Source organism: Aegilops tauschii, chromosome 7 (assembly GCF_002575655.3).
Source record: "Aegilops tauschii subsp. strangulata cultivar AL8/78 chromosome 7, Aet v6.0, whole genome shotgun sequence".
Taxonomy (NCBI): Eukaryota; Viridiplantae; Streptophyta; class Magnoliopsida; order Poales; family Poaceae; genus Aegilops; species Aegilops tauschii.
In genome coordinates, this window is record NC_053041.3 from 404,009,025 (window position 1) to 404,153,203 (window position 144,179).

Here is a 144,179-nt window from a genome sequence, read left to right on the forward strand (position 1 = left end):
CAACAATCGACTCTACCAGCGTCAGACCGTTAGATGTCAATCTAACGGCAATCGTGCTTCTTCAGTCTCTGATCTTCCTGCCCCAGCCACCCAAACCAGCGCCGTCGGAACCGCCTGCTCCTGCCTCCCGTGGCCGGCTGTGCTGCCAGGCAGGCCTCACGGCCCCATCATATACTCGCATCCCTGGCCTGTCTATCCCTCTACTCACCCACACCTCCTGTTATTTTCTGGCGACGGCAGTCGAACCAGTCAACCCTCATACTCTCCACCGCGTGGGCAGCCAGTGCTGTGTCTTCCCCGGCTCCGTGTCGTTCCCTTCGTAGGCTTCGCCGTCGTCCATCGCCCTGGTGCTCTCGGCGCGGTGTGGTCAACGTGGTCAACGAACGACATCCATCGGAAGTGGACTGTACGTGGAGAGGCTGACAGCTGGGTCCACGGCCGCACACAAGGAAATGCCTCCTTATTACGCGCAAAATAATGATTCCTCCACCTGACATCTGGGACCCGCCGGAAGAGCCTCTGTATTTCATGAAAAAAACGTTCCCTCCGCTGACAGGTCGGACCCACCAACTATATCTTCGCACGCAAGGAAGTCCCTCCTTATTGCGCACAAAAAAATGAATACCCCCTGCCAGCTGGGACCCACCACAGTGGGAGGCTGACTTGTGGGCCTACTAAGTTGACGGGGACGGAGGGCTTTGTCAACTTAGTCAATATATGAACGATTCTAGCTCCAGTGACCGTACGATGTCCATCCAACGGCCGTAGTGCTTCTTCAACCTCTGGTCTTCTTGCTCCAGCCGCCCAACCAGCGCCGGTCGTGCCTCGTGCTCCTGTCTCCCATGGCTGGCTGTGATGTCGCGGAGGCCTCACCGCCTCCTACTACTCCCACCGCTCGCCAGGCCATCCCTCTACTCACCCACACCCCTGTTATTCTGCGGCGACGACAGCCTCACACCGCAGCCGAACCAGTGAACCCTCGTACTCCTCTCCGCGTGGGCATCCACTGCTGCGTCTTCCCTGGCTCCATGTCGTCCCCCGCCTTTGTGCTCTCGGCGCGGCGTGGTCAATGTGGTCAACGACCGACTTCCATTGGAAGAGTATTGTACGTGGAGAGGCTGACAGCTGGGTCTACGGCAGCCGCAAGGAAGTGCCTCCTTATTACGCGCAAAATAATTATTCCTGCACCTGACAGCGGGGACCCACCGGACGGGCCACCGTGTTTCGCAAAAAAAACATTTCCCCCCTGACTGCTGGGACCCACCAGCTACATCTTCGCACGCAAGTGCGTCCGGGCAAAAAAATGATTCTCCCCCCTGACTGCTGGGACCCACCAGCTATATCTTCGCATGCAAGGAAGTGCCTGACAGTCGGGACCCACCTGGTCGAAGCGTACGTAGCGTTGTCATTCTGGTCGTGAACGTGTATGTACATACTGGTCGATGTAGAGCGCGCACGTGTCGTAGTAGAGCGCGCATGTAGCATGTACACGTACGTACAACGGCCAGTGTGCAAGAAAGAAAATACGGCCACGTACTTACATACGGGCGGGGTCTCGAACGCCTACTTGCGCATACGTACGGCCAGGGCTCGTGTACATGGCTGGGTCAGAACGGAGAAACTGCGTCATCGTCGTGTTCATGGGGAGCCAACCGGCTGGGTCGGAACGGAATGCGTCGTCATGTTCATCGGGAGGGCTTGGACGGAACAGCCGATGGAAACGAGGCCTGGCGTACCGCAGAACGGAGGAAACGGCCTTGTGTTCGACCGACCATGTTTGAAACAGGATCCTGTTCATCGGGAGGGGTCTGGCGTACCGCAAAACGGAGGAAACGGACCTCCTACGTTCGAAACGGAGTTCTGTTGATCGGGAGGGGTGTGGCGTACCGCAAAACAGAGGAAACGGACCTCCTACGTTCAAAACGGAGTTCTGTTGATCGGGAGGGGTGTGGCGTACCGCAAAATAGAGGAAACGGACTTGTGTTGGAGCACTACGGTCGAAACGGGGGTCCTGTTCATCAGGAGGGGTGTGGCGGACCGCAAAACGGGACTCCACGGGATACTGTTCATCTCCACCGTCGACCCCCTCCAGCCTCCACGGGCTACTGTTCATCCACCGTCGACCTCCTCCAGCCTCCACCTGCGACTGTTCGTCCACGGGCTCCTGTTCATCCAGCCTCCACCGCGCGCTACTCCATCGGCTACTGTTCAACCAGCCCTCTCCACGGGCTCCTGTTCAACCACCCCTCCATGGGCTACTGTTCATCCAGCCCGCCACCGTCCACTGTTCATCCAGCCCTCCACAGGGTGGTCCTGTTCATCCAGCCCTCCACGGGGTCCTGTTCATCCAGCCCCAACCGGCACGATCGATCGGGGTCCTGTTCATCGAGAGGCAACACCACGGGGTCCTGTTCATCCACCCCCACCGGGAACTGTTCATCCAAACCCCCCCAGCAACGCTCACTGTTCATCCAGAGGCAGCATCGACCGGCTTCAGTTAGTAGCAGTAGCGAAGGAATCGCTCGATCGGGTTCAGTTAAAAGCCATCGATCGATCGCTCGGGTTCAGTTAACAGCCATCGATCGATCGCTCGGGTTCAGTAACGCGTAGCCTGCAGTGCAATCGCTCGGGTTCAGTTAGAGCCCAACGCCTCGCTCGGGTTCAGTTAGAGCCCAATGCCTCGCACACACGCGCGTACGTGTACGAGAGAAACGCGCATCGCTCGGCCCCCGACCACCCACCGTAACCGGGAACTCCCCGAAATTTTCCTCGCCCTCGCTTCTACCATGGTTTTTTCCGTCATGGATGGCCCAAAGAATGTCATGCAGCTGCGTCTCCCGCCCGCCCAGGACGAAAAGCCCATTTTCTGTCATGATTTTTTGTCATAGAAGTAGGAGCCCACCACATCTATGATGATACCGGGTTTTGTCACAATTATCGTCATAGAAGGGTCATAAGTATGACAGAAAAAAAATTCGTTCGGCTCAAAATGTCACGGATGTGTCTTTTTTTGTAGTGATAGGTAGGTATGGTGGCTGTTTTGAGGAAGATATAAGGAGGCTTATGTGTGATAGAGCGTATCATATCACGGGGTTTGGATACACCGGCGAAGTTTGCACCAACTCTCGAGGTGAGAAAGGGCAATGCACGGTACCGAAGAGGCTAGCAATGATGGAAGGGTGAGAGTGCGTATAATCAATGGACTCAACATTAGTCATAAAGAACTCACATACTTATTGCAAAAATCTACAAGTCATCAAAACCAAGCACTACGTGCATTGCTCCTAGGGGGATAGATTGGTAGGAAAATACCATCGCTCGTCCCCGACCGCCACTCATAAGGAGGACAATCAAAGAAACACCTCATGCTTCAAATTTGTTACACAACGGTTACCATACGTGCATGCTACAGGACTTGCAAACCTCAACACAAGTATTTCTCAAATTCACAAATACTCAACTAGCATGAATCTAATATCACCATCTTCATATCTCAAAACAATCATCAAGTATCAAACTTCTCATAGTTTTCAATGCACTCTATATGAAAGTTTTTATTATACCCATCTTGGATGCCTATCATATTAGGACTAATTTTATAGCCAAAGAAAATTACCATGCTGTTCTAAAAGACTCTCAAAATAATATAAGTGAAGCATGAGAGATCAATAATTTCTATAAAATAAAACCACCACCGTGCTCTAAAAATATATAAGTGAAGCACTAGGGTAAAATTATCTAGCTCAAAAGATATAAGTGAAGCACATAGAGTATTCTAATAAATTCCAAGTCATGTGTGTCTCTCCCAAAAGGTGTGTACAGCAAGGATGATTGTGGTAAACTAAAAAGCAAAGACTCAAATCATACAAGACGCTCCAAGCAAAACACATATCATGTGGTGAATAAAAATATAGTCTCAAGTAAAGTTATCGATAAACGAAGACCAAAGAGGGGATGCCTTCCGGGGCATCCCCAAGATTAGGCTTTTGGTTGTCCTTGAATTTTACCTTGGGGTGCCTTGGGCATCCCCAAGCTTAGGCTCTTGCCACTCCTTATTCCAAAATCCATCAAATCTTTACCCAAAAACTTGAAAACTTCACAACACAAAACTTAAACAGAAAATCTCATGAGCTCCGTTAGTATAAGAAAACAAACCACCACTTTAAGGTATTGTAATGAACTCATTCATTATTTATATTGGTGTTAAACCTACTGTATTCCAACTTCTCTATGGTTCATACCCCCCGATACTAGCCATAGATTCATCAAAATAAGCAAACAACACACGAAAAACAGAATCTGTCAAAAACAGAACAGTCCGTAGCAATATGTATCAAACAAATACTTCTGGAACTCCAAAAATTCTGAAATAAATTGGTGGACGTGAGTAATTTGTCTATTAATCATCTTCAAAAAGAATCAACCTAAAAGCACTCTCCAGTAAAAAAATGGCATCTAATCTCGTGAGCGCAAAAGTTTCTGTTTTCTACAGCAAGATTGCAAAGACTTCACCCATGTCTTCCCAAAGGTTCTACTTGGGAAAAACACTAATTAAAACATAAAACCATATATAAACAAAGGCTATATGAATTATTTATTACTAAATAGGAACAAAAAGCAAGCAAAAAATTAAAATTGGGTTGCCTCCCAACAAGCGCTATCGTTTAACGCCCCTAGCTAGGCATAACAACAAGAATAGATCTCGGTATTGCCATCTTCAGTATGCAATTCTTCAATAGAACACTCATAACCCTTAGGAGGTTCTTTGGTTTTGTTAATGATCAAACTTCTAGGCAAGAAATCAGGAAATTCATTTGTAGCAAAAGGTTCCTTAATGATATCGAAAAAGTTGGGGTGAACACTTATTGATTTGAGGTCTCCATTTTCCTTACTAGAAGATTCACCCTTATTTTTAGGAACATAGATAAACTTTGAAACTTTGGTAGGAGGAGGATTTGAGGTATTTTTAACGGCGGAAAAAGCGGATCCCAAGTTGGTAACGATATCTTCGAGTTTATCAATTCTAGTAGAATCTTGATCTATCTTCTCATTAACTATGGGTTCCTTTTCCCTAATATTTTCCAGAATAACTCCTACCTTAGATCCATATTGGGTAATTTGGTTGTGGATCTTTTTATCCAAATTTTCAATTAACTCTACAGTGGCAATTTTATTTTCAATAATATCAAGCCTTTGCATCACATGTTCCAAAGTTACAATAGTTCCATTGACCAAAAGAGGTGGTGGGCCTAACAAATCTATCATAGCATTATAAGAATCAGAAGTATGGCTACCCAAGAAATTCCCTCCGGTAATGGTATCAAGAATATATCTATTCCAAGGAGTGATGCCTATGTAAAAATTGCGAAGAAGAACGGAAGTAGATTGCTTTTTAGTGGATCTATTTTGAGCATTGCAAATTCTATACCAAGCATCTTTTAGATTTTCTCCCTCCCTTTGTTTAAGATTAAGAACTTCATTTTCGGGAGTACTAACAATGATAGAAGGACTAGCCATGAAGGCGAAATAAACGATCTAACACATGGACGCACAAGAAGCAAGCGAAAAAGGACGAACGAAAAAGGGCAAATAAAACGGCAAAGGTGAAGTGGGGGAGAGGAAAACGAGAGGCGAATGGCAAATAATGAAATGCGAGGGAGAAGAGTTTGTGATGGGTACTTGGTATATCTTGACTTGAGCATAGATCTCCCTGGCAACGGCGCTAGAAATCCTTCTTGCTACCTCTTGAGCATGTGTTGGTTTACCCTTGAAGAGGAAAGGGTGATGCAGCAAAGTAGCGTAAGTATTTCCCTCAGTTTTTGAGAACCAAGGTATCAATCCAGTAGGAGATTACATGCAAGTCGCCTAGTACCTGCACAAACAATCAAGAACCTTGCAAGGAACGCAATAAAGGGGTTGTCAACCCTTCACGGCCACTTGCAAAAGTGAGATCTGATAAAGATGGTAAGATAAATATTTTTGGTATTTTTGTTGTATAGATTGGAAAGTAAAGATTGCAAAATAAAATAAATAGTAAACTAGAATTATAGATCGTAAACTTATATGATGTAGAGTAGACCCGGGGCCATAGGTTTCACTAGTGGCTTCTCTCATGATAGCATATATTACAGTGGGTGAACAAATTACTGCCGAACAATTGATAGAAAAGCTCATAGTTATGAGAATATCTAGGCATGATCATGAATATAGGCATCACGTCCGTGTCAAGTAGACCGAAACGATTCTGCATCTACTACTATTACTCCACACATCGACCGCTATCTAGCATGCATCTAGAGTATTAAGTTCATAAGAACAGAGTAACGCATTAAGCAAGATGACATGATGTAGAGGGATAAACTCAAGCAATATGATATAAACCCCATCTTTGTATCCTCAATGGCAGCAATACAATACGTGCCTTGCTGCCCCTACTGTCACTGGGAAAGGACACCGCAAGATTGAACCCAAATCTAAGCACTTCTCCCATTGCAAGAAAGATCAATCTAGTAGGCCAAACTAAACCGATAATTCGAAGAGACTTGCAAAGATAACAAATCATGCATATAAGAATTCAGAGAAGAACCAAATACTGGGACGCGGATTTTTGGGACATGGTGGCACATGATGCCGTAATCTTGCGCGTCCACATGCACATCGTGATTCCTACTTAATATAGCCCATTGTGCAATATGGGGTGGCCAATTCGCAGGCCAGCGTAAATACGCAACATTACCTCGCACACGTGGGCCAGGTCTCATTTAATTTTCGTATGAATATTGGCTCGTCTGGTAGTGATGTCCCTTACATGTCTTATGGTAGTGATGTCCCTTGCATGTTGGCTTCCGTCTTAACTGCTCTGGACGTGGGGCAGCCACCATAAGTACCGCCCTTGCTCGTGGTGTGTGAAAGATCGTGGATGTCGCCTAGAGGGGGGTGAATAGGCACTTTAAAATAATTACGGTTTAGGCTTGAACAAATGCGGAATAAACCTAGCGGTTAATTTGTCAAGCACAAAACCTACAACAACTAGGCTCACCTATGTGCACCAACAACTTATGCTAAGCAAGATAAACTACTAGGTTATAGCAAGATATATGACAAGAAACAATATGGCTAAAGTGCATAAGTAAAGGGCTCGGGTAAGAGATAACCGAGGCACGCGGAGACGACGGTGTATCCTGAAGTTCACACCCTTGCGGATGCTAATCTCCGTTTGGAGCGGTGTGGAGGCACAATGCTCCCCAAGAAGCCACTAGGGCCACCGTAATCTCTTCATGCCCTCGCACAATGCAAGATGCCGTGATTCCACTAAGGGACCCTTGAGGGCGGTCACCGAACCCGTACAAATGGCAACCCTTGGGGGCAGTCACCGAACCGTACACTTTGGCAACCCTTGGGGGCGGTCACCAGTACCCGTCAAATTGCTCGGGGGGATCTCCACAACCTAGTTGGAGACCCCGACGCTTGCTCGGAGCTTTACACCACAATGATTGAGCTCCGAACACCACCAACCGTCTAGGGTGCCCAAGCACCCAAGAGGAACAAGCTCAAGGGTACCAAGCACTCAAGAGTAATAAGCTTCTCAACTTGTAACTTCCACGTATCACTGTGGAGAACTCAAACCGATGCACCAAATGCAATGGCAAGGGCACACGGAGTGCCCAAGTCCTTCTCTCCCAAATCCCACCGAAGCAACTAATGCTAGGGAGGAAATGAGAGGAAGAACGAAGAAGAGAACACAAAGAACTCCAAGATCTAGATCCGAAGGGTTCCCCTCACATAGAGGAGAAAGTGATTGGTGGAAATGTGGATCTAGATCTCCTCTCTCTTTTCCCCCAAAAACTAGCAAGAATCCATGGAGGGATTGAGAGTTAGCAAGCTCGAAGAAGGTCAACAATGGGGGGAGAACACGAGCTCAAAGGATAAGGTTCATTGGGGAAGAATACCCCCTTTTATAGGTGGGGGAAAATCCAACCGTTATGCTCACAGCCCGCACAGAGCGGCGCTACCACTCCACGAGCGGTACTACCGCTAGAGGAGAGGTACTACTGCTTAGCACGGTCAAAACATCCCAACGAGAGAGAAAAACATGAGTTGAAGATCTGCCAGAGAGGTAGTACCGCTCAGGGAGAGGTAGTACCGCTTATAAGAGGTACTACCGCTCGAGGGTAGAGGTAGTACCGCTTATAAGAGGTACTACCGCTCGTGGTGAGGTAGTACCGCTTATAAGAGGTACTACCCCTCGAGGGGAGAGGTACTACCGCTTATAAGAGGTACTACCGCTCGAGGGGAGAGGTAAGACCGCTTATAAGCTGTACTGCCGCGAAACCCCACACGAGAAATGCAAGACAAAATCGAGGCGGTAGTAGAGCAGTACTACCGCTTGACGCTACAAGCGGTACTACCGCTACCGACCACGGTACTACCGCAGGGTGAAAACCAGAACTGCCATAACTCCTTCATATGAGCTCCGAATTGAGAAAACACAAGCTTGTTGGATAGAGGAAGACGAGTAGCATCAAAACAGCCATAAATTCTTCATATGATTATAGTAAGAAGAGGCAGGGGAGGTATGCCTAGGATATAGAGGAGTGAACCCTCCATTAGAGAAGAACCGGCATAACCTCCAACATCGAAAACATCATAGAAGATGCATGAGTGAACTCCGTTTTCGATGAACTCGAGCTTGTCATCAAGATGACCATAAGCTCCAAAACTCACAAAGAGAAACACCAAACAAGAACCAAGAAAGATGATGCAAGGATGCAATGGTTTGAGCTCTCTATGAACGATACGATCAAGTTTCTCATCAAGAGCCCCCCTTGATAGTACGACAATCGATCCTATAACCCGGTCTCCCAACTACCACCATGAGACCGGTAAAATAGAAAACCTATCAAGGGCAAACCTTTGTCTTGCACAAAGTCCACTTGAGCTAGATGTAGACGATCTTGACTTCCTCAAGTTGTTCCTTGATTGCGTTGGCTCGGTGAAGACTAGTAGGTTGCTCCCCCATACTCCACTATGGGTGAGCCACTCTTCGGCACATCTTCACAAATCCATTGTCACCACAATGGATGGCAAGCTTCAAGCACTTGATGTCTTTGTGATGCATCACTTGAACTTGCACACCGCAACCTAACCCCACAAAGAACTCTCACGAAGACCATGGGTTAGTACACAAAGCGTAATTGACAATGCTTACCATACCATGGGATCGCTTGATCCCTCTCGGTACATCTTCTACGCTGTGTGTGTTGATCAACTTGATTCACTCTTTGACTTAGTCTTGATCAACCTCTCACAAGACCAATCTTTAGGTAATTCCTTGAATAGCACCTTGGTCTACACAAAATCTCCTTGAAACCAACACATGTACTCCAAGAAATCCCTATGGACAAAACCTTCAAATATAACTCAAGGCAACCATTAGTCCATAGAGATTGTCATCAATTACCAAAACCAAACATGGGGGCACCACATGTTCTTTCAATCTCTCCCATTTTGGTAATTGATGACAATCACTTTCAAGAGAGTTTATACAAGGAAGGAATTATGCATCACCATGCAATGCAACAACCAAAATTGCATGCGTGAGAGATGCAAATGCTAAGGAACAAAACCAAAGCAAGAGGAGATAACTCTCTAAACTACTCCACAAAACTCTCTGAAACTTCTCCCCCATTGGCATCGATTGCCAAAATGGGCGAAAAGCTTAGAAGGCCAATATAAATTGTGGTCCTCCATAAATTGTGTATTTCTCAACAAGAGAGGGGAATGCAATACACATATCCAACAGTAAATACTTAGAGGAAGACAAACTATATTGAGGCCCAAAGATTGCAAAAGAATGATATGCCACAAAGACATAACAAAGAGAGAAACAAGCAATCAAGCAATCAAAAGATACCAATTGAAGCAAGCTATCAAAAGATACCAATTTAACCAACTAGACCAATGATCCTACGTGCCACATGAATAAAAGATATTATGATAAGAGCAGAGCAGTGTTCTAAAGAAACTAGAGAAGCTCCCCATAATTTGTGCACATCAAGAATTTTTGTATTTGGATACAAAGTGCACAAAATAGGATCATAGCTCCCCCAAAATCAATAGAAACTTACAACAAGTGCAAGAGAGCATATAGGAAACTAAGCCTAGTACTTGCAACAAACACATGGTTGAGCAACAAATAAAAGAGGCAACTTAAGAATGGGCTCAACCAAAATGATGTGTGTGAGTCAAGGCAATGCACTTGAGAAGACTAATGTACGAATGAGCATTAAGCATCAATAAAGTCTTGAAAGAATGAGGCACACGGTGCAAGGCCTATCATTCCCACACACAACTAGCAAATGGGTTCACAAGCTTACTAATAAGCATATAAAGAACCAATGCTTGTGATAACCCGTGGTGAAGATAGAAGATGAAAGCCTCATCAAGACGAGGGATACCAATTAAGATGGCAAAAGCCTCGTAAAGACAAGCATGAGGAAAATAATCTTCACCACACAAGAGTGCATCAAGATGTTGGGGAACGTAGTAATTTCAAAAAAATTCCTACGCACACGCAAGATCATGGTGATGCATAGCAACGAGAGGGGAGAGTGTTGTCCACGTACCCTCGTAGACCGAAAGCGGAAGCGTTACCACAACGCGGTTGATGTAGTCATACGTCTTCACGATCCGACCGATCAAGTACCGAACGCACGGCACCTCCGAGTTCAGCACACGTTCATCCCGATGACGTCCCTCGAACTCCGATCCAGCCGAGTGTTGAGGGAGAGTTTCGTCAGCACGACGGCGTGGTGATGATGATGTTCTACTGACGCAGGGCATCGCCTAAGCACCGCTACAGTATTATCGAGGTGGACTATGGTGGAGGGGGGCACCGCACACGGCTAAAAGATCAACAGATCAATTGTTGTGTCTCTAGGGTGCCCCCTGCCCCCGTATATAAAGGAGCAAGGGGGGGGAGGCGGCTGGCCAGGAGGGGCGCGCCAGGAGGAGTCCTACTCCCACCGGGAGTAGGACTCCCTCCCTTTTCCTTGTTGGATTAGGAAAGGAGAAGGAAGGAGAGAGGGGGGAAAGGAAAGGGGGGCGCCGCCCCCCCTCCTTGTCCAATTCGGACTTGGGGAAGGGGCACGCGGCTGCCCCTTGGCTGCCTCTCCTCTTCCACCAATTGGGCCCATGAGGCCCAATAACCTCCGGGGGGTTCCGGTAACCCCGGGTACTCCGGTATATATCCGATAACCCCCGGAACCATTCCGGTGTCCGAATATAGTCGTCCAATATATCAATCTTCATGTCTCGACCATTTCGAGACTCCTCGTTATGTCCGTGATCACATCCGGGACTCCGAACAACCTTCGGTACATCAAAACATATAAACTCATAATATAACTGTCATCAAAACTTTAAGCGTGCGGACCCTACGGGTTCGAGAACTATGTAGACATGACCGAGACACGTCTTCGGTCAATAACCAATAGCGGAACCTAGATGCTCATATTGGCTCCCACATATTCTACGAAGATCTTTATCGGTCAGACCGCATAACAACATACGTTGTTCCCTTTGTCATCGGTATGTTACTTGCCCGAGATTCGATCGTCGGTATCTTAATACCTAGTTCAATCTCGTTACCGGCAAGTCTCTTTACTCGTTCTGTAATACATCATCCCGCAACTAACTCATTAGTTGCAATGCTTGCAAGGCTTAAGTGATGTGCATTACCGAGTGGGCCCAGAGATACCTCTCCGACAATCGGAGTGACAAATCCTAATCTCGAAATACGCCAACCCAACAAGTACCTTCGGAGACACCTGTAGAGCACCTTTATAATCACCCAGTTATGTTGTGACGTTTGGTAGCACACAAAGTGTTCCTCCGGTAAACGGGAGTTGCATAATCTCATAGTCATAGGAACATGTATAAGTCATGAATAGAGCAATATAAGAGTACTAAATGATCGTGTGCTAAGCTAACGGAATGGATCAAGTCAATCACATCATTCTCCTAATGATGTGACCCCGTTTAATCAAATGGCAACTCATGTCAATGGCTAGGAAAATAACCATCTTTTATCAACGAGCTAGTCAAGTAGAGGCATACTAGTGACACTCTGTTTGTCTATGTATTCACACAAGTATTATGTTTCCGGTTAATACAATTCTAGCATGAATAATAAACATTTATCATGATATAAGGAAATAAATAATAACTTTATTATTGCCTCTAGGGCATATTTCCTTCAGTCTCCCACTTGCACTAGAGTCAATAATCTAGATTACACAGTAATGATTCTAACACCCATGGAGCCTTGGTGTTGATCATGTTTTGCTCGTGGAAGAGGCTTAGTCAACGGGTCTGCAACATTCAGATCCGTATGTATCTTGCAAATTTCTATGTCTCCCACCTAGACTAGATCCCGGATGGAATTGAAGCGTCTCTTGATGTGCTTGGTTCTTTTGTGAAATCTGGATTCCTTCGCCAAGGCAATTGCACCAGTATTGTCACAAAAGATTTTCACTGGACCCGATGCACTAGGTATGACACCTAGATCAGATATGAACTCCTTCATCCAGACTCCTTCATTTGCTGCTTCCGAAGCAGCTATGTACTCCGCTTCACACGTAGATCCCGCCATGACGCTTTGTTTAGAACTGCCCCAACTGACAGCTCCACCGTTCAATGTAAACACGTATCCGGTTTGCGATTTATAATCGTCCGGATCAGTGTCAAAGCTTGCATCAACGTAACCATTTACGATGAGCTCTTTGTCACCTCCATAAACGAGAAACATATCCTTAGTCCTTTTCAGTTATTTCAGGATGTTCTTGACCGCTGTCCAGTGATCCACTCCTGGATTACTTTGGTACCTCCCTGCTAAACTTATAGCAAGGCACACATTAGGTTTGGTACACAGCATTGCATACATGATAGAGCCTATGGCTGAAGCATAGGGAACATCTTTCATCTTCTCTCTATCTTCTGCAGTGGTCGGGCATTGAGTCTTACTCAACTTCACACCTTGTAACACAGGCAAGAACCCTTTCTTTGCTTGATCCATTTTGAACTTCTTCAAAACTTTGTCAAGGTATGTGCTTTGTGAAAGTCCAATTAAGCGTCATGATCTATCTCTATAGATCTTGATGCCCAATATATAAGCAGCTTCACCGAGGTCTTTCATTGAAAAACTCTTATTCAAGTATCCCTTTATGCTATCCAGAAATTCTATATCATTTCCAATCAGCAATATGTCATCCACATATAATATTAGAAATGCTACAGAGCTCCCACTCACATTCTTGTAAATACAGGCTTCTCCAAAAGTCTATATAAAACCAAATGCTTTGATCACACTATCAAAGCGCTTATTCCAACTCCGAGAGGCTTGCACCAGTCCATAAATGGATCGCTGGAGCTTGCACACTTTGTTAGCTCCTTTTGGATCGACAAAACCTTCCGGTTGCATCATATACAACTCTTCTTCCAGAAATCCATTCAGGAATGCAGTTTTGACATCCATTTGCCAAATTTCATAATCATAAAATGCGGCAATTGCTAACATGATTCGGACAGACTTAAGCATCGCTACGGGTGAGAAGGTCTCATCGTAGTCAACCCCTTGAACTTGTCGAAAACCTTTTGCAACAAGTCGAGCTTTATAGACAGTAACATTACCGTCAGCGTCAGTCTTCTTCTTGAAGATCCATTTATTCTCAATGGCTTGCCGATCATCGAGCAAGTCAACCAAAGTCCACACTTTGTTCTTATACATGGATCCATCTCAGATTTCATGGCCTCAAGCCATTTTGCGGAATCTGGGCTCACCATCGCTTCTTCATAGTTCGTAGGTTCGTCATGGTCTAGCAACATAACTTCCAGAACAGGATTACCGTACCACTCTGGTGCGGATCTTACTCTAGTTGACCTACGAGGTTCAGTAACAACTTGATCTGAAGTTTCATGATCATCATCATTAACTTCCTCACTAATTGGTGTAGGTGTCGCAGAAACCGGTTTCTGTGATGAACTACTTTCCAATAAGGGAGTAGGTATAGTTACCTCATCAAGTTCTACTTTCCTCCCACTCACTTCTTTCGAGAGAAACTCCTTCTCTAGAAAGATTCCAAATTTAGCAACAAAAGTCTTGCCTTCGGATCTGTGATAGAAGGTGTACCCAACAGTCTCTTTTGGGTATCCTATGAAGACACATTTTTCCGATTTGGGTTCAAGCTTATCAGGTTGAAGCTTTTTCACATAAGCATCGCAGCCCCAAACTTTAAGAAACGACAACTTTGGTTTCTTGCCAAACCACAGTTCATAAGGCGTCGTCTCAACGGATTTTGATGGTGCCCTATTTAACGTGAATGCAGCCGTCTCTAAAGCATAACCCCAAAACGATAGCGGTAAATCAGTAAGAGACATCATAGATCGCACCATATCAAGTAAAGTACGATTACGACGTTCGGACACACCATTACGCTGTGGTGTTCCGGGTGGCGTGAGTTGCGAAACTATTCCGCATTGTTTCAAATGAAGACCAAACTCGTAACTCAAATATTCTCCTCCACGATCAGATCGTAGAAATTTTATTTTCTTGTTATGATGATTTTCAACTTCACTCTGAAATTCTTTGAACTTTTCAAATGTTTCAGACTTATGTTTCATTAAGTAGATATACCCATATCTGCTCAAATCATCTGTGAAGGTGAGAAAATAACGATATCCGCCACGAGCCTCAATATTCATCAGACCACATACATCTGTATGTATGATTTCCAACAAATCTGTTGCTCGCTCCATAGTTCCGGAGAACGGTGTTTTAGTCATCTTGCCCATGAGGCACGGTTCGCAAGTACCAAGTGATTCATAATCAAGTGGTTCCAAAAGTCCATCAGTATGGAGTTTCTTCATGCGCTTTACACCGATATGACCTAAACGGCAGTGCCACAAATAAGTTGCACTATCATTATCAACTCTGCATATTTTGGCTTCAATATTATGAATATGTGTATCACTACTATCGAGATTCAACAAAAATAGACCACTCTTCAAGGGTGCATGACCATAAAAGATATTGCTCATATAAATAGAACAACCATTATTCTCTGATTTAAATGAATAACCGTCTCGCATCAAACAAGATCCAGATATAATGTTCATGCTCAACGCTGGCACCAAATAACAATTATTCAGGTCTAAAACTAATCCCGAAGGTAGATGTAGAGGTAGCGTGCCGATCGCGATCACATAGACTTTGGAACCATTTCCCACGCGCATCGTCACCTCGTCCTTAGCCAATCTTCGCTTAATCCGTAGTCCCTGTTTCGAGTTGCAAATATTAGCAACAGAACCAGTATCAAATACCCAGGTGCTACTGCGAGCATTAGTAAGGTACAAATCAATAACATGTATATCACATATACCTTTGTTCACCTTGCCATCCTTCTTATCCGCCAAATACTTGGGGCAGTTCCGCTTCCAGTGACCAGTCTGCTTGCAGTAGAAGCACTCAGTCTCAGGCTTAGGTCCAGACTTGGGTTTCTTCTCCCGAGCAGCAACTTGCTTGTTGTTCTTCTTGAAGTTCCCCTTCTTCTTCCCTTTGCCCTTTTTCTTGAAACTGGTGGTCTTATTGACCATCAACACTTGATGCTCCTTCTTGATTTCTACCTCCGCAGCCTTTAGCATTGCGAAGAGCTCGGGAATCATCTTATCCATCCCTTGCATGTTATAGTTCATCACGAAGCTCTTGTAGCTTGGTGGCAGTGATTGAAGAATTCTGTCAATGACGCTATCATCCGGAAGATTAACTCCCAGTTGAATCAAGTGATTGTTATACCCAGACATTTTGAGTATATGCTCACTGACAGAACTATTCTCCTCCATCTTGCAGCTGTAGAACTTATTGGAGACTTCATATCTCTCAATCCGGGCATTTGCTTGAAATATTAACTTCAACTCCTGGAACATCTCATATGCTCCATGATGTTCAAAACGTCGTTGAAGACCCGGTTCTAAGCCGTAAAGCATGGCACACTGAACTATCGAGTAGTCATCAGCTTTGCTCTGCTAGACGTTCATAACATCTGGTGTTGCTCCTGCAGCAGGTCTGGCACCCAGCGGTGCCTCCAGGATGTAATTCTTCTGTGCAGCAATGAGAATAATCCTCAAGTTACGGACCCAGTCCGTGTAATTGCTACCATCATCTTTCAACTTTGCTTTCTCAAGGAACGCATTAAAATTCAACGGAACAACAGCACGGGCCATCTATCTACAATCAACATAGGCAAGCAAAATACTATCAGGTACTAAGTTCATGATAAATTTAAGTTCAATTAATCATATTACTAAAGAACTCCCACTTAGATAGACATCCCTCTAATCCTCTAAGTGATCACGTGATCCAAATCAACTAAACCATGTCCGATCATCACGTGAGATGGAGTAGTTTCAATGGTGAACATCACTATGTTGATCATATCTACTATATGATTCACGCTCGACCTTTTGGTCTCCGTGTTCCGAGGCCATATATGTTATATGCTAGGCTCGTCAAGTTTAACCTGAATATTCCGCGTGTGCAACTGTTTTGCACCCGTTGTATTTGAACGTAGAGCCTATCACACCCGATCATCACGTGGTGTCTCAGCACGAAGAACTTTCGCAATGGTGCATACTCAGGGAGAACACTTATACTTTGATAATTTAGTGAGGGATCATCTTATAATGCTACCGTCAATCAAAGCAAGATAAGATGCATAAAAGATAAACATCACATGCAATCAATATAAGTGATATGATATGGCCATCATCATCTTGTGCTTGTGATCTCCATCTCTGAAGCACCGTCATGATCACCATCGTCACCGGCGCGACACCTTGATCTCCATCGTAGCATCATTGTCGTCTCGCCAATCTTATGCTTCTACAACTATCGCTACTGCTTAGTGATAAAGTAAAGCATTACAGGGCGATTGCATTGCATACTATAAAGCGACAACCATATGGCTCCTGCCAGTTGCCGATAACTCGGTTACAAAACATGATCATCTCATACAATAAAATTTAGCATCATGTCTTGACCATATCACATCACAACATGCCCTGCAAAAACAAGTTAGACGTCCTCTACTTTGTTGTTGCAAATTTTACGTGGCTGCTACGGGCTTAGCAAAACCGTTCTTACCTACGCATCAAAACCACAACGATAGTTTGTCAAGTTGGTGCTGTTTTAACCTTCGCAAGGACCGGGCGTAGCCACACTCGGTTCAACTAAAGTTGGAGAAACTGACACCCGCCAGCCACCTGTGTGCAAGCACGTCGGTAGAACCAGTCTCGCGTAAGCGTAAGCGTAATGTCGGTCCGGGCCGCTTCATCCAACAATACCGCCGAACCAAAGTATGACATGCTGGTAAGCAGTGTGACTTATATCACCCACAACTCACTTGTGTTCTACTCGTGCATATGACATCTACGCATAAAACCTGGCTCGGATGCCACTGTTGGGGAACGTAGTAATTTAAAAAAAAATCCTACGCACACGCAAGATCATGGTGATGCATAGCAACGAGAGGGGAGAGTGTTGTCCACGTACCCTCGTAGACCGAAAGAGGAAGCGTTACCACAACGCGGTTGATGTAGTCATACGTCTTCACGATCCGACCGATCAAGTACCGAACGCACGGCACCTCCGAGTTCAGCACACGTTCAGCCCGATGACGTCCCTCGAACTCCGATCCAGCCGAGTGTTGAGGGAGAGTTTCGTCAGCACGACGGCGTGGTGACGATGATGATGTTGTACCGACGCAGGGCTTCGCCTAAGCACCGCTACAGTATTATCGAGGTGGACTATGGTGGAGGGGGCACCGCACACGGCTAAAAGATCAACAGATCAATTGTTGTGTCTGTAGGGTGCCCCCTGCCCCCGTATATAAAGGAGCAAGGGGGGAGAGGCGGCCGGCCAGGAGGGGCGCGCCAGGAGGAGTCCTACTCCCACCGGGAGTAGGACTCCCTCCCTTTTCCTTGTTGGATTAGGAGAGGAGAAGGAAGGAGAGAGAGGGGGAAAGGAAAGGGGGGGCACCGCCCCCCTCCTTGTCCAATTCGGACTTGGGGGGAGGGGCGCGCGGCTGCCCCTTGGCCGCCTCTCCTCTTCCACCAATTGGGCCCATGAGGCCCAATAACCTCCGGGGGGTTCCGGTAACCCCCCGGTACTCCGGTATATATCCGATAACCCCCGGAACCATTCCGTTGTGCGAATATAGTCGTCCAATATATCAATCTTCATGTCTCAACCATTTCGAGACTCCTCGTTATGTCCGTGATCACATCCGGGACTCCGAACAACCTTCGGTACATCAAAACATATAAACTCATAATATAACTGTCATCGAAACTTTAAGCGTGCGGACCCTACGGGTTCGAGAACTATGTAGACATGACCGAGACACGTCTCCGGTCAATAACCAATAGCAGAACCTGGATGCTCATATTGGCTCCCACATATTCTACGAATATCTTTATCGGTCAGACCGCATAACAACATACGTTGTTCCCTTTGTCATCGGTATGTTAATTGCCCGAGATTCGATCGCCGGTATCTTAATACCTAGTTCAATCTCGTTACCGGCAAGTCTCTTTACTCGTTCTGTAATACATCATCCCGCAACTAACTCATTAGTTGCAATGCTTGCAAGGCTTAAGTGATGTGCATTACCCAGTGGGCCCAGAGATACCTCTCCGACAATCGGAGTGACAAATCCTAATCTCGAAATACGCCAACCCAACAAGTACCTTCGGAGACACCTGTAGAGCACCTTTATAATCACCCAGTTATGTTGTGATGTTTGGTAGCACACAAAGTGTTCCTCCGGTAAGCGGGAGTTGCATAATCTCATAGTCATAGGAACATGTATAAGTCATGAAGAAAGCAATAGCAGAATACTAAACGATCATGTGCTAAGCTAACGGAATGGATCAAGTCAATCACATCATTCTCCTAATGTTGTGATCCCGTTTAATCAAATGACAACTCATGTCAATGGCTAGGAAACATAACCATCTTCGATCAACGAGCTAGTCAAGTAGAGGCATACTAGTGACACTCTGTTTGTCTATGTATTCACACAAGTATTATGTTTCTGGTTAATACAATTCTAGCATGAATAATAAAAATTTATCATGATATAAGGAAATAAATAATAACTTTATTATTGCCTCTAGGGCATATTTCCTTCACAAGATGCAACGAGATAAGACACGCACTCAAGGCAAAAGCTTTCACGGAGCCACAAAAGAAATAACATAAGAAGGACAAGGTGGACGTGAAAGAAAGGATATCATCTAGAGATGTAATTTCTCTCAAGTGTATAAGGTTCTAAGTAGACGAAATCATGATGATATATATCTACAAAGAAGGATGTACACCCGAAATAGTTACGACACAAAGGAACAAGATATAGAAAAGGAAGTCATACATATACCAATAAGATATTTGCTTGGAAGCATAGCACATGGCTAGATATGGTCTTATAGTATATAAATGAATTCCTACCACACACCCATCAAAGACATCACAACTAGCAACATGAGATCATCGTTGAGATGCTTTGAGAAAGGAAACAAGTATCACAAGATGGAATGAATATCATGCCAAGATGCAACCTACACAAGGTTGAATGCAAGAAAAGAATGCATGAATAGATACTTGTTACTGAGATATCATTGGAAGGATGTAGAAGAAACCAATTGAAGGTAGTAGATAGTGGTTCATTGAGCATCCTAGCTTGACTCCAATAAGCACATGGTGACACCACCTTCCTTGTGAGTGAGCCGAGCATCCAATGCGTCTCCAATTGTTCCTAGAACAACAACACAAACAAAATGGTACCCAAACTCATTGGGACCAAAGAGTTAGAAACACCAATATACAAAGGACAAACTCCACATAAATATGTGCATATAGATAAGGAAATGAATTTCATGCACATATCATCCAATTTGAGACTTGGTGGAGTTTCCCCTATATATTGGGTCAAAGAAGGAAAGCATGCCAAAGAAACTACATGAAGTTAATATGCATGCTCAATACTTTCAAGAACCGACACCAATTGACAAAGAAATACCAAGTGAAGAAGAGATACCAAAGAATAAATCAACACTTGTAGGATATCAAATGAAAGATACATCAAGGAATGAGATATCCAATGATACACGCAAAAAGAAAGATGTCAAACTCCCAAAAGAGAGAATGGTTCCAGACAAACCAAGTGCTCTACAAAGTTTCATGGTGGCACAAAGTATCAAAAAGAAACGGTTTGCATTCCACCAACATACACTTGATAAGGACACAAGGTGATCGTTCTAAGAAAAATAGGATAGCTCCCCCAAGCATCGTGCATTATAGAGAATTTGCATTTGAATACAAAAAGCACAAGATGGGATCACCACTTTCACTATATCTATACAAACACTAGACAAGCTCAAGGAAATAACAAGATCCACAAGTGGTATGGGATACAATGGGAGTTGACACAATCCTAGGCACGAGATAAGGCAAATAAAAGCAGAGGCCAATGTAAAGATGATCAATAATTTCTACCACACATAAGTGAGTACCAATTGTCATAAGACAAGAAGTATTTGGAAATAATTCTCGTTGGTAGAAAGCAAGGATATCCAACATCATCTTCACACCAAACACAAGCAAATTGCAACTTGTAGAGCTAACATGCCACCTAGGAACAAGATAATCTACAATATCAACACTAGGTGACAATATCTCAAATGTACACATTTTCTAGGCTAGTAATATACATAGCATATTACTCCCCCATAATGTGATACCAATTAAAGAAAACTTAACAAGAGGCAATAAGAGGATCCAACAAGAGATAATTAATGGACTATTTAGAATTTGAATTTCTCATGAGAAGACATACCACATAGTGACTAGATAAGCTTGCAATATCAATACTAGATGGTATTCCTCATGTACACACATTTATGGGACCGTGAGGTGCACAAAGCACATCACTCCCCCAAAATGGGATATTCCATTAATCTCTCACAAGAGCCAACTAAGATACAAACAAGATGCATAAAGGTTCAACACAACACAGAAATGTACATGATGTGCAAACCAACAAGCAAATTGGAAGCACAACATATACACACACATGGAAGGTATAAAACCGAAACATGCAAAGGGGCAAGTAACTTTCAATGTAAGCAATTTAAGTACAAGTTACCGCAAGGAGGCACATTGGATATAAGATATAAACCTTATGATTCAATTGACTTGGCTTGCGACAATAAGAGTGATGAAGTACCCTTAATTCTTCATAATGTAGCCAAGTCTCCAATGCCCTCCAACAACACCTATTGATCAAGTTCGAGCTAGATGGTCCCCAACCAAATTGGGTCCTAAGAGGTTAGTCACAATAGGCTTGGCTACCCAAATGGTTCTTTTCCTGACACCACTTTGAGTACCAACAAATTTAGCAAACACATTTCCAACCTTATCCTTCACAAGAGAATAGATATCATCAATAATAATTGGGTTGGGTAAGTTACCACTAGTGCATGAGGAAGCAAGGTGACCTTTCTCACGACATAGGTGGCAACGTCTACTCTTCACTATCTTCTCACTTTATTTCTCAACTTGAGAAGCATTAGCTTGAGGTTTCTTGGGAAGAGGCCTTTCTTCAACTTGACGTTGAGAATGAGAGTGAACTTGTGGCCGCTTCCCTTGTTGCTTGTCACTAATGGCCTTCTTCTTCAAAGGGCAAGATCTAACATGATGCCCTTCAATTTTGCACTTGAAGCAAAAGATCTTGGCCGAATTCTTGACTTGTTGTTGGCCCTTCTTCTTGTTGCGCTTGGACTTCTTCTTCTTATTAGAGTTGAATCCAAGTCCACCTTTGTCATTGGGGGATTTTTGCACGCTCAAGATGTTGTTGAGTGTAAATTTCCCTTCATGACACTTTTCCAAGTCTTTCTTCAAAGAAGTGACTTGGGCCTTGAGCTCTTTGATTTCCTCTGCATGGTTAGTCTCAACACAAATACTAGAGGAAGTATAAGCTTCATCGTTAGAGCAACAAGGCAAGGAAAGCAATTCATGACAAGATGTACCAACATTGTGAGTAGATGAATTACAAGGACTAGCACATGGCAATATAGCATTTTGACTAGAAGTAGTGCTAGTATTCACATGAGGCTCACTATATGTTACCTTAGCAATCATGGCCTCATGAGCTATCTTTAGCACATTATGGGATACTAGAAGATCATCATGACAGCTTGAGAGCTTTTCATGGCTTTCTTCCAATTTCTCATACTTGTTAGATAGCAACTCAAGTTGAGCCCGAAGCTCAACATTCTCCTTCAAAATGGATGCTTCACACGTAATAGAGTTAGTAGCACAAACATCATCAATAATAGGAAGAGGAGAAGGCAACTTTACAAGCTCTTTTGAATATGAAGCTTTAAGTTGTGCATGAGACTCGGTGAGTTTGATGAGCTCACCCTTGATGACCCTTGAGCCATTTTTGAGGTGCTCAAAATCCTCAAGGAGTCTAGCATGAGCAACTTCAAGCTTAGCATTTTTAGTTTCAAAAACATTGGCCACCTCAAGAGCTCTATCATGAGATTCCTTCACTCTAGATAATTCTAGAGCAAAAGTCTCCTCAAGAGATCCCTTGGTGGTTTGTTCAAGTTCAAGAGCTTGAGAGAGGTCCGCAATCTCATTAGCGTAATCACGCTCATGACCTTCAATTTTATCAATGGTGACCTCATGCTCGTCAAGACGAGATTCCAACTCATCAATATATTTCTTTCCCTCAATAGCAATAAACATGATTTCCATGAAGTTGGAGCGAGCAATTTTATTCTTAAGAAGAGCTTTAAAAATCATTTCCCCCTTAATTTTTAAGGAGGCAACATCATCATTCTCTTCATCATAATCGACATCATCATCACAAGATATATTGGGATTCAAGGTGGGAGATACCTTTGAAGCCTTGGCCATAAGGCAAAAAGCAATAGATGATGATGTAGGATCCCTTGAAGCACCATTCAAGACCACATCTTGTTCCATGGAGTGTTGGGTTTCCTCTACATTGTTAGCACAACAACTCGAGGAACTACATGCATTTTTATCATGGCAACAAGATATAGCAAGCATATCATCATGAGATTTATTCAAGCAATTTCTACAAGATATGCAAGGACTATCAACACAAGCATGTGAAACATTTGGAGTGCTCTAAGTGCTAAAGTCCAAAGATGAATCATTGCAATAAGAAAGTGATGAAGGATTATCAACAATAAGCCCACTATCATCATTGCAATGAACACCACTACTCACCATGTATTACCTTGTGGCAAACCACATGTAGGTGAAGTGGAAGAAGTTGGGAACGCAACACGGCCGGAGGTGGAGGGAAAACAATCATCCTTACAAATCTTGGACACGCCATATTTATCTTGAAGCTTTGTCCACAACTCATGAGCATCCCGGAACGGCATGAGTTGAAATATAACTACATTGCTCAAAGCATCGAAAATCACATTAGAAGCTTGAGCATTGAGATAAGAGTTTTTCTCATCCTCTAAAGATAATCTTTGGGGGTCCTTTGGAGGAGAAAACCCCATATCTACAATTCGCTCTAAATTTGGGTCCATGACCCTAAAGAGATTAAGCATGCGAATTACCCAAACATCAAAATTTGTGCCATCGAAACTAAGAGTGTCAGAGATCCTAATCCCCTAGTCGACATCTTTACTCTCTAGGCGGTTAAGCCTAACAAAGAGAGATGAGGCTCTGATACCAATTGAAAGATTGTGGATGTCGCCTAGAGGGGGGTGAATAGGCGCTTTAAAATAATTACGGTTTAGGCTTGAATAAATGCGGAATAAACCTTGCGATTAATTTGTCAAGCACAAAACCTACAACAACTAGGCTCACCTATGTGCACCAACAACTTATGCTAAGCAAGATAAACTACTAGGTGATAGCAAGATATATGACAAGAAACAATATGGCTATCACAAAGTAAAGTGCATAAGTAAAGGGCTCGGGTAAGAGATAACTGAGGCACGCGGAGACGACGGTGTATCCCGAAGTTCACACCCTTGCGGATGCTAATCTCCGTTTGGAGCGGTGTGGAGGTACAATGCTCCCCAAGAAGCCACTAGGGCCACCGTAATCTCCTCACGCCCTCGCACAATGCAAGATGTCGTGATTCCACTAAGGGACCCTTGAGGGCGGTCACCGAACCCGTACAAATGACAACCCTTGGGGGCGGTCACCGAACCCGTACACTTTGGCAACCCTTGGGGGCGGTCACTGGTACCCGTCAAATTGCTCGGGGCGATCTCCACAACCTAATTGGAGACCCCGGCGCTTGCCCGGAGCTTTACACCACAATGATTGAGCTCCGAACACCACCAACCGTCTAGGGCGCCCAAGCACCCAAAAGGAACAATCTCAAGGGTACCAAGCACCCAAGAGTAATAAACTTCTCAACTTGTAACTTCCACGTATCACCATGGAGAACTCAAACCGATGCACCAAATGCAATGGCAAGGGCACACGGAGTGCCCAAGTCCTTCTCTCCCAAATCCCACCGAAGCAACTAATGCTAGGGAGGAAATGAGAGGAAGAACGAAGAAGAGAACACAAAGAACTCCAAGATCTAGATCCAAAGGGTTCCCCTCACATAGAGGAGAAAGTGATTGGTGGAAATGTGGATCTAGATCTCCTCTCTCTTTTCCCCCAAAAACTAGCAAGAATCCATGGAGGGATTGAGAGTTAGCAAGCTCGAAGAAGGTCAACAATGGGGGAAGAACACGAGTTCAAAGGATAAGGTTCATTGGGGAAGAAGACCCCCTTTTATAGGTGGGGAAAAATCCAACCGTTATGCTCACAGCCCGCACAGAGCTGTATTACCACTCCACGAGCGGTACTACCTCTAGAAGAGCGGTACTACCGCTTAGCATGGTCAAAATAGCCCAACGAGAGAGAAAAACACGAGTTGAAGATCTGCCAGAGAGGTAGTACCGCTCGGGGAGAGGTAGTACCGCTTATAAGAGGTACTACCACTCGAGGGTAGAGGTAGTACCGCTTATAAGAGGTACTACCGCTCGTGGGGAGAGGTAGTACTGCTTATAAGAGGTACTACCGCTCGAGGGGAGAGGTACTACCGCTTATAAGAGGTACTACCGCTCGAGGGGAGAGGTAGTACCGCTTATAAGCTGTACAACCGCTCAACTACCGCGAAACCCGACACAATAAATGCAAGACAAAATCGAGGCGGTAGCAGAGCGGTACTACCGCTTGACGCTACAAGCGGTACTACCGCTGCCGACCACGGTACTACCGCAGGGAGAAAACCAGAACTGCCATAACTTCTTCATATGAGCTCCGAATTGAGCAAACTCAAGCTTGTTGGATAGAGGAAGACGAGTAGCATCAAAACAGCCATAACTTCTCCATATGATTATAGTAAGAAGAGGCAGGGGAGGTATGCCTAGGATATAGAGGAGTGAACCCTCCATTAGAGAAGAACCCGCATAACCTCCAACATTGAAAACATCATAGAAGATGCATGAGTGAACTCTGTTTTCGATGAACTCGAGCTTGTCATCAAGATGACCATAAGCTCCAAAACTCACAAAGAGAAACACCAAACAAGAACCAAGAAAGATGATGCAAGGATGCAATGGTTTGAGCTCTCTATGAACGATACGATCAAGTTTCTCATCAAGACCCCCCTTGATAGTACGGCAATCGATCCTATAACCCGGTCTCCCAACTACCACCATGAGACCGGTAAAATAGAAAACCTATCAAGGGCAAACCTGTGTCTTGCACAAAGTCCACTTGAGCTAGATGTAGACGATCTTGACTTCCTCAAGTTGGACCACCTTTCTTGATTGCGTTGGCTCGGTGAAGACTAGTAGGTTGCTCCCCCATACTCCACTATGGGTGAGCCACTCTTCGGCACATCTTCACAAATCCATTGTCACCACAATGGATGGCAAGCTTCAAGCACTTGATGTCTTTGTGATGCATCACTTGAACTTGCACACCGCAACCTAACCCCACAAAGAACTCTCATGAAGACCATGGGTTAGTACACAAAGCGTAATTGATAATTCTTACCATACCATGGGATCGCTTGATCCCTCTCGGTACATCTTCTACGCTGTGTGTGTTGATCAACTTGATTCACTCTTTGACTTAGTCTTGATCAACCTCTCACAAGACCAATCTTTAGGTAATTCCTTGAATAGCACCTTGGTCTACACAAAATCTCCTTGAAACCAACACATGTACTCCAAGAAATCCCTATGGACAAAACCTTCAAATATAACTCAAGGCAACCATTAGTCCATAGAGATTGTCATCAATTACCAAAACCAAACATGGGGGCACCACATGTTCTTTCAATCTCTCCCATTTTGGTAATTGATGACAATCACTTTCAAGAGAGTTTATACAAGGAAGGAATTATGCATCACCATGCAATGCAACAACCAAAATTGCATGCGTGAGAGATGCAAATGCTAAGGAACAAAACCAAAGCAAGAGGAGATAACTCTCTAAACTACTCCACAAAACTCTCTGAAACTTCTCCCCCATTGGCATCGATTGCCAAAATGGGCGAAAAGCTTAGAAGGCCAATATAAATTGTGGTCCTCCATAAATTGTGTATTTCTCAACAAGAGAGTGGAATGCAATACACATATCCGACGATAAATACTTAGAGGAAGACAAACTATATTGAGGCCCAAAGATTGCAAAAGAATGATATGCCACAAAGACATAACAAAGAGAGAAACAAGCAATCAAGCAATCAAAAGATACCAATTGAAGCAAGCTATCAAAAGATACCAATTGAACCAACTAGACCAATGATCCTACGTGCCACATGAATAAAAGATATTATGACAAGAGTAGAGCAGTGTTCTAAAGAAACTAGAGAAGCTCCCCATAATTTGTGAACATCAAGAATTTTTGTATTTGGATACAGAGTGCACAAAATAGGATCATAGCTCCCCCAAAATCAATAGAAACTTACAACAAGAGCAAGTGAGCATATAGGAAACTAAGCCTAGTACTTGCAACAAACACATGGTTGAGCAACAAGTAAAAGAGGCAACTTAAGAATGAGCTCAACAAAAATGATGTGTGTGAGTCAAGGCAATGCACTTGAGAAGACTAATGTATGAATGAGCATTAAGCATCAATAAAGTTTTGAAAGAATGAGGCACACGGTGCAAGGCCTATCATTCCCACACACAACAAGCAAATGGGTTCACAAGCTTACTAATAAGCATATAAAGAACCAATGCTTGTGATAACTCGTGGTGAAGATAGAATATGAAAGCCTCATCAAGACGAGGGATACCAATTAAGATGGCAAAAGCCTCGTAAAGACAAGCATGAGGAAAATAATCTTCACCACACAAGAGTGCATCAAGATGCAACGAGATAAGACACGCACTCAAGGCAAAAGCTTTCACGGAGCCACAAAAGAAATAACATAAGAAGGACAAGGTGGACGTGAAAGAAAGGATATCATCTAGAGATGCAATTTCTCTCAAGTGTATAAGGTTCTAGGTAGACGAAATCATGATGATATATATCTACAAAGAAGGATGTACACCCGAAATAGTTACGACACAAAGGAACAAGATATACAAAAGGAAGTCATACATATACCAATAAGATATTTGCTTGGAAGCATAGCACATGGCTAGATATGGTCTTATAGTATATAAATGAATTCCTACCACACACCCATCAAAGACATCACAACTAGCAACATGAGATCATCGTTGAGATGCTTTGAGAAAGGAAACAAGTACCACAAGATGGAATGAATATCATGCCAAGATGCAACCTACACAAGGTTGAATGCAAGAAAAGAATGCATGAGTAGATACTTGTTACCGAGATATCATTGGAAGGATGTAGAAGAAACCAATTGAAGGTAGTAGATAGTAGTTCATTGAGCATCCTAGCTTGACTCCAATAAGCACATGGTGGCACCACCTTCCTTGTGAGTGAGCCGAGCATCCAATGCATCTCCAATTGTTCCTAGAACAACAACACAAACAAAATGGTACCAAAACTCATTGGGACCAAAGAGTTAGAAACTCCAATATACAAAGGACAAACTCCACATAAATATGTGCATATAGATAAGGAAATGAATTTCATGCACATCTCATCCAATTTGAGACTTGGTGGAGTCTCCCCTATATATTGGGTCAAAGAAGGAAAGCATGCCAAAGAAACTACATGAAGTTAATATGCATGCTCAATACTTTAAAGAACCGATACCAATTGACAAAGAAATACCAAGTGAAGAAGAGATACCAAAAATTAAATCAACACTTGTAGGATATCAAATGAAACATACATCAAGGAATGAGATATCCAATGATACACGCAAAAAGAAAGATGTCAAACTCCGAAAAGAGAGAATGGTTCCAGACAAACCAAGTGCTCTACAAAGTTTCATGGTGGAACAAAGTATCAAAAAGAAACAGTTTGCATTCCACCAACATACACTTGATAAGGATCACAAGGTGAGCATTCTAAGAAAAATATGATAGCTCCCCCAAGCATTGTGCATTATAGAGAATTTGCATTTGAATACAAAAAGCACAAGATGGGATCACCACTTCCACTATATCTATACAAACACTAGACAAGCTCAAGGAAATAACAAGATCCACAAGTGGTATGGGATACAATGGGAGTTGACACAATCCTAGGCACGAGATAAGGCAAATAAAAGCAGAGGCCAATGTAAAGATGATCAATAATTTCTACCACACATAAGTGAGTACCAATTGTCATAAGACAAGAAGTATTTGGAAATAATTCCCGTTGGTAGATAGCAAGGATATCCAACATCATCTTCACACCAAACACAAGCAAATTGCAACTTGTAGAGCTAACATGCCACCTAGGAACAAGATAATCTACAATATCAACACTAGGTGACAATATCTCAAATGTACACATTTTCTAGGCTAGTAATATACATAGCATATTACTCCCCATAATGTGATACCAATTAAAGAAAACTTAACAAGAGGCAATAAGAGGATCCAACAAGAGATAACTAATGGACTATTTAGAATTTGAATTTCTCATGAGAAGACATACCACATAGTGACTAGATAAGCTTGCAATATCAATACTAGGTGGTATTCCTCATGTACACACATTTATGGGACCGTGAGGTGCACAAAGCACATCACTCCCCCAAAATGGGATATTCCATTAATCTCTCACAAGAGCCAACTAAGATACAAACAAGATGCATAAAGGTTCAACACAACACAGAAATGTACATGATGTGCAAACCAACAAGCAAATTGGAAGCACAACATATACACACACATGGAAGGTATAAAACCGAAACATGCAAAGGGGCAAGTAACTTTCAATGTAAGCAATTTAAGTACAAGTTACCGCAAGGAGGCACATTGGATATAAGATATAAACCTTATGATTCAATTGACTTGGCTTGCGACAATAAGAGTGATGAAGTACCCTTAATTCTTCATAATGTAGCCAAGTCTCCAATGCCCTCCAACAACACCTATTGATCAAGTTCGAGCTAGATGGTCCCCAACCAAATTGGGTCCTAAGAGGTTAGTCACAATAGGCTTGGCTACCCAAATGGTTTTTTTCTTGACACCACTTTGAGTACCAACAAATTTAGCAAACACATTTCCAACCTTATCCTTCCCAAGAGAATAGATATCATCAATAATAATTGGGTTGGGTAAGTTACCACTAGTGCATGAGGAAGCAAGGTGACCTTTCTCACGACATAGGTAGCAACGTCTACTCTTCACTATCTTCTCACTTGATTTCTCAACTTGAGAAGCATTAGCTTGAGGTTTCTTGGGAAGAGGCCTTTCTTCAACTTGACGTTGAGAATGAGAGTGAACTTGTGGCCGCTTCCCTTGTTGCTTGTCACTAATGGCCTTCTTCTTCAAAGGGCAAGATCTAACATGATGCCCTTCAATTTTGCACTTGAAGCAAAAGATCTTGGCCGAATTCTTGACTTGTTGTTGTCCCTTCTTCTTGTTGCGCTTGGACTTCTTCTTCTTATTGGAGTTGAATCCAAGTACACCTTTGTCATTGGGGGATTTTTGCACGCTCAAGATGTTGTTGAGTGTAAATTTCCCTTCATGACACTTTTCCAAGTCTTTCTTCAAAGAAGTGACTTGGGCCTTGAGCTCTTTGATTTCCTCTACATGGTTAGTCTCAACACAAATACTAGAGGAAGTATAAGCTTCATCGTTAGAGCAACAAGGCAAGGAAAGAAATTCATCACAAGATGTACCAACATTGTGAGTAGATGAATTACAAGGACTAGCACATGGCAATATAGCATTTTGACTAGAAGTAGTGCTAGTATTCACATGAGGCTCACTATATGTTAGCATATGGACATTTGATACGTCTCCAACGTATCTATAATTTATGAAGTATTCATGCTATTATATTATCTGTTTTGGATGTTTATAGGCTTTACTAAACACTTTTATATTATTTTTGGGACTAACCTATTAACCGGAGGCCCAGCCCAAATTGTCGTTTTCTTGCCTATTTCAGTGTTTCGAAGAAAAGGAATATCAAACGGAGTCCAAACGGAATGAAACCTTCGGGAGAGTTATTTTTGGAACGGAAGCAATCCAGGAGACTTGGAGTAGACGTCAGGGAAGCTTCGAGGAAGCCACGAGGCAGGGAGGCGCGCCCTACCCCCTGGGTGCGCCCCCACCCTCGTGGGCCCCTCGTGGCTCCCCTGACCGACTTCTTTCGCCTATATATGTCCATATACCCTAAAAACATCGAGGAGTAGAATAGATCGGGAGTTCCGCCGCCACAAGCCTCTGTAGCCACCAAAAACCAATCGGGACCCTGTTCCGGCACCCTGCCGGAGGGGGGATCCCTCTCTAATGGCCATCTTCATCATCCCGGCGCTCTCCATGATGAGGAGGGAGTAGTTCACCCTTGGGGCTGAGGGTATGTACCATTAGCTATGTGTTTGATCTCTCTCTCTCGTGTTCTTGAGGTGGTACGATCTTGATGTATCGCGAGCTTTGCTATTATAGTTGGATCTTATGATGTTTCTCCCCCTCTACTCTCTTGTAATGGATTGAGTTTTCCCTTTGAAGTTATCTTATCGGATTGAGTCTTTAAGGATTTGAGAACACTTGATGTATGTCTTGCATGTGCTTATCTGTGGTTACAATGGGATATTCACGTGATCTACTTGATGTATGTTTTGGTGATCAACTTGCGGGTTCAGTGACCTTGTGAACTTATGCATAGGGGTTGGCACGCGTTTTCGTCTTGACTCTCCGGTAGAAACTTTGGGGCACTCTTTGAAGTTCTTTGTGTTGGTTGAATAGATGAATCTGAGATTGTGTGATGCATATCGTATAATCATACCCACGGACACTTGAGGTGACATTGGAGTATCTAGGTGACATTAGGGTTTTGGTTGATATGTGTCTTAAGGTGTTATTCTAGTACGAACTCTTGAATAGATCGATCCGAAAGAATAACTTTGAGGTGGTTTCGTACCCTACAATAATCTCTTCGTTTGTTCTCGCTATTAGTGACTTTGGAGTGACTCTTTGTTGCATGTTGAGGGATAGTTATATGATCCAATTATGTTATTATTGTTGAGAGAACTTGCACTAGTGAAAGTATGAACCCTAGGCCTTGTTTCCTAGCATTGCAATACCGTTTACGCTCACTTTTATCGCTTGCTACCTTGCTGTTTTTATATTTTCAGATTATAAAAACCTGTATCTACCATCCATATTGCACTTGTATCACCATCTCTTCGCCAAACTAGTGCACCTATACAATTTACCATTGTATTGGGTGTGTTGGGGACACAAGAGACTCTTTGTTATTTGGTTGCAGGGTTGCTTGAGAGAGACCATCTTCATCCTACGCCTCCCACGGATTGATAAACCTCAGGTCATCCACTTGAGGGAAATTTGCTACTGTCCTACAAACCTCTGCACTTGGAGGCCCAACAACGTCTACAAGAAGAAGGTTGTGTAGTAGACATCAACACTGGACTTGATCCTGCGTTTTACTTGGATATAAGCACAAACGTGTTGACGTACATCCAACATGTTCGTTCCCTTGCATTGCAGACTTTTCTTATGGCAATTGTTATTAGGTGACCAAGTCTATATATGTATTAATGTGTCACCCATCAATTGGCAGATGCATCAATGGAATAATGCTAGTACAATAAGCTTTATTCATATAGCATCTGTTTCATGACAAACTGGATGGTTTAGTGTATGGTAATACTCATATGCTAATTAGCCCAAGATATTACATGGCTAATAACTGCCACACTGATTAAACAAACTTGTATGATGGTTACTCCTAATTTACTGATTAACATATTACTAATACATCAACTAAGCACATGAATTTAGCTGCAACCATGACAAACTTTCTCCCATATATTCATGTAATTAAATGCATCTCGTAGATATTTTCATATTGTAAGTTCAATTAGAAATCTGTGGAGTTGGTTTTGATGCCTCTAATTTGTTCAAAAATGGGAACCGTAATTTTTGGTTAACATGTATACTTGTGAAGCTGAGATCAAAACCGAAGCCGTAAAAAAATCGTTCTCTCATATTGGTGATGTCTCAAATATCCTATAAGTTATGTAAAAGTATTTTAACTTTTTCTATAGAATTTTGCCTGATCTTTTAATTGACATTCTAATTTTGTATCAACGTTGCATTTTAAAATCAGATTCTATTTTTTGTGATTCAAGTTAACTATGAAGAATGGAGTTAAGTGATTTTTCAGTGAAAAAATTGATGCATGTAAGAATTTTAAATCAGTAGTCCGAAACAAGTGACGAAACTAAAATACCTTATTTTCCAAACTGAACAATGCTGGATGGAGAGAGCTAGTGTGATTATGGACATGGTGCATGCTTTCAATGTAGTTAACGCTTCAAACGACATGCTCCGCGGCCATCTTCTAATTAAGTACTAGCATGGTGTAGTTATTGTGGTGCAGCTGGCCATTTGGACTGACATGTTAATCAATGCACGTCTTCAATGCGCGAGTCTGCCTTCTGGGCCATCTCCTGGCAAGGTCAGAAGTAATACAAGAGCTGTACTAATTCTATGCGGTGGATGAAATTTATTATACAGGCTCGATGTATTAGAGCTGCACGAATCGCACGGAAACGGTCGGTCTTGATAACGACCTCGCGTGGCTGCATGTCCACTCATAATTTATCGCAAATATTGTTCATAGATAAACTTGATCATAAATCCATAATTCATCGGATCTCAGCAAACACACAGCAAAAGAATATTACATCAAATAGATCTCCAAGAACATCGAGGAGAACTTTGTATTGAGAACCAAAGAGAGAGAAGAAGCCATCTAGCTAATAACTATGGACCCGAAGGTCTGTGGTAAACTACTCACGCATCATCGGAGAGGCTATGGTGTTGATGTAGAAGCCCTCCGTGATCGATTCCCCCTCCGGCGGAGCGCCGGAAAAGGCCCCAAGATGGGATCTCACGGGTACAGAAGGTTGCGGCGGTGGAAAAGTGGTTTTGTGGCTCCCCTGGATGTTTTTAGGGTACAAGGGTATATATAGGCGAAAGAAGTACGTCGGTGGAGCTACGAGGGGCCCACGAGGGTGGGGGGCGCGCCTACCCCCTGGGCGCACCCTCCTTCCTCGTGGCCGCCTTGTTGCGTCTCTGACTTCCACTCCAAGTCTCCTGGATTGCGTTTGTTCCAAGAAAGATCCTCGCGAGGGTTTCGTTCCGTTTGGATTCCGTTTGATATTCCTTTTCTGCAAAATACTGAAATAGGCAAAAAACAGAAACTGGCACTAGGCCTCCGGTTAATAGGTTAGTCCCAAAAATAATATAAAAGAGCATATTAAAGCCCATTAAACATCCAAAACAGATAATATAATAGCATGGAACAATCAAAAATTATAGATACGTTGGAGACGTATTAGCGGTCCGATGAGTGTTGAGGCTCGCGGCGGGTATCGTTATTTCTGACCTTCACAAATGATTTGAGCAGATATGGGTATATCTACTTGATGAAGCATAAGTCTGAAACATTTGAAAAGTTCAAAGAATTTCAGAGTGAAGTGGAAAATCATTGTAACAAGAAAATAAAGTTTCTGTGATCTGATCGTGGAGGTGAATATTTGAGTTATGAGTTTGGTCTTCATTTGGAACAATGTGGAATAGTTTTGCAACTCATGCCACCTGGAACACCACAGCGTAATGGTGTGTCCGAACGTCGTAACCGTACTTTATTAGATATGGTGCGATCTATGATGTCTCTTACTGATTTACCGCTATCATTTTGGGGATATGCTTTAGAGACGGTTGCATTCACGTTAAATAGGGCACCATCTAAATCCGTTGAGACGACACCATATGAACTGTGGTTTGGCAAGAAACCGAAGTTGTCGTTTCTTAAAGTTTGGGGCTGCGATGCTTATGTGAAAAAGCTTCAACCTGATAAGCTCGAACCCAAATCGGAGAAATGTGTCTTAATAGGATACCCAAAGGAGACTGTTGGGTACACCTTCTATCACAGATCCGAAGGCAAGATATTCGTTTCTAAGAATGGATCCTTTCTAAAGAAGAAGTTTCTCTCGAAAGAAGTGAGTGGGAGGAAAGTATAACTTGATGAGGTAATTGTACCTTCTCCCGAACTGGAAAGTAGTTCATCACAGAAACCAGTTCCAGTGATTCCTACACCAATCAGTGAGGAAGCTAATGATGATGACCATGAAACTTCAGATCAAGTTACTACTGAACCTCGTAGGTCAACTAGAGTAAGATCCGCACCAGAGTGGTACGGTAATCCTGTTCTGGAGGCCATGTTACTTGACCATGACGAACCTATGAACTATGAGGAAGCGATGATGAGCCCAGATTCCGCGAAATGGCTTGAGGCCATGAAATCTGTGATGGGATCCATGTATGAGAACAAAGTGTGGACTTTGGTTGACTTGCCCGATGATCGGAAAGCAATAGAGAATAAATGGATCTTCAAGAAGAAGACTGACGCCGACAGTAATGTTACTGTCTACAAAGCTCGGCTTGTTGAGAAAGGTTTTTGACAAGTTCAAGGAGTTGACTACGATGAGACCTTCTCACCCGTAGTGACGCTTAAGTCTGTCCGAATCATGTTAGCAATTGCCGCATTTTATGATTATGAAATTTGGCAAATGGATGTCAAAGCTGCATTCTTTAATGGATACCTTAAAGAAGAGTTGTATATGATGCAACCAGAAGGTTTTGTCGATCCAAAAGGTGCTAACAAAGTGTGCAAGCTCCAGCGATCCATTTATGGACTGGTGCAAGCCTCTCGGAGTTGGAATATACGCTTTGATAGTGTGATTAAAGCATATGGTTTTATACAGACGTTTGGAGAAGCTTGTATTTACAAGAAAGTGAGTGGGAGCTCTGTAGCATTTCTGATATTATATGTGGATGACATATTGTTGATCGGAAATAATACAAAATTTCTGGATAGCATAAAAGGATACTTGAATAAGAATTTTTCAATGTAAGACCTTAGTGAAGCTACTTACATATTGGGCATCAAGATCTATAGAGATAGATCAAGACACTTGATAAGTTTTTTCAATAAGTACATACCTTGATAAGATTTTGAAGGAGTTCAAAATGGATCAGACAAAGAAGGAGTTCTTGCCTGAATTGTAAGGTATGAAGTTGAGTAAGACTCAAAACCCGACCATGGCTGAAGATAGAGAGGGAATGAAAGTCATTCCCTATACCTCAGCCATAGGTTTTATAAAGTATTGCATGTTTTATACCAGACCTATTGTGTACCTCGCCATGAGTTTGGCAAAGGGGTACAATAGTGATTCAGGAGTAGATCACTGGACAACGGTCAAAATTCTCCTTAGAGGACTAAGGAAATATTTCTCGGTTATGGAGGTGATAAATAGTTCGTTGTAAAGAGTTATGTGATGCAAGCTTTGACACCGATCTGGATGACTCCGAGTCTCGATCTAGATACATATTGAAAGTGGGAGCAATTAGCTACAGTAGCTCCGTGCAGAGCATTGTAGATATAGAAAATTTGCAAAATACATACGGCTCTGAATGTGGCAGACCCGTTGACTAAATTTCTCTCACAAGCAAAACATGATCACACCTTATTACTCTTGGATGCTAATCACATAGCGATGTGTACTAGATTATTGACTAGTAAACCCTTTGAGTGTTGGTCACATGGCGATGTGAACTATGGGTATTCATCACATAAATATGTGAACAATTGGTGTTAAATCACATGGCGATGTGAACTAGATTATTGACTCTAGTGCAAGTGGGAGACTGAAGGAAATATGCCCTAGAGGCAATAATAAAGTTGTTATTTATATTTCCTTATATCATGATAAATGTTTATTATTCATGCTAGAATTGTATTAACCGGAAACTTGGTACATGTGTGAATACATAGACAAACAGAGTGTCCCTAGTATGCCTCTACTTGACTAGCTCATTAATCAAAGATGGTTAAGTTTCCTAACCATAGACATGTGTTGTCATTTAATGAATGGGATCACATCATTAGAGAATGATGTGATGGACAAGACCCATCCGTTAGCTTAGCATAATGATCGTTAAGTTTTATTGTTATTGCTTTCTTCATGACTTATACATATTCCTCTGACTATGAGATTATGCAACTCCTGAATACTGGAGGAACACCTTGTGTGCTATCAAACGTCACAACGTAACTGGGTGATTATAAAGATGCTCTACAGGTGTCTCCGAAGGTGTTTGTTGGGTTGGCATAGATCGAGATTAGGATTTGTCACTCCAAGTATCGGAGAGGTATCTCTGGGCCCTCTCGGTAATGCACATCATAAGCTTGCAAGCAAAAGACTAATGAGTTAGTTGCGGGATGATGCATTACGGAACGAGTAAAGAGACTTGCCGGTAACGAGATTGAACTAGGTATGATGATACCGATGATCGAATCTCGGGCAAGTAACATACCGATGACAAAAGGAATGATGTATGTTGTTATGCGGTTTGACCAATAAAGATCTTCGTAGAATATGTAGGAGCCAATATGAGCATCCAGGTTTCGCTATTGGTTATTTACCGGAGATGTGTCTCGGTCATGTCTACATAGTTCTCGAACCCGCAGGGTCCGCACGCTTAACGTTCGATGATGATTTGTATTACGAGTTATGTGATTTGATGACCGAAGTTTGTTCGGAGTCCTGGATGAGATCACAGACATGACGAGGAGTCTCGAAATGGTCGAGAGGTAAAGATTCATATATTGGAAGGTTACATTCGGACACCGGATGAGTTCCGGGAGGTACCAGATAAATATCGGAGTGCCGGAGGGTTATCGGAACCCCCCGAGGGAACTAGTGGGCCTACATGGGCCTTAGTGGGAAAGAGAAGGGACACAAGGGGCTGGCCTACTAGTTGGAGTCTAAATTGGACTAGGGGAAGGGGGCGGCGCCCCCTTTCCTTCCCTTCCCCCTCTCCCTTCTTTCAGGTGGAATCCTACTAGGACTTGGAGTCCTAGTAGGACTCCTCTCTCCTGGCGCGCCCTACAGGGCCGGTCGGCCTCTCCCTCCCCTCCTTTATATACGGGGGCAGGGGGGCACCCTAGAACACACAAGATCAATTATCTTAGCCGTGTGCGGTGCCCCCCCACAGTTACACACCTCGGTCATATCGTCGTAGTGCTTGGGCGAAGCCCTGCGCCGGTAACTTCATCATCACCGTCGCCACGTCGTCGTGCTGACGGAACTCTCCCTCGTCCTCAACTGAATCAAGAGATCGAGGGACGTCATCGAGCTGAACGTGTGCTGAACGCGGAGGTGCCGTACGTTCGGTACTTGGATCGCGAAGACGTTCGACTACATCAACCGCGTTACTAAATGCTTCCGCTTTCGGTCTACGAGGGTACGTGGACACACTCTCCCCGCTCGTTGCTGTGCATCTCCTAGATAGATCTTGCGTGATCTTAGGTAATTTTTTTGAAATAATGCGTTCCCCAACACAAACAACATGTTTGCCTCTTTAGTGTTAGTAGTGAGACACTTGTGGTGACATCAACAATTTTGAAGCTTCGCTACTCTGATCCAGACAAGGGTAGCTCAGAATCTGGAGTTCTTGACCATTCCAAACAAAGCCAATGTGCATACATAGAGAATGCTCGATAATGGCTTCGTTGTGGGTGATGATCTACATAGACATCGAATAAAAGCTAGAGTTCTTTGTGTTGCCTATGGACTTGAGGAGACGACCACCACCACTCTTGGTGATGCTCACACTCTCGGTTGTTTTGGAAATGTATGGTTGCCGATTGTGATGTAAGTGTTCCTTGAATGGCAAGGAATAACCGCTGAATGTTTGAAGATTTCAATCATGATGTTAGTATGCCAACTTTGGCTAGCCAGATTGATGCAAGAAATAGCAGGCAATTAGATCCACATTGTGTGGCAACCCAAAAACGGTTGTTGCTAGAGGAGGGGTAGAACTTGCATTAGTCGGCGATGGTGGCTGACATGACATGGTTGGGGGTGTGTGTGTGTGCTGTGGTGGTGGGGGGGGGGGATGGGTGCGCTCCTTAAAAACCACCATGACACACCCCTTGTTGAATCATGGGTTTGCGAAGCTAATGTCATGCGGGTGCGCGATACTCCTGCCATCGGAAATGAACACCATAAACTAAGTTTGGAGACCAACAACAGGAATGTGGCAGCAAAGTTGAGTGTTGTGGAGATGGATAAGTCGGCTTATGAGCCATTGGTCAAGGAGGTGAAATCGAAGCTGCACATTATTTAGCTAGAGAGGGTTAATGCGTAAAACTCTCTAAGATGTGATTTAGAAAAAATATACACATGTTTCATGTTCCTTCAGATTGTATTGCAGAGATTGGGCCACAACAACTTTCTCTCAAAGAAAAAAGAGAGAGAAAAACGATAAAGCTATCTAGCAAACATTCGCCAAAGATCAAATTACGACGAATGCCCCCAAGAGTCGTCTTCGGCCCAAAACTCCTCACGTTTTAAACAAGTTGCCATGACAGTTTTAAAAAACACCACCTCCATGCCACATAAACTGTTTTTTTTTCGAGAGTACGCCAATGACATACCATATCTTTATAGAAGGGAGTAAAATAATTACAAGAATTCAGCGCTTGATGCGAAAATCAAACGTTGGTCACCCCACCCACACCAAGAAACATCGACTAACTTTTCACAAATCTATGTAGACCTCCTACACCTACACTGGCCGATTCCCAATTGTTGATCTCATCGAGGATTTGGATGGCAAGATCCACGAACCCACTGATCTGCTCCGGCCTGTTGAATACACTGACATTTCCCGAAATCACTAGTTAAGGAGTACTCGTTGCAAAGATCACTCCAACTTTCCAGGTTGCGACAAGTGGCGCACATGCAACGCGCCACTTGTCGCAACCTGGGAGTTTTCCCTTTTTTCGTAGATCCGTTTATCCAAAACGTTTTATCTCTCAAACCGTTCGTCCAAATCTCGAACCGCTTTCACCGTTGGATTCCTCGTGTCGAGATCTTCAAAACTAGATCCCATGTTGATAGGTTTTGACGAACTTTTTTTCACGAAAAAACCGGACGAAAAACCCGAACCGGGAGCACGGTTTTTTCCCTTTCCGAAAGAGGCACGCCCGTGCCTCTCACGAAATCACAACCGCGCCTCTCGCAGAAGCAAAACCGTGACTCTTGCGAAAGGAAAAAAAAGAGAAAACGTGTTTTTTTCCCGTTTCCGAGGAGGCACGGCCGTGACTCTCGCGAAAGCACAACCGTGCCTCTTGCGGAAGCAAAACCGTGACTCTCGCGAAAGAAAAGAAAAGAGAAAACACGTTTTTTTCGTTTCCAAGGAGGCACGGCCGTGACTCTCGCGAAAGCACAACCGTGCCTCTCACGGAAGCAAAATCGTGACTCTCGCGAAAGAAAAAAAAACAGAAAATAGGTTTTTTTTCCGTTTTCGAGAGGCACGGCCATGACTCTCGCGAAAGAAAAAAAAGAAAACACGTTTTTTGCGCAAATTTTTTTTCGAATTTTTTTTATCAAAAAGTTAGGAAAGACCGGTGAAAAACCAAAACATCGCAAAAATCAGGGAAAAACTGTTAAAAAAGCCGAAAACGCGTGCGAAAAAATAAAATAAAAATCTGAAGGAAGCGTCCAGAGCGCGACACGTGGCGAATGACTGAGAGCGCGCTAAGTGATGATCGTTGTGAGGCTTTCGAAGAGAGCTCGTTAATTAGGATCTCTCGACATTTCCCTGTTCCAATAGCGCCCACGCGGTCCTGACGACCAAGGTGTCAAAACCACGCCTGTCCTGTTTAAAAAAGTTTCCGATGCTCCATGGCGAACGGGCGCCAGGATTGGGGTCCAAGAAAATAGGTTTGCCAAATAGACGGACAATACAGGTCGAGCACCGTACACGCGTACATCGCACGGTCGCACGCACCGAGCCCGAATGCCCGAGCATCAACGACACGAATCGCCGTCGTCCTCCTCCGCCTCCTCCTCCAAGCAAACGGAAGTCCCCCTCAAAAAAAAAAAAAGAAAAAAAAGCAAACGGAAGTCCCAAACCCAACTCGCCTCTCCTCTCACCACACTCCCTTCCCTCCACGGCCTCGCCCCCTCCACCCCTCGCCTCCTTGCCCTTTCCTCCCCCGCCCCATGGGCTCGCGGGCTCGCTAGGGAGACTCCTCCTCCGCCGCCGCCGCCGCCATGTTCGAGGGGGTGGTGAGCCAGGTGCTCGCCGGCCTGCTCGGCCGCTACGTCAAGGGCATCCAGAAGGAGCAGCTTAAGATCGGCATCTGGAACGGTTCGTACTCGATCCCCTCCCAAGAGCACTTGTGAGTAGAGACCACACCCCCCGCGTTCCGCTACTTGGGCTGGCCCAATCACCCGCGAGCCAGCGGCTGTCCTGGTCCCCAGTGTTCTCCAATTCGTCACCCCTCGGCTGCCGCAGCAGTAAATTCGCTGGTTAATTCCATGGCTGCGTTTAGTGCTGCAGATGTTTGAGTTTCGATTAAGGCGTGACTGGCATTGGGTTTGATCGTAGTGGGATTTTTATGTGCACGGGTTGTATTGATTCCGTTGTTACGCCTGTTTATGCTTTGCATCGGTGATGGATACTGATATACATATTGCCAAGTAATTCTTCTTAGAATTGTTAACATTTTGCGCCTTAGCTCTGGATTGTGCTGTCCCTCTGATCCTGATGGTGGCTAAGCGTTTGATGACTTCATTTTGTGCAGAGGAAATAAATTTGGAAAATGTAGAGCTCATTCTGGAAGCCTTCGACTACCTGCAGTTGCCTTTCGCACTCAAGACTGGTATGATCTATGATCCCATTGAGACTGTTTGACTGGATGCTATCAACACTATTTTTGCTATTTTGTCACGTATAGGTAAAACTATGTGTTATGGTAAGTCGTAAGTTTCCATTCTGTTGTTCCCACAGGACGAATTGGGAAGTTAAGCATAAAGATTCCATGGAAAAAACTTGGATGGGACCCTATAATTATTGTTATAGAAGATGTGTTTGTATGTGCATATCCGCGGGAGGATTCTGAGGCACGTCACTGAATCTGGTTTTACATTGTTCAATTAGCTTGCCAATGGTGTTTCCACTGTGTTGACCCAATAAAAATGCTGTTTCTTTATCAGTGGGGATCCGAGTCACTTGGTAAGAGAGAACTAGCTGGAAAATTGGCTAAACTTAATGCTATAGAGCTTGCTAAATTTTCCAGAAGAGTGACAGGTCAGTCTCTATTCCTGTGCTCTTCATCATTTTTTTTTTGCAAATTTCAGATATCAGTTTGTCACTGCAATTCACTTCAATATAAACACGCTAACTTCAGCTGTTTGTGCTAAACTGCTAGTGGTAACTTCAGGTTTCGTGTCCTTGCTGTTTTTCTTTATCTTCTTGCATGTGCATTAGCATGCATTATACTCCCTCCGTTCCTAAATATAAGTCTTTTTAGAGATTCCAATATGGACTACATATGGAGCAAAATGAGTGAATCTACACTCTAAACTACGTCTATATACATCCGTATGTAGTCCATATTGAAATCTCTAAAAAGACTTATATTTAGGAACGGAGGGAGTATAAAAATCCGTGATCTATAGGTACATATGCTAACTACGTCTATATACATCCGTATGTAGTCCATATTGAAATCTCTAAAAAGACTTATATTTAGGAACGGAGGGAGTATAAAAATCCGCGATCTATAGGTACATATGCTAACTACTAAATGTGTAGATCAGTGTCACCAAGATACAAACACACATTCCGGAGACATTTTTATCTATCAAATTGTATGCAAGTATCTGAAGGCTGCCAGTGATGAACTAGCTGTTACCGATTCATAACACTTACTTGCTTATATTTATCATACTGTTAATATAACATTTGCAAATTGCATGTTTATTTACCGAGTTAACACACTGAAAGGTTTCCTGAAAACCTTAATTCTTTTGACTTCTAGATAACCAAACGGGGCAATCACTTCTATCCTACATGTCAGCAAAGGTAACAAGCTTACAATTTTATTCTTTGAACAATAGTAACATTGATATGCCAAAGCACTGATAATTTTGCTCCATTTGGCAGATACTGGACAATATCCAAGTTTCCATACAAAATGTTCACATCATATATGTTGAATCCCACAACGATCAGGTACGCAAGTTTATATCATATTTTATTTTTCTGTGCACTGAGTGTTACATGCAATATCTATTTTAGTCAACATTCAAGTATGCTTTTGTTGCCAGATGAAAAAAGTTACTCCCTCCGTCCGGAAATACTTGTCATCAAAATGGATAAATGGGATGTATCTAGATGTATTTTAGTTCTAGATACATCTCCTTTTATCAATTTTGATGACAAGTATTTTCGGACGGAGGGAGTAGAAAGTATTCCACACTAATAATTACCCATCTTTGGGCGTGCTATGCTATCATGTGGACAGTTGGTTTTAATTTGTATCGATCAGATTTTGAGGCACTTATGGTGGTGGACTATTTCTTGTATTATTATTTATAAATCCATGAAGAGACCATCTCTAAAACTCATCCATGTCCCCTCTATGTCTCCATAGTTCTTGTCCATCAAATTCTCATCATTTTTCTTTATTTTTACCTAGTGTTTGGAATTACACTGCTCGATTTTCTTATTCTAAATATCATGTAATGGTCTACTTTTGGAGTTTGGACAGTATAACCCAGTGGTAGGTTTGCAGAGGCATACCTGCTATTTCTAAAGCATAAAGGTTAAGCAGTACTTTATGTGTTGCCACATTTTGCACCTTATTTTGAACTCAGAAGGAATTAGTTTGATATCTGCATACATACCAATTTTGCATATTGTTAATAAAACTGTCTCAGAATTTCCACAGGTCTATATTTCATAGAAACTTCCTCGATACTCTTTGCAATCCGATAACATCAATGGTTGCGCTACAGATAAACCTAGCAGAAAACTCATTGCTTTTCAAGTGCATTTCACGCGTGTATCCCCATATATTCAATTCTTATTTTCAGTGTTATTTATTTTTCCTGCTGATTCTCAGATATACCTGTTTTTCTTGGTAATATACAGGGGAGCTTCATATTTGGTTTGGTATTCAACAGTCTCTCGATGCAAACAGATACACAGAAGCAAAGTTTTGCCATGTGAGTTACCGAAGCCATCTTATCCTTTTTATTTAAACCGATAACAAAGCTTCAACCTGCTAGTTAAGTCTAATATTCTTTGTATACAACCTGACGGTTGTAGTACTGAAGATCACTAAATTTTAATTAGGAATTAAAATTATTTAGAGACATATAAAACTGAGATGCTTGATTAAAAGTAATGAAAATGCTTGGAAGCCAGTGAAGTTTCTTTAAGTGTTAAAAATCATTGGGATTTTTTAAGTAATCAACTTAACACTGGAGCACAACTCTACACAGTGTTTCTGCATAGCTGATTTGACTTATGAGTCCTGAAGGAATCCAAAATGCCACTAGAAATTTAACTTTGTAAATGTCTTGACAGTTAACTGTGGTGGCCTAAAATTGTATAGTAACTTGCTTTACTGACTTGGTTTTATGTGTGGGTATAGCTGCTGCGCGATATATCATGAAACCATCAGGACTGTTTGTCATTGCATTGTAAAATATATGCTCCTTGCATTTTTTTTTTTGGAAAAACTTTTGGTATTTCAAACATTTGATTCATTGATTGTAAATGTGTATTTTTGGGGCACTTTAGGTCATTGATGGCTAGGTCCAGACAAGATGAAGTGAACAAGAAGATAAATATATCGAATGTTGGAATTTACTGTCAACAGTTAGAAGAACAGCAGAATCTAAATGATGTTGGTGCTCTTACTGATGCTCAGTCTAATTTCAGTCTCGGGTTGGCCCACCCAAGAGATGATTATCTTATAAATCCATTTTGTGTGACTGTGTCTGTGCTTGTAAGTGCATCTCTTCTCTCTACATATTCTCATCAATTATGGTATTATCAGGTAGTCTTGTTTGGCAACAGGGTTTCAGAAGCTTTCTGGTTACTTTCAGATAAGCCCTTCTTATTTTTTGCTGAATGCTGAGCAGCTTGTTCTAATGAAATTTCATCTGTATACAGGCCAACAACTCCGGAAAGCGTGATGGTGTGCCTCAGTATGACATGACTGCAGAACTAACTGCATTGGTTCGTTATTTCTTCTGTTTTTAGCAGTGTTGATGTGTTAATCACTTCGGGGTTGATTTATCCTTGCATGTTTCATCTTCTTTGTAGGTTCTATCAATAGATGAAATCCAGCTTCAGCAAATTTTGAATCTCTGTGATCACTTCACCATCTGTGCTCTGCGAACAAAGTACGCTGGTCTATTTACACGACCAAAAACTATTATCTGGTTACCGACATCTATCATAGGTTCCATGTATTTGTTCATAGACAAGCATAGGCTTTATTGTTATTTTTTTTCATCATGAAATCTTGTTCCAGCCTAAATGTAAGCCTTAATGCACAATACTCCCCTTCATCTTCTGCCTTTGATGGAATAATGCTGGACACTGTAAAATTTCCTAGCTTTTAAACCTGTGCTCGAAATAATGAACTCCTTGGTTTCACTGATTTGCTGAATACAGACAGTAAATGGCTTGAGGATTTGCTGATGGTAAATGAAATCTAACACCAAATTAGAACCACCTCTAATGTTTGTTGCTGCTATTTCACAGATATGGTCGTTACCGCCCGCCTGAGAGCTTTTTATCTAAGAGACATAAAGGTTGGCAGATAATGTGGTGGCAGTATGCCAAGGATTCTATCATGGCAGACGTTAAAAGAAGACTGAAGAAAACCTCTTGGAGGTTCTTGGGGAAGCGACTGTGAGTTTTGTATTAGCTCTTCCCTTGTTCAACTTGATCGGCAAGGTGTGAAATGAGCAGAAAATCTATAGTTGAATGGGCAGCAACTATTGCTAGACAGGATAATATAAAAATACTGAAAACAAGTGTAAATATGGGTTTGAAGGTTGCTTGAATTTTGTTTCTGAGGGCAATTAGGGAGCCTGATGATTGGATGCTTTCTTTTTCTGTGTCAAGTATAGATTGTCAATGATAGCAAATTCATTAAATTATTTCGTAAATATATCTTCTACTTTCTTGATATTTTTAAAAAGCTTCAGGGAGCTCAGAGCTTCGCACCTGAACAGCACATGTAGCCTATGTGCTGACAGATAAGAATAGAAGATTGGCATTTTCTTTGCTATAGATGATACTAGCTATCGCTGACTTGGTTTATTGTTCTGACCTAACAACCATTGATCTTGTTTTTAAAAAAAAATTTGATAAGCAGAAGATAAGGCTTTGTTGTTTAAACAATTCCAATTTAATGATTTATGACTTTGTGTTTACTTGAAACCTGTTGCACTGATGTGGTGCTGCTTGATGATCTTGTTTTAAGTGATATTAACAAAAACAAAAATATCTTTCATCCACACTTGTTCTCTTCTATTGTTTTCTAGATTAATGTGTGTGCTTGTTTGTATGTTAACAGGGAGTACCGTCGGAAATATGTCAATTTGTACCGAACGAAATTGGAGCTCTTGCAGAAAGGACAGGTTGTGCGATTTTCTCAGTATAGCATGCATTTTCTCATAATTTTGTAAATGGTTCTGACGCACACATGAACAGAGAGTTCTTACCTGTAATGTAGCTCAAGACTGAGAGGTTTATAATCTCTCTTACTTGTATGTTACATAAAGTAAAAGGAAAGCCGATAGAACAGGAGGGAGGTCTATAGTACACATTGTCAATTTTAAATTATGTCAGACGAAATTTGTGATAAGATGTATCTGCTGCTCCTTTGTATTATCTGTGATAGACCAAATGCATATAACACAGGCACCAACACGAGTATTGTGTCAGACGAAATTGTTGATAACATGCTGTGTTTTGTATTGTTTCTGATATGCCAAGTTCATATAATGCATTCCAACATTAATACCCGTTTCCTTAAGGATTATATGTTACAACTTTTGTGAAATACTGTTTTGGAAATAAAGAACTCTGTTATCCTAAACGGACAGCTTTTGTTAGTTTTAGCTGGACATGTAAATCATGTGCATGTTGGACTGACATTCTGTATCATTTGTGTGTAACGAAATCGGCTAAGGGATGAAAATGTGAGATGTCACATACACCTTGTATTGTATGATGGTGTACTAACTGTTCCTCGTCATTTTCTAATGTAGATAGGGTCTGACCAAAATTTTGTTTCGGTCATATTTGTTTGTCTAGATCCTGTTAAATATGTTAATTTAGTTTATTGGTGGTCACACAGGCTACATAGCCTCGACTTAGGTTGGTGATTCTGATTCTGCAACCAGTCTAGCTTGTGTATATACATCATACTGCACATTTTTTATTCCCTCTTGCCAGTAAACAATATTTCTTTGTATAGACTAATTTCGTATTCGATTTTAGATAATATAATAGCACAGGATGTACATTATGTTATTGTTTGTTCATACCATGCTTTCCCCTAGCTTACTTTGTTGAAGTTTTGCTATTTTCAGCTTGTAAGTAAAGACATTCTACAAAAGCTGGAAACTCTGGACAAAGAATGTGATATAGATGATATAGTTAGCTACAGAACAATTGCAGAGCAACGACTACAGGTACTTGATACTTCATGTGAAGAATAATACAGTGATACTGTGAATTATTTTCATCAATTATCAATTTAACCGCTAAAGTTGAAACTGCCCACCTATAGGCATTTGAGCCACTAAAAACTGTACTCTTACCTAAACATTTTACATCTAACATCCATGTGCATTATCACTATACCACTTGCCTAGCCATTTGCCATATGTTCTTAATCTTGGATAATGGTACTTCAAGGGTTTATATTGGTTTCTTTCTTCTCATTTTTCAACACAAGAATGAAATCTGCAGTTGTTTAGGTTCTTCCATAGAGCGCATGTATTTATGTTTTCGAGGTTAGAACACATTTCTGCCTCTTTCCGCGGGCAGGGGGGAGGCGATGGGCTGGAAATGGGCACCTGTGCTAAAATCTCGCTGGATATTGACAGGATTTGTCTGTGAAATCTACAAAAGACAACTTTTCTAGTCCAGGAAGTCCTCGAACTGATGAGCCGTCAGCAGGGGCAGGCCGAGGATGGTTAAACTGGCTTTCTCTTGGAATGCTTGGTGCTGGTGGAACAGCTGACACTAGTTCATTTGCTGGTGTTGTTTCAGAAGACATTATTAAGGTTATACTCTGGAAGTATACAGCTCTTCACTTATTCTGTACAAGGCAGTCAATTTTAATGCAATTGATATTTAGGAACAGGCAGTTCTAACATCTTAGTTTTTCATTCAGGATATATACGAGGGAACAGAATTTCATCCTGTTTCTTCTGCTGAAAATCATCTGACAAAGGAAAACTACTACTCTTTGAGACTATCTATTCCTCAAATACTCACAACTGTCACCTCCAGGCAAGTGTCTCTTCCCTGCTTCATCTCTCTGATTATTTCATAGTTTATGTTGCAAAAATTTGTTATTTGTCATAATAGCTTTACAGCCAGTGGGGTGTTGCTATGACGCGCCATAGAAATAATTTAGTGAGTGATAATCTTTGCCATTTTTGGTTAATATTTCCGTGATGGCTCCAAACAGTCTGTGCCTATTAGTTATTATTACCCAGGATAGTAAGGCATAAGTACTCCAAAAGATCACTCTAATGGCAAACACTCCATTGATTCATTCTGTTTTAAGCAATAATTTATTGCTCCTTACTATGCTGTTATCTGCTGCCTGATTTTCCATTTCCTGTTTATATGGTTTAGCTTATATGAGAGCCCCTTTTTCATCGTCTAACTTTGCTATATTGATTGGTTAGAAGATTTGGCATGAAGCTTATCGATGGGATGTTTACTGGTCTTGGTACTGAATATAAAATATGGGATGATTCAGCAACTATCCTTGCTTGGCTTGATTCACTTGAGATAACTAACCCGTTGAATAAAAATAAAGTCTTGCTGGCTGAAAAGGTACACATTACAGTTTGACCCTGAAGATCTTTTTGGACCCTTCTCTGAACTGTATGTCCTTAATCCGTAACATATTTTAGTGTAGCACTGGTGATGGTCTAGGTGCACCTGTTATCAGTATTCAAGTAGACTTTCTGAAGTCAAACGAAAACTCAGAAGCTTCAACACGGGTAACTGTATTCTTTCCAGAAGAGAGCTGAATTCATTACATAGTACCTTTGCGGTGTCCTTAATTGCTGATTCTAGTTATTTTGCCTGTTATTTGTTAGGTTGTTGTCCAGGAATTCAATGTCATATACGAACCAGAACTCTTCTTTAATCTCCTGCACATCTATGATTTGTTTTCCTCTTTCCAATTCCAGCATGATAGGGTAAGCATTCATGCTGTACATCTATGCTCCACTGTTCGGAAGAGATGTAGTATTTTCTTGTGTCTTGCTTTGTTATATGAGTTTGCTCAATATAGCTAACCATTGTTAACGAAGCAAGAGATAGATGCAATAGCCAATAATGTAGTTGGATTATCAATTGAAACTAATTTGTGACCATATGTGTTGTATAAGTAATTCTACTGCAACAATAGTCCCCACTCTGTAAAATTCTGTTTTCCCTCCATTCCTAGAAGTGCAGAGTTGAATTCTCCTATCCTTTTTGAATGAAAACTGTAGTGGAGGCCCTGACTCAAATCCTCTAATCTTGAATATGATATTCTCTCACAATTGTTGTTCCTAGATCAGCTTGATTTTTAGGCATACACTTTTTATCCTGGACTTGGCATCAGCTCACTTTGTTGTTACTTGTTGTGCCTTTCGAATACTTAAATATACTGTTAACTCTCACTTGGTTCGAGATTTTTATCACCTGGAGGAAGTTATGCAAGTTTAAATGCCAAATAATATTCTAGCCATTCTGCATTCACCCAGGTGCTTTCCTCGCTAAACCGTTTTGATAATTTTGGAACAAGACTTCTTTCCAAACTGGAGTAAGTTCTCCCCCATTTACTTCTATATTTTCCGTACTGTGGTATTGCCAGTAGAACTTGGTTCATTGTTTAAACGTGATTCTAGGTACATGTCTGTGAACCAAAAGAAACTTCTCTGGGATTTAAGGATTCACCATTTCGTCATAAAGCTACCATCATATGATTGTGGAAGAGAACTTACTATGGTATGTGCCAGTTATAAACAACAGTGTTTTACATTTTGACAATGGAGCATGTTAGTTCCACGGTTTTACTATGATCAATGTGTTTATGGGATTTTTGGACCCAACCGAGGTTCTGATAAACCGGATGAGTTCTGTTTATTTCAAGTTGGAAATATAAATTTGACATTTTAGAAAATAAATTATGGAACTAGGCAAACTTGGATGGCTATAACATATAATCATGATCGTAAGCCTCCTAGTGTTGCATAATATAAGGTATCATTTTCCCCTGATTTTTTTTAATATAGAGTGCCCCTATGGAAATAAATGTTGAAGTTACACACATGTGTGTTTCATGCATTATAGGTAGTATCTATCATACCTACCAGAGGGTATGTACGTGTAGTATGTATATTACTTATCGCTCAAATGGGTGTATCTAGACGTATTTCAGTGCTAGATACATCCGTTTGAGCGACAGGTAATATGGATTGGAGGGAGTAGTATATAGGAATATTCACATAGTATATACTCCCTCCGTCCAAAAATTCTTGTCTTAGATTTGTCTAAATACGGATGTATCAAGTCACGTTCTAGTATTAGATACATCCGTATCTAGACAAATCTAAGACAAGAATTTTGGGACGGAGGGAGTATAATACTTAAGTAATATGTACCATATTTTTACCATTCCCTTTTTTATGTACAAATATGAATGTATTTTAAAAATATACTAAAATCGATGGGCTTAGTTGCAATTTTTCCATGTAGTTCGATTTGGAGCATCTTAGTAATAGTATACGAACATACTCAAAATGATAAAGTAGTATATACACTACCCGATGGTAGTATGAGACGTGGGTGTAACTACACCTGGTTGTAGGATGTATTTCCCCTGTATGGTAGAATTGGGTCGAACTGTACATTTTGAAAAGGGTGGAAAAGTTGACCTTTTTTCCACTCACCTTAGTTTGAAAATTTCTTAACCTTTAGGTGAAGCGCTCTAGTACTTGCATTTTGAAACAGAGGACATAATTGTTTAAACGAAAGATAATTACCTAGTTAATGGTAAAGAATGGAAGTGGCAGGAGGAGATATCCAGCCAGGTCGGTGAGATGCCAGTACATAGGGGTGTAGCACTTGGTCATGGTGAATGCATGCTGGCAAAATATATTGACAGGCTAAAGAAACTGCTCAACTGTGTTTATAACAAGAAGTGAATTTTAGTATCTAAGCATGTAATATTGTGCATAGCATAGCCATAGATTACTTTTCCTTTTGTCCACGCCACTGAATTAGGCAACAGAAACAGCTATGTCATGCAACAACCGAAAAAGGTTTTCCCCCCGCTTTATATTCTAAAGCAACCATCATCGACTACAACCGAGAGACCGATACAAACACACACCACCATTGCACCCAACACACACACCCAAGGCAAGATACAAAGGTGCCAGGCACCGACACACCACCCCATCGACAACCAAGCAAACGAGGAAGACCGCTTGGAGCCGACGGAGACCTCCACCATGAGCATCCACAATAGAGAGGTGAGTCGAACAACAACGAAGCCAGGACTCCAAAGCGGTGCCTCCCAGAAGGGTACGACCATGGATAGCCGCCACCGCCCGATCCCGAAGATCAGGTTTTCACCCGGAGCAAGATGACAGGAGAGGGAATGCTGCGACGGAGCCTTCAGGAAGGATACAGCGTCAACGGCCGCCACGACCATTGGCCAGTCAAAGGACCGGGCAAGTGGTGTACCCCGACGCTCACCCCCTCCGTCGCACCCTAGCTCCGTCAACCACCTGCAACCATGCCACCCGCGTGGCCATGGTTGCCCGTCCGCACCTGAGACGCACACTTCGCCCCCAAATGCCGCACCTCCCGTCGCCAGAGCCGCCGCCCTGCAACCAGACAACCCCTAGACCACACAAAGGCCCCGGCTTTGGCCCAACCGGCAGCCCCCGACCGACTGAGCCACCAGCAGACGCTCCGCCCCGGACATTGACAGACCTGCACCAACCCGCCCGCGGCCGAGGAAAGGGGGAGGAGGAGCGGACGCATCCGGACTGGCACACCCCTGTGCCGGCGACAGGTGACGCGACCGCATCGAGGCCACCCATCCCTCCTACCAAGCTCCCTGCCGAACACGAGGAAAGGGAGAAGGAGGAGCGGGCGCATTCAGACCGGCACACCCCTATGCCAGCGACAAGTGACGCGACTGCATCAAGGCCACCCATCCCTCCTTCCGAGCGCATTCAGACCGGCACACCCCTATGCCAGCGACAAGTGACGCGACTGCATCAAGGCCACCCATCCCTCCTTCCGAGCTCCCCATCGAACACACCCCCGTGTCGCCCCACCATGGCAGCCGGCACACAACCCCGCGAGGCCACCAGCAATCGCGCGCCCATTGACGAGGGATACCAAATTGACCCGCAGCCGCAGCCAAGGTTGCCCACCAGCGAGGCCCTCCCGCGCCGAGCGCCGCCGTGCAGCCTCAAGGGCCCGACTGGACGGGGGCCGCCCACCTCGACCGCTGCCGCGCCGCCCCCTCACCATCGCGCCATGACAAGAGAGGCCGCCCGTGACCCGCAGCATCAGAGGCGGATCTGGACGGGCAGCCGCCGCCGCCGTCACCACCTGCTGGCCTGCACCACCACCATGCCACCCGTCGCACCGCCACCACGCCACCATCGCTGGCCCGCTCCAAAGCGCCGGCGTGCTGCCACACCCGGCATCTAGCGCCGCATCCCGGCCTACGCCACACCCCCCGCGCGAGGAGACAAAGGAGCCCCGCCGGCGACGCACGAGCTTTGCCCGCGCGCGCCCCCTGGTGCCGGCGAGGGAGGGGAGGCGGCGGCGCGAGGGTTAGCCTCCCGGGCGCTCGCAGGAGGAGGGTGGATTCTTTCCAGCTCAATGTAATTGGAAGAAAGACAGTTCTTGATGTTCCTCTTTATTTTAAAACTTTTGGTTCATAGTAGGTAGCTTTGTCGTTGCAGGTTTTTGAGGCTGAAGATATATCCATGCGATCCAAAGATAGAGTTGACGATGATTCTCAGACACAAGATAACAATTATTTTCTTGATTACATGTCGAAGAAAACTTCTACTTGTTTTTCTGACAGCCTGCTACCTGGGTTGCAATTGGATGACCTATATAATCATTTTGAGGTTAGCCTCACCGGATTCGAGGTTAGGCCTTGTGTACATGCTTTTCAGTTAATTTTCATTCAACATCCACATGGACCAGTGAGAAATATATGTCTGTTTGCAGGTGAAGGTGTTGATGGCTAGTAGACATGATATAACCTCTACACTGGTCAAACTGGACGCTTCTATTGTCCTTGGATTGTGCATATTCTTGGATGAACCAATGCTGAAACAATTGGAGGTAATAGTTTTTGAATGATAGGTGTCTTCTTGTATGGTTTTGATGTTCTGGATTCTTGTATATTTATAGAAATGCATACAAAAGATGGTTAGCTGGTTTATGCTATATATGATCTATTTTCTTTCTTTTCCCTCTTTGTATGTAAGTGTCTGTAAAAATATTTTTGGAACCATTTTGGCAGGTTGCTTCTATTGTGCGATCTGCCAATATCTACTTCTCTCGGACAATGTACAGTGCTGTTGTTAATTTGTCTACCTATCTGAAAGAAAGTAACCTAGTTGGAAGCAACACTTCCGTTGATACCAAGACTAATGGGCCCAATAAACCAGCCTTAAATATGTCTGCATCTCTCAAGCTGGACAAACTGAGTTTAAGGGTTGACCTCGAAGACAATGGCAAGGAATGTTCACTCATCACTGTTAGTGTTGGAGATATTGATATCAGGTTATCAATTTTCACAATCTGGCAATCTTGATTATCTCCTGTGATTGTAATGTGTGAATTGGTGTTGTTATTTTGTAGGTATGCTGTGTGGGAATTGTCAGAACTTTGGATCATCACCAAGATGGTTGAAATTACTTCCACTGATCTGAAGAACAAATCGAATTCACATGTGCTATGTTCATCAGGAAACTACAAAACTAGCACTTGTGTAGACTTGACAGGTTTTCCTGAAAGTTTTGCTGCCGAGGCTTGCTTAAAGCTGCATTACAGGACTCATAAATATAATGATCAAATACATCATGTGTACCAGTTGAACTTAAATGATGTTGATCTGCATGTTCATCCGTCTGTATTTGGTCAGATAAAGAAGTTTTTGAGCAATCTTGATGCAGTATCTCCAGGTGGCAGTGCTGTTGTGTCCTCAATGGACCAGAGTTCCATGAAACCTAAGGCAGCCAATGCCAAATTTCCTAAGCTTTCATTGGCAGATATCTGTGGAGCAGGGAGCACATCATTTGGAGGAGTTTCTGTTGATCACTTTCCCTTTTTACATGCTGATATCATATCTAATTTCGGATGTTTAGAAACTCGAGATGTTCAAGCCTTAGATATTACACCTTCAAATGGTTACTCCGCACCAGAGCTTTCAAGCAATGTACAATGTAAAACTGAGCATTCTAACTGTTCATCTAACTCACTGAATAACACAAATAATGTCAGCACAACCGTTCTGGATTTATCACTTGTTTCGGTTAGAACACATTTCCATGAATCATGTGGTATTTTAGCAACACTCACTGTTCCCGAGTCTATAGCAACATTCTCACTGGTAGATGCAACTTCATGGGACCTATTGTTGTCTGCTAAAGATATATTGCTCGCTTCACCGTGGACATCACCAAGTGTCAGTGAGGTACTCTGGGGAACTTATTCACATGGTAATTCTAATGTACTCAACGTCCGTGTCAAAAAGGACTTGTCTGCCCTCTCAACTGAAGTATGTATTGCAACCCAAAATGTTTGTTGTGTATTACCAACAAAACTGCTGGCAATGATTATTGGATATTTTTTATTGGATGATTGGGATCCTATGGTGGAAGAGCATCACTCTGTGGCAAGTAACAATCTTGAGTGTTCCGGAGAATTGCATGACAGTATCACCTACACAATTGAGATATGTGATTGTGTTATACTTTTTCCTATTGAAAATCAAGAACTTTTTTGTATAAAACTTGGTGTTCCATATTTTTTCTGCGAGTTCATTCCAACTGGGATTTCAGCAGAATTTGTCAAGCATATTCCCAAAGAATTCTTCAGTTCAGAATGTACTCTTTCCAGTAGAGTTGATGTCATCAGCCTATGTTCAAGAGATGCATCCATATCACTTGTATTCCTGAATGAGAAAACAAAATTTATCCCGAAGCTTGATGAGGACATGCCTGCAAGAATACACCCTCTTGTGGAGAAGCTTGATGCCGGCATATGGATTCAAGTTCCTTGCAAAACACTATCCTGCTCCGAGCAGCCTTTGTTGGCCACTTTCATTATGAGCAAAATATCAAAATGCAATTTGATTTCTGAAGGTATATATTTGGATTGATACCATCTTCTTTTAAACATTTCTTGATATGTATTGGTTATGTAATAATACCATACTCTGTCTTATCTTGTACAGATTTGTATTTTATGGACGGGATGGAGACAGTTTTTCGTATTACTGACGAGTTAACTTCAATTGTCAAAGAAAGTAAAATGTACGAAGGCAATGCCCGTCAGTTTTTAGAACGTAGAAGATCCAATGAGGAGAGTGTTGAATCTAATGAGCCTATTAATATTACTATTTCTATCAAGGATCTGGTGGTTCTCTTTGGTCACTCAAAAGATAAAGAATTGCCATTGGAGAAGGTTGCCACTGCAAACCTTGAGTTTGATGTTTCTGCTGTAATGGTTAATGAAAAACCTGAGCATGTTGACATGGATATTGTCTCTTTAGCTCTACACTCATCTGGTGGCCACACTCTTGTCTCCATAGTTTCTGATGGGCCATCATCTCCTATTCTAATCAAGTTCACAAAGCATCATGCTGGGCGAGATGAGATATTAATTACTGTACCCTTTTTCGAGATCTGGTTATATTTAGTTGATTGGGATATCATTATCAACCATTTTCATTCCTGCATAGGAAAGGAAGACAACAGTTTGCATGCGGGGCATCCAGCAGCTTCACCTCATTTTTCAAGCTCTGCAATGTCATCATTTCTTGAATCAGAATCACAAGACAATTCTTACTTGGTGGTAACATGTGAAAGTATTGCTGTTGTTGTTCATGTACCTATCTGGGAGAAAGAGCAAAATGAGAATAGCAATTATCCAAGGGTTGACGGGAATTCTGGTTCTTATTTGATCCACCATGCAGATGATACTCAATCCAATGAACGAAGAGGTTGCAAATTTGTCACCTTAACTTTTGAGAGTAAACATTTTGTGGTCATGTTAGGTGAAAGCTGGGTGAAGTTCAAATGTGATTTAGATAGAGTAAAAGTAATACTGGAGATGATCCAAGTGAGCAAGGGTGCCTCTGTTCCGTTCATGCATATATCTAAGATTAAAGCTGGTGGCTATATTCATCAATCAGAAACTGACATGCTACATCTTTCTGTTGATCTACAAGCAGAATACATGGATATTAGTTTTTCACACCAGATATTTAGTTTCTGGCGTAGTATAGAACTCAGATTTCCTAAATCGTCGTCATCAGCTTCCTCATTTTGTTCTGTGACATTGAAGGCGGGATTAAGAAAAGGTTCTCTCCTGCTAAATGATGGAAGGGTAAGTTATGCTACATTGCTAGTTGTTAATTTGCTGTAATGAAATGCCATAAAAGCTTAGATGTGTAACAAATATCCTTAGACCGGCTATTTGTTGAATGTTTTATTCGGGTTTGTGAGGTGGAGTATCACTGGAAAATACTCGCAGTATCATGCGACTTAGCCATTTTCTTGGCCATTTGGTAGATAAAGCAACAACAACAAAGCCTTTAGTCCCAAACAAGTTGGGGTAGGCTAGAGGTGAAACCCATAAGATCTCGCGACCAACTCATGGTTCTGGCACATGGATAGCAAGCTTCCATGCACCCCTGCCCATAGCTAGTTCTTTGGTGATACTCCAATCCTTCAGATCTCTCTTTACGGACTCCTCCCATGTCAAATTCGGTCTACCCCGACCTCTCTTGACATTATCCGCATGCTTTAGCCGTCCGCTATGCACTGGAGCTTCTGGAGGCCTGCGCTGAATATGCCCAAACCCCAAACCATCTCAGACGATGTTGGACAAGCTTCTCTTCAATTGGTGCTACCTCAACTCTCTCGTATATCATCATTCCGGACTAGATCCTCGTGTGGCCACACATCCATCTCAACATGCGCATCTCCGCCACACCTAACTGTTGAACATGTCGCCTTTTAGTTGGCCAACACTCAGCGCCATACAACATTGCGGGTCGAACTGCCGTCCTGCAGAACTTGCCTTTTAGCTTTTGTGGCACTCTCTTGTCATAGAGAATGCCAGAAGCTTGGCGCCACTTCATCCATCCGGCTTTGATGCGATGGTTCACATCTTCATCAATACCCCCATCCTTCTGCAACATTGACCCCAAATATCGAAAGGTGTCCTTCTGAGGCACCACCTGCCCATCAAGGCTAACCTCCTCCTCCTCGCGCCTAGTAGTACTGAAACTGCACCTCATGTACTCGGTTTTAGTTCTACTAAGCCTAAAACCTTTCGATTCCAAGGTTTGTCTCCATAACTCTAACTTCCTATTGACCCCCATCCGACTATCGTGAACTAGCACCACATCATCCGCAAAGAGCATACACCATGGGATATCTCCTTGTATATCCCTTTTGACCTCATCCATCACCAAGGCAAAAAGATAAGGGCCCAAAGCTGACCCTGATGCAGTCCCATCTTAATCGGGAAGTCATCAGTGTCGACATCACTTGTTCGAACACTTGTCACAACATTATCGTACATGTCCTTGATGAGGGTAATGTACTTTGCTGGGACTTTGTGTTTCTCCAAGGCCCACCACATGACATTCCGCGGTATCTTATAATAGGCTTTCTCCAAATCGATGAACACCATATGCAAGTCCTTCTTTTGCTCCCTGTATCTCTCCATAAGTTGTCGTACCAAGAAAATGGCTTCCATGGTTGACCTCCCAGGCATGAAACCAAACTGATTTTTGGTCACGCTTGTCGTTCTTCTTAAGCGGTGCTCAATGACTCTCCCATAGCTTCATTGTATGGCTCATAAAAAATAATTTGAATATATTGCTGTTAAGAAGGGAGCACTATGAAGTATTGAAGCGAGCTGAATAATGTATGTAAAAAATGTCACAGAATGAAACATTAGCTGGTGCCTTCCAAAGACAGTTCCGTACCTTCAGCAGTAATGGATCATTAGCTTTGTTTGGTCAACCTTGCAACTGAATCTGTAAGATGACTTTGAAGTCTACTTTGCCCCTAATAAAAAAATTGTCTATTTTTTAATTGATCAGACAACTTTTTTTATGCCTATGTGTCTTTTTGTGTACTCAAATACGCTGATTGGCATATCCTCTTTGTAAGCTTCAACATTTAGCTCATTCTGGTTTTCGGTAATGCTTTCTTGACAGTGGAGCAGTCATGGGCCTGTTATAGAGACGTTGGTGAAGAACTTGTCACTGCAATTTAGTCAAATGGGTGTTGAGACTGAAGTTTCTGCTTTTGTTGACTTTCTGATAAACTACAACAACATCGACAAGGTAAAGCTATGCTTCCTTGCTGTCTGATGTATCATGTTTTTCATGGTATAAAGGAATATCAATTTATATATGTGTAGGTTATGTGGGAACCTTTTATAGAGCCCTCAAGTTTTCAGTTAAACATACTTCGAAAATGTGCTGATCATGCACTGGATGTATCTCCCATTACTGAGGTGTCGCTAAATTCAAGCAAGCAGCTTAATGTTAATATATCAGAGCCCTTGATCGAGGTACATGATCTTGGCATACTGTATTTTCAAACTTGTCAAGAGGCAAATATTGTTCTGTCCTATCTTCAAGTGATTAACATTATAGTTTTCTACTGCCATTATCATCTTGATTAACCTGATTCAGGAATCAGGGCAGTGAGTCTGCAGATAGAATGTAGCTATATATCTGTTCTCAAGGAGCATTGACACTTATTTAGCTTAGTAGTTCTTTTTTCTTAAATTAACTCAGCAGTGTGTGATATCTGTATGTGCTTTTGAGTCCCAGTTCTCAAGTATGTTGCTCTGATTTCATCATTTGCATATGTAGGCTATCTTCAGACTTAGTGAGATGATCACAGATTCTCTTAATCCAAGTAGTGGAGGTGATCTTCGAGAAGATCCTGGGATCGTGAGGTTAAGCCGTGATGATGTGCACACCAGGAGATACGCACCATATATTCTCTCAAATGACACATCACTGCCATTTAGTTTCAAGGTGTATCGTGGTGCTGTTAATTCAGATGACATTGATAGTTTCTCTATAGTAGATGAGAATTCTGTGCCGGCAGGATATTCTGTCCCGATATTTGTTGAAGAAACTCTAGATGAATTCTTCTTCCAGCACAGGGAAGCACGATCATCTGAACACCTCATCGAGAAATGGATGAGTGCAGTCTCACACTATATGATTTCCATTGAATTTGATGGGACTTCCGGGTCCTCTAAGCCAATGTCAATTGACCTTGTGGGCATTTACTTCTTTGAAGTCAACTTCTCTTCAAGTAAGAAGCCAATTCTTGGTGAGGAAAGCTTGGAAGCATTTGGATCTGGTAGAAAGGGTAGCCATCATGATGGATTAATTGTGCCTGTTGTACTCGATGTTTCCTTGCAGAATTATAGCAAACTTGTACGAGTTTACTCAACGGTAATAACCTTTTGAATGATCAGTTGCATCATTATCCGCATACACGGGCTTATGATCTCTTTTTATAGGTCATACTCTTCAATGCAACATCAATGCCCCTTGAGTTGCGGTTTGATATACCATTTGGTGTTTCTTCAAAGGTATATATATATATTCTTCCTAATTTTATCTTGCAACTGTTTAGAGAAAATGTTGATAAAGGTACTATCAAAGTACGAGAATAGATTAATGTTGGCCTCATTGTGCCTTTATTGTTCATTCATGTTCTAGATTAAAGAAAATGCGAAAAATAACTATTGGAAATTGGGGAAAAGCAGGTGGTTGGTGGCTGAATTTCAAACTTTGAAGTCACATTTGGATTCAAAATGTTTATTTATATATGAAATAAAAGTTGACCATGCCAAAGGACAATCCTACCATGAACTCTGATAGATTGCCTGCTACCAGTAGCTTTAAACTCATAATTCTATTCTTGCACAATGCAGAGAGTAATTGCACGGTTTGTGCCCTGTTCAAATCTGTGCATTTTACTCTTCTAAACATCTTCTTGTATACTTCATTTGCTACCTAATATCAACTTCTCAGCTACTCACTGTAGAGCACTCTTGGTTAATTGATGATTCACAAGGAGCAAACATGAGATTTCTCAAGAAACTTTATCCTGCAGGTAATCGGGCCAATTCTTCCAAACAAAGAGATTCCCCTGCCGGTTCATTTGTCTGAGGCTGGCCAGATTAGGTGGCATCCTGTTGGCAGAACTTATTTGTGGAGTGAAACCCACTCCTTATCAAGTTTGCTTTCACGTGAAAGCAGGGTGGGTTTTATGAAATCATCTGTGTGCTATCCTTCTCACCCTAGTAATGATCCATTTCGCTGCTGTGTATCTGTTGAAGAGTACACTGTCCCTTCATCTAGTAGTGCCCAGAAAGGTCAGTACTGCACTGACCATTTGAATGCACAACCAATTCTTGGAAATACTGCTCCAAGGGCTTCTAAGCAGGTTTTAACAAGAACACATTTCATCCGGCAAGTCCGACTTAGTACACCTCTTCTCATAAAGAACAATCTCCCTGTGTGTGTATCTTTGACAATAGATAATGGTGGGGTTGCACATCAGGTTTCACTTAAGGAGGTAAGTTTCTGATGCCATACATATATATTACCTTGACTATTATTTCGCTAATTCGTTACTGAATGATATTCACAGGTGGGTACCGCCTCTATTTATTTTGTTGACCCCTCCAACGATCTTGGAATCACATTTCATATTCAAGATTACAGATCCGTGACCATAAAGTTTCCCCGTGTGGAATCCTTCTCTAATGGAGCCACATCAAATGGCTTGAAATTCTCCTTAATAGAGACGATCGCGTTCTACTCAAATGTGTCGAAATGTATGTTGTTCAGCCTTTCTCTTTACTCTGAATAAGTTGATAGTGCATAGCTAAAATTTCGGTGGCGGTTTCTTTGGCAGGTCCTTTCAATGTTATGCTGGAGAAAGCAACAGATGCTCATTCTGGTGCAAGAGAGCTGTGCCTTTCCGTGCCATTTCTTTTGTACAATTGCACAGATCTCTTGCTTACAGTCACAGAAATCAGCTATGAGAGGAGCGGGTCCACCCTTTTGATCCCGTGCAGTTTTGAGTTAGATGGGCACACAAGACATGTGCTTGGGAAAAATGGCCTTTCTCTTGTTTCAGAAGACCCATCCATACAGTCAGTGACTATGGTCCTTAAAGCATTCATATGCGTGTGTTAAAAACTAACTTTGTTTTTCGGCTTTGTGTTTGGAATAACTTGTGCATTTCTTTTACCAGGCACTTTGCAAGTAAAATGCCACAGTTGGATTTTATTGATGGACGCAGCTCTCATTCAAACAGAAGAGTTGCAAATAACAGTGAGCATGTGCAGAAAGAATGTGACGGAGAGGCTAAAGCTTATATGTTTGCTCCTGCTGGACATACACCTCCAACTGAACTTTCAGTTAAGCTGAATGCATCTGTACCTAATAGTGGAACTGAAACAACTCGACGAGATTGGTCGAGTCCATTTCTCCTTGTCCCTTCCAGTGGTTCAACGAGTCTCACTATTCCACAATCATCTACTTCTAGTGCCTTCTTAATAGCCGTAACATCTGTACCTGTTTCGACAGAACTTTTTGGGAGGACAAAGGCTATTGCTTTCCAGCCGAGGTAATTCATCAACTGCTTGTAATGGCAACGAGATTGTTTCAGTGCTCATCGTTATCTATCAACTTACAATGTGTTGGAGTCGGTTCCACTCTCTAGAAGAAAAGCAAAACAAAAAAACACCATGATCATTTACTGATAACAAATGAAACTTAGCACACTGGAGTTCTGCAGTAGCCTTGGCTGGTTCATTCCTTTTACATGATTTACTTTGTCATTGTCTGTAGTCCTGAAATGCTATAAATTTCAGACATAATTTTCCTGAGGATTCCACTGCCTTAAGGCTGTAGCAGCCATCAAAACTAATTTTCAGTTTATTTCTTTTTTTTCTGACATGTAACTTTTTCATTCTCTGGTGGCCTGGCTAATTTTTTATTCTACCTCTTTTCCCCTGTTTTTCCAGATATGTAATTTGTAATGCATGCAGCAATGATATGTTCTATAAACAAAAGGGAACAAGATTTTCTAAGCATTTGAGCTCGGGACAACACTCTTTTCTTCACTGGGCTGATACAGCCAGGTGAGTTATTATCCTTTGTATCTGGAGCTTAGCCATACAATTTCTGTTCTTAACTAGCTTGCTTAGTTTGATTTTTAAGAAATTATCAGTTCATATGTATGAGCCAACAATTCATGCATGTAAATTTAGAAATTTGGATTTAGAATATTAAACTGAATTCAATTCTCAATTTTATCAGCATGGTATGGTTATATGTGCTCTCCATAGACCCTTTTCAAGTATTTACAGTTTGTTCTGAGGATACTCTGTTTGCAGAGAGTTGCTTGTCTCGATTCGATTTGATGGGCCAGGATGGCAATGGTCTGGTAGCTTTTTCCCTGACCGCCTGGGAGATGCCCAAGTGAAAATGAGGAATAGTGCCTCAGGTGTATCAAATATGGTTCGAGTGGAAGTACAAAATGCTGATATAGACATGCATAGCAAAAAAATTGCTGGAAGAAACAATAGTACTACCGGTACAATACTGATTCTGCTGTCTGATGATAAGACTGGTTTTGTACCTTACAGGATTGACAACTTTTCGCTCGAGGTAAATAGCTCTTGCTATGTAGCTTTCTTGAAACTCTGGTTCTCAAGTTTACGATTGTTTTTTTTAATTCAGAAACTGCGGATATATCAGCAGAGATGTGAATCTATTGAAACAATTGTATATCCTTACACATCATGTCAATATGCCTGGGATGAACCTTGCTATCCTCACCGTCTTATTGTTGAGGTACTTTATTGAGCTTCTTTCTTCAGTTATTTTTAAACAACTTATACTTTCAGTTTAATCTCCCAAGCAAGTATACAACATGGTTTCTCTCCCTTACAGGTTCCTGGGGAACGGAGTTTGGGTACATACAGTCTGGATGTTCTCAGTGATGATGTTCATGTGGCCCTACCTTCCACACCTGAGGTAGTTCAATGTCTTGTAGCTGCTGCTAACTGAATAGATCATGGGCTAACTTGGCATTTTTGTTATTAACATGATAATATTGACTGGAGTTGCTAAACTTAAGAGGCTTTATCAAATAATAATCAGTTAATAACAGGTCCTTTTACTTAAGCACCGTTTATGCCTGCGAATGTTGTGTGTGGAGAAGCTTTGTAACAATAGGAATTGTGTTCCCCGATTTCACATGGTTCTATTTATTACGGCCAGGGAAAATTACTACTTAATCACATGAAAGAAAGAGAAAAGGCTGGTTTTATGCTTGGTTTGATTTATGACAATCTTAGTCGGTTCTGCTTATTAATATTGTTGATATTTTTCAGTTGCTTTCTGACCTGGTTCTGTTTAATATGTTTTTGCCAGAAAGCCGAAAGAAAATTTGGCATCTCGGTGCACGCGGAGGGAGCAATAAAGGTTATTTTCCAAGGACCAGTAGCCATCAAGATTTGATCAAATATATTTCTCTTGTTAGTTTTTCATTGTGATAATAAACTGCAGGTGCTCAGTATTATTGATTCAAATTGTCACAACATGGACACAAAAGAAGCAGGTGTCCTTGGATCAAGGGAACCAAAGGATGCTGATCACAAACAGGAGATCGAGTTGAACTTCACTGAAGTTATCAAAATACACTTACCATTCATGGGCATATCTTTGATAAGCTCTTCTCCTCAGGTGAACAGAGTGCTACGGTTGACCAAGAAATTTTCAGCACTGCATATATTTTAATATACTTCGCCTTTTTTTTGCCAGGAATTGTTGTTTGCTTCTGCCAAGGATATGACGTTTGTTGCCATGCAGAGCTTAGATCAGCAGAGGATTACGGTTGAAATACCAAGTATGCAAATTGATAATCAATTCTCTGACAGCCCATACCCTGTCATGCTGTCATTTGAGGGAAGTCACAAGGGAAAATCGATTAATTTTTTGAAGAGTAAAGATACCAAGCTGAAATCTCTAAATGAGAGTAGAAGTTCTAATACCCCAGAACCTGTGCTGCGGTTCGCTGCAGTAAAATGGAGAACTAAAGATACATCATTTCTTTCGTATCAACGTATAAACATCAGGTATTATTTATGCTATCAGTTTAAGTTATTTCAGATGTTTATATCTGAACTTGTGGTAATTTTCTTCATTTGGTGGTTCACAGTGTAGCACCTTTCTGCCTTGAACTTGAAGAACGACTTGTCCTGAGCATGATTGACTTTTTTAGATCCGTTTCCTCTAGAGTGCATTTTGGTCTGTTGGAGAAAAGTGTAGACTCAAGTATTTTATGTGGTGCTACTGATATTTTTGGTGAATATGCAAAAATTTCAAAAAACCTGTCAGACAAGCCCCAAAGCTCCTACACAGTGGACACTGATCAAGACAATGGACTGCTGCCGTCTGTTATCCCGATTGGTGCACCATGGCAACAGATACACCTATTAGCCAGGAAACAGAAAAAAGTATATATTGAATTGTTTGAGTTGACTCCTGTCAAGTTAACTTTCAGGTTATTTCTTCTCTGTGTTTATGTTTCCGGACACCACTGTGAAAAACCATTATCAATTTACCAGTGACTGTCTTTTGCTGTAGTTTTACTAGCACTCCATGGCTCAATAGGAATGAAGGTGTCTCAGACCCCAGCACAAGCTTCAACAACAGTACTGCAATTCAGGTGGAACAATATACTCCATGCCACTTCCGGAGATATTATGCAAAACAAAATGTTTTTTGTTTCTATGGTATTACTTGGCCGTGCTTCTTAAAGGATAGTTATATACTCATACATTTCTACAGGCCCTACAAATGTTAATTACTTCATTCTGTACTACAACTAAATTTCTTTATAAGAGGATTTCACATCAGAGCATTGTGCGTGCTTCTGTTATCTACATAAGTTCTTTCTTCCTTTCTTTTTGGAGGAACTACACGTGTTTATTTTATATATACTGCGATAGTAGCAGCGATCTTTCTATGAAAGCTGGATCTATTGAGTTCTCTTTTCTCAGTGTGCTGCTGACTGATACAGTTTACAAAGATGCTATATTATCTGTGGCTCTGTCTTGAGTTGGACAATGCTATACGAGTGCAAAGTAATATATTTGCTTGTCCTGAATCCTTATCTAGTGTAGATAGTGTTGACCTGGTAGCACATATGCACATGGATTGTTCAGCACTTGATCTGTTTGTAGGCTCTGAAGTTATTTACTAGGGTATTTCCTTGTATGCCGTCTTAATTAAGCATTTTGGTTGCAGAGAGGCCTTATGGCTCTCATTGACGTTGAAGGAGTACCAGTTCATCTAGGAGAAATAATGGTAGAAAATCTTATGGCAAGTTGGCAATCCATCCAGGACATTCTTGTGAGGCACTATAGCAGGCAGTTGCTTCATGAACTCTATAAGGTAAATTGGCACCATTCAAGCTAGTATTCTTTCTAGTCAAGTACTCCCTCCATCCCAAATTACTTGTAGCCCAAATGGATGTATCTAGACGTATTTTTAGTTCTAGATACATCCATTTATGTGACAAGTAATTCGGGGCGGAGGGAGTATATCTTTTTTGGGGGGGCATCTTCTTTAATGTCCAAAATAACCTTAATAAGCTTATTGAACAATCCTGGAACCAAAACTACATGGATATTTGTTGCTCTCCTAAGATCTTCTGCAGTGTGAGTGGCTGCAACCATGTGCTTGTGCCAACATTTACCTCCATCTCTTTTCTTTTTCCTGTTAAGAAGCGGGCCGTATTGTATTCTATAGGACTACCTTGGTTTATATAATCTGTATTTCCAATGTCCAACAGTATTACATAATTACTACATGTGTCTTGGGAGCAGAATTTGTTGTGATATACTGTAAGTGCAGGTTTTTGGCTCTGCTGGCGTTATAGGGAATCCTATGGGTTTTGCCAGGAATGTTGGATTTGGCTTAAAAGACTTTATGTCTGCCTCAAGGAAAGGGAAATTGCAGGTTTGTAAATGCAGTTTTCTTGAGGAACTAGCAATTCTTTAATCCTTTTCTTAAAGTTCTATTGATTTACTCTTTGACAGAGTCCTGTTGAGCTATTAAACGGTATCGCACAAGGTTCAAAAAATCTTATTGGCAGTACGGTTTATGCAGTCAGTAGCGCCACTTCTCACTTTAGTAAAACTGCCTATAAGGTATTATCTGAGCTCCAGTTTGATCATTGGAAATTACGCTCTCCAGAAGTCATGGGCTCTCATAGCTCATGGAAATTTGTTATGCAGGGCCTTGTTGCGTTTACATATGATGAGCAAACCGCTTCCAAACTGGATGAACGGGACAGACAGCTAGGTTTGCATGGGGAAGGAGTACTGAATGGGTTTCTAGAGGTGAAAGCCATCTCTCTTGATCAAGTATTACTGATTTACCTTTATAGCTGGTGTCTGTTCTCGTGTAACACCCAAATCCTAGATGACTCTTTGAATTGGAACCTGATGACCTTTTCTTGCTCCATAGTTGTGATAGTTGTACACAATTTAGTAACTGCGTCCTTCCAGTACCATACTATTGGAAAGAAAATCTGTCACAGCTCACAGCTATTATTTACACATTCATTCTTCAGTATGCTCAATAGAATATTGCCGGACCTGTCTCTAAAGCAGCATACATTGTGTGCATTTCAATCTTGTTCTGTAGGGTCTGACTGGGCTCCTCCAATCACCAATCAGAGGTGCTGAGAAACATGGTCTTCCTGGGGTTATCTCAGGTAATGCCACTCGATAGGCCCTTGCAGACAATTTTTGTTGTTCCAGACATTGACCAACTGTGTATCTATTTTACAGGTATAGCAATGGGAACAGCTGGGCTTGTGGCTAGGCCTATGGCCAGTATTCTTGAAGCCACAGGCAGAACTGCACAGAGCATAAGAAACCGAAGCAATCCTCATGAATCCAACCGCCTGCGTGTCCGTTTCTCGAGGCCTGTGGCCAGAGATCGCCCTTTGTTCCCATACTCCTGGGAAGAAGCAGTTGGAGTATCTTTGCTTCTCCAAGCTGATTGTGGCAGGCTGAAGGACGAAACATTTGTCGTGTGCAAGATACTCCGGGAGCCCGCAAAGTTCCTTGTGCTTAGTGAGAAACTGCTGCTGCTAGTCTCAAGCCGGTATTTGGTGGATTTGGGGTCACCCCAGTTTGCTGGTGTTCCTCCTGACCCACAGTGGGCGATTGAAACTGAGATGAACCTGAAATCTATTGTTCATCTGGACAGAGCTCAGGAGGTAGTGAACATTGTTGGGAGCAACGGCGAAACATCGCCAAGGGACAAAAGAGGCAGATCAAGAGACATTGCCCTGAGCTCAGCCTTCATCCCACTATTTCATTTCAGTGTCGAGCTGCCAAGCATCGAAGATGCAGAGGGCACGTTGCAGTTCTTAATGGCACTTATTGAGAAGGGAAAGGCAAGGAGATGGGACAAGAACATCCTTCACCGAAGCAACATTTGCTGAGGTTTCTGGGTCTTGATCCTTACTACAGTGTTTGTGAATGAGAGTACTCCGCATACACCTCAGACGACACCAGCCAGGATCACTGCGCAGCGTCCAGTGAACGTGGATGACCTTCGGAACAACCGCGCTATACAAGAGGCGTGTTAAGCAAGTGCCGTCATCCGTAAGCATCTGTTGATACCATTAGTAGATCAGGATAGATACTGATATACGAGGGGCTGGCGTAGCTGGCATAATTTTGTAGCCTTTTTCCTGGATGATCCACCACGGAACAGGTAGGATTAAGGTTTCAGCCTTTTTGTAGGCCAAATGTACACATGTAGGGTTTTCCAGAATTTTGTCCACCGCTTTGTAAATGATGGCATTTGAGTCGCAAAAGTTTTGTTATCCACTATCATTCTTCACTGTGCCCATTTGTGTATCACAAACGAAAGTTAACATACTTTTAGTCAAACAAAAATTGTTCAAACTACCACGCAAGACAAGCCAGCCAGACATCTTCCGAACTACTCCCTCCGTTTCAAAATAGATGACTCAATTTTATACTAATTTTAATAAAAAGTTGGGTCATCTATTTTGAAACGGAGGAAGTACAAACCTTGAATATTCCATTCTTAAAAGATTGAATCCGGTGCGACTTCCTCTCATTTCTTTCCCTTACCCATCCAGAATTCACCGACGAGCTGGTGTGTTCATTTGTTACTAAAAAAAAAGTTGGTGGATTCATCTCCCCGTTGCCTGCCGCTCCGGCAGCCGGTGGCAGGAAGGGAAACACCGATGCCTTCGCTCCGATTAGTAGTATAGGTTAGAGTTTTTGTCCTCGCAGGTACGGCGCTCGGGATGGAAGCACTTCTTTGAATGCCTTTGACGGGTCAAGCAGGCCTCGGCAGGGAGACGACGACAATGGTGCGTCGTTGGCTCGTTTCTTATGGTCGTTCGGTGGTCTTGAAATCTTTATGTGGTAATTTTCATTGCGTTTGAGATACTTTGTTCTTCCAGTTAACTTTTATAATAGATTTTTCGAGAAAAACAAAAAAAAAGTGAACTCTTTCATTGAAGGTTTTTTATTTATTTTTAGACCACCTGAGTGAGCCAAGAAAGAGCGAAGGATGTACATAACAGAAAAAAAAAAGCTGAATGAACTAGCAAGATGTTCATGCATTGCACGGAATATTAAAATGCATTTTTTACAAAATACCTTTTTTAATTGACCCATGCAGGAGTAATCTCACGTGTAAAAACTAATAATATCTCAAAAATTTCATAAAAAAATAAGTGAGGCGTGGTGGTGACTGATGGTCGGACTGGGCGGAGGCATGAGGATGGACGGCGCCGGCAGGCGGCCACCATGCCAGATTATTCCAGAGACTTCCTTTTTTAGTTGTCTGTAAATGTGAAGAGAGTCGCGGGTTTTTTTGTAGTTTGCTTTTTATTCATAGATATAGATCGATCTATATTACAAGATGGCAAAAACATCATCACAAACTCGGTTTTTTATAACAAGCAGAATCTACATAATCAAAACTTGTCTGTCATGGCGCAAGTCTGGATTTTCATGGATTTTAGAATTAGTTACAGAATTGAAGTAAAATCAGCATATGAAATTTCAAGGTAAGCCGATCTACTCATGTTGAGATTCAAAGACCTCCTTTGGTTTAGAGGAATCTTATTATAGATTTCTATAAAGGAATTCTTCCTATCTTTCACATTTCATAGGAAAATAAGGTCTAAAGGAATGAAACCCATGGCACACTTACTATAAACCTAGCTTAAATTTTTCTCCCCCAAACATATATAATGCAGTTGTTACGTAAGCTGCAAAATTACCGTGCAAGCTCCAGTACCTCATACGTTTACCCACAGAATAGAAACACCTGACTTGGACATACACAAACAGATGGAAACAGATATTACTAGCAGATTTAGGTCCATATAATTAATCAACAGACAGATTCAAAAAGCAGTCAAACCAAGCACAGAGCATCAAAAGCTGGTGACGACACAATCAGTAGGGTAAAACAAGCAATGGCTTTTCAACCGAGCACCAAACTAAAGCTGAAGGCACATAATGTAGAACCATTTTCATTCTAAAAAGACCATCCCAAGGTGGTTTGCAGTACTCATTGCACAGATACTTAGGTCTCAACAGAATAACATATCAAATCCGCAAAATTCAACCTAAAAGCACATAAGATAGGTAATCTTTAGCATAGCAGATTCCACAGGAGAGCTGGAATTGAACTGCTTAGTCAAACAAGCTGAAGCCCATGTCATCATCGCTCTCTTCCTTGGCCTCCTCCTTTTTCTCTTCTTTCTTCTCTTCAGCGGCAGCAGCACCACCAGCAGCCGGGGCAGCAGCAGCAGCAGCTGGAGCACCACCTCCACCTGGAAACGAATCAAATTCGTTACTACATTGACAAAATAAAAGGCAGCAGTACACGTAAATGCAAAGCATAGAACCACTCCTGTTGCTGCTCATGATAAGTTACAATCAACCCGAATAGCATACTCATTCTCTACTATTACACTGCTCGAGATTGGTCAAACAGGGATGACAAAAAATTTACACGTGAAATTAAATTCAGAAAACAGAACATAGGTACATCTACAAGTCCTGCCTAGGAAGTCATCCTTCAATTTAATAATAAGTTGTCTAACATTAAGTGAAGCGATGGATTCTCTTATTGCACAGACTAACCAAGCAGCAGATCAAAGTACGTTCCATAAATTAGAGGCAGTGGCAACAATATGATATGTCTACTGTGAAGTACACAACGGGCCACGTGAATCAAAGCCTTGGATAAACTACAGAGGAATATAACACAGTGAGAGCGGGAGAGGTTTACCAGATCCGACGGAAAGGATGAGGTCATCGACGCTCCTCTTCTCCAGGAGCTTGGCGAAGAGCGCGGGCCAGTAGGCCTCAACCTTGATTCCGGCAGCCTTCACCACCGTCGCGATCTTCTCAGACTGCGTTGGGCCAAGCAACAACCCTCAGACAACGAAACAGACCAAGAATCGCGCAAAGAAGAGAAGGAACAAAGACGAACAACTTACAGTGATGGGGATCCCGTCATCGTGGAGGATGAGGGCGGCAAGGGTGCAGGCGACCTCGCTGGAAGACATGGCGACGGATTCTCACCGGAGCGGATCTGCGATCTGCAAGAGTAAAGACACGAAGAAAAGCATTGGGATTAGATGCAGCGTCAGGGGGGGGGGAGGGGAGGGGGGGGGCGGCTCTTACCTTGGGGAGGCGATGGAAGTGGAGGCGCAGGAGGCAGGGGGCTTCTAGGGTTTGGGGAGGCCCGGTGGGATGGGAATTTATAGGTGGTTCGTGCCGAGCACTAGGGTTTCGCGGTAGAAGTTTGGGCTGGACTGAACGGTCGCATGGGCCTTTGTGCGGATGCCGTGCAATGTGGTAAATGGGCCCATTGTTTCGTCATATGTGTGTTGGGTCTGTAGAAAAACTGGGCCTCTTTGATTGGAACTCCTCCTAATCGGCGAGAAGCGGCGCCTGCAGGATTCTTCTGTGGGCTGTTTCTACGACGGCCCATGGTTCGACTGTCGGAATCGTTTTCTCTTTCGTTAATGTTTCAGAGTCCTCCTCGTCAGCGCCTTCAGCGCCAGCAAGGGATCGTGGCGCCCGCGCGCGCCTCCTTCTGGGCCGGCCCATTAAACCATCGCTCCCTCTTCGCTTCCCTTCGTTGGCTCCCGCTCGATCGCTGGTCCCAGCTCGATCGTTTTTTTCTCTCGCCAAAAACTGCTACATTAGGTACTGATTTTCTTAGAAAAACCCAACCGGTTTACTACAGTATGTACTACAGTTTTTTAGGCAAATAATTCATCGATTTTGAAAAAAGTTCATCGAATTTAAAAAAAAAATTGAAAAAAGTTCACCAGAATTGAAAAAAAGTTCATCAGATTTGAAAAAAGTTCATCGAATTCTAAAAAAAGTTCATCGACTTTGAAAAAAGTTCATCGGTTTTGAAAAAAGTTCATCAAATTTCAAAAAAGTTCACCAGAATTGAAAAAAGTTCATCAGATTTGAAAAAAGTTCATCGAATTATAAAAAAAGTTCATCGGATTTGAAAAAAGTTCGTCGGATTTAAAAAAAGTTCATCGAATTTGAAAATAGTTCATCAAATTCTACAAAAAGTTCATCGACTTTGAAAAAAGTTCATCAAAAATGGAAAAAGGTCATTGAATTTGAACAAAAAATGTTCATCCATTTTGCAGAAAAAAACACAAAGAAAAAGAAAAATTCTCGAATTTGAAAAATAAACTTTGGAAAAAGGGAAAAAGGAAAGATGGAAGAAGAAAGGCAGGAAAAAGATGTAAAATATTACAGTGGGAGAGCTGGCGCGGTGGTAATTGCATCGTTCCTCGATGTTGAAGGTCCGAGGTTTGATTCTCCTCCAGCGCCCTTTTTTGCCTTATAAACATATAACCAAAGGGGTATAAACATATAACCAAAGGGGGGTGGGTCAGGCCCGTTAGTAGCGAAGGAAGGCAGGGGGTATGCGCCCGATTGTAAAATGAACTAAATCGGGCGCTTAAGGCGCCAAATAGGATTTGGCAATGTTTCACGATGTACTTTCGGTTCGTTTTTAAAGAAGTTGCCAGAGCCCAAGTCTGTATGGATTTTAATGAAGTTTTGCATACAATGGGAGAAGGAAGGAGGAGCACCGAGAGCCCAAGTCTGTATGGATCGTTTCAAGGCTGCGTTAGAAAATTGTGAGTTGAAGGACATGGGTTTTGTTGGAGATGTGTTCACATGGCGAAATAATAACCATACTGCAGAAAACTATATCAGAGAGAGATTGGGCAGAGCGGTCGCGATGCCGACATGGTGTGACAGATTTCCTGGGTTCAGAGTGATCAATGGGGATCCACGCCACTCGGATCATCGTCCGATCATTGTGGAAACGGAGGGGCAGCAAAACTAGTTCAGAATTCGGCTCGGAGTTCGACACATCGCTTTGAGGCAAATTGGCTAGAGGAAGAGGGTTGTAGGGAGGTGATCCAGAATGCATGGAATATAGGTACGCGGGTAGAGGGGAAAGATTTGGCGGGGCGGTGAAAGAAGTGATGGGGCATGTGGTTGACTGGAGCAAAAATATTCTTGGTGATCTAGAAAAAAATCGGCAGAACTAAAAAGGAGCTAGAGATATGTAGGAGAGGAAGTATTTAAATTTAAACTTGGGGGACTAGAAGAACAAAGGGAGATGTACCGGAAGCAAAGAGCACATGTCCAATGGGTGAAAGGAGGTGACTGAAAAACAAAAAAAAATCATGCGGCGGCATCGGCGAGGAGGAGGAGAAATCATATCAGGAAGCTGAAGGAGGATGGTAGTTTGGTGGAGGAGAGTGAGGCCATGAAAGGAGCAGTAACTCACTATTTTTAAAATCTCTTTACCTCCCATGCAGGTACCACAATGGGTGAATTACTAAGCCATGTTGTCTCACAAGTTACGCCACATATGAACAAGTCTCTCAATATGCCATATACTGAGGAAGAAGTGTCTGAAGCACTACAGAGTATCAGTGATCTTAAAGCACTGGGGCCAGATGGTATGCCGTCTATCTTCTATAGAAAGTGTTGGGACATAGTGGGTGATAAGGTGGGGGGGGGAGTGCTTAATGTTCTAAATGGTGGAGACATGCCAGGAGGGTGGAATGAAATGTGTGTAGTGTTGATCCCCAAAGTAAAAAAAACCGGAGTGCATGAAAGATCGTTGACCCATCAGTCTTTGTAACGTGGTCTATAAGCTAGTGTCCAAGGTTCTTGCCAATAGGTTGAAACAAAACCTTCCGAAAATCATTGCCCCTAACCAAAGTGCATTTTTACCGGGAAGGTTGATTACAGATAACATTTTGTTAGCCTATGAGTGTACGCATTATATGCAGAATAAAATGAGAGGAAAGGATGGGTATGCAGTTGTAAGATTGGATATGAGCAAGGCCTATGATAGGGTCAAGTGGAGTTTCTTGGAAGGGACAATTGCATTTTTACCCCTAGTTGGTTCCTACCCACGGGTTTTGCCCTTACTTTTCGAGCTTGCTCAGTTTTGCCCTTACTTTTTCCATCGAGGTCCCTCGAATGCCCTTTGACCGTTTGACCAAAACTTTGAAAATTCATAACTAATTCATATGAACACAGAAAAATGCAAATAAGATATCAGAATGTTCAGATAAACATTACCTTTATGTGCATATCATTTGCATTCAGGACAAAAGCATCGTTTAAACTACCTGAGGTAGTTAATGTTATTAACATTATTAAAAATAAAAAGGTATAAACAATATTTTTTTCATGAATAAAAATTACATGCAAATGTAGGTGATGTTTTATGAACATCCTGATATCTTATTTGCATTTTTCTGAGTTCGTATCAACTTGTTATGAAGTTTACAAATAATGGTCAAAGTCGTTAGAACATTCATAACATGATGATATGAACTCGGAAAAATGAAAATAAGATATCTGGATGTTCAGAAAACATCACTTACATTTGCATGTAATTTTTACTCATGAAAAAAATATTGTTTATACCTTTTTATTTTTAATAATGTTAATAACATTAATTACCTTAGGTAGTTTAAAGGGTGCTTTTGTCCTGAATGCAAATGATATGCACATAAAGGTAATGTTTATCTGAACATTTTAATATCTTATTTGCATTTTTCTGAGTTCATATGAATTAGTTATGAATTTTCAAAGTTTTGGTCAAACGGTCAAAGGGCATTCGAGGGACCACGACGGAAAAAGTAAGGGCAAAACTGAGCAAGCTCGAAAAGTAAGGGCAAAACCCGTGGGTAGGAACCAACTAGGGGCAAAAATGCAATTGTCCCTTCTTGGAAATGATGATGACGAAGCTGGGCTTTGAGGAGAATTGGATTAAGAAGATTATGATGTGTGTTTCCACAGTGGCTTACCGATTTAAAGTTAATGGGGAGTGTATTGATGTGTTGATTCCCCAAAGAGGCCTTCGGCAAGGTGATCCCCATTCGCCTTACCTTTTCTTAAGATGTGGTGAGGGTTTCTCTTCCCTGTTAAATAAAGCCGAGATGAATGGAATCTAAAAGGGATTTGTTTAGCAACAAAAAATGGACAGGATTTAAAACTGACATGATTTTGAAGGAAGTTCCTCGGTATTGGTAATTGAACCTCACTATTGCTATATGTTTCTATCTCATACAAGAAAATTTCACGCAGAGCTTGCAAATCCACCTGTATGCAACCGTAGTATTTGTGGGGTTTCACTCTTTGTTTCTGTGGTACTTCTAAGATCTAGAAAAAAATTGGTAATTAGAAGAACCCTAAAACTCCCATCTCGTGGTAGGTTTTGAGAATTTGCAAGAGGAAAACCCCAGTATCATGCATGGGGATGGAGCAGAGAATGACAATCATCTTAATTTGTAATTATTTAAATGCAATTCAACTAGCTATAATTTCAAAATGGCGTAGATGAGGAAAAATAAATTCCAAAGAAACTTGACGAAGAATAGAAGTTAACCTGAAATGAGTTCTAGGTACTTCAACAAATTTGTAGTCGAAGTCCTTAATGTTGAATGCGGTTTGGTTCGGTCACGACAAAGAATGTCTTAAATTTGTAGGCAACAATGCTTATGATAGTTGTGAATTTATCATGTCCAAAGCCGTCAGGATTCACAATATCAAAGTACCTCCCTGTTTCTAGGTTTGCGGTAATTACAATCACTACTTATCCTTAAAGCAAGGTAAGTGCACCTAGAGAAGAATAAAAGAGTTTTTTTGTTAAAGATACTGTCTTACTCATACATTTTATGTAAAACGCTTTTTGATGGGGTATGATTCTTCAAGTTAGAGAACTTGCGAAATTGGCTTTTTTCCAGACTGAAGCCAACTTTTGCTTCACTTAAAAAGTCTCTACATATTGGATCTAAATGATCCAATAGAGGCCACATGAGTAATTCCTACAACGTGGAGTGAGAAAACTTGGATGATTGTATCTTTTGTGTTACTGTTTTATCATTATTGTGAACAGGGAGGAAAATTTATAGAAAATACCATGTCTTCTCTTTGGACAATGTGTCTAATAACATCAGTGTTGGGGATCAGCCATTGTCTTCCACGGATTAGTTGGTCCGTATTGAGTATTTTTGAGTAATAATCCAAAGAATGAGCGCTCATCCAACACCCAAGTCTCAACGAAACAGTCAATGTTTTCTAATCAACCCAAACTTCATTGACTTTGAATATCCTTTGGCTGTTGTTTGGATATAAATACAAAAAAGTTTCTTGAATGACTAGTAGCAAAAGATGCAAAACATACGAAGGAGAAAGGCTTTGATAAAACATTTTGCTTGAAGCAGTTAAGAAATTGTAAAAAATATGTCTTGAGTCTAAATGTGGTAGAGCTGCAGTCATAGTCTTGTAGAATTCAGATTGATCCAGTGCTGAGAAAATAACTTGTTGGTACTGCATGTTTTGGACCTGGTGAACAACTGACGTTGAACAATTCTTTTGAAACAACTTCTTCTTTCCTACCTCAATGTCATTTCTTTTGCATTCAGCTTCAAAGTCTTCTAGAAGTTTAACCACCCCTGTATGGTTGAGTGGAGTTCCAAATTTGTTGTCTGGTTGTCCATAGTTGATGTTGAAAGGCCTCGGTGGACTATTGCTTTAGAGAAATGGAGATTTGTGATTGGAGAACATTGGATAGTTACTGCCAGAGTTAACAATATATGTGGAAGAACTACGGACTGAATATCTTATGGTTTGGTAACCAGTCATTTGTTGTGCAGGTGCATCTTGTAGGCCATCAGTTATTGCATTGAAAGAGGGGATGTCATCTTGAAAATTGCTTTGTATAGAAGAACTAGGTGTAGTTTTTGGATCAGTTTCTTGAATAGACGGGTAAGTGCCAGTCAGAACAGATTTGTTCTCTGTAGATTTGTTTGTTGGCAGGAATGCACTACTGTAGGATGCTGCTAACGCGGCACTACAATCAGAGACTCTTCGACGAAACTGTGTGCGATGCAATAATCGTAAACGGTGATGTAAAAAAACCATCAAAAAATATGCAAAACGTTTGCGATGGCAGAAACATCAAACACACTTTGGATTTTAGTTGAGTGTGCGATGCAGGGCATACAGTTTAGTATAATGAACTGTTTGTGATGAGGCAGAACAACAGAAATGGGTAGCCAGATGAATGTGTGTGCGATATACGATATATAGTTCACTCAGATGAACTGTTTGTGATTAGGCGGAACAAAAGAAACGGTCAGCTAGATCAAGATGTGTGCGATAGAGGGCAAACAGTTCACTCGGATGAACTGTTTGCGTTGAGCCAAGAGAACATAAACGGTTCAATTTAACAAGATGTGTGTGATACGCGGCAAATAGGTATATAATCAGAAATGTGTGCGAAGGTCGATAATAACACAGACGATTGCTGTTAATAAGACGTGTGTGTTGTGCTTTGGGATTGCATACAGAACAACATATATATATATATATAGTTATTTGGATCACAGCGCACCCTAGCGGCGAAGACGTTCCGGAACTCCCGAAACCGGCGGCGACAGAGAAAAAAGAAGGAAACTTCCCCTGGATCCATCGCCTTCCACCCCGACTCCCTCCCCTCCACTGCGCGGCCGGCCTCCCCTCCACCCTGCCGCCGCCCTCCCTCCCTCCACCCCGTCGCTGCCCTCCCCTATCCAAACACGGCACCCACCACCACTAGGAGACACCGCCGCCGCCCCGCCCCCATCCGCCGCCGACACGGATGCTCCGCCCCCAGCCGCCGACACGCCGCAGGCCCGACCCCAACCGGTGACGCGCCGCACCCCCGCCCCCAACGGATCCGGCAGAGGCATAGCCGCACCACCTACCAGAGCACCTCGGGGGTTGCCGGATCCGGCGAGAATCCTTCACCGCTCTTCACTCACCGGAAAACCGCTCTACGCAACGACCCCCATGGGAGCCCCTCCCGGATCCACCCGCCCCGGCGACGCATCCCTCTGCTCGCCCCGCTTCTAGCTCCACCTGCCACTCCCTGTCTCTGCTCGATGCCCAGCGCCGCGGGGTGCGACCCAACCGTCGGTGCACAGAACCGCCGCGGCAACAATCTCTCCATTCTCCAGGTATTTTCAGTGCTCCTCTCTACATCTCCCTTGCCGGAGCGCGGGCTCTCGACCTGATCGCGCCATGGCTGACGAAGGAGCCGGGGCAACATCGTTGGAATACGGTCGCATCCACCTACCAAGGTCACCAGCTAGCTGAGCATCTCGAGCTACAAAGCGCCCTCCTTCCCCCGGACCCCTTCCTTCCTCTGCTCCAGCCGGTCCGCAAACAGCTACGCCACCTGCACCAAACGCCGTTGCTCCTTCCTCTCCTCCGACCTCGCGCACGCCTGCTGCCATCCTGGCCAAAGCTGAGTGAGAGAAGTTCGACCTGACCACCGCTTCAGTTCGACATTTCTTGCTTTTTGAGAACAGATTCAATTCGATGTGTGCGTGCTCATGTGTGTTCGTATGTGTGTATGTGCTCGCATGCCCCCCCCAATGTTGTAGCTGTGTGATTGATACTGTTTGTTCATATGTCCAAAAGGAATTGAACTTTTATAGAAGTTCAAATTGAAAAATACGAGCAGTTCTATTTAAAGAAATGAGGTGCGGGAAATATGATGCAAAAGTGTAAAAAGCTGAAGAAAATACCCCTTTCTCTTTTTAAATTGCTTCTGTAATAATGATCGATGGAAAAAGGAATGCCTTTCTTTGCCGACCATCTCATCGTCATCATGGTTTACACCATGCAAAAATCGATGTTTATACAAAATTCAGATTGTCCTAATTATTAAATAATGAAATAAGGAAGCTAAAAAGATAAGAAGTTCAAATTTTAAAAATAGTGTAGTTGAAAATCAATAAAAAATCTTTATTTTCTGTTGCAAAATGAATAAATTGAGGCTACCAGGAAGTCCTCCAAATTCAGATAACTGAATGGGAGGTTTGCTCTGGAACTGGAGTAGTATACTTTAGAGTTCAGATAATTGAAAATTCATACATTGGACCCTGTTGGTCTTGAGGTTGTATGAAGACATTCAGAAGTTCAAAGAAAACTTCCACAAAAGTTCAAAAATCGAAAAGAGCATTACGAAGTACTAAATATTATTAAAAAGATAACCATGTTGGTGCGTGGGTGCTGAGTGTGTTGTCTCATGCGTGTGCGTGCCCAGTGTAGATGCTCATGTGTTCGCGTATCTGTTGTGAGCTCCCATGTGTGTGCGTGTGTGTGTGTCTTGTGTGTGCTCTCATGTATACTCCCGTTTGTGCCCGTTTGTGTCGTGCAAAGAATAGGTGATTCTATTTTCTTTTTGTGTATATAAAAGAAAGAGAAAGAAATTCAAATATAAGAAATGAAAAAGGTCAAAATATGTAATACTATAAAAAGTTCGTGTATAAAATTCATGTGCAGAAATAAAATGTCAATTCATAATGAAGTTCATGTATAAAAAAAGTTGAAGTTCGCATAGAGTAAAAAGGTGCATTTCTGAAAAAGATGTACTGGAAAACTCTAAAGCTCTTAAAAATAAAACCAAGAAAGTCATTTTTTAAAAAAAGTTGTAAATAACAGATTTTCCCGTGACTAGAAAAACTCTAGAAGTTCAAATAAAAATAACAAAGTAGTTCAATATTTATAAAAAAAATGATTTCACCGTCCCATAATATAAGAGTGTTTTTACACTAGTGTAGTGTTAAAAACCCTAGAAGTTCAATTTGAAATAACCGAGAAGGTCAAAGAATCTAGAATTTCAAATTTAAAAACCTAGAAAGTTGTTTACTTATTTAAAACCATATTTTTTTCTAATAAGTTTAAAGTAAAATAAGAGAGAAGTACGAAGGTTAAAGAAAACTCAGATGTTTTCTCGTTACTAAAGAATAAAATGAAGTTCAAATTAAAATAAAAAGGAAAATATAAAAAAATTTAAAAATGTTCTCCCTTTTTTAAAACTAGATACAAAATAAAATAACAAAATGGTTTGATTTTTATTAAAAAAAGTCTAGGATTTTACCTTTAAAAAAAACTCAGATATCTGCTGTTATTAAAAAAACGACCATAAAGATCAAAAATTTAAAAAATAGTCAAAATCATGTTTATTTAAAAAAAATGTGAAGTTCAAATTAAAATAACACAGAAGTTGAAAAGTATATTAAAACCTAGGATTTAGAAGCTCAAAAAACAAAAACAAAAAACAATGTCATTTTGGGCCCGCAATACTAAAGATTAAAACCAAGAACTTAAAATAAACAAAAATAAGATTTTCCCATATACTAAACATTAAAACTAAGAAGTTCAATTTTGAAAAACGGAGTAGTTCAATGTATAGAAAAACTCGGGTTTTCATGTTAATAGAGAATAAAACCAAGAAGTTCAATTGGACAAAGCGGAGTAGTTTGATATTTATTTGAAAAAACGGATTTTTCTAGTTAATAAAGAATAAAACAAATAAGTTCAATATTAAATAACGAAGAAGTTCGATGTTTCTAAAAAACCTCCAATTTTCACATTTCTAATTTTTTTGTTGCTATAAGTTCAAGTGCTCGGCCCGAGATAGTTCAAAAATTCTTGTGAGAGAGGTTGAACAAAAATACGTGACAAAAGTTCAAGATGAAAATATCGGGGAGTTCAACTACTACACGAACTGCTTTTCTGATAGGAATATAAGAATAGAAAACAAAAAAGCTTAAAAGGTTTGTTGCAAGAAGTTCACGTCCTCCTCCCGGTGAAGTTCAAGATCTCTAGTGCAAGACCCGACCTTCAATTACATGTAAACAACAGGCAAAAAACGACATTGTTTTTGCCATTTTTAAAACTGCTCTCAAACGCAAAAAAATTTGTAACGTCTGTCTACATGAAAAAGATGCTCCTATTTATAAGCCTTCCAACGGTATATTATATGCTATATTCCGATGAATGGTTTAAAATTTTATGTATACTGTTAAAAACACATTTTTACGCATTCAAAAAATTCTTTTTGAACCATCACGAGTATGAAAAACTGATCAACACGAAAAAGTTGTGTGTTTTCAACAGCTTTCCATCGGCGTATCATTTTCTCAATTCTGGTAAGTGGTTTGGGAGTTACGGGCCAAAAGCAGCACGTCAAAAATAGAGTGAAGTTCAAACAGACATGCCCGAGAAGTTCAGCTACTTCACGCAGTGTATTTCCATTCGCGATGAAGGCAGAAATCATGATCTCATCATATTTCTAATTTACTTAAAAATGGCAGGAATATCATTTGTGTAAGTTCAAGTCCTCGGTCGGAGAAAATTAAAAAATTATTGTGAGAGAGGTTTGTACAAAAGGAATATCATTTGTGTAACACTGATGAATGGATGAGAAAATTATAAACGAAAATACGTCACAGAAGTTCAACATGAAAACAGAAGGAAGTTCAACTACTACACTGAATGAATTTTAGATGAATTTTTTTTAAAATCGTCACGAGTATGAAAAAATGATCAACACGGGAAAGTTGCGTTTTACACCAGCTTTCTATCGGTATATCAATTGCTCACTTGCGGTAAGTGGATGTAGAGCTACGAGCAAAAAAAGCACGTGGAAAACAGAGTGAAGTTCAAGTAGACATGCCGAGAAGTTCAAGTTCTTTACGCGGTGCATTTTCGAAGAATCTGTTTCGCGATAAAGGCAGAACGCATGATCTCTCCATTTTCAAAATTACTTGAAAACGGATAGGAATCAGAGAAAACCATCTACATGAAAAAAGTTTTGCATTTTCCGTAGCTTTTCAACGGTATATTATTTGCCCCATTTCGATAAAGTTTGTAGAAATTACGGCCAAACAACGTTTTTAGCCATTTTCAAAATTGACTTAAAACCGTAAGGCATTGGGAGAAACAATATATACCAAAAAGTTTCGCATTTCCTCAAGCTTTCCAACGCCATATCATTTGTTGCATTCGGACGTACCGTTAAAAAGTAGCTCCAAAATACGAACTCGATGGAACTTGTACCGTTTCTAAAATACTTTTAAACCATTCAAAATTAGAAAAAACTTTCAACATGAAAAAGTAGCGCATTTTCATAAGCTTTCCAATGCCATATCATTTGCCTCAATTGGATTAGCTGTTTAGAAATGGCATCGAAAATATGAACTCGGCTATTCGGTTTGCGAAATTTTAAAAATTTCCAAATTACTCTTTAACCATAGGGAATTAGAGAAAACTTTCAACATGTGGAAGGAGCGGTTTTGCAGCAGCTTTCCAAGACCATATTATTTGCCTCATTCCGATGAATGATTTAGAAATGCGATCGAAAATACGATTCATGTTTTCTGTATGAAGAAAAACGATTTTCAAAACTGCTCTTAAACCGCTTACATTTTGATAAAAAATTAACTTGGGTCATGATACTCGTGTCCATAGCTTTCCAACGGTATATCGCAAGCCCCATTTGGACAATGTTGGCGGAAGTTCGATCTCTCACCAAGGGAAGTTCAGGTCGAACAACTCAGGCAGTAAAATTGCAAAAGATGGAAGTTCATCACGACCCAAGAGCAGAATCGGCCAACGAGCGAGAATCCTATTTAAAACGGGCATTTAGTTTCTAAAAACCGTTTCTAGATTACACTTACATCATATAGAACACGACTGACCAGAATAATTCGCTTGGGAAGACACGGTTGCGAAGATAGCCCGAAGGTCGGGCTCCTACAGAGGGAAGCTCAGGCTGTGTAACTCAGGAAGTTCATGTTGTGATTAGAGTAATATTCTGATCCCGTGATCAGAATAGTATTTATGTGTATATAGGTGGCATTTGCACACACCAAATTAAACATCCAATTTTAGTTTCTAAACACACTTATAAGGACATGGTTGCATAACCAAATTAAACATCCAATTACATAGGTCAGACATGGAAGCATTTTGCAAAATTTTAGTTGCTAAACACACTTATAAGGACATGGTTGCATAGCCAAATTAAACATCCAATTACATAGGTGGCTACTACACACATGACATTTGCACACACCAAAGTAAACTATTACATGCATAATTACATAGGTGGCTACTACACACATGGCATTTTTCACACACCAAAGTCAACTATACATTACATGCATAATTAACTAGGATAAACGATCATCTGATCATCATCTACTTCTTGGGACGCTTGCTGCTACTGCTTTGCTTGTGGCTCGATCCGGCCTCGTCGATTTCGATAACGAGGCATTTCCTCATGTCAACGATCCGCCTGTGCATCTCGTAGCATGTGTACATGCTCTTGGCAGCGAACCTGAAGTGAGGTTCATCCAGTTGCCGCTTCCAGGCCCCGTGCCAGGATATGGGATTTGTTCTCTTGGCATCCTGCTTCATCTTTTCGTAGTAGGGGTCGATGATGGCCGAGGCGAGTTCAACCAGGGAGTCCTTCTTCGTGTTACCCCAGACCCTGTAGTGCTCATGGATTTCAACAAGGTTCTTGCATGCCAAGCCCGTAACCTTGAGCGCCTTTACATCGTTGCAGGTTTCCACCATAGCGAACTTGTAGTCGGTGCTGTTGACAAACCTGGCGAAACGGTCGCAAGGCTCTGTGGCCATGCAGTAGTGGAAGATGAGGACATGATGGTGCACGCACAACTAGGCGACGACAACCTTCTGATCTTTGTCGGGATGACCGTCGGTGTACTGGAGGTCGATGCCGACCACCTTGTACTTGTCTCGAGCAAGCAACTGCTCCACGGTGTTGATGTAGTCGTCCACCATGGCCGGGTCTTTGGTGTACACCACCGAGAGATCCATCTCCCTCACGTGGGTCTCCACTTTATGCTCGCCGAACTCCATTGCAGTGCCGCTAGATATCCTCTCTGTATGTGTCGTCGTGGGTGTTCTTGTTGTGTTGTGGGGAGAGATCGAGAGGTTGAAGAGACTAAGGTTATAATGGCCGCGGGAATTAATGGGGAAGCCGGACGGCCTGGAATATCTGCACCCCGGATGGCAGTTCTAAATTGCAGCGTGTAACTCCATCGTGTCGCATGTAACTGTATCGTGGCGACACGCGCGGCGCAACCGCATGCATATGGGCCCCTGAACATGATCGTGCACAGGCCCCAACCGCTGGCAGAGCGCGCGAGGGACGCGAGCAGAGCGCTCCACGGTCGCCTCAACGACGAGTAACCACATATATGCATATAGCAGTTGAACATGCAAGGAAAAGTTGTCCACAAGCCGAGCGCGTGGAGGTACGCGAGCAGAGCGCGCCATGGTGCCTAACGGCGAGCAGAGCGCGCCGAGGGACGCGAGCAGAGGCCGACACAGTGATACGTGGCAAAATAACAGGAACCGTGCGAGAGATGTCGAAGACATCAAGCACGAATCATATTAGTTGCGTGTGTGATGTGTGGCATACAGTTGATCCACCCGAGCTGTTTGTGATGGAATAAGTCGTGTGTGTTCTGGGCAAACGCTTGCGGGTATACAACCGTCTGCGATTGATGAATTCATGACCGACGGGTTCCCTAGTGTGGTCCGTGTGCGATGTGATATGCTCTGTCTACAGAACATCAACATATATACTTATAAGAACAACATTACATAACCAAATTAAGCATACAATTACATAATTGACTACACACATAACATTTCCACACACCAAAGTAAGCAATTACATGCATACTAAACTAGGAGAAACGAGCATCTAATCATCTACATCTTGTTGCGATGACGTTTGCCATTGCTTTGCTTCCGGCTGGATCCCTGGTCGTGAATGGTTAATAAAATCTAAGTCTATCGCATATTAAGGTCAAAATAGTACTATCAATATACGAGTCTTATACGATGCCATTTCAATGATTGTACCACAAAAGCCCGAAATATTACAAGGTTCAAATTCCAGAGTTACATAAGATTACAAGGTTCAAACTGATATTAGAAATGAAATTCAGCTCATTCAGTTGCAAACGCCCGTGCTGATCAGCTAAACATGGATATAAGAGAGGTTCAAACTAAAATTACCAATACTAAGGCCGGTTTCGAAACCTCATCATTTCTTCAAAGGGATCAGCCGTTGATAAGTCATGTATGGGGTTGACACAATGACTTCCAATTACTCTGTCATATGCAGTTCCAATATGAAGTTTAGCTTTTTTGGAGCCTCTTCCATTCTGCAGTAGCTGCCGGCTCTAATCAACAAACCATTCATATTTTCTATATAAATGCATGTTCAACCTCATTACCTTTAGCACCCTTGCTCTGGCAACAAAGAACCCAGCGAATATAATCTCCGGTAAGGTCCCTCGGTAGGAGTTCAAAGTAATTTTTGAGAGATGCAGATCTAGGCATTTGATGTGATTGTCGTTATATTGTATCTCATGGGCATTTGATTACAATCTAGAAAAATGCAGCCTTCTTCACAAGAGGTTGGAGTGGATGAAAAATTCCCTAAGAAAACTAGTACAGATGAATCCAAAGGAGAAATACTTATGGATTGTAACCATATGAATCAAGCAACCAATATGGGGTGGGGGGATTTATGTCATGAAATCCTCCAAAATTCCTTCAGAAATCGTAGTACATTGTCATTGTAAACTTGGGAAAAGGTGCCAAACATTAAACTCCCTTATGTTTGACATTTAACAGGAAAGGAACATCACCTCGATATACAACTTCTTCAGGCATGGAAAGCATCTAAGAAAATTGACAACTTCGTGCAGGTTGGGGCCGATAGATTCTGGTGCCAAGACCTTCATTGTGTGCAGAATCTGGGTGAAGCTTTTCTAGATGACACACGAACATACATCTTCAAAATTAGAAATAACGTTGATATCAAGAAGGAGAGGTAGAAGGCGACTGTTGTACCTGAACGAGCGTGGATCCAATAACAAGTTCGGAGTATTTGACAGACGAGTAGCCCACCATTGTCAATTTCGGCGCAGAAATGACATTGATTCTTGTTGGACCTTGTTGATCAACTACAATTAATCTCTCAAGTGAAGGTGTGTCCTCAATAACCATATTGTGGTCCACCTTTTGTGATCTCTCGTTGCAGCACCAGCAACACACATAAATAGTCCGGAGAGTCATGTAGGTGATGTGGAAGCTACTCGACCAATTCATCGCCTCAAGACGAAGGAACTCGAGTGCAGTACAGCCGCGGAGCAGGCGCTCCATCTCATCCTTTGGGATGTAGACGACGACGAGCTTGAGGTGCTTCAGTCGTGGTAGAAAAAGAGCAGGCGTGTCATTAAGGGGGATGGCAGTTCATGAACTTGGCGAGGCGCAGTGTGGGCGCGAAGCGGAGCGCGGAGTTGGCAACGAGCGCATATGCCCATCATTAAAACTGAGCTCCTCGAGCTGATCTAGGGCGGGGGATCGGAACCACTCATCAGGCTTGGCTTGGTCCTTGCCGTTGGAGCGGAACTTGCCCGTGATAAGGCCTTTGATTGGGCCATGGTGACTACCGAGGATCTGGGAGAACGCATCCAAGCTTTTGCGATAGCCATGGCAGAGCTCGTGGGCGTCGAGGGGGTTGAGAGGGGTGGAGAGCCATAGGGGGGCGCCACCGCCGGGAAAGGGCGGTTGTCCTCGCCCCATATTTGATTGGGAGGAGGGATATGATGACTGTCAACATATCATCGGGGAGGCTGCTGATGAAGTCTAGGCCTGCAGGAGTCGCTTGCGGTTCTTTCTCGACCCGCCTCCGCTTGTTGGCAGGCTCGTTCTCCACCTCGTCGGCGGCGACGGAAACCTCTGTCTCCATATTCGCGCCGTGCTCCGGTGCTCCCGCAGCCCCGACGTCACTACTCCCTCTGATGGGGCACTCCGGTGGCATCACTGACGACTTTGAGGACTAAGAGCGGTGTCGAGGATGCGGGCGGAGAGAGAGGATTGTGTGTGTGGCGAGAATGGGGGTGCGACCGCTCGGGCGCACCATTAATACGGACCAGTGGGAGCCAGGCGGGCGGCGGTCAAAGGTTGTCTCGCTTCCCGGTGAGCCTGTGCGGTGAACTTCTGGCATTCCTATACCATCATTTCACACAGCTACTCGCACACCTCCCGGTGACACTGTGCAGCGAAAACGCCTCCCGTCAATTCACACTCCTGCACACACGCCTCCCGATCTGCCTGCGCATCGGACCGCTCGCATGCATCTCGTCAACTCATGCCTGCTCGCACGCCACACGGGGCGCGTGGCTAAAGATGGCAATGGGTCGGGTTTGGATCGGGTTGAACAATATCAAATCCATATCCATGAAGACAATCTTTGACCGCCCATGAAAAAATTCATGGGTGAAAAATTGTGTCCATGTCCAAACCCGATGGATATCCATACCCAATGGATATCCATTGGGTCCTCTCAAGACATATACATAAGACATAACACATTATTAACATAAGCTCTTCCATTCTTCACCTCGTGGCAGACTAGACTTCATTTATCGTAAATCAACATCCACTGACAACCTAATATAATTTAGTATTTTTCTACAAGATGAGAATGATGAGTCATTTAACGAGGAGATAAAAATAAGGGAAGGGGCATTGGAGTATGTTACAGCGGGGATTGAATGTCAACTAATAAAAGTTACGGCGGGAATTGTGCAATTTCTCTTGCATGTTTTAGATAACAAAGTGTAAAATTGCAGTGGGACATATTACTGTGGGATAGGGATAGCAAATTTTTACCCATTAATTCATACTATCAGGTCGGGTTTGGGTATACCCATGGGTACAAGATTATATACATGCCCTACCCATGAGGAATCGGGTCGGGTTTGGGTGCCGCCCATGGGCACAAAAGCATATCCAAACCCTATCCATTCGGGTTGGATATCCATGGGTATCCACGTCCATAGGTAAAATTGCCATCCTTACACGTGGCACGTATTTTTTTGATGATTCATTCTGCCGCTTTACTGCTTAACTGAAGCATGGCACGGTCTAACGCACACGGTCCGAATAAATATTCCGTATGAGATATTGGTTTCCAATTATTAACAATCTCCCGTTTGTAAGTAGATTATATCAAAACTTGTCTCAAATTTGACGAAAGTTACAATATCACAGTCTACTGGTGTCCATGTATGACACCACGATAAGTTTCATGAATTTCAACTAAGTTTTGGATTTACTGAATTCTAAAAATCAATATTCTCAATGTTTTGAAATTTCTTTCACGGGGAAACATGCACCGAGGGACACACATATGATTTTGCAATCCATTTTGGTGCACATGTAGCTCAAATTTGAACGGGTCAAATGATCTTTGTTTTTTTAACTTTAACACGGCACTCCTTTGGTCACATGTTCACTGTAGAAAAAGTTTGACATGCCTCAGAGTGGAGGTGATGGTGCGGGATATGTGTGTGTGTGTGTGTGTCATAACCTCGCTCCATATGGGGACTTTCCGATTCCCGAGGAAGGTGCCACATCAAAGTTTTGCATTGGTATTCAAACATCACGCAATACATAATAGTCAGTTTTTCCCCTAGGGTTTCTCTAGGGTCCAACCCTTCCTTCGGCGGCGGCGCCGAAGTACACCAAAATCCACGTAAACCATATCGATCGAGACCTGATTCCGGTGCAGATCCCATGTTGGGGATGGCAGAAGCGGAAGGCGGCAAGTGCATGGACGGCAGGGGAGGTCAGGAGGGGCGCGACGGGCTGGCGATGCCGGAAGTAGGGGAACCTAGGGTTAGGGCGCCATCTGCGGGTGGCGGGCTGAACCTGGGGAGCGAGACGGCGGAGGGCGATGATGCAAAGGGGAAGATCGGAGGAGGGGAGACGATGGAAGATCAGGCGGAAGAGGCGGAGGCAAATTGGGGCCAGTACAAACCAGATCGTGATTTGGAAGATGTGTTTGTAAACCTTAAACTTCAAGGAGAAGAGGAGGAAGACCTAGATTTGTCCGGTGAATTTGCAGAGCTGGTTAAGGACGTGCGCTGGATGGCTTTGTTTAGGGTTCATACACTGCGACCGTTTAGTCATGCTTCCTTGCTAAAATCCATGAGGAATGCGTGGGCTTGTGCACAAGGGGTGACTTTTAACATCAAGGGACCCAATTTGTTCTTGGCTCAATGCCATTGTTTGGGAGATTGGAAGAGGGTAATGGAAGGGGGTCCTTGGCAGTTCAGGAGGGATCCGGTGGTGCTGGTAGAATATGATGGCTTCTCTAACGTGGAGGAGTATGACCTGAACATGTACCCATTGTGGGCCAGGATAAAAGGATTGCCAGACGGATTAACGAGGAAGAAGGAATTGGCTGAGAAGGTAGCAAAGAAGGTAGGAGAACCCCCGTTCACAGTAACGGTGAATGAAGGGAGAATTAACCCATCAAATTTCCTGAGGGTTCGGGTGTTTGTGATGTATCTTTGCCATTAGTAAGGTTCGTCCATATTACCTTGAAGGAGAGGAAGAGACATTCGGTGTTCTATGAAAAACTTCCTGATTTCTGTTACTTCTGTGGACGTATGGGACATGTCGTGGAGGAGTGTGGGGATGGTGTGCATGATAGTTCGGTGTGTGAGTGGGGGGACTGGTTGCATTGGGTCAGTGAGCCGGTGGGATCGGGTATAAGAGGAGGCAGAGGAGGCGGGGTGAATGGAGGGAGAGGGGGTGCTGATTTTACGGGTGGAGGGCGAGGAGGTAGAAGGGGTGGGAGAGGAGATGGAGTTAGCGGAGGGAAGACACAAGCAGCTGAGGAGAAGGGAGGTGCTGGTATCCAGAAGGAGGGAGGGTTAGATTTGGTGGTGGGGATGGACATAATGCAATTTAAGATGATGAAAGCTGCAGAGGAGAAAACAGCTAGGAAGAGGCTGGTAGGGGATGATGGTATGGTCAATGTGAGGGGCCAGGTTGTGCCCAACTTGGCCGGGAAGGTGGCTGATGCGGTTCTTCGTTTGGAGAATAGAGAGAGTGTGGGTGTCGAGAAGCCAACAGATCCGAGTACCACACCAGGGAAGAATCCAATTGTAAAAAGGAGGAGGCAGGGAGATGGAGTTGGAGAGGATAATGAAGGAGTGGACATGGACACAACTACACAGGCGGCCTCCGGGGAGGAGGACCGCCGAGCCCAATGAATTGCCTAAGTTGGAACTGCCGGGGAGGGGGGAACACCCGGACAGTTCGTGAACTAGCGACGTTATGTAAGTCGCGTTCCCCCATGGTTGTGTTTTTGTGTGAGACCAGACAAAAGGAGGAAAAGATGAAGAGGATCCGAGCCAAGTTGGGGCTCAAAGGGTTTTGTGGTGTGGACAGCAATGGTCTTAGTGGTGGATTGGCTCTCTTTTGGAGGGAAGATTGTGTGGTTACAATTCTGGACAAGGACGACAGATACATTGATACTGTTATCCAAGCTCGTCAAGGAGCGGTGGAGTGGCGAGCTACCTTTGTTTATGGGGAGCCGCAGGTGGAGCACAGATATCTTATGTGGTCCAAGTTACAGAACCTGAAATCCGTCAATGATTTACCTTGGCTTGTAATTGGAGATTTTAACGAGGCTATGTGGGATTTTGAACATTTTTCTGTCACGCCTAGAGCAGAAGCACAGATGGTGGCCTTTCGTGATACTTTAGAGGTGTGTGAGCTCGTGGATCTTGGTTTCACTGGCTTGCCGTTTACATATGATAATAAACGGGGGAGATCGGCCAATGTTAAGGTGAGGCTGGACCAAGCTGTTGCTACTAACGGATGGCGCAACCTGTTTGCGTATGCTGTGGTTGAACATATACCCTCCCCTTGCTCTGATCACCTAGTGCTTTTTATGAAGGGGGAGCCAGACTTGGAGCCTGTGAAGGGAAGGAGTCGAAGATATGAGGTTTTTTGGGAGAGGGACTCTACGCTACCACAAACAGTGCAGGACGCATGGAGTGTTGTCGGTGAGATTCGTAATTTGTCACACTTGAGGGATGCCTTATCCAAAACAATGACGGTTCTTGGTACATGGAGTAAGAGATTTGGCAGTGTAACGAGGGAACTTGCGAAGTCAAGAACTCAACTGGAAGAGCTTATGCTTATGAACGCGGATAGGGAAGAGATAAGAGTAGTAATGGATAAAATGAATGAGCTTTTGTATCGGGAAGAGATGATGTGGATGCAGAGGTCGAGGATTTCGTGGCTAAAGGAGGGGGATCGTAATACCAAATATTCCAGAGCAAAGCTGTCTGGAGGGCGAGAAAAATAAGATCTGGGAACTAACCGATTCTATTGGGGTTGTGCATACAGAGTTTGCGGATATGAGTAGGATTGCGAGTGAATATTTCCATAATATTTTTGCAGCCGATTCTAGCCTTGTTGCAAACGAAGTTGTGGATCTCTTTGAACGTGTTGTATCGCTGGAGGACAATGATAGGCTATGTGCCCCTTTCATGGACAAGGAGATTTCAGATGCAATGTTTCAGATTGGACCGTTAAAGGCTCCCGGGCCGGACGGATTCCCTGCACGGTTCTTTCAACGCAACTGGAGTACGGTGAAGGCGGGAGTGTTGGCAGTGCTTCGGGATTTCTTCAGCACGGGGATTATGCCGGAAGGAGTTAATGCAACTTCTATTGTGCTCATTCCGAAAATTTCTAACCCGGCCAAAATGTCAGACTATAGGCCCATCAGCCTTTGCAATGTGATTTATAAGGTAATTTCCAAGTGCTTGGTTAATCGGTTGCGTCCATTGTTGGATGATATAATTTCGGTGGAGCAAAGCGCTTTTATCCCGGGAAGAATGATTACGGATAATGCATTGGTGGCTTTTGAATGTCTCCACTACATCAAACAAGAGAAAGATCCTACAAAAAGTTTTTGCGCCTATAAGCTAGATTTGTCAAAAGCTTATGATAGGGTTGATTAGGGCTTTCTTGAAGCAGGTGATGCAAAGGCTAGGGTTCTCTCATCGATGGATTGATTGGATAATGGGGTGTGTTACATCGGTGAGGTATTCAGTTAAATTAAATGGAACCCTCCTGGATTCATTTGCACCATCGCGTGGGCTGCGGCAAGGAGACCCACTCTCCCCGTTCTTATTTCTTTTTGTGGCAGATGGTCTTTTCAGCTATCTTGAGAAAGAGGGTGCAAGACGGTGTTATTGCTCCTGTTAAGATATGTCGAAGAGCACCGGGTATATCACATTTGCTTTTTGCAGATGATACGATGCTGTTTTTTGAGGCCTCGAGAGATCAGGCAGAACATGTTAAAAATGCTTTGGATCTATATGGGTCGGCCACGGGTCAGAGTCTAAACTATGACAAATGTTCGATCTTCTTTGGCGAAGCGTGCCCTGCTTCGGTTCAGGAACAGGTTAGAGATGTTCTCCAAGTGACTAGTTTGTGTTTTGAGGAGAAGTACTTGGGCCTTCCCACACCCGAGGGGCGTTTGTCAAAAGGAAAGTTTCAAAACCTCCAAACAAGCCTCACCAAAAGACTAGTTCAGTGGGGGGATGGGTATTTGGCGCAACCGGGAAGAGAGGTTCTTATAAAATCTGTTGCGCAAGCTTTGCCCACATATATTATGGGAGTGTTTAAGCTGCCTTACTCGGTTTGTGATGATCTTACCAGAATGGTGAGAAACTTTTATTGGGGGTCGGAGAAGGGGAAGAGGAAAGTACATTGGAAGGGATGGGATCATCTTATGCAACCTAAGGAGAGGGGGGAGTTGGTTTCAGAGATTTTCGGTTGTTCAACCAAGCACTTCTCGCTCGTCAGGCGTGGCGGTTGCTAACAAGACCGGAGAGCCTGTGTGCTCGCTTGCTTAAAGCCAAATACTATCCACATGGTAAGCTCGAGGATACGGTATTCACTAGTAATGCTTCTTCCTCTTGGTCGGCTATTAGCCATGGTTTGGAGCTGTTAAAGAAAGGATTGATATGGAGAGTGGGCAATGGTGAAAGTATTCGGGTGTGGCGAGATAGCTGGATCCCACGTCCGTTTTCTTATAAACCAATTTCAAGACAGGGAGTTTGCCGCATCCGGTATGTGTCCGACCTACTAAATGAGAATGGATCTTGGAAGATTAACATACTTCAGCAATACTTTGTTCAGGCGGATGTGGACGAGATTTTGAAGATTAAAGTGGCCCCGCGGAGGGGTGAGGATTTCTTTGCTTGGGGGCCGGACAAGAGGGGAGTTTTCTCTGTCAGAAGCGCCTACCATATGGCGTTTGACAAAGCACATCGTGCTGCAGCAGCTTCATCGAGCTCTTCGCCTTCAGGAGCAAGGAGCTATTGGAAATTCATCTAGAGGTGTGGAGTACCACCTACAGTATCATCCTTTGCTTGGCGGGTCGACTGATGGATTACCAACATGGAAAAATAAACATAAAATCGGTTTAGAAGCCACGAGCATATGCCCTGTATGCGGTTTAGATTCTGAAGACAATTTCCACCCGTTTTTGAGATGTCAACTCGGGAGGGATTTATATCTGGAGATGGCAAAGATCTGGAACCTCCCTCGGATACAATCTATAGTGAATTGCGGGAAGGAATGGCTTTTACAGATTCTTGCACCACAAAGTGAATTAGAGAGATGTATGATACTTCTCGTTTTCTGGAGAGCTTGGTTTGTTCGTAATGAGGTGATACATCACAAACCAGCCCCGCCAGTGGAGGTGTCTGTGAGATACCTTCGAAGCTTCTTTGGGTCACTCTTGGCAATCAAACATGACAATGGTGCGGATCCAGTGAAGGGCAAAGCATGTGTCACTATGCAGTCTGTGGTGGAGCCAGCTACTTATATAACCAAGACGCCCTAGACAAAACCGAGGAACGGTTGGACAAAACTTAATACTGATGGCGCCTTTGTCTCAAGTCACGATGCTGGTGCGGGCATGATCTTGCAGGATGAGGCAGGAAGGATTATTTTTGCAGCGTGCAGGGCCCTGTATTCATGCAATGATGCGCTTGAGGCGGAGCTGTCCGCCTGCTTGGAGGGCTTGTCTTCATCAATTCATCGTACAGAACTGCCGATCGAAGTTGAGATGGATTCCTGAGTGGCAGTTTCCATGATCACATGTGGAGCTTTTGATCGTTCGATCTACTCGTCGTTAGTTAATGAGATTAGAGGTTTACTTTAATCTCATCAAACTTGTATTACTCATGTCGCTCGTTCGCAAAATAAAGCGAGTGACAAATTAGCTTCCTTTGGGCGTATTAATAGTAGGACTATGACCTGGTTAGGGTCAGGTCCGCCTGAGGTGTTGGAGTTAGTTCAGGAAGATTGTAATGAGACTTTGAATGAGTAATACAAAGTTTGAGTTCGCAAAAAAAAAACATCACGCAATACCATGTAGGCGGTGGTTATATGGAAAATCACTTCTACCACCTAGTGATAACTACCTCCTAAGAATCCACCGTCGATCTTTCCTAATTAGATCCGAGCGTGGTTGCTTTTTTTCTCTCAGATCGCTACAGAATCTTAACGGGTTAGGCTAGCTTCCACCCGACCCGTTTGATTATTAATTATTTTCATTAGTTTAATTGATGGTTATCCAAGGCGTGCTGATCGCCCGAGCTTATCCCAGAAAATTTGAATGCATCTATATCTCTTCGTGCGTACTTATCCGGATACTAACCAACTTAGCAATCTTTTCTACGTAAAAATAGATTTGTTAGTATATTCTTGTTACGAACTAAAACAGTTCTTTTTTCTGGACCTCCCGTTCTGCCTGGGCGACACCTCCGTCAACGGCTGTAGACGGCGGATCGGCGCCCTCGCCGTGGGTCACGCCGGCAGGACAGCACATCCGGTGCAGTGAAACACGGCTGGCCGACGTAATTCTTCAGTACCACAAACATCAGGTAACTAAGTATAATCAAATATACTTTTCTTTATTGTTTGTTAGTATGATTAGCGAGATCATAGGTTGATCAGCCTTCCATCTCAAAAGAATTCATGCGGCCGAAACCGTAGAAATTATCTAATACGTGTGTACCAATACTACCTAGAACTCACAACATCATACTAACATGCAACTGTTTATTGGTCATAGATATGGGCAAGCCGAGCGGCAGCGGCAGCAAATCCAACTCTGATTTCAGGCGAGCTATCTCTGCAGTGCGCACTAAAAACCGAGATCAAATATCCGGCCAAAAACGTTCAGGTGGATCTCGCTCAAAGAAAAGGAGTTCCATAAAGAGGAAAGCATGGAAAGACAAACTGTACTCCAGGTGTGCTCCTTCTATCATTGTAGATCTCATGGAAGACCTTGACGAGCAGCCCAGAAAGCTTGTAGAAGAGATGGGGTTTCAGGGATTACATAGCCTAAAGCTGCACAAGCTAAATAAACCAGTAGGAGCCTCGCTGCTTAGTAAATTCGATACAAATTTGTTAGTTTTTTTTGCTGGGACAAGCAGAGAGCTAAAGATGACACCCGAGGACGTAAATCGTGTGAGCGGAATCCCATGTTCTGGCATGATCATAGTACCTCCAAGCCCACAAGATGTCATTTCTATGAAAGCATACTTTTGTGGTGTTTTCGAAAAATCCTCATGGGATGAAATCACTATCAGTTTCCTTTTGAAAATAGTAACAACAAAACCAAAAGGCGAAATGACAAGTGAAGAAATCCTGCGATTCAAGACCGCGTTTGCATTTTCTGTTGTCACCAAATTCTTCGCTCCACAATCCCTGAACAACTTCATATCAACACGATATATGAGAGCAGTGTTTGATATGGAGAACATTCATGCCTACAACTGGGCACAATTTGTCGCCGACGAGCTCAGACTAGCAGCAGCATCTCTGCAGTTGAAGCTTTCCCGTGGAAAGAACATTGGATACATCAATGGATGCATGTTAATCCCTCAGGTTCACTTAATACAAACTAATATATCTTGATGTATGCTTGGTTTACGTATTTAACTTACAGAGGTTACTTTACTTTTTCAGATTCACTACCTGGTCAGCTTGGACTTTGGCAAGGATTCTCCTCCCGACCACATTCTTCCCCGGCTTGCTGCATACAACGACGCCATGGTCTGTAACCTGATCAAACGGGATATAATTCTGAAAAATCGACTGCCTTTTCCGACATATGGTAAACTAAAGGTACAACGTACTACATACTCCATACTACAACCTAGCATATCATATACTACAAAACTTTTCCACTACTAGTTCTTTATTGGATAATATATTATCTTTCAAGGATACTACGTACAAGTTCAGAGACATACTACCGACTTTTTTCTGATATATACTACATACTAGTTCAGAGAGATACTACATACTCGATACTACAACCTAGCAAAGCAAACACTATAAACCTATTACACGATGCTTTCTCTTTACATTATACTACGTACTAGTTGTGTTTACGTACAATTTATGAGAGTTACTACCTACTTTCTTCCAAGAGGCACTACATACTAGTTTCGAGATATACTACATACTATTTTCAAGAGATACCACATACTATTTTTCAGAAGAGTCAACACACTCTTCTCACAACAGAAATACATACTACTTCGAAGACATACAACGTACTAGTTCCGAAAATTACTACATTCTACTTAGTCCTTACTACTTAATACAAACTACTTCCCCTAGATACTACTTAATATATATAGTACATGTCGAAGGGGAGACGGGACCAACATATACTAGGTGTCACACATGAACCTCACTCTGTGTGGGGACTTTGCAGTTTTTGAGGCAAATGTCACATCAATGGTTGTGCATTAGGTATTCAAAACATCACAACCACACACTTCTCCATATATATGTTTTGGCACACATGCAAGCGATGGTGGTTGTCCTGTGGCACTAACTCGCGTGGTTGTCAGCGATGCTTCCATCTATCGGCCCGCTTGGTCCATCACTTTCACCGACAACGAGAGAGGTTAATTATATTGACTTAAGAGGGGATTAATTTTTTGCTTGTCTCGCGATATAGGTGAGATTACATAGATACTCCCTCCGGTCCTTTTTACTCTGCATCTAAGAATTGTCTGAAGTCAAACTTCAAAAAGTTTGACCATATTTATATGAGAAAATATGAATATCTACAATGCTAAAGTTATATAATATGAAACTTTAAGTCACAACGCATCTATTGGTATTGATTTCACACTGTGAATGTTGGTACTTTTTTCTATAAAGTTGGTCAAACTTTATGAGGCTTGACTTCAGACAAATCTTATATGCGAACTAAAAAGGACCAGAGGGAGTAAATAGCGCATGTGTACACATGAATCCATCCCGCTGGATCGAAGGGGGGGGGTGAGCACATGACACGTCATGAACCTCTTGCTCTGTGTGGAGACCTGTGCGATTTTGAATGCATGCACCACATCAATGTTGTGCATTAGGTATTAATTCAACACATATGCATGCATCACACACCTCCATAAATATGTTTGGGACACATGCATGCAATGATTATCTTTGCACACTCTCACTCGCTTGGTTATATATGGGCGGCAAGCCTATATATATTTGTGGGCCCGCGTGGACGTCCATCATTTCGACTGACGACGAGAAAGGTTACCAGGGTGGATTCTTCTTATTTGGTTCGTGTTACTATATAGTAGTAGGTCGATCATTCCATGCCTAATTAAGTTTGAGCGCATGCATGCTACGCATCGTGAACCCTCAATCAGTGTGGGGATTTTATGGGTCCAAAGCATGGTGGCACATCAAATTTGCGCATTGCATATTCAAACACCACACACACCACTTCCATACATAATTGGGCCACATGCACTGAGTGGGTTTTGTCTTTAGACAGTACTCCCTCGCGAGTTTATCGGTGACAAGCTAGCCCATTTTGCGGGGTTGTGTGGACGTTCAACACTTTGACCAACAACGAGCGAGAGAGGTTGTACGATCAAGTTGGATTCTGTTTGGTCGTGTTATAGTACTTCTTGGTGAGATGCCCTCCCCCCGACACGTGTGTGTGTGTGGGAGGGGGGGGGTACTTCGCACTACCCGCAACCTCCATGGGGACGGGGAAGTCCGGTTATTTTGCGAGGCACACGTGCCACATCAAAGTTGTGAATGGTATAGTGAAATATGACACGACACCCTTTTCATACATATAGTATAGGGCCACCCGCAGGTGGTCCGTATGTGGTCTCACCCATCTCCCGCCACAAGCACACATTTGTGGGTCGGGACACGGTCCACCTTTGTCTGGAAGCGAAAGGGGAACTTTGACCATATATATGATGGACTCCTATAGGTTTTGTGTTACGGTAGGGTGAGAACCTAAATATCTAGGGGCATGCATTCGTAGCTAGGATTCCCTTACCCCCAACACGAAGTGGTTCGTAGGGGGTGGCTGACTAGCAATATTGTGCGCTTAGTGCGATAGGTGCCACATCAAAGTTGTGCATTGGGTATTCGAACTTCAAACCACCCTTTTCAAACATATATTTGGTCCACATGCAAATGTGTTCGTGTTCTGACCCTTTCCCGCGTTACTATTTTTGCCAAATTTATAAACAGCACACGAGTTGGATGCAGAAACCGTCTGCGATTGGGTACGCAACAGACACGGTTCGGTCAGTCTACCCGTGTGCCGCGCCCGTGCCCCTGCAGTCACTCACATCAGCACAGTAGATTGGGCTCCATGAGGCTTGCCTCCAGCTCTCGAAAATATCTACTGCCTCATAATCTCGAAAACATCTACCTGCGTAGAGGTTTTTTTTGTTTGATAGCACACGATTCATATGTGTGGACCGTGTGCGATGTCTGTTACTCCCGCTCTGCTTCAATCAGTTGATACAAATTTTCAGTAGCCCTGGATTTTTTTGAACTGGAGCCCCAGCATTTTACTCCCGCCTGCATCCCTCGCAATCTCAAAAATATCTGCTCGGCTGGAGTGGTTTTCTGTTTGATAGCACATGACTATTATGTTTTAACCGTGTGTGATGTTCGTTACTCCCGCCCCGCTCTGCTTCGATCCCTTGATCCAAATTTTCGGTAGCCACGCCATTTTACTCCCTCCTATTAAATTTTCAGTACCCGCGGCATTTCCTCAAACACCTCCTGGGACCCCCTCCACACACAGACCCCAAATCCTTCCCTCACCCAAACCCCCTGCTCACACACATACACACCACCCCTCCCTCGCTCCAAACCTAGCTAAGGTCATCGCCGCCGCGCCGCCTCCATCGTCAACCTCTACCGGTATGCCCGTGTAGTTTACCCACCGATATACATACCCTCGTCGCCCTGAGTTTCTTAGATGACGCCTGCGAAATGGCCCCTTTCCTAGAGATCCCAATCCCCACCCCTCCCCCACTCCAGGGCATTGCAGCCTAAGCCCGGCTACGCTTCCCGGGGAGCTCGAGGAGCGAATGGCCCAAAAGAGCTTTACCGCGGCCTCTTCGCCCGACGTCCGCGAGGTGGCCACCGAGGAAGCTGACCACGATGACTGGACCTAGATTGAGCCTTTCAATCAGCGGGCTAGAGTATTCTGGCATGTCGCGGACACCGGCTACGACATCGAGGTCGTCGACACCAACGCCTTGACGCAGGTTATGTCACAGGTTAAGTTGCCCACCCGCAACCCTTCGGGTTCGACAGCCGTTGGTCTAATCGATGGCCCTGCCGCTGATCTCTTGCGGCTCATTATGAACAATTTGCCATCCTTCATCGCCATGGAGCCCCTTTTGTCATTTCTGAAGGACACGTTCTGCGACGCTGGCTTGGGATCCTCAACTAGCAAGTCAGACCTCATCGACGGCGACCACGAGGAGGAGCCAATCTATGACAAGTGAGGAAACCCGTGATTTGTTTTCTTGAACCCCTTTTGTAGTGAGAACCTGTCCAGTATTTATTGCTATATTTAGTTGTTTGCATTATGCCTTGTTTATTTCTACGGTTTATGGTTGTTCGGCTGTTTGTAGTTAGCATATGTCAATTTTCAATTGCCATCTTTGGTTGTTCGTAGTATGCCTTGTTTATTTCAGCTATTAACAGTGTGATGTTCTATATGTGCTAGTATGAACTGTGCAATTCAATATCATCAATACCAAATTTAACAATAGCTCTATGAATGACTATATTTGGTTGCTGTTAAGCATGCTGTACTCCCTCCGAATCTTTTTAGTTCGCATATAAGATTTGTCTAAAGTTAAGCCTCGTAAAGTTTGACCAACTTTATAGAACAAAATAGCAACAATCACAATATGAAATAAATATCAGTACATGTGTCATGACTTAAAATTTCATATTGTATAACTTTAGCATGGTAGATGTTGATATTTTTTCATATAAATAAGGTCAAACTTTATGAAATTTGACTTCAGACAATTCTTATATATAGAGTAAAAAGGACTTGAGGGAGTATTTAACACGCCTTTCCATTTGATTTAACAACGACACTGTTTGGATACTCTAACTTAGCTAGAGGTTAGAGTTAGTTTCTAGCTCATGACAGTTAAAAGGGAGAAAGAGATTGGTAGAATAGTTGATTGTATTGCTTGAGCCTCGTGGGCATATATATAGGAGTACATGGTCATCTTGGAGTACAAGTCAAGGTAGAATAAATCCTACGCTATCCTACATTTCCTAAATAACAATAATACTCAACAATGACTAACCTTGAACTAACTCTAGCCAAAGAGGTGTTTGGATGACAGTGTTAGATTGACAATAAATGCACTAGGAGAACTAGCCCCAATCAGCACCTCTTGGGTGGGATAGTTGTTTTGGGTGGGTTTGACGCAACTAGCTCAAACTAGCCCTCATGTTTGGATACTTTAGGGCTATTTGAGCCCAAACTAGCTCAAACAAACTCTAACCCATGGATCCAAATAGGGCCAATAACTAGTGTACTTAGACCTGCACAATATAAGTTTGAATGACTACATTTGATTGTTTTTAAATATTAGGCCTGTTGTAGTTAATAACACACCTTTCTGTTGGGGAACATAGCATGCAATTTCAAAAATTTCCTACGCTCACGCAAGATCTATCTAGGATATGCATCGCAACGAGAAGGGGGGAGTGTGCCCACGTACCCTCGTAGACCGAAAGCGGAAGCGTTTTGTTAACGCGGTTGATGTAGTCGAACTTCTTCTCATTCTGACCGATCAAGCACCGAACGTACGGCACATCCGAGTTCTGCACATGTTCAGCTCGATGACGACCCTCGAACTCTTGATCCAGCAAAGTGTTGAGGGAGAGTTCCGCTAGCACGACGGCGTGGTGACGGTGATGGTGAGTGATCCATGTAGGGCTTCGCCTAAGCACTACGTGAATATGACTGGAGGCGTAAACAGTGGAGGAGGGCGCCGCACACGGCTTGGAACACTTGATGTGTGTTGTAGGCGCCCCCACGTATATAAAGGAGGGAGGGGGAGGAGGCCGGCCCTAGGCACCCAAGTAGGAGGAATCCTACTTGGGCTCCTAGTTGGATTCGCCCCCTTTCCTTTTACCGGAGGGGGAAAGGGGGAAAGAGAGAGAGAGAGAGGGGGAGAAGGAAAGGGGGGCGCCGCCCCTCTCCTAGTCCTATTCTGCCTCCTTCCCCGTGGGGGGCGCGCCACCCCTTTGTGGGCTGGTGTGCCTCCCTCCTATGGCCCATATGGCCCATATCTTCCCCCAGGGGTTTTTGTCGCTTGAAGCTATGTTGGTTTTTCCCCAAAGAGGAAGGGATGATGCAACACATCGGCGGTAGGTATTTCCCTCAGATATGAAACCAAGGTTATTGAACCAATAGGAGAACCAAGCAAACACAATGTAAACAGCCCCTGCAAACAAATAACAGCCACTCGCAACCCGGCGTGTTAAAGGGGTTGTCAATCCCTTTTGGGTAACGGCGCCAGAAATTGGCACGGAGACGGGAGAAAATTGTAATAGATTGAAATAATAGATCGCAAATAAAATAAAGTGCAGCAAAGTATTTTTGTATTTTTGGTTTAATAGATCTGAATAAAAATGCAAAGGTAAAGTAGATCGCAAGCAAATATATGAGAAATAAGACCCGGGGTCCGTAGGTTTCACTAGTGGCTTCTCTCGAGAAAAATAGCAAACGGTAGGTAAACAAATTACTGTTGGGCAATTGATAGAACTTCAAATAATTATGACGATATCCAGGCAATGATCGTTACATAGGCATCACGCCCATGATTAGTAGACCGACTCCTGCCTGCATCTACTACTATTACTCCACACATCGACCGCTATCCAGCATGCATCTAGTGTATTAAGTTCACGGAAAAACGGAGTAATGCAATAAGAACGATGACATGATGTAGACACGATCCGTTTATCTATATGGCGGTAGATATAGATCTCGTCTCTTTATCCTTAGTAGCAACGATACATATGTGTCGGTTCCCTTTGTGTCACTGGGATCGAGCACCGTAAGATCGAACCCACTACCGGGCACCTCTTCCCATTGCAAGATAAATAGATCAAGTTGGCCAAACAAAACCCAAATATCGGAGAGGAAATACGGGGCTATAAGAGATCAAAGGAACTCAAATAACATTCATGGATATAAAAGATATAACTGATCATAAACTCGAAGTTCATCAGATCCCAACAAACACACTGCAAAAGAGTTACATCATATGGATCTCCAAGAGACCATTGTATTGAGAATTTAGCGAGAGAGAGAAAGCCATCTAGCTACTAACTACGGACCCGAAGGTCTACAAAGAACTACTCACGCATCATCGGAGAGGCACCAATGGAGGTGGTGAACCCCATCCGCGATGGTGTCTAGATTGGATCTGGTGGTTCTAGACTCTGCGGCGGCTGGATGAATATTTCGTCGACTCCCCTAGGGTTCTGGGATTTTTGGGGTATTTATAGAGCAAAAGGCGGTCCGGGGGGCACCCGAGGTGGGCACAACCCACCAGGGCGCGCCAGGGCCTCCTGGCGCGCCCTGGTGGGTTGTCCCCTCCTCGGGACTCCCCCAAGGTGCAACCAGGGCCCATCTGCTTCCTTTTGGCCCATAAAAAATCATCGTGGAGTTTCGTGGCATTTGGACTCCGTTTGATATTGATTTCCTGCGATGTAAAAAACATGGAAAAAACAGCAACTGGCACTTGGCACTATGTCAATAGGTTAGTACCAAAAAATGATATAAAATGACTATAAAATGATTATAAAATGATTATAAAACATCCAAGATTGATAATAAAATAACATGTACCAATCAAAAATTATAGATACGTTGGAGACGTATCAGCATCCCCAAGCTTAACTCCTACTCGTCCTCGAGTAGGTAAGTGATAAAAACAGAATTTTTGATGTGGAGTGCTGTTCATCAAGTCATATCATATTCTTTTCTTTATAGCATGGACATTTGGACTTTTTATGTGATTCAAAGCAATAGTCTAGTTTTGACATAATAATTTAGATACTCAAGCATATCAACCATGTCTTTCAAAATATCAATGCTAAAATAAGTTATCCCTAGCCCATCATGCTCAAACATTGATCCATTCATGAAACACACTCGAATATTAACTACACCCAATACTTGAGCACGATCATATTGCCTCCTAGTTGGTGCTTTTTGTGAGAGAAGATGGGGACTCAAATTCAAAAATAAAAAGTGCATAAAGTAAAAGAAAGGCCCTTCGCAGAGGGAAGTAGGGATTTTTAGAGGTGCGAGAGCTCAAAGCGAAAAATTGGAGATAAACACATTTTGGGAGGTGTATCCATCCCACCAACGAAAACGACTCAGAGCTACGAACACTTTCCATGCTAGATATGCCATAGGCGGTTCCCAAACAGAAAATAAAGTTTATTCCTTTTCCACCATTATTTCACTTTCCATGGCTAGCCGTATCCACAGGTGCCCTCCATACCAACACTTTCCAAGGAATTTATTATTTGACAACATAAAGTAAATATTTTTTTGCATTTCGGGACTGGGCATCCCTAAAACCTTTGCCTTACTCTCGTGCAATGACAAGTGAATAAACACTCATCTTGAGAATAACACATCTAGCATGGAAAATATTAGCCACCCGTTACCGTTCCGCGAGAGAAACAAACACACAAAAGAGAAATTTATTTTGAAAATTAGAGATGACACATGCAAATTTGCTTAGAACGGAAAAAGAATACCGCATATAGGTAGATATTGTTGGGGATCATAGTAGAATTTTAAAATTTCCTACGCATCACCAAGATCCATCTATGGAGTATACTAGCAACGAGGGGAAAGGAGTGCATCTACATACCCTTGTAGATCGCGTGCGGAAGCGTTCCAATGAACGGGGTTGATGGAGTCGTACTCGCCGTGATCCAAATCACCGATGACCGAGTGCCGAACGGACGGCACCTCCGCGTTCAACACACGTACGGAGCAGCGACGTCTCCTCCTTCTTGATCCAGCAAGGGGGAAGGAGAGGTTGATGGAGATCCAGCAGCACGACAGCGTGGTGGTGGATGTAGCGGGATCTCGGCAGGGCTTCGCCAAGCTTCTGCGAGAGGGAGAGGTGTTGCAGGGGGAGAGGGAGGCGCCAAAGGCTGTGGTGTTGCTGCCCTCCCTCCCCCCACTATTTATAGGCCCCCTGGAGGGGGGGGGGGGCGCCGGCCCTGGAACCCATCTACATGGGGGGGGCAGCCAAGGGGGAAGGGGGGTGGCTTCCCCCCCAAGCCAAGTGGGGCGCCCCCACCCCTAGGGTTTCCAACCCTAGGCACAGGGGGAGGCCCAAGGGGGGCGCCCCAGCCCACTAAGGGCTGGTTCCCTTCCCACTTCAGCCCATGGGGCCCTCCGGGATAGGTGGCCCCACCCGATGGACCCCCGGGACCCTTCCGGTGGTCCCGGTACAATACCGATAACCCCCGAAACTTTCCCCGTGGCCGAAACTGGACTTCCTATATATAATTCTTCACCTCCGGACCATTCCGGAACTCCTCGTGACGTCCGGGATCTCATCCGGGACTCCGAACAACTTTCGGGTTTCCGCATACTAATATCTTTACAACCCTAGCGTCACCGAACCTTAAGTGTGTAGACCCTACGGGTTCGGGAGACATGCAGACATGACCGAGACGCCTCTCCGGTCAATAACCAATAGCGGGAGCTTGATACCCATGTTGGCTCCCACATGTTCCACGATGATCTCATCGGATGAACCACGATGTCGAGGATTCAATCAATCCCGTGTACAATTCCCTTTGTCAATCGGTATGTTACTTGCCCGAGATTCGATCGTCGGTATCCCAATACCTTGTTCAATCTCGTTACCGGCAAGTCTCTTTACTCGTACCGTAATGCATGATCCCGTGGCTAACTCCTTAGTCACATTGAGCTCATTATGATGATGCATTACCGAGTGGGCCCAGAGATACCTCTCCGTCATACGGAGTGACAAATCCCAGTCTCGATCCGTGCCAACCCAACAGACACTTTCGGAGATACCCGTAGTGTACCTTTATAGTCACCCAGTTACGTTGTGACGTTTGGAACACCCAAAGCACTCCTATGGTATCCGGAAGTTGCACGATCTCATGGTCTAAGGAAAAGATACTTGACATTGGAAAAGCTCTAGCAAACGAACTACACGATCTTTGAGCTATGCTTAGGATTGGGTCTTGTCCATCACATCATTCTCCTAATGATGTGATCCCGTTATCAATGACATCCAATGTCCATAGTCAGGAAACCATGACTATCTGTTGATCAACGAGCTAGTCAACTAGAGGCTTACTAGGGACACATTGTGGTCTATGTATTCACACATGTATTATGATTTCCGGATAACACAATTATAGCATGAACAATAGACAATTATCATGAACAAAGAAATATAATAATAACCATTTATTATTGCCTCTAGGGCATATTTCCAACAGTCTCCCACTTGCACTAGAGTCAATAATCTAGTTACATTGTGATGAATCGAACACCCATTGCGTCCTGGTGTTGATCATGTTTTGCTCTAGGGAGAGGTTTAGTCAATGGATCTGCTACATTCAGGTCCGTATGTACTTTACAAATATCTATGTCTCCATTTTGAACACTTTCACGAATGGAGTTGAAGCGACGCTTGATATGCCTGGTCTTCTTGTGAAACCTAGGCTCCTTGGCAAGGGCAATAGCTCCAGTGTTGTCACAGAAGAGAGTCATCGGGCCCGATGCATTGGGAATCACCCCTAGGTCGATAATGAACTCCTTCATCCAGATTGCTTCTTGCGCTGCCTCTGAGGCTGCCATGTACTCCGCTTCACATGTAGATCCCGCCACGACGCTTTGCTTGCAACTGCACCAGCTTACTGCTCCTCCATTCAAAATATACACGTATCCGGTTTGTGACTTCGAGTCATCCAGATCTGTGTGAAGCTAGCATCGACGTAACCCTTTACGACGAGCTCTTCATCACCTCCATAAACGAGAAACATATCCTTAGTCCTCTTCAGGTACTTCAGGATATTCTTGACCGCTGTCCAGTGTTCCATGCCGGGATTACTTTGGTACCTTCCTACCAAACTTACGGCAAGGTTTACATCAGGTCTCGTACACAGCATGGCATACATAATAGACCCTATGGCCGAGGCATAGGGGATGACACTCATCTTTTCTCTATCTTCTGCCGTGGTCAGGCATTGAGCCGTGCTCAATTGCACACCTTGCAATACAGGCAAGAACCCCTTCTTGGACTGATCCATATTGAACTTCTTCAATATCTTGTAAAGCATGCCGCACTGAACGAGGGAGTAATCATCAGCACGTGATTGCCAAGCGTTCATAACGTCTTGGTTCTCTGGGATTGGTGCTTCACCTAGCGGTGCTTCTAGGACATAATCTTTCTTGGCAGCTTGGTTTTCTCTAGGAACGCGTTGAAGTTGAGGACAACGTGGGCCATTTGATCTACAAGACATATTGTAAAGATTTTTAGACTAAGTTCATGATAATTAAGTTCATCTAATCAAATTATTCAATGAACTCCCACTCAGATAGACATCCCTCTAGTCATCTAAGTGTAACATGATCCGAGTTAACTAGGCCGTGTCCGATCATCACGTGAGACGGACTAGTCAAGATCGGTGAACATCTCCATGTTGATCGTATCTTCTATACGACTCATGCTCGACCTTTCGGTCCTCCGTGTTCCGAGGCCATGTCTGTACATGCTAGGCTCGTCAAGTCAACCTAAGTGTATTGCGTGTGTTCCGAGGCCATGTCTGTACATGCTAGGCTCGTCAACACCCGTTGTATGCGAACGTTAGAATCTATCACACCCGATCATCACGTGGTGCTTCGAAACAACGAACCTTCGCAACGGTGCACAATTAGGGGGAACACTTTCTTGAAATTATTATAAGGGATCATCTTACTTACTACCGTCGTTCTAAGCAAATAAGATGCAAAAACACGATAAACATCACATGCAATCAAATAGTGACATGATATGGCCAATAGCATTTTGCTCCTTTGATCTCCATCTTCGGGGCACCATGATCATCTTCGTCACCGGCATGACACCATGATCTCCATCATCATGATCTCCATCATTGTGTCTTCATGAAGTTGTCACGCCAATGATTACTTCTACTTCTATGGCTAACGCGTTTAGCAACAAAGTAAAGTAATTTACATGGCATTATTCAACGACACGCAGGTCATACAAAAAATAAAGACAACTCCTATGGCTCCTGCCGGTTGTCATACTCATCGACATGCAAGTCGTGATTCCTATTACAAGAATATGATCAATCTCATACATCACATATATCATTCATCACATCTTCTGGCCATATCACATCACATAGCACATGCTGCAAAAACAAGTTAGACGCCCTCTAATTGTTGTTGCAAGTTTTTACGTGGCTTGTATAGGTTTCTAGCAAGAACGTTTCTTACCTACGTAAAACCACAACGTGATATGCCAATTTCTATTTACCCTTCATAAGGACCCTTTTCATCGAATCCGTTCCGACTAAAGTGGGAGAGACAGACACCCGCTAGCCACCTTATGCAACTAGTGCATGTCAGTCGGTGGAACCTGTCTCACGTAAGCGTACGTGTAAGGTCGGTCCGGGCCGCTTCATCCCACAATACCACCGAAACAAGATAAGACTAGTAGCGGCAAGAAGAATTGGCAACATCTACGCCCACAACTGCTTTGTGTTCTACTCGTGCATAGTAACAACGCATAGGCCTGGCTCATGATGCCACTGTTGGGGATCGTAGTAGAATTTTAAAATTTCCTACGCATCACCAAGATCCATCTATGGAGTATACTAGCAACGAGGGGAAAGGAGTGCATCTACATACCTTTGTAGATTGCGTGCGGAAGCGTTCCAATGAACGGGGTTGATGGAGTCGTACTCGCCGTGATCCAAATCACCGATGACCGAGTGCCGAACGGACGGCACCTCCGCGTTCAACACACGTACGGAGCAGCGACGTCTCCTCCTTCTTGATCCAGCAAGGGGGAAGGAGAGGTTGATGGAGATCCAGCAGCACGACAGCGTGGTGGTGGATGTAGCGGGATCTCGGCAGGGCTTCGCCAAGCTTCTGCGAGAGGGAGAGGTGTTGCAGGGGGAGAGGGAGGCGCCAGAGGCTGTGGTGTTGCTGCCCTCCCTCCCCCCACTATTTATAGGCCCCCTGGAGGGGGGGGGGGGGCGCCGGCCCTGGAACCCATCTACATTGGGGGGGGGCAGCCAAGGGGGAAGGGGGGTGGCTTCCCCCCCAAGCCAAGTGGGGCGCCCCCACCCCTAGGGTTTCCAACCCTAGGCGCAGGGGGAGGCCCAAGGGGGGCGCCCCAGCCCACTAAGGGCTGGTTCCCTTCCCACTTCAGCCCATGGGGCCCTCCGGGATAGGTGGCCCCACCCGATGGACCCCCGGGACCCTTCCGGTGGTCCCGGTACAATACCGATAACCCCCGAAACTTTCCCCGTGGCCGAAACTGGACTTCCTATATATAATTCTTCACCTCCGGACCATTCCGGAACTCCTCGTGACGTCCGGGATCTCATCCGGGACTCCGAACAACTTTCGGGTTTCCGCATACTAATATCTTTACAACCCTAGCGTCACCGAACCTTAAGTGTGTAGACCCTACGGGTTCGGGAGACATGCAGACATGACCGAGACGCCTCTCCGGTCAATAACCAATAGCGGGAGCTTGATACCCATGTTGGCTCCCACATGTTCCACGATGATCTCATCGGATGAACCACGATGTCGAGGATTCAATCAATCCCGTGTACAATTCCCTTTGTCAATCGGTATGTTACTTGCCCGAGATTCGATCGTCGGTATCCCAATACCTTGTTCAATCTCGTTACCGGCAAGTCTCTTTACTCGTACCGTAATGCATGATCCCGTGGCTAACTCCTTAGTCACATTGAGCTCATTATGATGATGCATTACCGAGTGGGCCCAGAGATACCTCTCCGTCATACGGAGTGACAAATCCCAGTCTCGATCCGTGCCAACCCAACAGACACTTTCGGAGATACCCGTAGTGTACCTTTATAGTCACCCAGTTACGTTGTGACATTTGGCACACCCAAAGTACTCCTACGGTATCCGGGAGTTGCACGATCTCATGGTCTAAGGAAAAGATACTTGACATTGGAAAAGCTCTAGCAAACGAACTACACGATCTTTGAGCTATGCTTAGGATTGGGTCTTGTCCATCACATCATTCTCCTAATGATGTGATCCCGTTATCAATGACATCCAATGTCCATAGTCAGGAAACCAAGACTATCTGTTGATCAATGAGCTAGTCAACTAGAGGCTTACTAGGGACACGTTGTGGTCTATGTATTCACACATGTATTACGATTTTCGGATAACACAATTATAGCATGAACAATAGACAATTATCATGAACAAAGAAATATAATAATAACCATTTATTATTGCCTCTAGGGCATATTTCCAACATATATAGTGGACTCATGTGGCAAAACTAGTTTAAAGGATTTTGGATGCACAAGTAGAGGTCATACTTAGTGCAAAATGAAGGCTAGCAAAAAGATTGAGAAGCGACCAACCAAGAAACGAATAATCTCATAAGCAAGCATTAAGCATAATTAACACCGAACAATGCACCATAAGTAGGATATAATTTTGGCCCATAAAAAATCATCGTGGAGTTTCGTGGCATTTGGACTCCGTTTGATATTGATTTCGTGCGATGTAAAAAGCATGGGAAAAACATCAACTGGCACTTGGCACTATGTCAATAGGTTAGTACCAAAAAATGATATAAAATGACTATAAAACATCCAAGATTGATAATAAAACAGCATGGAACAATAAAAAATTATAGATATGTTGGAGACGTATCAGGGGGTCTCGATAATTCCCCGGTACTCCGATATGTACCATATACATTCCGGAACACTTCCGGTGTCCGAATACTATCATCCAATATATCAATCTTTACCTCTCAACCATTTCGAGACTCCTCGTCATGTCCGTGATCTCATCTGGGACCCCGAACAACATTCGATCACCAAATCACATAACTCATATAATGCAAATCGTCATCGAACGTTAAGCGTGCGGACCCTATGGGTTCGAGAACTATGTAGACATGACCGAGACACCTCTCCGGTCAATAACCCATAGCGGAACCTGGATGCTCATATTGGTTCCCACATATTCTACGAAGATCTTTATTGGTCAAACCGTAATGACAACATACGTTATTCCCTTTATCATCGGTATGTTACTTGCCCGAGATTCGATCGTCGGTATCTCCATACCTAGTTCAATCTCGTTACCGGCAAGTCTCTTTACTCGTTCCGTAATGCATCATCCCACAACTAACTCATTAGTCACATTGCTTGCAAGGCTTATTATGATGTGCATTACCGAGAGGGCCCAGAGATACCTCTCCGATACTTGGAGTGACAAATCCTAATATCGATCTATGCCAACCCAAAAAACACCTTCGGAGATACCTGTAGAGCATCTTTATAATCACCCAGTTACGTTGTGATGTTTGATAGCACACAAAGTATTCCTCCGGTATCCGGGAGTTGCATAATCTCATAGTCAAAGGAATATGTATAAGTCATGAAGAAAGCAATAGCAATAAAACTTAACGATCATTATGCTAAGCTAACAGATGGGTCTTGTCCATCACATCATTCTCTAATGATGTGATCCCGTTAATGAAATGACAACACATGTCTATGGTTAGGAAACTTAACCATCTTTGATCAACGAGCTAGTCTAGTAGAGGCTTACTAGGGACACGATGTTTTGTCTATGTATCCACACATGTATCAAGTTTCCGGTTAATACAATTATAGAATGAATAATAAACATTTATCATGATATAAGGAAATGTAAATAACAATTTTATTATTGCCTCTAGGGCATATTTCCTTCACTTTCCACTTCTTGTTTTTAAATATTAGGTTTTTAACAATTTGATCTTGCGCATGTAGGTCCTGCCGTCGGAGGTTTTGACCCACCGTTTGACCCTTTTTGCATATGTGGAAATGAGTTGTCCATGAATATTAGTCAAGTCAAGAAACTCAGAAAGATTGTTACGATAAAGGAATCAGCGACAAAAAACAACAAGATCTTTGTCTGCACAATGAAGAAGACATCAGTTCACTACGGGGTGGTATTAACTGTTATACCTTGTCTTTTTAATTCCTTCGCGCCATTTCAAATCTAGAGAAGATATTTATGCATATCCTTGTTTTCAGGCCTTTCCAAAGCAGTTCACTGATGATTATCTCTCAAATCACCTGTATGGTCAGGAGGCGAGGAAGGTATTCATACAACACCCACGGTTCAATATTGAAGTGTTCCTGAAGAGGACGAAGGATGGACAGGCACTGGCCTAAAGTTGCAAAGACCTTCAGCATCAATGAAGGCTCAATATTTGCCTTCCGCTTCAGCAGTTTTCCAGATGAGATCCATCTGTCTATGTACCGTCTATGATGCTAATTTTGAAAGGTTATAGATGTTGCATGTGAAACTTGGTGCTAGTGCAGTTGTGTAATGGGGTAGCTGACTGCCGAAGCTGTATGATGTTGTAGTCTGATGTATTTCAATTATGAAATCCTGCTTCCTTAATATGAAAATGAAATATATTGTGTGCTTAATATGAAATGTCAGTTAGATTATATGGATTATTAATAATAGGGCAATTAGCCTGCTAATTGGGTTTTTCTATTGCAAACGGTTATTGAGAAAACACCATGGCCGATGACCTCAGGCAATGCACACAGTTTCTAGGAATAAACTGTGTTGGATCAATGAGCAATCACACACGACATCCTCTTGAAAACTGTTTGCGTTAGGCCATCTTTCGCAAACGTTTACCACATAAAAAGTGTGTGTGATGGACAGCCTTTGTCACACAGTTTCTTCTACGCACCGTGTGTGATGCATTCAACAACGCAAATGATAAAATTGTTAATATCGTGTGCAATGGCAACGCTACCACAAACGATTTAATGGGGAAAATTGTGTGTGATGTACCTGCGAACGGAAACATTTTCCTTGGAGTGACTGTGTGGGTGTATATACGAACTAAAACGTACTTCTTGGATTAACTGTGTGGGATGTACATACTAACAGAAACGTATTCCTTGGATTGACTGTGTGGAATATCCATACGAACGGAAATGTTTAGTCGGGACTGACTATGTGGGATGTACTTACGATCAGAAACAATTTGGCCTGTATAATTGTATTTTTAGCACAACTATATGTATAGCCGTATTTGATCGCTCGCCCGTCGCACACGACCTCATTTTGCCGACCGTGTGTACCAGGAGGGCCTATCCCCGACGGTTTCTGGGTCGTGTGGGAAGGACCCCCCTATCGCAGTCACTCACTTGGCGACGGTGTACCATTGATGGTTAGGAAGCAACATAGAATTGAGTCCCACGGGGGTACTTCTGGTTGATCTGGTGCGCAGTACAAGGAATTTCCCGAGATAAGCACTACAAAAAAACACTTTCGTAATGATACATCTTTGTCACAGTAGGTCACATTTTCTGTCATGCATGTACATCTATGACAATTTTATGGCAGAATCAAGATAGTCATACTTGTGTTGCCGTAGAAGTGTTCCATGACAATACTGAAATTATCATCACGGAAGTGTCCGCTGATACGTCTCCAACGTATCTATAATTTTTGATTGTTCCATGCTATTATATTATCTGTTTTGGATGTTTAATGGGATTTTATTATGCACTTTTATATTATTTTTGGGACTAACCTACTAACCAAAGGCCTAGTGCAAATTGTTGTTTTTTGGCCTATTTCAGTGTTTCACAGAAAAGGAATATAAAACGGAATCCAAATGGAATGAAACCTTCGGGAGAGTTATTTTTGGAACAAACGCAATCCATGAGAGTTGGAGTGGACGTCAAGGAAGCAACGAGGCGGCCACGAGGTAGGGAGGCGTGCCCCCACCCTCGTGGGCCCCTCGTGGCTCCACCGACCTACTTCTTTCGCCTATATATACTTATATACCCTGAAAACATCCGACAGCACCATGCAACCCTATTTCCACCGCCGCAACCTTCTGTACCCGTGAGATCCCATCTTGGGGCCTTTTCCGGCGCTCCGCCGGAGGGGGAATCGATCACAGAGGGCTTCTACATCAACACCATAGCCTCTCCGATAATGTGTGAGTAGTTTACCACAGACCTTCGGCTCCATAGTTATTAGCTAGATGGCTTCTTCTCTCTCTTTGGATCTCAATACAAAGTTCTCCTCGATTCTCTTGGAGATCTATTCGATGTAATTCTTTTTGTGGTGTGTTTGTCGAGATCCGATGAATTGTGGGTTTATGATCAAGATTATCTATGAACAATATTTGATTCTTCTCTGAATTCTTATATGCATGATTTAATATCTTTGCAAGTCTCTTCGAATTATCAGTTTGGTTTGGCCTACTAGATTGATCTTTCTTGCAATGGGAGAAGTGCTTAGCTTTGGGTTCAATCTTGCGGTGTCCTTTCCCAGTGATAGCAGGGGCAGCAAGGCACGTATTGTATTGTTGCCATCGAGGATAAAAAGATGGGGTTTATATCATATTGCTTGAGTTTATCCCTCTACATCATGTCATCTTGCCTAATGCGTTACTCTGTTCTTATGAACTTAATACTCTAGATGAATGCTGGATAGCGGTCGATGTGTGGAGTAATAGTAGTAGATGCAGAATCGTTTTGGTCTACTTGTCACGGATGTGATGCCTATATACATGATCATGCCTAGATATTCTCATAACTATGCGCTTTTCTATCAATTGCTCGACAGTAATTTGTTCACCCACCGTAAATTATGCTATCTTGAGAGAAGCCACTAGTGAAACCTATGGCCCCCGGGTCTATTTTCCATCATATTATTTTCTTATCAACTAGCTATTTCTCTTGCTGTTTATTTTGCAATCTTTACTTTCCAATCTATACAACAAAAATACCAAAAATATTTATCTTATTATCTCTATCAGATCTCACTTTTGCAAGTGGCCGTGAAGGGATTGACAACCCGTTTATCACGTTGGTTGCAAGGTTCTTGATTGTTTGTGCAGGTACTAGGCGACTTGCGTGTAGCCTCCTACTGGATTGATACCTTGGTTCTCAAAAACTAAGGGAAATACTTACGCTAATTTGCTGCATCACCCTTTCCTCTTCAAGGGAAAACCAACGCATGCTCAAGAGGTAGCAAGAAGGATTTCTGGCGCCGTTGCCGGGGAGGCTTACGCCAAGTCAAGTCAAGATTTGATCTCCCAGCAACTAGCCATTTCTGGCGCCGTTGCCGGGGAGATCTACGCACAAGTCAAGACATACCAAGTACCCATCACAAACTTTCCTCCCTCGCATTACATTATTTGCCATTTGTCTCTCCCCCACTTCACCTTTGCCATTTTATTCACCCTCTTTTTCCGTTCGTCTCTTTTCGCTTGCCCCTTCTGTGTTTGTGTGTTGGATTGTTTGTTTGTCACGATGGCTCAAGACAATACTAAATTGTGTGACTTTTCCAATACCAACAACAATGATTTTCTTAGTACTCCGATTGCTCCTATTACCGACGTTGAATCTTGTGAAATTAATGCTGCTTTGTTGAATCTTGTCATGAAAGATCAATTTTCTGGCCTTCCTAGTGAAGATGCCGCTACCCATCTAAACAACTTTGTTGATTTGTGCGATATGCAAAAGAAGAAAGATATGGATAATGATATTGTTAAATTGAAGCTATTTCCGTTTTCGCTTAGAGATCGTGCTAAAACTTGGTTTTCGTCTTTGCCTAAAAATAGTATTGATTCATGGAATAAGTGCAAAGATGCTTTTATCTCTAAGTATTTTCCTCCCGCTAAGATCATCTCTCTTAGAAACGATATTATGAATTTTAAGCAACTTGATCATGAGCATGTTGCACAAGCTTGGGAGAGGATGAAATTAATGATACGTAATTGCCCTACACATGGTTTGAATTTATGGATGATTATACAAATTTTTTATGCCGGATTGAATTTTGCTTCTAGAAATCTTTTAGATTCGGCCGCGGGAGGCACTTTTATGGAAATCACTTTAGGAGAAGCTACTAAACTCCTAGATAATATTATGGTTAATTATTCTCAATGGCACACCGAAAGATCTACTAGTAAAAAGGTTCATGCAATAGAAGAGATTAATGTTTTAAGTGCAAAGATGGATGAACTTATGAAATTGTTTGCTAATAAGAGTGTTCCTTCTGATCCTAATGATATGCCTTTGTCTACTTTGATTGATAATAATAATGAGTCTATGGATGTGAATTTTGTTGGTAGGAACAATTTTGGTAACAACGCGTATAGAGGAAACTTTAATTCTAGGCCGTTCCCTAGTAATTCCTCTAACAATTATGGTAATTCCTACAACAACTCTTATGGAAATTTTAATAATATGCCTTCTGATTTTGAGACTAGTGTTAAAGAATTTATGATTTCGCAAAAGAATTTCAAGGCCTTGCTGGAAGAAAAATTGCCTAAGATTGATGAGTTGGCTAGGAACGTGGATAGAATTTCTCTTGATGTTGATTCTTTGAAACTTAGATCTATTCCACCTAAGCATGATATCAATGAGTCTCTCAAAGCCATGAGGATTTCCAATGATGAGTGCAAAGAAAGAACCGCTAGGATGCGTGCAAAAAAAGATTGCTTTATGAAAGCGTGTTCTTCTAGTTTTCATGATAATAAGGATGAAGATCTAAAAGTGATTGATGTGTGTCATATTAAATCTTTGTTCTCCAATATGAATCTTGATAATGATGGGACTAGAGATGAGTCAACTTTAGTTAAAAGGCGTCCCAATGATTCGGAGTTTTTAGATCTTGATGCAAAAATTGGCAAAAGTGGGATTGGAGAGGTCAAAACTTTACATAGCAATGGACCCACTATTTTGGATTTAAAGGAATTTAATTATGATAATTGTTCTTTGATAGATTGTATTTCCTTGTTGCAATCCGTGCTAAATTCTCCTCATGCTTATAGTCAAAATAAAGCTTTTACCAAACATATCGTTGATGCTTTAATGCAATCTTATGAAGAAAAGCTTGAATTAGAAGTCTCTATCCCTAGAAAACTTTATGATGAGTGGGAACCTACTATTAAAATTAAGATTAAAGATCACGAATGCTATGCTTTGTGTGATTTGGGTGCTAGTGTTTCCACGATTCTAAAATCTTTGTGTGATGTGTTAGGTTTCCGTGAATTTGATGATTGTTCTTTAAATTTGCATCTTGCGGATTCCACCATTAAGAAACCTATGGGAAGGACTAATGATGTTCTTATTGTTGCAAATAGGAATTATGTGCCCGTAGATTTCATTCTTCTTGATATAGATTGCAATCCTACATGTCCTATTATTCTTGGTAGACCTTTCCTTAGAACGATTGGTGCAATTATTGATATGAAAGAAAGAAATATTAGATTCCAATTTCCGTTAAGGAAAGGCATGGAACAATTTCCTAGAAAGAAAATTAAATTACCTTATGAATCTATTATGAGAGCCACTTATGGATTGCATACCAAAGATGATAATACCTAGATCTATTCTTGCTTTTATGCCTAGCTAGGGGCGTTAAACGATAGCACTTGTTGGGAGGCAACCCAATTTTATTTTTGTTCCTTGCTTTTTGTTTCTGTTTAGTAATAAATAATTCATCCAGCTTCTGTTTATATGTGGTTTTATGTTTTAAATTAGTGTTTGTGCCAAGTAGAACCTTTGGGAAGACTTGGGTGAAGTCTTTATGATCTTGCTGTAAAAAACAGAAACTTTAGCGCTCACGAGATTAGCTGCCATATTTTACTGGAGAGTGATTTTAGGTTGATTCTTTTTGAAGATGATTAATAGACAAATTCCTCACGTCCACCAATTTATTTCATAATTTTTGGAGTTACAGAAGTATACGTTTGATACAGATTACTACAGACTGTTCTGTTTTTGACAGATTCTGTTTTTCGTGTGTTGTTTGCTTATTTTGATGAATCTATGGCTAGTATCGGGGGGGGGGGGGTATGAACCATAGAGAAGTTGGAATACAGTAGGTTTGACACCAATATAAATAAAGAATGAGTTCATTATAGTACCTTAAAGTGGTGATTTGTTTTCTTATACTAACGGAGCTCATGAAATTTTCTGTTGAGTTTTGTGTTGTGAAGTTTTCAAGTTTTGGGTAAGATTTGATGGATTTTGGAATAAGGAGTGGCAAGAGCCTAAGCTTGGGGATACCCAAGGAAACCCAAGGTAAAATTCAAGGACAACCAAAAGCCTAAGCTTGGGGATGCCCCAGAAGGCATCCCCTCTTTCGTCTTCGTCCATCGGTAACTTTACTTGAGGCTATATTTTTATTCACCACATGATATGTGTTTTGCTTGGAGCGTCTTGTATGATTTGAGTCTTTGCTTTTTAGTTTACCACAATAATCCTTGCTGTACACACCTTTTGAAGAGACACACATGAATCGGAATTTATTAGAATACTCTATGTGCTTCACTTATATCTTTTGAGCTAGATAATTTTGCTCTAGTGCTTCACTTATATCTTTTAGAGCACGGTGGTGGTTTTATTTTATAGAAATTATTGATCTCTCATGCTTCACTTATATTATTTTGGGAGTCCTTTAGAACAGCATGGTAATTTTCTTTGGCTATAAAATTAGTCCTAATATGATAGGCATCCAAAGATGGGTATAATAAAAACTTTCATAAAAAGTGCATTGAATACTATGAGAAGTTTGATACTTGGTGATTGTTTTGAGATATGGAGATGGTAATATTAGAGTCGTGCTAGTTGAGTAGTTGTGAATTTGAGAAATACTTGTGTTGAAGTTTGCAAGTCCCGTAGCATGCACGTATGGTAACCGTTGTGTGACAAATTTGAAACATGAGGTGTTCTTTGATTGTCATCCTTATGAGTGGCGGTCGGGGACGAGCGATGGTCTTTTCCTACCAATCTATCCCCCTAGGAGCATGCATGTAATGCTTGCTTTTTGATGACTTGTAGATTTTTGCAATAAGTATGTGAGTTCTTTATGACTAATGTTGAGTCCATGGATTATACGCACTTTCACCTTTCCATCATTGCTAGCCTCTTCGATACCGTGCATTGCCCTTTCTCACCTTGAGAGTTGGTGCAAACTTCGCCGGTGCATCCAAACCCCGTGATATGATATGCTCTATCACACATAAACCTCCTTATATCTTCCTCAAAACAACCACCATACCTACCTATTATGGCATTTCCATAGCCATTCCGAGATATATTGCCATGCAACTTTCCACCGTTTCATTTCTTATGACATGCTTCATCATTGTCATATTGCTTTGCATGATCATGTAGTTGACATCGTATTTGTGGAAAAGCCACCATGCATAATTTATCATACATGTCACTCTTGATTCATTGCTCATCCCGGTATACCGCTGGAGGCACTCATATAGAGTCATATTTTGTTCTAGTATCGAGTTGTAATCATTGAGTTGTAAATAAATAGAAGAGTGATGATCATCATTAATAGAGCATTGTCCCAAATAAAAAAAATAAAAAAAGAAAGGCCAAATAAAAAAAAGGGCCAAAAAAAGAGAAATAAAAGGGACAATGCTACTATCCTTTTTTCCACACTTGTGCTTCAAAGTAGCACCATGATCTTTATGATAGAGAGTCTCTTGTTTTGTCACTTTCATATACTAGTGGGAATTTTTCATTATAGAACTTGGCTTGTATATTCCAACAATGGGTTTCCTCAAATGCCCTAGGTCTTCGTGAGCAAGCAAGTTGGATGCACACCCACTTAGTTTCTTTTGTTGAGCTTTCATACATTTATAGCTCTAGTGCATCCGTTGCATGGCAATCCCTACTCCTTGCATTGACATCAATTGATGGGCATCTCCCTAGCCCGTTGATTAGCCGCGTCAATGTGAGACCTTCTCCTTTTTTGTCTTCTCCACACAACCCCCATCATTATACTCTATTCCACCCATAGTGCTATGTCCATGGCTCACGCTCATGTATTGTGTGAAAGTTGAAAAAAGTTTGAGATTACTAAAGTATGAAACAATTTCTTGGCTTGTCATCAGTGTTATGCATGATGAGAGCATTTTTGTGCGACGAAAATGAAGCATAGCAAAACTATATGATTTTGTAGGGATAAGCTTTCTTTGGCCATGTTATTTTGAGAAAACATAACTGCTTAGTTAGTATGCTTGAAGTATTATTATTTTTGTGTCAATATTAAACTTTTGTCTTGAATCTTTCGGATCTGAACATTCATGCCACACTTAAGAGAATTACTTAAAAAATTATGTTAGGTAGCATTCCACATCAAAAAATCCGTTTTTATCATTTACCTACTCGAGGACGAGCAGGAATTAAGCTTGGGGATGCTTGATACGTCTCCAACGTATCTATAATTTTTGATTGTTCTTTGCCATTATATTATCTGTTTTGGATGTTTAATGGGCTTTATTATGCACTTTTATATTATTTTTGGAACTAACCTACTAACCAAAGGCCAAGTGCAAATTGCTTTTTTTTTGCCTATTTCAGTGTTTCGCAGAAAAGGAATATCAAACGGAATCCAAACGGAATGAAACCTTCGGGAGAGTTATTTTTGAAACAAACGCAATCCAGGAGACTTGGAGTGGACGTCAAGGAAGCAACAAGGCAACCACGAGGTAGGGAGGCGCGCCCCCACCCTCATGGGCCCCTCGTGGCTCCACCAACCTACTTCTTTCGCCTATATATACTCATATACCCTGAAAACATCGGACAGCACCACGAAACCCTATTTCCACCGCTGCAACTTCTGTACCCATGAGATCCCATCTTGGGGCCTTTTTCGGCGCTCCGACGGAGGGGGAATTGATCACGGAGGGCTTCTACATCAACACCATAGCCTCTCCGATGATGTGTGAGTAGTTTACCACAGACCTTTGGGTCCATAGTTATTAGCTAGATGGCTTATTCTCTTTCTTTGGATCTCAATACAAAGTTCTCCTCGATTCTCTTGGAGATCTATTCGATGTAATTCTTTTTGCGGTGTGTTTGTCGAGATTCGATGAATTGTGGGTTTATGATCAAGATTATCTATGAACAATATTTGATTCTTCTCTGAATTCTTATATGCATGATTTAATATCTTTGCAAGTCTCTTCGAATTATCAGTTTGGTTTGGCCTACTAGATTGATCTTTCTTGCAATGGGAGAAGTGCTTAGCTTTGGGTTCAATCTTGCGGTGTCCTTTCCCAGTGATAGCAGGGGCAGCAAGGCACGTATTGTATTGTTGCCATCGAGGATAAAAAGATGGGGTTTATATCATATTGCTTGAGTTTATCCCTCTACATCATGTCATCTTGCCTAATGCGTTACTCTGTTCTTATGAACTTAATACTCTAGATGCATGCTGGATAGCGGTCGATGTGTGGAGTAATAGTAGTAGATGCAGAATCGTTTCGGTCTACTTGTCACGGACGTGATGCCTATATACATGATCATGCCTAGATATTCTCATAACTATGCGCTTTTCTATCAATTGCTCGACAGTTATTTGTTCACCCACCGTAAATTATGCTATCTTGAGAGAAGCCACTAGTGAAACCTATGGCCCCCGGGTCTATTTTCCATCATATTATTTTCCTATCAACTAGCTATTTCTGTTGCTGTTTATTTTGCAATCTTTACTTTCCAATCTATACAACAAAAATACCAAAAATATTTATCTTATTATCTCTATCAGATCTCACTTTTGCAAGTGGCCGTGAAGGGATTGACAACCCGTTTATCACGTTGGTTGCAAGGTTCTTGATTGTTTGTGCAGGTACTAGGTGACTTGCGTGTAGCCTCCTACTGGATTGATACCTTGGTTCTCAAAAACTGAGGGAATTACTTACGCTACTTTGCTGCATCACCCTTTCCTCTTCAAGGGAAAACTAACGCATGCTCAAGAGGTAGAATCCGCTTCCATGACGATGAATGCCGCGTCATGGAAGTGTTTTCGTCAAGGATAACCGACACGTGGCATCCACCATAACGGGTCGCCATTAAGCTATCGGGCCCGGTTTTGGATTCGATAACTCGCTAACAGCCCGGACCAATGGCGATTTTCCATGTGTAAATTTCTCATTCGACAGAGAATCCACGTGTCAGCTCAGCGTTGGGATAGATGTCATCCATACAATGGATGGAACGCGCCTATGATACATCGACACGTGACACGACCCAACAGTGGCCCATTTAAGGTAAAAAGGCCGGCCCAGCCAAAGGCCCACAAGATTTTGTCAAACACTAGTGGGCCGGCCCATGAACAGACTCTCATTTTTTAGGTCAAATTATCACCTGTATCAAATCTGGCCCGTTCACAACCTGTCGTGTTTTGGGCTAAATTATGACCCATATCAGATCAGGTCGTTAACATGCCACTATGCTTTTGGGCCCATTGTAAGCCGGGTTTGTATTTCGGCCTGTTAAAGGCTCGTTTAACAGTTCGACCCGGTAATCGTTTCAGCCTGTTGGCGGCCCTTGGTGCATCTGGGTCGTTGTCGGCCCGGCTTTACTTTTGGGCATTTAATGACCCGTGTTGCAATTGGGCTATTTCTTGTCCGAAGTGACTTTTGGCCTCTTAACGGCCCGTAGTCTTCATGGATAAATTTCATACCAACGTGCCTATTGGCTTGTTAATGGCCCGTGACACAATTGGGCCTAATTACGGCCCGTGTTGAATCCGGCATGCTTACAACCCATAATTTTATTGGGCCAAACAAGGCCCGAGATAAATTTTGGCCTGTTAACGGCTCGTATGTTATTGGGCCAAACATGGGCCTACGTATGTTTCGACCTGTGTTGGCCCGTGAATTTTTCGGCTCAACTCTAGCCCAGTCTAGTTTTCAGCTTGTTAAAAAGCCTTGGTATTTTCTGGTCCAACATGCCCGAATTTTACTCGGCCTGTTAAAGGCGCAAAACTACTTTACGTTTAGGCCTGCTAATGGCCCAAGATGATTACAGGCCCATGTTTCGGCCCATATATTGCGAGTTACGGGCTGGCGTGACAGACCAACAATGTTGAGCTCCGTTGAAGCTTTCGACCTAAATTACAGCATACTGACTAAGAATAAACCTAGACTATACAATAAATAAATTACGACATATTGCATCCACTGGGCATCAAAGCTCGCCACCACTTATAATAAAGCGCAACCAGACCACGGATTACATACACTGGGCATGAAAGGTCTCCTTATGCACTGGCAAAAGAATATACAAAATTGACATCACTTTGAAACAGTTCAAAAAAACATTAGCCCCGACCGAGAGGTGCACCACAAGCAGCAGAACAAGCTGATGAGACCTCAGTTGTCTCAACAATATATCCTCAAACTCTAGTTGCATAGCAACAAAGCATGCACAGCTGTCCTCTGAGATCTTCGTTAGAGAATTGACTTCAAGTCGGACATGAGCTGGACCAAGTCTTTCCGCTTTAAGTTGAGACTGAAGAAGTCGAACTGATTGAGGTAGCAACTTCATCGAGGTTGTCTCACAACTGCTGGTGAATAGCTTACCTTGGGGTCATCTCGCTCTCTTCAAGATGGTTTGGCCCACTATCTTCCCTAAAGTTCTGCCTAGCATAAGAGATATGACTCTGAAAGAGAAACGAGGAGACAGATAACAGGTTTCACAAATATATAAGTAACGATGGTCAGTGTGGTGACAATTCCATCCCATTTTATATTGGCAAATTCAGAGATATAATTTAAAATAGCATTAACATAATATGGCATTGTCCGTATCATTGGCAAAATCGGTTAAGACAAAGTAGGAAATTATATGACGTATGCATGGGCAGCTTCACCACACCACCAGATTAGAGATCTAGAACACATGCATACATATAGGGCTAAAGAAAATAAATGGATCTGTTCTGATTAATGTGGATGGTCTGAATAAGGAACATGTTTTTACAACTACAATTTGAAACTAGCAGTTGTTGCAAACATCCAATCTGATGCAACACTACAAAAAAATACACTTCCGTGATGATACGTGTTTGTCACAGTAGGTCACATTTTCTGTCATGCATTGACATCCATGAAAATTTTATGACAGAATCAAGATAGTCATACATGTGCTGTCGTAGAAGTGTTCCATGACATTACCAAAATTATCATCACGAAAGTGTCCACTTGCATGACGCTAAATCACGTGTCATAGAAGTGCTTTCGTCAAGGGTAACCGACACATGGCATCCACCGTAACGGGTCGCTGTTAAGCTATCAGGTTCCGGTTTGAATCCGATAACCCGTTAACAGCTGGGACCAATGAGGATTTTCCATGTGTAAAATTATCATTGGCTATAGCAACCATGTGTTAGCACCGCGAAAGGACAGATGTCAACTGCCCAATGGATAGGAGGCGCCTATGATACATCGGCACGTGGCAAGGCCCAACAGCGGCTCATTTAGGTTAAAAAAGGCTGGCCCAGTCAAAATTAGTGGGCTGGCCCATTAACGGCCTACTTGCAGATGACCCATTCGCGGTTAAGGCCCGTACGCCTAGTGTCAAATCGGCCCGTTAATGGACTGCTCTAAACTTCTCATCATCATGGCCCATGGTCACTTCTGGCCCGTTAACAGTCCGCTAAGTATTTGGGCCGAATTACGGCTCGGTGCGTTTCTGGCCTATTAAAGGTCCTGCTTCATTTGGGACCATTTATTGGCCATTGAAACTTTTGGCCCATAAATGATCGTGAAGAATTTGTGTCATATTCAGCCATGTCTGAAAATCGGCCTATTAGAGGCCCACTGTAGATTTGGGCCACTTCCAGCCTGTTGTGATTTTTGGCCTGTTAACGTCGGACGAAATCCATGGGCCATATGTGGCCCAACGTCACATCGAGCCTATTAACAGCCCATATAAAACTGATACTAATCAAGCCCGACCGAACTTCCGACCTATTAAAGGCCCGTGTAGTAGGTCGACGCATTTACGGCCCATCTGAATTTCGGCCTGTGAATGATCCGCATTGTAATGGGCCACCACGAGCTGAGATACATTTCGGCCTGCTAATGACTGGTGGGTAATTTGGCACAATCAGGGCCCAATCTCACTTTTGGCCTATTAAAGGCCCATGTTATTTATGGGCTCGAGATATTTACACATGTTAACGGCCTATTGTTACTGAGGGCCCAAATTATGTTTCGGCCTGTTAAAGGCCCACTGTGGGCATAGGCCTACCAAAAATATGAAAGCTTATGCTGATTTAGGCCCAGATATTTTTAGTGGGCTACATGCAAATTACGGCCAATAATTGTTTTTAGCCCAATTGGAATGGGCCCAACTAATGTTGGCACGTTTGGCTCCTACGAAGCTTTCGGCCGAATACATTACCTACACTATACAAAATAGCGTCATAGTTTCTACAGCCTTTGGCAGGACAATAAATGTTGTATCACAACATCATAAATTCCAGCCATGCAACAAAAGGCCTGTTGGCATAAAGTTTACAATCCTTGCAGATAAAAGCACCATCAGATGTATAGAAGCACAAATCATTTGACCTGAGTGCTAATGTTTCAGGCTGTAGAATCTGATGGAGCAGCATGATCTTCCCCTTTTCTCCGCCATTGCTCCTGAACACTGAAGTAAATGTCTGGTAGTATGGTTTCAAAATCATTCATATCTTGATGACATTTTTCAACCACTATTCTTGTTTCCGAAACGACGTCCATTAGGGATTGGACTTGTGTCTGGAGCACAAATATATCACTCTGTCTAGCCGAAAGATTTTGTTCAGTAGGCGATTTGGATGAGGTTACCTTGACAACCAACCCAGAATTACGAAGGAAGGTGCTTTTTGCACTGTTAGTGGAGAGATACTGACGCACTACAACAAGAGGTGACATTGTGCCTGTGGTAGCCTCGTCACCTTCAGGTGGTTGTGGCTATTCAATCATTTCTTCCATAGCTTGCTGAAAGTTTGAACTTGTAGATTAGTGTACCAGATAAGTTACTAATGAGGCAAAAACAAACAATGTAGGTTTTACGTTTATACATAACTTATTTTGGTGAACTACTGTAATACATTAGCATGTATTGTAGTGCCAACTACATAATAAAATCACTTTCGGAACATATGTCCATGTAGCATATGCCTACTGTATTGTCTATTTCCTCACATTCATTGACATCTAAGGATAAAGAGACATGGTTTAAAGTAGGATGAACATAGTATGACATCATTCATATCATGGGAAAACAGATATAAAACAAACAGGCTATTGTATCATTGTGTGGACACGTAAACATCACAACTAGATTACAGATCAAGACCAAAATAATATCCTTCATCTCTTTTAAACCGTGTAAGGTGAAATGATACGTTAAGACAACTGTGTATAAAAGTGAACGGAGTAACTGACATTGGCTGCAAACCAAGCAGTTAAATGAACACGTCACAGTAACAAGCAGTTCAAAGGCAGGAGGAGTAAGGACTTACAACATCGGCTTGAACTGCTGTGCTCATGCCCTTCATCTTGCTGGTGTGGCAATCCTTGAAGATTTGCACTGCATTCGGTTCAGGTTCTTTTTGGTCCGCACAGGCTTTCCTCTGTACTTTGAACAAGTCAATATAGATACGATAATATGACACAGAAAAAAAGAAGGAACTAGCAGCTATTTACAAGAGCCTCGCATTGTGCAATATAGCTACGAGATCCCGTTGTCTGTTGGAATTTCACTTTAGAACGGTTGGTCTTGTTCTTCAAATAGTTAGCCTAGAAGAAGATACACTTGTAAGGCACATATGTAAATGCAAGTTCAATATGTGATCTGATCAAATACATACACCCTACCTGATACTTTGGATCAAACCAGTGTTTAACAAGGGCTGTCCAGTCTTCATCTGTAATATATTCCACTGGAGATGTTTGGGCAATTTCATTGTTAGCCTTGCCTTCAAAGTGAGTTTTTCTAAGGTGATACTGATACTATCATAGAGCAGACTGAAAAACATGAATGCATGCTTGTTTAGTTGCATCATCTTTTGGATCCAACTTGAACCTCATCTGTTGAAAAAAGAATGTGAGTCTTATTAGGAGGAAGCTAGAGAGTATGGGACAGAGCACGACAATATTAGAAATTGCGATGAATAACATTACTTACGGATAAATGGTCAAGGAAGGTGTTAAACTAGGTATCATCTTTCCCATTCCTGTACTGGATCCATGTTGGGAGGATATGTGCATGACACATAACGACAACGACTACCTCTGATACTAACTTGGCTGACTCTGTAGCATCACGTGGCCTTTTTAAACCTGCCTCAAAATGGATCTCCATTCTTCCTCCTTTAGATTTTGTTAATCTGTCAAGCATTGTCCCTGATGTCTGTTTCCGCTTACGCCGTGGTGCTAGTTCAACAACGAACATGGAAAGTGTTAGTGCACATCAAACTTTGAGAGTACATATAAAGGAGCATGCAACTGCAACTTGACTCGGTCAGGTACCGTCTTGGTGTTGATGCTCATGAGGTTCATCTGATCTTGCCAAGTCCTGTTGTGTCAGCAATGCTTCGGAAGTAGTGTTAGGTGTGAAGGCAACTTGGGAACTGGCCAGTTGCGGAGCAAACGAACGAGTAACTCGTTGAGATGCTGGCACAGTTGAAGCGGATGCTGCAGCTGGTGGAAAGTAGGAACTTAGGGCATCCACAATGTATGCTTTTTGTTTCCTCTAAGCCCTCTCTCTCCTCTTAGAGGCAGGCCTCTATACATTGCATGAACTGCCTCTAAGAAAAAAATTGGCTAGCATCGCGTCTAACCTTAGAGGCTGCCTCTAACAATGTAACAATCCATCTGGTCCCACTTGTCAGCCTTAGGAAGCATAAGAAAGTAGGAGTACAAGAGAAATAGTACTGATTGGACAAATCTGGTGCTAATCAATACTTTCTAAATTTCTGCTAGGGCCCACCTTAGAGGCTGGTTAGAGTCTCTATACATTGTGGTTTTTTCATTTGATAAAAGGCAAACCATGCGAGGGCCTACCTTAGAGGCAAGGCTCTATACACTGGAGATGCTCTGTACTGTATTACTTTTGATGTGTCCCGTCAACTCGCAGAATGAGGAGAAGCTTGCCTAGTATGCCCTCTCCCCCACCACGGGCGCGGTGGCTCGGAGAGTCACAGGACGAGGAGAAGCTTGCTTACTACGCTCGCTCCCTCGCCCAAGCGCGCGGTGGCTCGCAGGGCGAGAAGAAAATTTTGCTACTCCCTCCATTATATATACTCCTCGTCCCTACCCTGGTTAGAGAGATTATCATATTGTTTGAAATATATGTCTTTTAGTAGTAGGAGTAGTACAATGGTAGATAGGAGTAGTACTACAGCAATTTCCTTGGAGTCCGTGGTGCAGCAAGCTACCCTAGGCTATGTTACTACTCCCTCCTTCCCGGCTCAATTTCAAAATCTCTCTAACCAAGGTAGACGGTGAGTGGTGGAATTAATTCGTAGTTTGCACAAGTACTTAATTAGTACGCTCATTTTTCTCAAAAAGTTATGTTTACCAATGCATTAATTACAACGAATGCATGCATGACCACTAAATTTCCATGAACTTCTACATGCATTGGTGAGTTTTCTCTTAATACTGCTTGCATCCGGTGATTTAATGCACCTCGAAATCTGTCGGTGCAAGAAACCCTGGGTCTGTTGCCCAGACTGTACACAGGCACCGGAACAAGATTGAAGCACCAGCCCAAATCAGAGTACAAGGGACCAAAAGATTTGAAGGACCAACATCAAGACAGAGAGGCAAGATACCATCAAGAGAAAGGCCTCCTTTGCCGGGCAGGCGAGCTCGGCAAGGGGCGAGGCCACCCCCAGAAGCAGACGTCCAAGATATCCCGGCAGGGCCTGCAGGGATGCACGGAGGCCAGACGACCTCACCAACCACTCCACCACAACCCACGTCGTCGATTAGTGCGGTGTCAAGCCGCAGTTGGCAGCCATTCACCACATGGCAACCTCTCCTTGCAGGAAAAACCCACAGATGACACCCATCCTGCGATGTGTCAAGTGAGCAGGCGTGAAGCTGGCAAAATGGCTGTAACGCCCACGATGCGGCTATATCTCCCACGTGTCGAGGCACGACTTAGAGGCATAACCGCATTGTGGTTTTGTCGCAAGAAGGGTCATCTTCACACAATCCCATGTAATGAACAAGAATGGGATAAAGAGTTGGCTTACAATCGCCACTTCACACAATACATAAATATAATTCATACATCATCCAAAATACACACATAGACCGACTACGGTCAAGATCCAAATGAAAATAAGATAACCCCAAATGCTAGATCCCCAATCGTCCCAACTGGGCTCCACTACTGATCATCAGGAAAATACACATAGTAACGACCACGTTCCTCATCGAACTCCCACTTGAGGTCGATCCCATCATCTGCACTGGCATCGTCGGCACCTGCATCTGTTTTGGTAGAATCTATGAGTCACGAGGACTCAACAATCTCACACCCGCGAGATCAAGACTATTTAAGCTTATAGGAAAGGATGGTGTAATGAGGTGGAGCTGCAGCGGCAATAAGCATATATGGTGGCTAACATACGCAAAAGAGAGCGAGAAGAGAAGCAACAGAACGGTCATCATCTAGCAATGACCAAGAAGTGATCCTGAACTCCTACTTACGTCATTCATAACTCAAACCGTGTTCACTTCCCGGACTCCGCCGAGAAGAGACCATCACGGCTACACACATGGTTGATGTATTTTAATTAAGTCAAGTGACAAGTTCTCTACAACCGGGCATTAACAAATTCCCATCTGCCTCATAACCGCGGGCACGGCTTTCAAAAGATAATATCCTGCAGGGGTGTCCCAACTTAGCCCATCATAAGCTCTCACAGTCAACGAAGGATAAACCTTCTCCCGGAAAGACTCGATCAGTCTCGGAATCCCTGTTTACAAGACATTTCGACAATGGTAAAACAAGACCAGCAAAGCCGCCCGATGCGCCGACAAATCCCGATAGGAGCTGCACATATCTCGTTCTCAGGGCACACCGGATAAGTCAAGCTACGAGTAAAACTAGACCTCGAGTTTCCCCGAGGTGGCCCCGCAGGCTGCTCGGTTCGGACCAACACTCGAAGGAGCACTGGCCCGGGGGGGGTGTTAAAATAAAGATGACCCTCGGGCTCGCGAAAACCCGGGGGAAAAAGGCTTAGGTCGCAAATGGTAAAACCAAGGTTGGGCCTTGCTGGAGGAGTTTTATTCAAGGCGAACTGTCAAGGGGGTCCCATAGATCACCCAACCGCGTAAGGAACGCAAACTCAAGGAACATAATACCGGTAAGACAGAAACTAGGGCGGCAAGAGTGGAACAAAACACCAGGCATAAGGCCGAGCCTTCCACCCTTTACCAAATATATAGATGCATTAATTAAATAAGAGACATTGTGATATCCCAACATATCCATGTTCCGACATGGAACAAACTTCAACTTCACCTGCAACTAGCAACGCTATAAGAAGGGCTGAGCAAAAGCGGTAACTTAGCCAAACAACGGTTTGCTAGGAAAGGATGGTTAGAGGCTGACATGGCAATATGGGAGGCATGATATAGCAAGTGGTAGGTAGCGCAGCATGGCAATAGAACGAACAACTAGCAAAGCAAAGATAGAAGTGATTTCGAGGGGTGGTCATCTTGCCTGCATGGTTCTCAGAGTTGTCGAAAGCTTGATCCTCGTAAGCGTACTCAACAGGTTCCTCGTTCACGAACTCATGTCCCAGCTCTACCCAAGACAAGAACACAAGCAACGGAACCACAATCAATCACGAGAAATGCACAAGCAACATAATGCAAAACATGTATGATATGCGAGAGATGATATGCGATGCATATGCGTGCTCCGGAAGGAAAATGATGAACAAGGCAGTAACTTGGCAAACCAAGCATGCCACTGGAAAGATGAGATGATTTCGGAAGAAATCGATATAAAGATCACCGGAAACGGATGCACGGTTTGCAAATGGCAAGCAAAACAAGAATGACACGAATCTGCGATTAACAGCATGATAGCACTTAAAATGCAACAAGTAACAATACTACAGCACACCAACATAGCAACAAAGCATATGAAAGTAATCTATAGGAGATTCTTGATAAAAGATGAACACTGAGCTATGGCTAGATCACAACATAACAAGCTCAAACAAGCATGGCAAAAGTGCAAAAGATAACAGGTTCACAGACTTGGTGAAATTACTAGACATGGCAGAAAACAGCATCAGGTAGCAATGTTCAGAGCACAAAAACAACATGCTACAGGAACTTAACAGGGCAAAACAAGGCATGGCAGTATTCTACAAATCCTTTTCCGTTGCACCCGGCGAGTAACACCATTCCCTACTATATTCTTTTCCTTGCTCTTTTTTGACTTTGCCATGTCAAGCCGTACCCACAGCACAAAATAATAAAATCGCTCTTCAGAACTCATTGATGCATGATACAAACAAGCAATACTTTGATGTAAGACAACCGTATGAGGATGGAATATGTAAGAAAAACAGGACAACATGACATATTCACAGCTACGATGTGTAAACTAAGTAGACGGATTTTCAAGAAAATAGAAGTAATGCAAGCTAGACACCATATGAAAGATGCAACCAATATCACTCTACCAAGTTAAAAGTGTCTTGTCATAAGTGGCATTTCAAAAAAATAGAAGCAATACAACCTAGAAATCAATGCTAAGATGCAACCACTATCAAACTACCATGTTAAAAGCGTCCAATCATGAGTGACTGATGCGGGATACACAACAATAGTACTTTGATGTAAGAACATGGTATGATAGATAGATGAAGTGTATTCTAGACACAGAAAGGCATGTCATATGCACATGTATAACGTATAAACTCAGCAGGTGCAATTTAATCAAAATAGAAGAAATACAGGCTAGACAACATATGAAACATGAAACCAATTATCACACTGTCAACTTAGAGCAATCACCTGCGATGGTGGAGTACGGGAGATGAACTCATCATGTAGACTTGGGACTTCAACTGCATTAGCAGTAGCAGTGGCAAATCTAGAGAGTCTCTGTTTACGTCGGTCCGTAGGACTACCAACATCCCCTAACTTACTCTTTTCCTTCCTATTTTCTGATATTGCCTTGTGAAGTCAAAACCACAAGAAGATGAATAAAATTAACTCTGCATAACTGGTTGATGCATGATACAGACGAACACTACTTTGATGTAAGGCAAGCGCATGATAGGAGGATGGAATATATACAAAAAAAGATAGCATTGCATATTCACACGTATGATAGGAGGATGTAATATGTATGAAAAATAGTAAGCAGAAGGCATTTCAACAAAATTAGAAGAAATGAAAGCTAGGCACCATATGAACATGCAACCAATATCACTCTATTAGGTAAAAAGTGTCTCGTCGTAAGTGCCATTTCAAGAAATTAGAAGCAGTACAAGCTAGAAGACAATGCAAGATGCAACCTACATCACACTCCCAACTTAAATGTGTCTTATGGGTAAGTGATTGTTGCAGGTATAAGTTGTAAGCTACGCAGATGCAATTCAACAAAATTAGAAGCAATACAAACTAGACATCATACGGAACACGCAACCACATAAAACAGTCCCAAGATAGATCAAGCACCTGTGATGGTGGAGTAGGGGAGATGTGCTCATCATCTACACAGCTACGTTGACTGTCCAGCCTTGTGTTGTCTTGCGAATCTTATTGGGAGGATGGTGGCGTAGAATCTGTAGAGACCCTCCGTTTGAGTTGCTCCGAAGGACCACCATCATCCACTGCCTTACTAACTTCCTTCAGTTGTATTGATTTTGCATTGTGAAGTCAAACCGATAAGAAAAAGGAATAAAATTCTCTCTTCAGAACTCATTCATGCATGATACTGACGAACACTACTCAAATGAAAGGCAAACACATGATACGAGGATGGAATATGTACGAAAAACAGGACGGCATGACATATTCACACCTATGATGTGGTAACTAAGCAGAAGGCATTTCAACAGAAGCACTGCAAGCTAGACACCATATGAAGGTGCAACCAATATCACTCTGCCAAGTTCAAACTGTCTGGCGTTTCAAAAAATTAGAAGCAGTACATGCTAGAAATCATATGCAAGATGCAACCAATATCATAGTGGTGACTTAAAGGTGCCTCATCATAAGCGACTGATGCGGGATATGCAAGAACAGTAGTCTGATGTAAGAACATGGTGTGATCAGATATAGTATGTTCTAGAAACAGGAACACATGTCATATTCATAGGCATGATGTGTAAAATAAGGAGATGCAATTCAACAAAGTTAGAAGCAATACAAGCTAGACATCATACGCAACATGCAACCACATATAATAGTGCCAAGTTAGAGCAAACACCTGTGATGGTGGAGTAGGGGAGATGTGCTCATCATCTACACAACTACATTGGCTGTATAGCCTTGCATTGTCTTGCGAATCTTGTTGGGAGGATGGCGGAGTAGAATCTGTAGAGACCCTCCGTTTCAGTTGCTCGGAAGGACCAACATCATCCAATGCCTTACCAATTTCCTTCCGCTTTATTGATTTTGCATTGTGAGGTCAAACCGACAAGAAAAAGGAATAAAATTCGCTCTTCAGAACTCATTCATGCATGATACTGACGAACACTACTCTGATGAAAGGCAAAGTCATGATACGAGGATGGAATATGTACGAAAAACTGGACGACTTGACATATTCACACATATGATGTGGTAACTAAGCAGAAAGCACTTCAACAAATTAGAAGCACTACAAGCTAGACACCATATGGAAGGTGCAATCAATATCACTCTGCCTAGTTAAAACTGTCTCGTCATAGGTGGCATTCATCAAATTAGAAGCACTACATGCTAGAAATCATATTCAAGACGCAAACCAATATCACACTGCCAACTTAAAGGTGTCCCATCATAAGTGACTGATGCAGGATACACAAGAAGAGTAGTTTCATGTAAGAACATGGTGTGATAGACAGATGTAGTATGTACCAAAAACAGGAAGGCATGTCATATTCACATGTATCATGTGTAAGCTAAGCAAATGCAGTTTACACTAATTAGAAGCAATACAAGCTAGACACCATATGCAACAGGCAACTAGATATCACAATGCCAAGTTAGAGCAAGCACCTAGGATGGTGGCGTTGGGGAGCGGAGACTTGGAACTTGTAATGCACTAGCAGTATGAGGAGAATCCTACGGATGCTCCATTTACGTTGCCGCAGAGGACCACCATCATCGCCTTCCTTACTCTTTTCCTTCCTCATTTGTGATTTTGCCTTGTCAAGTCAAACCCACAAGAAAAAGGAATACAATTTGCTCTTCAAAACTCATTGATGCATGATACTGATGAACACTACTTTCATGTAAGGCAGCCGCATGATAGGAGGATGGAATATGTATGAAAAACAGGACGGCATGATATATTGACATGTATGATGTGTAAAGTGTAAACTAAGCACAAGGTGTTTGAACTAGTTAGAAGCAATGCAAACTAGAAACCATATGAAAGATGAAACCAATATCACTTTGCCAAATTAAAAGGGTGGCCTCATAAATGTATTTGATCAAATTAGAAGCAATACATGGCAACAAGCTACAAATAATATGCAATATGAAACGGATAAAGGTGTCTCATCGTAAGTGACTGAAGCAGGATACAGAAGAGAGGTAGTTTCATGTAAGAACATGGTTAATAGATAGATATATTATGTACCAAAAATAGGAAGGCATGTCATATTCACTGGTATAATGTGTAAACTAAGCAGATGCAATTTACCCTAATTAGAAGCATTACAAGCTAGACACCGTACAACATGCAACCACATATCACACTGCGAAGTTAGAGCAAGCACCTGCGATGGTGGTGTAGGGGAAATGCGGTCTTCAAGTACAGAGCTATGTTCAATATCTTCATTTAGACTTGCTATTTCTTGAGAATCATGTGGGGAGGATGAAACTGCACTCTTTATAAGAGTAGTTCGTCTCATACTAACCCACGAGCATGACTGTCTCATCATAAGTGATAGATGCATGATACACAAGAACAGTAGTTTGATGTAAGAACATGGTGTGATAGGCAGATGTAGTATGTACAAAAACAGGAAGGCGTGTCATATTCACATGTATAATGTGTAAGCTAAGGAGATGCAATTTAACAAATTAGGAGCAATACAAGCTAGGCACCATATGCAACATGCAACCCAATATCACACTGCCATCTTAGAGCAAGCACCTGGGGTTGTGGAGTAGGGGAGATGAGATTTGGAACTTGCACTGCAGTAGGAGTAGCAGGAGAATCTGTAGAGATCATCTGTTTCGGTTGCTCCAGAGGACCACCATCATTCCATGCGTTCGGCCTTTTAGATTTTGCCTTGTCAAGTAAACACACAAGAAAAAGGAATAAAATTCGCTCTTCCAAATTCGTTGATGCATGATACTGACGAACACAACTTTTATGTAAGGCAGCCACATTGTAGGAGGATGGAATATGTACGAAAAACACTAAGCAGAAGGCATTTCAACAAATTGGAAGCAATGCAAGCTAGACACCATATGAAAGATCCAACCAAAATCATTCTACCAAGTTAGAAGTGTCTCATTATAAGTGGCACTTTAACAAATTAGAGGCAATACATGTTTGAAATGATATGCAAGATGCAACCAATATTACACTATCAATTTGAAGGTGTCCCGTTAGAAGTGATTAATGAGGGATACACAAGAAAAGTAGTTTGATGTAAGAACATGGTTAATAGAAAGACGTAATATGTACCAAAAACAGGAAGGCATGTCATATTCACATGTATAATGTGTTAACTAAGCAGATGCAATTTACCCTAATTAGAAGCATTACAAGGTAGACACCATATGCAACATGCAACCACATATCACATTGCCAAGTAAGAGCAAGCACCTGCGATGGTGGTGTAGGGAAATTGCGGTCATCAACTAGAGAGCTACGTTGACTATCTTCATTTAGCCTTGTTGTTTCTTGAGAATCATGTGGGGAGGATGACACTGCACTCTTTAAACGAGTAGCGCGTCTCACAGTAACCCACTAGGGTGACTGTCTCATCATAAGTGATTGATGAGGGATACAAAAGAGCATTAGTTTGATGTATGAGCATGGTTAATAGACATACGTAGTATGTATCAAAAATAGGAAGGCATGTCATTATCAAAGGTATAATGTGTAAAGTAAGCAGATGCAATTTAACCAAATTGGAAGCAATACAAGCTAGACACGATATGCAACATGCAACCACATTTGACAGCGCGAAGTTAAAGCAAGCACCTAGGATGGTTGTGTGTGGCAATTGAGATCATCAACTACAGAGCTATGTTTACTGTCTCCATCTGCTGACACTACACCCTTTAGAGCGCTGAAACGCTTAGTGCTTATCTTCGAATTACACCAGAGCGACTTCTATGTTTTCTTTTGTGTATTCATCAACACTGCGCCAGAGTCTGAAATACCCATGCATAAAAAAACTATAGTGTGAGTATGGGTGAAGTGTGTGCACAAGTAGTATAGTGTAAAAGTAGCAGATAGCAGGTCGGTGAGAAATAAATGACGGGAGACATATGATAGCTCTACAACATCCATGGCACACGAAATTACTAGATTCTAGGATTTTGAAATATGAGCATAGGGATGGCTGGGAAATGCAGATGCTACTCGAGCACACCACAAGGTGTGGTCCTATGAAAATAACAGTCGATTGAAACAAATAGGTCAGTCCATTTTTCTGCACCGTCCGATGTACAAAGAATGGGCACATCGCCTTCATCTACCTCCAGCCAGTCAGTGTTGATGAACTTCCTCGAAACACCAGTGACCACTGGCCCAATCCCCTGCCTCCACCCTCCCCTTGACCTCACCGTACCGCTGTGCTTGGCACTGCCCCTGCCCATCCCTTCAAGCCCCGCCGACCTCCAGATCGGGTGCAAGCAGCTCCTGCGCCCCACACCCCTATGATAGACACCGACGCGCCACTTCCCGACAAACAGGTGGACTAGGTGCTTCGCGCGCGTAAGCATGCGCTGCTTCTTTTAATTGCGAATCAACTGACCCTGAGTTGAAATCCAAGAGGGCTACTGACCTCTAGCTAAGGTGAAATAGTAAATGGGAGGAAACCTTGTGCATTTAGTATCACAAAGAAGGTGCGGTAAGAAGTGCTCAACTAGTTTCTTTCGTGGGATGAATATGGTGTGGGCAGAGACGTAAGATTTGCACGAATAAGGGAAGAGGAGTACCTCTTTCTGCTGGCAGTGCTGTGTCCTCCTTCTGTTTTTCCAACGATCTTCTTGTGGTTTGCTAGAAACGAGAAGTTGTGGAGGACGGTGGAGCCTTGGATGAACCCATGGCCAAATTGTTGAGTGTGGTGTGGTGGCCGTCTATTGGCGGAGGGCAACCAGATCCGAGGCGGCGAATGATGGCGTAGCGGGAACAACTCCGGTGCGGTGGACGGTTGTGACAGTGGAGCGGCAGCGGTGAGGCGCAGGACGACGTGGTTGAAGTGGTTCTGGTACGGCACACGTCGGCATCGGTGTCGTGGAGGCAGCTTTGCCTCGGCTTCAGCTGCTAAGTCCTTGAGGGTGTTGCGGTTGCGTTGGACGACGACGTCGGGGTACCGGCTCCGGCGTGATGGAGGAGGGGGCGGTGGATTAGGCGCGATGGGGTGGAGGACGGAGGAGGCTAGGGTTTCGCGGCTGGTGGAGAGAGCGTTTTGGCGCCCATGGAGTATGAATGGGGAAACAGAGGGAGGGGGGACTAAGGGGGAACAATGTTTCAGTTTGGGACACGCTTGTTTGAAATTTGGGGAAAGTTACATACTTTACCCCCATCTAAAATTTCGGACATATTGCGGGTTGGGGGTAGGACAGTAATCTCAGCTGTCCCATATGGTGGGTGGGATAGATTTCGGCCGAGCGCATGGGTGTTTAGGCACCCACAGCATATGAATGCTTCTCAGAGGCGGTTGAGACTGGCGTCTTGGTGAAGTTACAAACCTACCCCGGTTTAGACCTTTGGGCATCGGGCCGATAGGCTACACGGGTCAGAGTCAGGACAATAATTCCCTACCACCAAACATTAGTCTCGCGCGGTTTCGGGTGACCAGAGGCTTATTTGGCGCTTTGTTCAATATTTGGGAGCACAAGCATTAACGTTTTCAGTTCTCTTGAATTGAACTTTCAGGATTTGTCAAACTTCACAAATCTTGACTCTTGAAAATCCTAAAACTACAATTATTATGGAATGGAGGGGGTACATTTGAATATGCATTATACACGAGTATATATATTAAAAAATATGCAACTTACCTCAGTTCATGCATGGTTCTAGATATAATCTCCTTGGTTTTCAAAAAAATAGTTAGACATGCGTATGAATATATGGCATGTTCAAACGCACAACAATGATTGATGCCCCCTTTTATATCTGATTTACAAATGCCATTATCTCGGATTCAAATAGATGAATGCACTTCCTATGAATTCGAATCTTCGAAACCCCCTTTATGTTGGATTCAACATGTATTCTATTTCGTAGCTAGCAATTTGGAATGTATCCATGAAAGTGACAAATGTATAAAGTGCTTGACACTAACAACATGGAGTGCACTAATTAATGTTTATATATGAATTGCAAAAGAAATGCATTATCTGGATCTCAGACCACTCTCACTCTATGGATCGATAATATGAAATAAACCCATGCACATGCTAGAATTCAATATGGTATGGGTGTCTGATAGACCGATGTTCGTTCATACGCAAATTGCAAAATTCATGATATCATCCAAAAATAATAATGCCATTTATATTTTAATTTAATGTGTAGAACCGCCTTTTACACGTAGATGCACTATGCCTCAGCCCATTCTCACACGCGCTATATCTCTCTCTATCTGACGCATAAGTGCACACAGTTTATATACATCGGCATTTCTCTCTCACACATGCTCACAATCTCCCGGGGTGTCTCACGCACACACTCTATATATATCCCTCTCTCTTCTTACTCCTATGTACCACTATTTTCACTAATCTCAGTTGGAAAACACTATTTCTCTCACATGCATATATACATTCGCACGGTCTCTACAAGCCCTCTATAGGCACATATATGTGCCTACGTGTCTCCCACACGCACATTATCTTTAGGCATCTCTCTCGCACACATTGCCCCCTACACACTTCTCTCTTAGTAGTTGGCAGATATGATTCCATCAGATCATTCGGTAGGATATCCCAGACTGTTAGGCTGGATGGTAATACGAGGCAAAGTTTTACCCAAGTTCGGGCCCTTGCAGTTGAGGAAAAAGCCTACTCCTGGTACTGTATATTTGTGATAGGGGTGTGTACAAAGTACACATGAATACCAGGCATTGTGCGTGTGTATACTATCGACGAACTAGCCCCCGGGCTTATATGACATACTCGGGGCCTAGGGTTACAAATCATATATAGTCCGCTTATCATCAGTGGGGATAGAGTCCTCCACGACTCTGGTAGCTTCGTCTTGTATGTCGAGTCCTCCACATGGGTCTTCGTATAATGCGTCTCGGTCCAACCTATGTGGCGCAGGATGGAACCAACCCATGAGTCCTCATGTTGACCCACCACAACTAGAAATGATGTGCCCACCACACCCCACACACAATCGGCCACTAAGAAAATAAGCATATACAATAGTACAAAGTTATACATGAAAGTTAATTGCATGGTGCATCCAATAATATTTGTTTTGCGTTTTGAATGTTTATATTTTCTCCTAAAATATTAGTCACGGGAAAGATAAACAAAGGGCTTATCTCTCCTTGTCTCCACCGGACACCCCCTCTCTCTACACCACTTTCACGTACGCACACAAACTATCTCTCAACCCTTTGAAAGTATGCATGTCCCTGACACATTCACGCATGATGGTCACTATATTTCAAGCGAAAGCACTATACGGTCACTGGACTTCAGAATGTGCTCATTACGGTCACCGTATACATTCTGGTGGTGATCACACGGTATCTAGCTCACGATACATCTCCATATTTTTTATGACACTGACGGACATTGTATTTGATGCATGCTCCGTATTTTGTTGACGACACTTACGGTCATTGTATTTGAAGCGAAAGCACGATATGGTCACTGGACTTCAGAATAAGCTCATCACGGTCACCATATACATTTTGTGGTGCTAACCAACCTGTGGTTGGATGGTTAGGAGGACAGTGGTTTTCCCAGCCCACCAGGGTTAAAGTCCTGGTGCTCGCATTTATCCTGGATTAATTTCAGTATTTTCCAGCGATGTGCGTTTAGTGGGAGGAGACGTTCCCCTCGACTACGAGGCACCTATGGTGACTTTGTAAAATCTCAAGATCATATGCTGGCTCACTCTCTCGAAGGTGGTCATAGGGGTAGGGTGTGCGTGTGTGCGCTTATAGCGGTGAGTGTTTGTACGTATATATGAGCGCTTGCATATGTACTATGTTAAAAAAATACATGTCGTGATTATATGGTCACTAGCTCACCCGTACAACTCCGTAATTTGTTGATGACACGATCAATTGACTAGTCAAACATTCCACGTGGCACAACTAGTGTTGCACCATCAGCGCATAACCGTGGGGCCCACCTGTCAGCGCGTATATGAAAGAAAGAAATGGTAGTTTGAGTCTATATTGTGTTAATAAAATACATTTTATGGTGATCATACGGTCATTGGCTCACCATACAACTCATTAATTTGTTGATGACACGATCTATTGACCATTCAAACGGTCCACATTCACCAGCGCACATTACCGTAGGGCCCACCCGTCAGCGCGTATATGAAAGACATAAATGGTAATAAATTAGTGGTCGGTGGGGATTCGAAGTCTTGAGACCTCTGGTTGGCAGCCCGCGCCCCCTAACCACAGCGGACAAGGATTGCCTTGTGATGATATGCTGAGCCGGCTGTTTTAATTGCACGCACGCATGAGCCACTGTGGTGAATACAAACACATCACACGTGCACACAAACACGCCCGCAACACCCGCATGCATGCATGCATGCATGCAATACTCACACATACACATGCACGCACGCAACACTCGCAACAACACACGCACGCATGCAGGCGTGCAATACTGACACGTACACATGCACTCACAAACACACGCACGCACACATGCATGCAACACTGAAACGTACACATGCACACACGCAACACTTGCACGCCTGCATGCACACAACACACGACGCAAGACACATGCTCAACCTACGTGCATGCACCCTTTGTTAAGGACATGGATTGTTACGGGTATTAATCAATCTTATCTGTGATAAGCAGAACATTGATGTTTGCAGCGGTCTTTATGAATCACAATGTATCGAACGGGGTATCAACGTATATATGAAAATTTTAAAATTCTCTTACATTATATAGTAGGCTTATCAACCTACATGAATTAGATGACATCACACTCAATGAACAATCATCGGTTTATGAAATGCCCACTTCTCACCGCCCTGGCCCACCAAAAGCTCCTCTGCCGTGCGGTACCTGCGTTGGGTCACTAACATGCAGGCCAAGTACCCAACGAGCCCACACATCAGTGGAAGAACGGCGCGGTGTCGTACGTCAGAGTCGAGGGCGCCGCTCGCTACACGCCCGGCTGAACACGCCTCCTTGCCGCATTCAAACGCCTCCATGAAACCTGTGTGGAAGCCGAGAAACCCACTCCGGACACACGCCCGTTCATGACTGGGCCGGCATTAAATGCAACACCAGCCGAGTTCCTCCCGTCCGCCATCTATTTAATCTCCTATTTAAATGAGGCCAGACGTCGGCCAAGAATCGCACACCTCCGCCGCTCCCCTATCTTCTCCTTCAACATTTTCTCTACTCTTACAGTGGCTTACGAAGAGTAGTTATCCGGCATCCAAGCCGGCTGGGTGGCCCACCGAGCCCGCCGGATACGAGCTATGCAGCTCGATGATCCACCTCCCTCCCCTTGCCCGACAGAGCCAGTTGCCGCCCCAAGCCGGCACGTGGTTCAGCAACTCGCCGCTCTAGGCCAGCTCGACGAGGAACGGCGAGCTGCTCCACGCCGGCATGGTGGGGAGCACGGGCGTCGTCACTGCCGTCCACGCCGCCGCCTCGTACCGCACCTCTCGTGTCTGCGACCACGTCTCCCATTTCTGTGGCCGAGACTCCCATGCCCGCGGCCGCGCCATGCAAGCAGAGACAGAAGCTGGGTGTGTGGAGAGCGACGAGTCGATGGCCAGCGCCTCTGCGTCCACCGCCATCATCGAGGAGAAGTAGAACACGGGAGGCCGCCGCTGCTTGGGTCCCATGAAGGCCACCGCCGAGGTGATGCCGGCGTACACAGTAGGTGTCTTGCCGGATCCTTCTGTTGCGAGGAACTTCGTCGACCCTGCATGGGCTCCACGGAAGCGGAGAAGACCCCTTCAGACTCCATCTTGGGCATCAGCCAACGACGTTAGTTGAGCGGTGGGGAAGCGAGCCGCCCTTTGCGCTGAAGCATATACCTCCGGGGCTCCCGGCAGTCCGGTGATCGTGCTATCGGACATGAGGAAGACAAATGGATCCGCGGGCGACCATTTCGGCTAGGTATTATTATACCTGTGCTGTTCAGGAGTAACACTGCTTAGTAGATTTGAATGTAATGAAATCTGTCATGTTTATATGAAAATCCATTTATATGAATTCCGTCATTGTTTATATGAAATGTCACTGTGTTTCATTAATTTCGTCTGGTTGGTTAAGTTGCTGTCAGAATGTGTGCGACTACGGTTGGATGGCGTATTTTGCAGGCCGTCGGTGGGTCTGCGGCCGGCTCGGGCGGCGTGGTGGGACAAAAAAAGCACAGCTCATGCAAGCTCATCTCCAACGCGTGCGGTGGAGGATGCGTGAGCACCTGAGCTCTTCCTCGTTCATTGGTGGCAAAGGCACGGGTGGACAAAAGGGTCGCCAATATTTTGGCTACCCCGGACAAGATCCAAACAGCCCCTCCCAGCCCCACCCCTCCCAGCACATTCAAATCCCTCGTTCGCCATGAAATTTTGCCATGTGTTGTTTTCATGGATATTTTGCTGTGTGAAAACAAATTTAAATATGAACGAATAATCAGTGTCCGCGGTCTTCCGCCGGGACACAGTTGGATGGCCTCATAGTGGTGTAGAGTACTACTAGTACTACTAGATAGTGAGTGTTTACTACTGTATCTACGTACTAATTGCAACGCATGCATGTGTTAGCAGTATAATGACCACGTACAAATTTGATGGTAAGATTTGTGCAAGTTGGATGTCATATTATTGCTCTAACATGTGGTCAAAGTTAGCCTCCAAAACACATTTTAGACCCTACATGGATTGAGGGAGTACATGCATTACTGAGGTTTCTCTTAATCCTTGCGTGCAACGTTTTTATTGAAGCTTGAAATGTGAACATGTGAATGGGAGGGACTACTACAACCCTTCCAAAAGAACTGTAGTACTAATGGTATCATACTCCCTCCGTTCACCATCTCACATGCTCAGTACTTTTGCGAACTATGGAAGTAACAAATTTATTCCACCACTCAACATCTATTATGGATACATTGTGGAGTTCAAATTGAGTCATATAGAACGGAAAGTAGGAACTTAGGGCATCCACAATGTATGCTTTTTGTTTCCTCTAAGCCCTCTCTCTCCTCTTAGAGGCAGGCCTCTATACATTGCATGAACTGCCTCTAAGAAAAAAATTGGCTAGCATCGCGTCTAACCTTAGAGGCTGCCTCTAACAATGTAACAATCCATCTGGTCCCACTTGTTAGCCTTAGGAAGCATAAGAAAGTAGGAGTACAAGAGAAATAGTACTGATTGGACAAATCTGGTGCTAATCAATACTTTCTAAATTTCTGCTAGGGCCCACCTTAGAGGCTGGTTAGAGTCTCTATACATTGTGGTTTTTTCATTTGATAAAAGGCAAACCATGCGGGGGCCTACCTTAGAGGCAAGGCTCTATACACTGGAGATGCTCTGTACTGTATTACTTTTGATGTGTCCCGTCAACTCGTAGAATGAGGAGAAGCTTGCCTAGTATGCCCTCTCCCCCACCACGGGCGCGGTGGCTCGGAGAGTCACAGGACGAGGAGAAGCTTGCTTACTACGCTCGCTCCCTCGCCCAAGCGCGCGGTGGCTCGCAGGGCGAGAAGAAAATTTTGCTACTCCCTCCATTATATATACTCCTCGTCCCTACCCTGGTTAGAGAGATTATCATATTGTTTGAAATATATGTCTTTTAGTAGTAGGAGTAGTACAATGGTAGATAGGAGTAGTACTACAACAATTTCCTTGGAGTCCGTGGTGCAGCAAGCTACCCTAGGCTATGTTACTACTCCCTCCTTCCCGGCTCAATTTCAAAATCTCTCTAACCAAGGTAGACGGTGAGTGGTGGAATTAATTCGTAGTTTGCACAAGTACTTAATTAGTACGCTCATTTTTCTCAAAAAGTTATGTTTACCAATGCATTAATTACAACGAATGCATGCATGACCACTAAATTTCCATGAACTTCTACATGCATTGGTGAGTTTTCTCTTAATACTGCTTGCATCCGGTGATTTAATGCACCTCGAAATCTGTCGGTGCAAGAAACCCTGGGTCTGTTGCCCAGACTGTACACAGGCACCGGAACAAGATTGAAGCACCAGCCCAAATCAGAGTACAAGGGACCAAAAGATTTGAAGGACCAACATCAAGACAGAGAGGCAAGATACCATCAAGAGAAAGGCCTCCTTTGCCGGGCAGGCGAGCTCGGCAAGGGGCGAGGCCACCCCAGAAGCAGACGTCCAAGATATCCCGGCAGGGCCTGCAGGGATGCACGGAGGCCAGACGACCTCACCAACCACTCCACCACAACCCACGTCGTCGATTAGTGCGGTGTCAAGCCGCAGTTGGCAGCCATTCACCACATGGCAACC

The 144,179-nt window shown here is 42.9% G+C and overlaps 4 protein-coding genes across 7 annotated transcripts; 3 read left to right on the forward strand and 1 right to left on the reverse strand.

Annotated features, from left to right (window-relative positions):
* Positions 1-40,713: 40,713 nt before the first annotated feature.
* On the forward strand, positions 40,714-68,121 carry LOC109753223 (uncharacterized). Of its 4 annotated transcripts, XM_020312142.4 has the most exons (48): positions 40,714-40,965; positions 41,402-41,479; positions 41,608-41,720; positions 41,814-41,907; positions 42,641-42,684; positions 42,766-42,834; positions 43,756-43,829; positions 44,410-44,617; positions 44,785-44,850; positions 44,938-45,017; positions 45,382-45,531; positions 46,202-46,265; positions 47,223-47,324; positions 47,742-47,921; positions 48,032-48,150; positions 48,555-48,705; positions 48,786-48,875; positions 48,975-49,076; positions 49,629-49,687; positions 49,773-49,872; positions 52,857-53,048; positions 53,131-53,247; positions 53,429-53,691; positions 53,770-55,274; positions 55,367-56,520; positions 58,367-58,495; positions 58,573-58,725; positions 59,033-59,629; positions 59,698-59,769; positions 60,297-60,761; positions 60,837-61,023; positions 61,104-61,344; positions 61,446-61,820; positions 62,221-62,337; positions 62,593-62,866; positions 62,939-63,052; positions 63,152-63,235; positions 63,635-63,685; positions 63,770-63,946; positions 64,025-64,338; positions 64,422-64,766; positions 64,850-64,931; positions 65,513-65,659; positions 66,122-66,226; positions 66,307-66,417; positions 66,505-66,609; positions 66,917-66,986; positions 67,063-68,121. In XM_020312142.4, exons 1-48 carry the CDS (start codon positions 40,869-40,871, stop codon positions 67,722-67,724), a joined length of 10,248 nt encoding a protein of 3,415 aa, XP_020167731.1. In that variant the 5' UTR covers positions 40,714-40,868; the 3' UTR covers positions 67,725-68,121. The 4 variants fall into 4 exon arrangements, with proteins under 4 accessions (XP_020167731.1, XP_020167728.1, XP_020167729.1 ...); XM_020312139.4 differs by having other exon boundaries at positions 66,307-66,609; XM_020312140.4 differs by having other exon boundaries at positions 48,558-48,705; positions 66,307-66,609.
* Positions 68,122-69,790: 1,669 nt separating this feature from the next.
* Positions 69,791-71,064, reverse strand: LOC109753226 (uncharacterized). Its single transcript, XM_020312145.4, has 4 exons — positions 70,969-71,064; positions 70,782-70,883; positions 70,571-70,694; positions 69,791-70,109 (listed from the first exon to the last, which is right to left on the reverse strand). Exons 2-4 carry the CDS (start codon positions 70,848-70,850, stop codon positions 69,970-69,972), a joined length of 333 nt encoding a protein of 110 aa, XP_020167734.1. The 5' UTR covers positions 70,851-70,883; positions 70,969-71,064; the 3' UTR covers positions 69,791-69,969.
* Positions 71,065-89,893: 18,829 nt separating this feature from the next.
* On the forward strand, positions 89,894-94,468 carry LOC141027208 (uncharacterized). The gene is made up of 3 exons (XM_073504189.1): positions 89,894-90,863; positions 91,009-91,358; positions 94,352-94,468. Exons 1-3 carry the CDS (start codon positions 89,894-89,896, stop codon positions 94,466-94,468), a joined length of 1,437 nt encoding a protein of 478 aa, XP_073360290.1.
* On the forward strand, positions 94,298-111,721 carry LOC109753219 (uncharacterized). Its single transcript, XM_040396498.3, has 5 exons — positions 94,298-94,511; positions 94,703-95,520; positions 95,602-95,760; positions 111,046-111,227; positions 111,313-111,721. Exons 2-4 carry the CDS (start codon positions 94,705-94,707, stop codon positions 111,112-111,114), a joined length of 1,044 nt encoding a protein of 347 aa, XP_040252432.1. The 5' UTR covers positions 94,298-94,511; positions 94,703-94,704; the 3' UTR covers positions 111,115-111,227; positions 111,313-111,721.
* The last annotated feature ends 32,458 nt before the right edge of the window (positions 111,722-144,179 follow it).

What these genes read in the sequence shown, in the direction of transcription:
- LOC141027208 (XM_073504189.1), top strand. Translation starts at nt 89,894, where the DNA reads ATGGTTGTGTTTTTGTGTGAGACCAGACAAAAGGAGGAAAAGATGAAG. An exon ending in GTGGCTAAAGGAGGGGGATC is followed by an intron (nt 90,864 to 91,008) that starts GTAATACCAAAT and finishes ATATTTTTGCAG; the next exon opens with CCGATTCTAGCCTTGTTGCA. An exon ending in TTTGCAATGTGATTTATAAG is followed by an intron (nt 91,359 to 94,351) that starts GTAATTTCCAAG and finishes GAACTAAAACAG; the next exon opens with TTCTTTTTTCTGGACCTCCC.
- LOC109753219 (XM_040396498.3), top strand. Translation starts at nt 94,705, where the DNA reads ATGGGCAAGCCGAGCGGCAGCGGCAGCAAATCCAACTCTGATTTCAGG. An exon ending in GATGCATGTTAATCCCTCAG is followed by an intron (nt 95,521 to 95,601) that starts GTTCACTTAATA and finishes TTACTTTTTCAG; the next exon opens with ATTCACTACCTGGTCAGCTT. An exon ending in CGACATATGGTAAACTAAAG is followed by an intron (nt 95,761 to 111,045) that starts GTACAACGTACT and finishes TTGCGCATGTAG; the next exon opens with GTCCTGCCGTCGGAGGTTTT.
- LOC109753226 (XM_020312145.4), bottom strand. Translation starts at nt 70,850, where the DNA reads ATGTCTTCCAGCGAGGTCGCCTGCACCCTTGCCGCCCTCATCCTCCAC. An exon ending in ATGACGGGATCCCCATCACT is followed by an intron (nt 70,695 to 70,781) that starts GTAAGTTGTTCG and finishes GGCCCAACGCAG; the next exon opens with TCTGAGAAGATCGCGACGGT. An exon ending in CATCCTTTCCGTCGGATCTG is followed by an intron (nt 70,110 to 70,570) that starts GTAAACCTCTCC and finishes ATTCGTTTCCAG; the next exon opens with GTGGAGGTGGTGCTCCAGCT.
- LOC109753223 (XM_020312139.4), top strand. Translation starts at nt 40,869, where the DNA reads ATGTTCGAGGGGGTGGTGAGCCAGGTGCTCGCCGGCCTGCTCGGCCGC. An exon ending in ATCAGGTTTCACTTAAGGAG is followed by an intron (nt 60,762 to 60,836) that starts GTAAGTTTCTGA and finishes TGATATTCACAG; the next exon opens with GTGGGTACCGCCTCTATTTA. An exon ending in CTACTCAAATGTGTCGAAAT is followed by an intron (nt 61,024 to 61,103) that starts GTATGTTGTTCA and finishes TTTCTTTGGCAG; the next exon opens with GTCCTTTCAATGTTATGCTG.